Here is a 140,729-nt window from a genome sequence, read left to right as displayed (position 1 = left end):
TCCTACTAGCTCAGATCACTAAAAGCATACGTACAGCTGTAGAAGCCTGACTACATATTACAAACCTTAAAAATACAAACAAGGCAGCCCTGAAATGTTTGATTGCCCAGTGAAAAATGCTGCTAACAGTTACCTACATTGTTCTGCTTGAAGGGGGGGGTGGGTGGGTTACATGTTTGTTTGGGGTAAAATTGACGACAAACAAACAAACAAAATCCTACCCTCCTTAAAAGCTTATTTCAACCAGTAACACCTGTAGTTCTGACACAGTGAAAGCACTACTGCGTGGCAGATTCACTGCTTTGCCCTCACAGTTCAATGTGTGTATCTTGATGACCTGTTTATTTCTCCTAATGCCAAGTCCCTCCAGGAAATTATTTTCTTTATGCATGACACTGGTCTTGAAGAATGGTAGCTTCATTCTAAGAATGACAATCTTTAAGACAGAAGAAAAATACTAGTGTTACTTTTAAAGTAAGTATAATTAGTAGATTTCACCACACTCCCCCCCCCCATGACTGTCCTTCAAATAAAATAGCTGGTGTAAGGGATTTTTTTTTTTCCATGTTAGCCCAGCTGCCTAAAACTATCTCAGAAATGAAAGTGAAATAAATAGTGAGATTAGGACTGGCTGCAGTCCCATGAACAATGTCAGGTGGAAAAGAAAGGCAAATCTGTTAATGCTGCTATCCTGCTATGCTCTGAACAGGTAAGATGCTAGGTTTTTACCAAGTCTGGGGCTTGAGATGGTAAGATTCCCCCAGGAGAGCATACTTTATTACTATATCAAGTACTAGTACTACCATGAATGTTTTATGAATAGGTATGAGGGCATTTTTCTTCTTTGTTTTCAAAAGACTGGTTTTCATTAATTAAGCAAAGACCATTAAGCTCACTGCTTTGGTCTAACAGCCTCTGAATTTCAGCAAACTGCACCTGCACGAGCCTATCACTCTTTTACTTCACCACCCTACAGCTACTGGATGTTTCAGAGCAACACTTAATTACTTTTGCACTGGCAAGCTGCTCAAATAGTGAATTTCTCATTAAAGGAGAAATATTTCATCTATTCTCACAGAATCATAGCGAGAAGGGAGATCTAACCTCTGGAGATGATCTGGTTTAAGCTGCTTCTCAGAACGGGGACAGTGGAGTGGGTTGCTTGGCTTCCTGCCTGAACACCTCCAACAAAGGGCATGCCACAACTGCTCAAGGCACCTCTTCTGGGGGAACACCCTCACGATGAAGCTTTGCTTCTCCAAACATACAACTGCAATTTCCCTGACAGCAGCTCGTGTCTGTGCCTCCCATCGTCTCACCGCACACCTCCAAGCAGAGCCTGGCCCTGCCTTTCCTTTCCTCTCCCACTCGGCAGTCGCAGGCTGCAGCACGGTCCCCATTGACCCAGCTCTTCTGAAGGCTGAAGGAGCCCAGCTTGCTCAGCACCCCCCTACACCGTGTGCTCCAGCCCCGTCACCTTGCTGGCCCTCCACTCCAGGCTGTCCGCACCCGCCTTGTACAAGGGAGCCCAAAGCTGGGCACAGCACTCCCAGGGCAGGCTGACAAGTGCTCAACATGGGGCAATAATTAATTGCAATAATTCCCTCAGCCTGCTGGCTACACACTTGCTGAACCAGCCCAGAGTGTTGTTGGCTTTCCTTGTCACAGGGGCACACTGCTCACTAGGGTTCGGCTCAGTGCCTGTGAGAACCATTTGCCCCTAACTTGGGTCCTTTTCTGCCAAGTTGCTTAGAAAGAAACCAGTCTGTCTCCACCCACACTGTTATATGGTGTTATTACATCCCAGATGCTGCATCTGCTTTTGTTGACCCTTATGAGGTTCCTGTTTGCCCCTTTCTCCTGCAAGTCAAGGTCCAACTGAACAGACTTCTTGACATACAACTTTCAGCTACTCGCTTTTATAATCATTTCTGAATTCAAAGGCAAAGAGATATTTCTTTGACTAGGAACAACACACTTGTTAGCACTCAAGATGTTTCTTCACATTTTTCAGCAAGAGAAAGGTCGTTTTTTAACCAAGTTTATTACTGCAAGTTTTCAGACAAAGTATTCTGGTACCTTATAGATTTTTCCACTGTTCTCCCTAAGTGATGGGAACCAAAATAAAAATAATAGAAATAACAATGTTAAGAAAAAAAGCAATCATTTCAGGAACGCTTTCAATCAGACTCAGTAGGAGCTACTTGATTAGTCATCTTGAGCAGGTGAGTTGGATCAGATAACCTCCAGAGGTCCCTTCCAACTGAAACCATTCCATGACTCTGTGACACATTTACCACACAACTTTCTGATTTGAAAGGAGGAATAATTAATTCTACCCAAGTGGTTATGAGGTATCCTCTCTCCAAAGCAGCAACAGATCTAATAAACCTTCCTGCAATCCCCGTGCTGACTGCCAGGAGCATTACTTGGCCAGATTAAGCACTGGGCTCCAAAAAGCTTATTTAAGCCCTGCTTAGCAGTGGCTAATCTAAACCCAGGCATTCATACATCTTGTTTTGTCATGTACCTTGTAACAGGAAAATGCAGAAAGAACACAGATACTACAAACAGCCTGTTCAGGTCCAAGAAGGCTATTAGTCTACAGCATCTGGAAAAAGTAGGACGGCACTTAACAGTTGTCTTCCCAAGTTAGTCTTGGTCAGACGTGCCTGAGCAGTATCCCATGGGTTGGTTACTCCAGTTGGTAAATCCAACTCAGCTGTTTGTCTGAAGACATGCAACACCTCTATATCTCTCTCCCCTCACCCTGCAAAGTTCTACTCTTCCCTTTCCCCACCTCATTCCCCTCCATCCCCCTTCTTTTACAGGACCCATAAACTTCAAGTGCCAAGCTCACTCATAAATCCAGCTGTTTCCATAAGGAAGACATTCAGGTTAATTACGTGTTTTTGCAGCTCACCAACCAAAACACTGAATACTTGAGATTTAACAAAACGGAGGAATCAATACACTGCCCTGCAGGAATTATGCTGTAAGCAACCAAATCAAGATGCTAGAATGATTTTTCTAGACTACTATGGTCAGGATATAATCTTATACTTCTGCAAGGTATATGCCCAAAGACTGTACTCAGTTAACTTTTATCCAATTAGCCAGTAACTATTTTTTAAATCAGCATCTCTGTATAGCATCTAGAGCCTTGATCAGCCGTGTTTTTAATCCAATAGCATCAGGATAACCAGGACATTTTATGTACCTTTTAGTATTGTCTTGCAGCCTTCCACACTGTTGTAGAAAGAACTGGAATCTTTTATCAGCTGCAGACAGACTGGTATGAATTAGCAGAGAAACAGCTCAGACATTTCTTCTCAGCTGAGAGCTACACTTAGTTGTAATTAAGAGATTTAAACACAGCCTTTGAAGGTTGCTAAGTTAATTTCCAGTCCTTCATCACAATTCCAAAATGGCAAGTAATGCACATATACAATAAATAGAAGTACACTATCCCTTTGTAAGCTTTTGTTAGAACTTACACTGTAAGAAATGTTTATTCTTGGAAGTTATTCACCTTAAAAACACTTCCTGACCCACATAATTAAAACTGACTGGTGTATTTACATAACAATCACAAAGATGGTAAATTATTTGTAGAAAATCCATCTGAAAACAGAACAGAACTTGACACAAGTAACTTACCACTTTTAGGCAGGACTTCTAGTGGAAGTGGAAACTTCTGGCATTTTTAATTAAAATTTACAAAGTTTTCTTTATGCTAAAATATTTCAGTGGGAAAAAATAAATCACAGAAGATATAAAATCATAACTTTTTGCAAGGACATGCACTTCAGGAAAAATATCTTTAAAGTAGAGAAGCCTGCTGAACCAGGCTTGAGTATTTCTACCAAATGAGATAGAGACAACAACCTTGTTTCTGTGTAATTTTTTTTACTATACATTTAAGTAAATGTTGTATCATCAAAATTGATTTACATTTTTGTGAAAGATGTTTATTGAATACAAAAAACCCCCGTTACATTCAGCCTTCTTATAAATGATTATACGCAAAGAAATTCAAAGTGTATGACAATTAACAATCTAACTGGCTGAACATTTTCAGAATTTAGATCACTTATGAACCCTTATTTCCTAACTGTACAACAATAAAATTCAAAAATATGCTTTGTCTTTCCAGCAATACTGTAGTCAGAGTGATTCTTTGCTCATGGTGTTAACGGCAGCCCACACTTTGGCATCTGTTAGTAGTTCATAATTTTAAGTGTAGGACTTTCCATATTAACAACATGGTGTACGGAGAACAGAAACCTAAAGAACAGAAACTTATGCAAAGAGTTCGCTTTGATCCAAAAAGCTGTGGGCCAAAGTTCAAGACTGCAGACTTAAAAGTACCATTGCGCATGTTGAGGCACCAAGGCTCAGGTTCCGAAGAGCTTTCACACACGGAACAGAGCTTAACCACACACTTAGCGATGCCCGATTCAGAAGCCCCACTGTGGGCTTCCAAAGCTCTCAAACCTCCCAGCTGCACATCCTGGACACCCACTTCTGAGGCGTCAGGCCATTAAATCAAGACACTAAAATAAAAGATTTTGTACAAAGTGAAATTTGAAAATTTCCCTATAGCCTTTAGAGGGATTTTATTTAATATGTCAAGCCATTGAAACAAATGTACCTGTAGTCTTTGTACAAAGTTAAATGCTGAAAAGCTTAAGTATAAAACTACAGTTTCATTTCTGTACAAGGTAAGATGGGAAAAAACACTGTAAAACCTCAACTCGTAGTTTCACAAAACTTCTGCATCCCACTTTTCATCACAGCCTCACTGCTGAACAATGACATTTCATGTCATAAATCCTCCAAGACAGCAAGATTAAAAAACTGATTTGCACAAAAGAAATCTGAAATAACTTTATATACACAACAGAAAGCCTTTTGAAAGTACAAAAATAACATCTATATGCCAATTAGTTACCATGCTTTAACAGTTGTCTCAGTGCCTACACATGCAAGACAGTACTCCAGATTTAGAATAACTCTGTATCTGTAGAATGTATCAGAATATAAAAGACATTAACATGTGACTAACTCTTGTTATTTTCAGAATGGATATGTATTCAAAATATTCTTTAATAACCAATACTGCAATATTCCAGTCTCTGCATGTATATCCACAGATAAACAGCTTTCATCTTCATTTTAAAATCTTCTGCAAGCTAGTAAGGCAGACTAAACTATGATGGTTCTAATGAATCTAATTACACAAAGCAATTCAAAATGTACAAAAACTATAAAAAGGGAACACTTATTGCCATGCACAAAACTTAAGTATGTTCAACTAAAAACTGCATCAAATGCATGTTGAGTTTAAAAAAAAGATACACAACGTGATTTACATCAACACTCTTAGCATTAGATCAGCAGAATCAACTCTGACTGAATACCACAAGGGTAAGACACATTCCTTTTGCTGGTGCCTATCAGATCTTCAAATCCATGGGAACATAAAATCAGGAATCTTCAATTTCCCACAGTCAAACCAGATCATGAAATCAACTGAAATGAGAAGTGTATTAGTTTTCTCCTTTCTCTAAATGCAATTACAAATAGCCTCTCCTGTAGCATCAGACTATCAAGAAAATACTCTACTTTTGCTATCACAAAAAAAACCAAGAACATCCCTGCATCAGACAGATTGCTCTTATTTATGCCTTTGGTGATAACGACATGTACATATGTATGCACAGCACACAGGTACAGCTATGTTCTAGACAGCCATAAATCATTTCAACATCTGCAAATAAAACCACATGAAAAAGAAAAACTCAAAGGCAGCATCATAACTGATCTCTCATAAGCACATGAAGAAGGGCGCACACAAAGAAAACCTATTTATCTTTATCCTTTTTTTCTTTCTCTTACTGCCAAAGCTTTCCAATCTGCAGAGCTTATACAATCTCCTGTGCTGTTATCTATGAATGTATATGGTCAGTGCATGACTTGTGGGGCAACCTGCAGCCAAGGCTACAATTAAAAGAAAATACATAGCTTTCAGAGAGTCAGAAGTCATCAAAAAATACTGTAACTTTAGTTTTAGTTCTGCTTATCAAAGAAACTCATAAAGTAGTAGTGAAAAGCTAACAAAAAAGGTCTGGACCAGTTATTTTAGGAAGAGGAATACAGGATTCCCCCCCAACCCCCCCCTTCCCACCAGAACTATTCACGTTTATCAGAACACTGAAATTTGGGGTACCTCCAATACTATACAGGAGGCTATTAAAACCAGTGTAAAAGGATGCCATGCCAATTTTTAACAGACTGCAAAAAACTATAGAAAGTTTTCTAAACAATAAGGTTTTTACCTCTTTGACTGTTTTTTTAATGAAGTCTTTTCTGTCAGACAAATCATAACTAGGATAGTTTTCATACACCTAAAAAAAAAGAATAAAAAAAATACAACCTCAAGTTACTTTCATTCAATATGTTGTATGAATAGAAGAAGCTTAAATTAAATCAGGGCAAAAATTGGTGTTGTACTTGACAGTAGTACAACTGTCAAAACTCCCTCTATTAATTATGGGAAGTGATTTTCCTGTTCTAATTTTGATCACAGAATTTAAATGCACATATTTTTTATGTTTGGTCACCAACTAAATTGGTACTATCAACACAACAGATAAACAAATGGGAATGTCTATCTTGCCATGTCAGGAAAATTAAGAATTCTCCAGTTTTTGTCTTACATGCTGTCTAAGTAGACAGATGTCCCTGCATTAGGGTGGGAAGCTAAAATAGTCATAGGAAGAAACAAAACCCAAAGGTTTTTTATTTTTTTGGTAAAAAAGTGAAATTGTGATCCTCAAAGTCACTAACATAAGAGTCAACATATTTAAGTGCTATACTACAACTACTCTTTGGTTAAACACCAGGATTAGGGTGTGGAGGGATACCACACAAACAAAAAACTAGATGCCAATACTGACAATCAACGCAGAATGCTTTATTCCACTACACCAAGTTTCAGACATTCCAGAACGACTATAAACATGAACAGACGTTTGTACAGAATACAAATGTACAGTTTTCTCCTAAGATTAACTGCTGGTTTAATTTTCTCAAGGTAACTTTGGGGAAGTACCAAGAAAACAAACATGTGAGTTAACTGACTGCAGAAAGTGTCAAAGTAACAGTATTGTCTGTATGGTGGTCGCTTCCCTTTTCTATCCACGCTCCTTCCTGGCTCCTGTTCTGCAGCTTAATGACTCCTTTGCCGAACCCATTGAATTCACTAACTCAGCTGAGAACTAGTCATCTTTTGGTGGTAGGTTAGCACTGAATGGACTCAAAGAGAATACATGAAGAAGAGCAAGGTGAGCAGGAGAAATGTGCACAGAGCAGGACACAGCCCTCCCCTTTTGACAGTAGAAAACTGCTGCACTCAGCAGTTCTGCTGCATCTCAACAGCTCTAACACTTGCACTTTTGTACACAGCAGTTTTGGAGGTAATACCGCTACTTTCCACATAGCTCATTTTGACTGAGAGATTTCCATTCTTGTGTGGAGCATCAGTGCTGCATACCTTAAGATTAAGGATCTCCTTGCTGTAGCTGTTGGTAAGTAAATAAATCAATGCAAAAGCACTGTTTCAGAAAAATTATGCAGAGTGCAAGCCACAATTGATAAAAACAAGATGACAAAAGTTTATAGACAACTCACTATCTAAAAGAAAAAAAGATTGCAAAATCATTTGCTTACCTCCTTGCAAATTTGTTTCATTGTGACCTCCTCCAAGTTTGCATTGGCCAGCAATTTCTTGACAGTTTCCTTTAGTTCTTCATCCGTGGGTGGTTTCTTCAGCTTTTTAATTAAAGGTTCATCATCTGAACTATCCTCAGACTCACTTTCTAAATATGAAGAATAATTTGAATTGTAATAAAAGATTTTAAATTTGCCTGCCTTCTTCTGCCAAAACAGAAGCCACCAGAACTTTTCCCAAACAACTGACGCAGATGGTCTCCCTCAAAATCGATATCTTGCCAGACCATTGCTTTATAAACAAAGCTAATGCTGGCAATATTACCTTTATTTAGGACTCTGCATCACTGTCCATGAACTATCAGTTTACAAATCAATATGTACTCTAGAAAGTATGGGACCGATTATACTCATCTATCAAACTAGAAAAAAGCCAATTATTGCAATTCTAAATTGAGGCATTATGTACCTAACAGTACTTATCTGCTTTAAAAAGTAGTTTCAATTTATTTTTCCCCAGCAGTGCTGCCCATTAACGTTTTGTAATTTTGTAACGTTCTAATACTAAACATGCCATCAGAAAAACAGAAAGGCAAGTAAAATGTATATGCACACAGATAAGTTATATAAAGGTATACCCAAAACAGAACATTTTAAAAATATTACCATTTTAAGGAAAGACACATCAAGCAGCAAGTCCATTATTAATCAAATTCCATTTTCCTTCACAATTAGGTGAAGAAATCTGCCTTCTAATAAACATCCTTGTTAAGCTACAAGACAACGTAGGAGGAAAGATTTAAAGCATTTACCTTTTCTAGAACTGTTCTGATTCTTTTTAGTAGTGCTGCTATCAGCCTTCTTGACGTTAGCACCCTTCACAGCTTTCTTGGGTTTGGAAGTCATCTTTTTAGATTTTTCTCTTTTGGATGCTTTTCTGGGGGGCTATAAAGAAGAAAAATGGAAGATTAAAATCATGGTTTCTACCTCAACAATCCATTCCCCTTTTCAACAGAAGGGATGGTTTCCATTGTTGATACAAACTAAATCAACAGATTGTATTACTACATTTTACTAGCAATTTCTACCCCTACACCATAGAGGGAATTTGTTCATATTCTTTTCAATTTCACATTGTCCCTCTACACAGACTCAAACAGCTAGAACTTTTTGACGATACTAGTAATTTAGTTGTGCTATAATGTACCATTTGTAATTAGTTAGCATAGAATGGTTTGGGTTGGAAGAAATTCAAAAAACATATCTAGTTCCAACCCCTCTGACATAGGCAGGGACACTTTCCTCTAGATCAGGTTGCTCAAAGTTATAGTTAGTTATAACTAGCTTATAAAATTTCTTAAACACACACAAAAAACATAGCATGTTGTGTTCAATTAATTTCTAGATCCTGTAGCTCCCTGGGACTACATGCAACTAATTCTTTTTGCACTAGTTGAGAAGAACTACATGAGCTAATACTTAATTTGACCAGTTATTGTGACTAGTAAACTCAAAAAGTTACCGCATTAAGTTACTACCAAAGGGGAAATTGGGAACATTAATACATACAGTGTCTCTATGTATGAATACATCTATCAGTGCATTGCATGTTTGGCACAAAATATGTGCTCAATACACAAAATCTTTACGTAGTGCTTCTGACAAGGCTGAAAACTTTCCTCACAGAAACAAATACAAAACTTTGAGCAGGAGTAAAGAGAAGGAACATCGTGAAACAAAACAAATCAACTAAAGTTACTAAATTCATAAGTAATTAAAATTTTAAATGGCAGTGTAGTTAACTGAGCAAACTATCACACATAAAAGAATAAGATCAGTTCATCCAACTTTTAACCACTTTTCCCATTAGTACCTGGTACAACCTGTGAAACTAGCATTCAATAAACCAGAATATATTTATTTATATTGGCTTGCTCACTTACAATCGCGCTTGCAACTATACAACTACACAACAGTGTTAAGTAAAGAATTCAGACCTTCGTTGTTGAAATTCAGGAAATATACTCAATAATCACCCCATTAACTTTTGCGTTTCTGCTCAAGTTCTATCACTAGCTACAAAGTCAAAGGTTAAAACCAGCACTCACATTTAAGCTTTTACAAAATTATGTTCCCTCAGCACACAAAAGTATTTCAGACATTTTCTGCTTCCAGGTAACTTAGATTTAAAATAAAAAAACAAAACTGCAATCAAGAGAGGCTCTTAACTCTATTCCAGCCACTCCATGCCCAAGATTCCAACAGAAATAGGGTTACAAAGCAGATATGTTACCTGCATCCTTCAACCTGTAGTATGTTAAGGAGTATCATAAACCTAGCATTTTTTCAAATGCTGTTATCTCAAAGTTGTACAAAGGTACACATTTACTACTTCACCATTTCCTATATTCAAACTAATCTGACGTAGTAGTGTTTTTGTAGTAATTAAGCTTTTGTTTCATGCAAGTCAGCTTCATTTTCCAGACTTCATTGCACTCAGCTATTGCCTGGCAGACATCTAACTCCTACCTTTTGAAAGAAGACAAAGAAGACCCAGTTAGATCAATAGGGTTTACTTTTTTTTCCTTAAATACTCGAGTTCTTGAAAAAGTTTCTAAAAGCAGACTCCTGGCTCTGAAAGCCACGTTCCTTTCCTCACAGCAGGAAGATTGTACTGCTGAAGAGATGAACAAATATAAAATTAACTTATAGCATTTCAGCCCTCCTTTGACTCACTATTTTTGGGGGAAGAAATTCAGAAATTAAGTTTGTTTTATGGAGATGCGAGGAATTTCCTTGAACAATCTTTAAAGTTAAAATGAGCACCTGTCAAAATGACAGTGTTTGCATCAACGGTTGAAGTTATATACATCAGCTTTCTAACAAAAGACTTTTGTTACTATTTTCTGCAACTCAGGCTATTTACTTAGTGTTACACTTGCAATGCAGTAGAGGGAATGCAACCCAAGTAAGTAACTGTCACACTTTACAGTCAAAGGCTCTGTAGCTTACATAAAGAATTTTCTTTGACACTAGTTGACTAATTGCTATTTGTTTCTCTGTGTGTCTATTCTGTAAGTATTGGATTGAAAGGGAATGCACATAGAAAGGTATTTTGAATTTAAAAAGAAAGTTCATTTCATTTCCCTCCTGCTATGGAAAACTGAAATAAATTTCAAAGAAAATACAGAAGAACTGCAAATAGTGAGGTGAGAACAGTCTGGAGACTGCAGGGATCTCTGTAAGGCTGCTTACTGTGTTGCTCCCTTTAGCTTTGTGATCCAAGACACAGAACTCTTAAAACAGAAATTATGACAAAATCCAGAGGAAATGTGGAACCAAGATCTGGAAACAATGCAGCTGAGTAGGTTAGGGACATCTACTGAGTTCAAAGTTAACTCCTAGATAACCAATCAAACCCTACACACACACTCAAACAATCCTGGGATTTTTTTTCTTTTAAATGAAAATCACATTAATAAAGTCTTCACAAAATGATACAAGAATCAATTGCACTTGAAACCCTGACTGCTCCTAAATGACATAGAGCAAATGGTTTGTAAGGTGTGTATATACATACAAAAATCAGAACCTTTGCCTTATCGATTCTCTAAATTTACTGCACAAAGAAATCACGACAATCCCTTATAAATTGAAGATGTGTTCCCTTTTCAGTGTTTCGCTTTCAAGCCATTCATTCAGTAAAACATCACTTACCTCCCAACCTTGTGTGTTCCAAGAATTACCAATTGATAACAACCACAGTGACAAACTGCAGACAAATATTTTTAGCCCTATGTTGAAAAACAACAACAAAAATCCTCATTACCTCCTCTTCACTTTCTTTTTCTTCTGAAGAGTCATCCTTTTCCTTCTTTTCATCTTCCTCACTGCTAGATTCATCTGACAAGATCTCTGGACACTTGGTGCGTTTTGCTTTTCTTGTTGTTCCAGTGCTACTGCGCTCCTTTTTACCACCTTTGCTTGGTGTTTTTTTGGACTTTGGCAATGGCTGAGAGACAGGGATTGTGTTATTCAAGTAGGAATGCAAAAGTGAGTTTTGAAACATATAAATACCTTCAAATCATGTGAAAGAATAGTAAGTACGGAGGTCTTTAAGTTGTCGTAACAAAAAACAGGCCAATTGTACATGCTACTCTTATACCATAAGCAGAAATTCATAGTACAGAGATAAATCAGAGTAAAATGAAACTTAAGTTCAGTTATAAGCTAAGCATCCCTTTTACTCCCATAACGGAACACATCTTCCACTGTCAAAGACTAGGGAAGAGAAACAAGAATGAACAATTTAGAAGGAATCTTTTACATTACCCACAAATGCAAACTTTTTCTTCTAGCAACAAATTAGATGACAACTTTTCAGGTCATACAAAACTGCATTTTGTTGTCACTCGGTACCAGTGTGCCTAAGGCAATATGCTGATTTGTTCCTATTAGTTACTAGTGTTTTCTGGGAATAAATTTAATTTCCTGAGCAATACTCTCACTAGTTAAGTACTGATTTTAGATCGAAAACTGAGGGTTGAAGAAAATTACTAATAGTTTAGTAGTCTTGGCAGCTGAATGCAGTGCATTAGAATATACTAGATAAAGCAAATATTCCCAGCCCTGCAATAAATTCCATTTTGAGTGTGATTACACACACTTGTCAACTTGTGGTGTGCCCAGGTACATCTGACTGTTTATTTTCCTGTGTTTTCACGTTTTATTTCTTTGCTCTGACGCTTTTTTTTTCTTTCCTGATTGTGTTATGTGCATTCTGTCCCACCCACCCACAAAGCAGAAGCTACTTATGGCATTTAGATATGGATGTTCCTAATAAGCTTCACACATGCTTTTGAGTGCTAACAGCGTATGACAAGTGCTCTTACATGTAAGCATTTTCTATCAAAGTTCTCACCCTTAAGATCCATAGCAAGCTAGAGCAGGTCCCATTAAGGATGTCTGCAGTAGTAGTACTACTTACTTTCAAGAACGGAGACAGCTGCATTTTTCACTAAAATAGAGCTATAAAAACAAGCATAGCAAACTGCATCTCACCTTGCCGGAAGATTTTGGGTGCATCAAGAAGTTTAAGATCCTGGTTACCAGTTCACTATTAACTCCTGATCTTTCCAAATCAAGAACTTCACAGATACTTTTCAACATTGCATTTCTAAATCTGGAGGGAGGAGTAAGAGGAAAAAAAAAGGATTCAGTATCACTTCATAAATGATAGATCAACATTTGACTGCTGGAAGCTGCTGCCTGGCTTATGTCTGCAACCTGAAATTCTTCCATTTGTTATGACTAGCTATACTGGCTTACATTTGTAAACCCTTTTAGTCCGTAACAACCAAGCTGCAGCCACTTCTGTTGATAGAGAAGGTGCTTATGTGAGAAAAAGTTGTGTTTTTGCAATAGAAGGTGTTTTTGCAGTGGAAACAGTTAAAAAACAAATAAAGAAAACAAAAAAACACACCTATTTGTTATGTTAGTTGCTACAAATCACTACATTTATTTGACAACAGTTCTAGGAATAATACTGTACTTTTAATATACAACGAGCAGAAATGGTTTAGATTTTGAAGAAGAAAGGCTTTGAGACACAGAGCGATGAAAGGGATGAAAGCTTGCACCATGAATGGAGTGCAAGAAACTTTGTGAAGTAAAATTTTGAAAATAAAAAGAATGTAGAGCACGAGTCAGACTATATTACGTAGCAATAGAGATCGTTACTTTTTTAACATTTCCTCCTTTTTCTTGTATTGGTCACTTCCTTTTTCAAATGGAAACCCACTGAACTGACCCACATTCTTCTTTAGGGAAGCAACCTAGAACAGAACACACAGATTACTTTCCTTTTAGGGGTACCTTAAAAGATGTCATCCAATTATGTTTGTTAACTTTTCATACAAGAAAAATCTGTTCTAGCATTTAGCTTTCTGTTGATGAAACCTCATATCCACTTTCAAAAAAAACCATTTATACAGTTTATGCTTTCATTTGCTTCATGACAGCCTATGACTGATAACGACAACAATTAAGTTCCAGCGGCCCTGGTAATTTAGTTCATTTTGATAACTTACCTGGTAAAATCACCTGCCATTTTGAGCTTGTTTAGAATGTACTGCATTATTATTTACATGTTTGCACAACTATGATCATTGGAAGCCTGTCACATGATTTATACCATATATTTTGCTATAGCATAGTGAATTTGGCTTTTACTATATGACCTACTAGAGCAGATTTGCTTTATTTCCTTTTTTAGTCTTACATAGGATCGTACTTGCACACTTGAACCTCTTTCGTAGCATGACCAATTTTCACATTTACATGCCACCCAATTTACAAGGTTGACCATTAAACCTGCAGTCTGAACAGGACTGAACTTTCAATGCAATAGTCCTTATGGCTGGAAAACACTCCCATCTAGATCCTAAAATATATTAAGTGAATTGATTTTTCTCTATCTCCTCTAAACAAAAAAGCAGTTTAAAAGAATCCCCAAATCTTATTCTTCTGACATTTTTTAACATTATCAAGAATAATCTGAACTCACTTTCAACAGGTTTACAAATTTTGTTTCTGGTGTTTCTCCATTAGTTTCCAATTTTACCAAAGCTAAGCTCCTTTTCCCAAGAAAATTATCTTTGCCCAGCACCTTAAGAAAACACGCGGATGATACCGTTATGTTTTATTGAAAATGTTAATCACTTTCCAGAGCACATACAGAATGTGCATACAAAACAACATCTGATCTTCATGACCTTAAAGATCTTTCTGAGCTCCCTACAGTTCTGATTATAGCTTTGGATGAAACTGTACTGATATATATTCAAATGGAATATATTTTGAAGTAAATAAATATATTCTCTGATCTTTTAGGTCAGAGGCATTGCTTTCACAAGAATTAATGGAAATACAGTAAATTGTCAACATATTTGAGAATTTTTCTAGGACTAGGAATATTCTTATAAATGTAACTATAACTGAAGGCAATAAAAACAGTATTAAATAGTCTGTAAAATACTGACTCTGGTCAATGAGTGATGGGGCATACTTTGTGTTACAACATAAGCTTCCAACACAAGGTTGCGACCTAATTCCCGTCTATCACATTTTAGGTTAGAACACAGGTGTTACTGAAAAATGAATGTAGAAACAGAACAGGTACAGTTATTTAAGAGAGAAACTTTTCATGATAAACAGATGATGATTAATAGGTGGAAGAGATACACTGTGACGTGACAGAATTCTATCTCAGTCACTTCAACAGATGATGCTACTTGATATCCACAAGCAAAACAGCCTGCAGGTGTACTAAAACTTTGCAGGAAATCAGAAGATTGTTCTAAGAATACATTAAGGGCAATGATTTGTAACCAAGCAACTAAGGCAGCAGGACGCTGTGTAAGCTCAAAAACAGCACGAAAAATCCTGCTTTGTTATGTGGACTGTCTGTGTATAAGCTAAGGAAAGTATTTGTACTTCAGTGGCATGAAGTAGATAGAGCAACTGAGGTTAAGCAAACCAATTTGCCTTAAATAGGTTTGTTACACATAAGCCGTGTGTAATCAGAATGAACCAGACAACTGAAGGGGTGTTTAGGTGACCTCTTGGAGAGCAGAACCTTGCAGGGCCACTTGTACCTAGGGAACCATACCAGTAGTGTACAAGGCACAGATTGCTCAGGTGACTGCATCAGGAACACCGTGCTTTGGGCAGCAGGAATGTGGACACCTACAGAAAGTAGCGAGGGTGACCTAAGGACTCACACCACTGGGACTCTAGAGCAATCCTCTTTAAGCAATTGGTTGGGTTCTCCAACTCAATGCCCGTAAGACTGTAAGGGAGAGGGCAGAGCAAAGTGCGGTGAAATTGCATCCAAGTAAGTTGTGTGGGAGGGAACAGGGAGAGCTGTATTTCAATTGCAGTTGTGTCTAGCTAGTAAGATTTAAGAGTGTTAAATATCAATTTATATCATTTTGCACATAATTGTGAAACTGCTAATAGTCATGTGTCTGTTCGTGGATTACATTATACATTAACAATTGATTTAGTAATCAATAAAACAGTATAACGGAGTTGTTAGTTTCTTCGTAGCTTGTTGCAAAACAATAAACTTTATAGACCCTCCAATGAGTCATGCCTCAGACCTGCGAGTTGAAGTGGCAGAGAGACTTTGAGGTCATAGTATCCCAGTACCACCACTGGAAGAAGGTATAAAAGCGCTACTGGTATCAAGAAGGATAAATGGATACAGTTTCAAAACTTCCACTACAAAGGTAGTTAAATCAGAAAGTTACCTGGTTCTGTCATTCCACCTTTCAAACTAAAATTAAATTCTACTGCAGAACAATCCAAATGTTTGCAGACCTCTGTATGCACTGAGCTAGAAGTTTTCTTGTTTTGTTTATTGCCACACTGAATAAATACCATAATTCACAGAAATGGCTTTTAATGAATATATATTGTTCCTTCTTCTGATTACTTGAGATAATGGATCTTTGCTTTGCCATTTAAACAAGCATTGCATTTGCAGCAGTGGTCTGAGACACTATAGCATGCGCTTGTACTACTCAGTTCTTGATTTCTGTGCTAGCTATTTAAGTTTCCAAAATATAAGAGCAGCTTAAAAATAAATTTCTATAAATACAGTAAGTGTATTGAAATGGTAAAGTTTAATCAGCCTTAATTTCCCTATGTCCACTTCATGCCTTTTAGGAAAAAAAATGGGTCATATTTACTCTGAAATTTAAGGCAAGATCAATGGTACGTAAAAGACTCCAAAAAAGATTTGCTGTTATGATTTGTTTAGGTTTCATTTTCAGATATAAATGCAAGCATATCAATTTTTAACTAATATTTTTGTTGAATCTTATTTTAGATAAACGAAAAAATAACTATAAAGACTTTATATATTAATGTGTGTTTACTTTCTGTTGTTTTGTGCATATTAGAGGAGAAAATGACTAGGTAGGTAACAATGTAGTAAAAACCACTAACACAGGTATCAAACAAAAGAAACTGAAGAACTAAGAAAAAGCTATGTTGAACAAAGTAACTATACATGGAATACTTTGACTATAACTCGCATATCTGCAGTTTTACCATGTGACTCAAATTTCCAACTCATCCTAGTAAAGTAACCACTCCCCTGCACCCAAGGAAGGGAAAAAAAAAAACACCTCTGTTCAAACAGGCTTACAATTCAGTATACCTTTCCACAGGATTTTTAGAGACTAGTTTATGGAAGTTAGAAAAATTGTGGGCTTGATTAACTATTCCTTTAATATTAATTTTCTAAGTAGTTTGTAACAAATGACACTGAAGAAGTAGATCTACGTGTGCAAATGCAAAAAACTTTACTACAAACCTTTTCACAATGCTTGAGAACTAATAAATATACAAGATTGATATTAAGTTCTTACAGTGCCTGGCCTGTTGTAGAGGAGTTTGTGCAGGTTCCGAAGTTCATCTGTCTTCTTTTTACTCAAAAAGAATTGTATCCTTTCAATTTCGCAAAGTTTTTGTCCTTTTCCTGAAACAGTTAAAATCAGTTGTGTGATTCATCACATTTATATTTACCTATGTGTTTACAACTTCAAACAGCTATAATTCTTTAAAAAAACAAAGAAGTTATTTCAGCACAGCATCAGACATGGTAAGTCAAACATTAGGCAGGGCTTTTCCTATCAATTAGGCACCACGATAGTGATATTTTTTCTCTTTCCTACTTAATACTACCTATACCAGGGTTCACAGACTTGGCATTTCTTTTTATTCTACATGCTTCTGTAATTTTTAGTGGTGGCTAGATACTGAAGAACCTATTCAAGGTTAAGTTTAAATATTACATAACTCCCAAGGTTTAACAGGACATTACAGAATAAAAGGTAGTTTTCATACAACTATAATAGCCTTACTATTTTAAAACATACCATGATTGTTAGGTTAGGTCTCATCTACAACAAATTAACAATTTTATCATTTGAGAGGTTCCGTCATAATTCCCAATACTCACAATTCTTATGTGAGAGGTCAAACTTACCTGGTGTAATTGTAAAAGGTTCTTTTTGTAATGAGGATACTTGCATGGTCAGCCGGTCTACCTTCTTCTTCTCCCTTTTTCCTTCAACAATGAGGCTCTTTTCTGCAAAATACAGTTTCCTTAAACAGAGTGTTTTTCATGACATGACCACATTCCACTGCAGTGATAGGCAATACAACTCTGAATCACTGCAATGGCAAACAAAACAAAACAAAAAAAGACAATGATATAACCAAGTACTATTACACTTTCAAACCTTTGGCTAAAAGGTCAAGGGGGTTCTGTAGAGCTGTGTATCAGAGTCTCTAGTTCTTAACTACAACCCTACATCCAACCTAACCTTAATGAGAAGGCTAGACATTTCCTAAAGAGAACTGCACCTCATGATAGAGATGACGACACCATGCATTTTCAGAATCCCAGCCTTCTGTCCTTTCAACACCTTTCTAAGGTATAGAGCTGTTATTTTTTTTGCAGTCTCCCTCTGCCACCCCTAGCTCCCACAGGCACAGTTCCACTCTGGCTCTTTGTGGGAGAACAACGCTACCAGATAGGCAAAAGGGGAATCCAACTTGCCTGCAGCCTCTTCCTCTTCCCACTTGTGGCACAGGGAACCTACACAGTAGTATCATATCAGCAGAAAAGACAGATCGCTCCCACAAGGACAGCGGGACTGTACTAATCCACACACAGCTGTGCTGTGCTAACACTCTGCAGAGCACAAAACTAGTGTCACCACTACTACAAGGATATTATTCGCAATAATTCTGGTACTGATTAGTCCTTCTATTGGAAAGTGTCCCTGCCCACTGCAGGGGTGTTGGAACTAGATGATCTTTAAGGTCCTTTTCAACCCAAACCATTCTACGATTCTATGAATATGTTTAGATTGTTTTATCTATACATTGCATATCGCTACTTTAACAGTAGCGCACCAGGACAAAAGCCCCAAGGCTTCACAAACCTAAACATTTCATAGTAAAACACTCAACCTCAAATAAACTTGACACGCTGTTTTTAGCGGATAGTGCTGTTCTAGCCTCAATATCAAAAAGCAGCTTCATAATGTATATGTACATAATCGAGACTGGACAATTATCTGCTGACAACATAGCAAAACATACTCTGGCATATACAAGAAAGAGCTGTTTGTAAAAACTTAATTCTAATTACTCTGTTGTTCCCCAAACAGCACAATTTTTCTGCTACCTTTCTTGAAGACAAAGCTCTGCTCCTTTAAGAACCTGAGACCACCAGTGACTTGGTTTTCGCTATGCAATACTGCAGCTCTACTTACATGGGTGCTTTCATTTGCAAAATAGTTGCCTAGGGATTTCACACCAACATTATTGCATGGTAGTTCCTTCATCACAGCTTGTATTCCTTGACTACCCTCTGCAATTACATGCTGCAACAAAAATCCTGCCTTGCTTGTCCCTCTGACACCACAATTTTTACTAGTAAAATCAGTTACGTGGAATTACAGCACCACTATAACTAAGCTTTGGTACCAAATAAAATAATTCACAGCAGTTAGCCAAACAAAGACGTCTGTATTATTCCAAAGCTATTTCACAGATCTTTCCAAGTTTCTTTCTTTTGCAAACATAGATCACTTCAAAGCGTTACTGGCAGAAAAAGGATTCTTTCTAGGATATGTATTTTTTGTGTGTGAATAATTTGATACAGGATGCTGCACCTTGTAATCACCTAAAAGTTTTTCCAGCAACAAAAAAAACACACTAGTGTGTGAATCCAAGATGCCAGCAATTCCTTCATTCTTGCTTGAGGAACATCAGTGTTGTTGCTTCCAGGTTTGTCTGTTTTAGTCTACTGGGAAATTATTTATGATCTGAGAGAAAGCTGCACTGTAGAATCTTCTAATATTTCTTGTAAAATTAGCTGAGAACACAGACGACTGTATTCAATAAGCTTAGCATTTTTAAAAGACAAATTATTCAGTGGAAAAAACAAGTACCCTTTTCTTCTTCCTCCTCTTCTTCCTCCTCTTCATCTTCATCACTTTCCTCAGCTTTGTTTTCAGCTTCAGGTTGTTTCTCGTCTGCTTTCTCAGACGACATTGTATCTTCTTTGGATGAAGCAACAGAAGACATGGTGTATGTTTCTGTAAAAAAAAACAGGAAAACCATAAAAAAAATAGCACTATTGTTTTTTTTTTTTTTTTTAAAAAGTATAATACAATTAATGTCATAGTGCTTCTATTGTGACTGGTTACATACTTTAAGACACAAACTAGACCATTCTGCAGATACACAACGGAATAAGTTTCAGAAGTTGTCATCCATCCTGCAACTAGCCTGGTTAAGAAGTTTAAAAGTTTATCAGTTCTTTCCACACACGCGTCTGCAAGCATGCTTGGTGAAATTTTCAGAAACACCCACTCAAAGCAAGTGGCGCTGTACTAGGAAGAACCGTAAAGTTTTAAGACGTCACAATTTTAGTGCACCATGTTATCAGTTATTTCTGATCACAGTTAACTACGCATACAAGTTCCCTGATAAATTCAACAAGCGTGGTATTTACATGGGAAACGGGAAAATGCGAGAAAAAAGTTATGAGCAATTTGGAAAAGCAAATACTGCTTTCAGAATTCAAATAGGTATGAGACACCTTAGGGCTCAAAGATGCTTTTGTGTTTTTAACCTGCAAGTCTACAACAGAAACTAATAAATGTGTCACACTTAGTATATTTAAGAGGAGTCTTTTCCTAGCACTTCACGTGGCTTAAGTTTTAATTTAAATATCTCACTCCAGTGAGTACCATTTCCCTCGTGACAGAGAACGCCTACCTAACAAAGGAAGATAGCCCTATCTCTTCAGTTTAGAAGACTCTAACTTTCAAAATCATTCACTGTTTACGCTTCTGGAACACAATACACCATCAATTGTTTGAGGTCTTGCGGGAAAATATCACGTTAATCATTTTATTTTTGTAAAATTAAAGCCGGTATACCTGCAAGAGGTCAAACTCAATGAACAACAATTAAAATAGGCACATGGACGGAAGTTCGCAGGTGGCAGTAAGACCATGAGTTTTATTAGCGAGAGGAAAATGAAAGTTTAGTCCTCCTTTGTTAAACCACCAGGAGAAAAGACGTCGCTTTGGGGGTACTCAGGGCGGTGCTCTGCGAAAACCCCTCGCCCACAGAAAAGAGCAAGCAAGCAGCCCGGCACAGGCTGCCTTTCCCTCCCCTTCCCACGCAGGCAGGGGGCGCTGAGGGAAGCCGAAAACTTTGTGCCCCCTCAGCGTGAGGCGCGGGGAAGGCGGCGGCGGCGACACACGGCGCCTGAGGAGCCCTGCGGCGGGCAGCGCGGCCCGGCGGCAGGCCGGCTCCGCAGCGGGACGGGAGCCTCGGTTCGCTCTCCCTCAGCGCCAGAGGGGCCTCCCCCGTTGGGGGCGGCGGCGCGGACCCACCTCAGCTCCGGCTGCAGCCCCGGGGCCGGTCCCGGTGCCGGGGGCCCGCGGGGAGGCGGCGGCGGCGACGAGCTTTTCAAAATGGCGGGCTCTCGGGCGGCCAGGAGGAAGCGGGAAGGCGGCGGCCAATCAGCGCCCGCGGCACGGCCGGCGCGAGGAGGCTGCGCGGCGTGCCGAGGGGAGGGGGGGGCGGTGACGTCAGGGCGTGCGCGGCGGGCGGCTGAGGGGTACGGGACGGGGGGGCGGGTGGGGAGTGTGGCGGCGGCGGCTCCCCGCGGCTCAGGGCGGCGGCCAACGGACGAGAGCGGCCGTTGGGGAGGGAGAGGGAGACGGGGAGCGGGGTCTCCTGGTGCCCTGGGACCCGGGGGTGGCGGCGGTGTCGGTATTCCTCCGGGAGCCGGCGCTGTGCCGGCAGCGAGCGGCTGGCGGCGGGGAGCGGCTTGAGGGGAGGAAGGGGGTTAATAAAAAACGAAGCTGATCGCAGCTGTTTGCCTTCTGGGCGTGCGGGAAGCGCGGCGATCGGCGTGGGCTTGATAATTAAACTAAAGGAGGGAACGTGCAACATAAACATAACCGGGGCAAGGCTGAGGAAACGCTGCAATTTGTATGCTTTGCGCAAAAAAATGGGGCTGGGGAGCGATCCGGACCCCCCAACTCGACGACACAGACGCACTTTCCATGTTCAGAGTTTTAAGGGCGTGCAGTCAAAGCTGGTGGTACTTAAATAAATAAATACTGGTGGTACTTAAATAAATAAATACTGGTGGTACTTAAATAAATAAAAACAAAAAAACACGCAAATTATTTACCAACGACAAGCAAATTATTTACCAACACAAGCCCGAAGTGAACAAGCACACTGTAAGCAGAGCACCAGCCCTGCACTATCCCCTAATTACGGCAGCGTTACACGGGACCCGCAGCCCTGGGCAGCGGCAGCCCCGGTACGGCCGAACGGCGGGGCTATGAGCGGCCGCCGCTGCCACAGCCGCCCGGCCCGGCACTGGGGGCTCCCCCCGCCCCGGGGCCGCCGTTCCGCCGCTCCCCGCCCGCCCGCCCGCGGGGAGGGCGCGCAGGGAGAAGCGAGGCGAGCGGAGGCGCCGAGCAGGACGGAGCCGCCGCCGGGCTCGCACCCCCCGGCCCCGGGCGAAGGTAGGGGGCCGCCGGCGGGCTGAAAGCCCCCGGGCGCCCGCTGGTACCTGCGCGGTGAGGGGCCGAGCCTGCCTCCCGCCCCTCAGCGCGCTCGCGTTGTCCTGGGCAAAGGGGCGGCTCGGCCCCGGCACGGTCCCCTCAGGGACATTTCCCCTCAGGGGTGGTCCCCTCCCGGCCCCGGGAGCTTTTATTTAAACGTAGGGTTTCCGCGATTTTGACAGGCTTTTCAAAGCCCGTGCCACATACCTTTCCGTGAGGCGTGCTTCGCCACGCGTAAGGTGCGAGCGCAGCGGTGCGAAAGCTGCTAGGGCAGGGAGAGGCTGCTGCTGGGAGAAACCTCCTCGCTTTTCAGTGTGTTTATCTCAGAATACGTAAACTGGGCTCGTAAAGAAGTATTAAAGTTCCAGGGATTTACAGTCCAGAGCTATAACAACTATATTGACTATCTAGAGAAAGAAATCCTACCTACTATAAACGTTTATACATCTGCGTGTTACAGTCAAGCTACTTCAAAATTCCTGCTCTGTGAATTCTCTATGAATCATGCCTTATTTTAAAATGAATGGAATTTCACACTGAAAATATTCACGGTAAAATGTTTAAGTAATATCGATGGTCTGGCTTAAACTAACAAAATCCATAAAGTCCAGTACGGAAGCAAAACGTTTATCCTCATTTTACCTCTGTGTCCTGGGTTTCCAGACATTTCTCCTCACAGATTATATAGTTATTCATTGTTTGACCAGGGCTTTAGGTTTAGTGAAGTGAGTAAACACCAGGTGGCCAAGTTCTGCTCGCAGTTCTGACTTTACGCCATGGTAACTCCATTTGGTTCAGTGCTGTTATTCTGGCTTTACAGGGCTGTCATTGGATACTGAATTTGTTCAATAGCTTCTGCCATATTTTGTGAATTTTGTCAGATTAAGCCAGGCTTCTAGTACAGGATTTATTTATAAATTGGACGATGCACAATTTAACAATTCTCTTTAACAGGATTTGCAGAATTGGAAGTATAGATACAACACGTGTTTTTAGTAGAGGCAAGAAACCACAATGGTGTTTTGTGTGGCTAAAAGCTATAAGCATTCGGTACTGATGACCTTCTTAGTGGAGATTCTGGTATGACAGAACTAAAAGCTTTAGGGAAACTATTTTGTGTGCACACATAAATAGCAAAGCCAAGATGAGAATGACTTTTAAAGTTAAAAAAAAAAAAAAGAAAAAAGTCTTAAAGAATTCCAGTAATGACATTCTGAAATAGAGACAACTTAAATATAGGAAGCTCATATTTTCCGCTCTGGTGGCTGGACCTCAAAAGCTTCGCAGATTTCTGCATCTAGCATCCCCTTAATGTGAGGTGGGCTCCACTGTGGTCTAGAGCCCCAAGGAAAGTTAGAGGAGGCTGGTATAGAGCTGCAGGGGGTTAACATGGGCCAGAAGATTTACAGTTTCATAAAGCAGGTTCCTGTTTTGATCTTGTTCTGTGTAAATGCATCTTAGGGGGTATTTAGGTAAAGTCTGTCTGCAGTGTAAGAACCTAGAAAGACATTTTAACTTACTGAAGTCTGTGAAGGGAAAAATGTGCCAATGTATTATATAACAGAAATGTGACGTTTAGGTACGGGTTATTAGAAATAGCTTGGCAAAAGCTTACTTAAACATTGCCACACTGCTTTAAGTGGAAACAAATTTGATAATGCTTATTTGAAGTACCACTTTCGATAGCAGTATTCTTGTTTTGAAGAGGAAAGATGGTTTAAGGCTTAGCCGGGAGTGTGAGACTCAAAGAACTGTTTGTCATGTGAAGGGGAAAGTTAAGGTAAATATCCTGAAGTCTCTGCTGAGCTGCAGCCCTAAGCTAAACGTTGTACAAAGGTAAAAAGTCTTTAATTGTGACTTCTGTTGCTATGTTTCTTCACCATGTTTCTTTTTCATTTATATATTTTTTTCCAGCTAAATTTCAGTCGATTCCTCTCATTTAAAGTTTGGAGCGTGGTAGATTTGCTTTGACGTGCATTCATTACATAGTTCCAAGAGGCATCCGTACACAGTAATGATTAAGAACGACTGTAAAAGGAAGAGTACGTTTAGGCTGAGAGGACTGAATTGCGCCTGCTTCCTCCAATGGATTTAGCTGGCTGAAGCCCATCGTTTTGAAAAGTGCCATTGTATAGTGCATTTGAATGATGTGGAAGGGTTTGAAAGCTGTGAAACTAATCATTCCTGCCTAGCAGCTGTGGACATACTGATAAAAATGTCTTCCTTCACTGAGGTTAAAATAAAGACTGCACCTTGGTAATTACCAGATAAAGCAATCTGGCTTACGGGAAGTAAGGTGGGTAAGTGAAGAGTCCACCTGATGTTTTGACACAAGGAAGATTTCCCTCACAACAAGCCCAAATGAAATTGAAGGGCATTCAGTACTTTAATATGGTATAAAGGAACAAAGATGCTGGCGTAGGAATGATTAGAAATACTGTGATGCAGAGGGGATTGTGGCTGGATATTTACTGGGAAGGCCGCAGTCATGCAGAATTTGAGTTCTCCCTAATTTTGTTACAAGAACTTCAGCCGTTCTTTGTGGAGGAAGACACTGATTTAAACTCACTGATCTTGAACAGCTGCTCTACCTTTTTTAGCTTTCCATGCAGAAGAGAAGCTTGTAGTCTTTGCAAATGTTATTGCTTCTTTAAACAGAAAGACTTTTTCGTATTTCAGTCTTTATTTCATGACCACAACAGAAATAGATTCTGAAGACTTCCTAGTGGAAACAGTATGTCTACTTGTGTCAAAGAATTTTAGAAAACACTTGCTGAAGATTTAAGTTGTTGTATACCAAAGTATTGTTTATTGCTTAAATTTTCATCTTTGAAAAAGAAAAGTAGAAAGGCTTTTGGAGTATGGAGCTAGAAGACAAGTTTTCTGTCTTGTGTGTGTGAATCTAAGAGTCACTTTCCGTGTCATCAAAGACAAGTTTGTGAAGGTCTCCCTACCTGGGTTTTGCAGGTATACTGTGGAGAAAATACTTTACAGGAATAGTCTGAAGCATGCTCGAAAAATGAAACACTACGTGATGCCTAGTGAATGGAAGCTATAGGATCTTAAAACGTTCAGTGGAATTGTGTATATATATGCATTTTAAGTAATTCCTACAAAGTTGGACGTTCTCCTTGGTGAAAATATCCAAACACAAGAGTATGCAGTTACTTAAATGCAAATCAGTACTTTAGTTATTTTGCTTATTTTCCAGGCAGTATCAGGCCACTGTATTACTCAATGTAATTCCCAAAATTAGACTGTTCTGTAAAACACTCTGGTTCCAGTAATCCCTGTACAAGTCAAAACTGTTGCAAGGATGCCAGAGAAGGCAGAGCTTGATTGCCCGAGGATGTGTGATACCACTTCTAGAATGTGGACATTACAAATAGACCTTCCAGGAATAACATCACATCGCTACCCACACGCATCTGTGGGTAGTTGGTCAAAGTTTCTCAGAAACTTCACAGGCTAGCTAGTTAATATTCATCTCTTGATTATATATATAAACTGTGCAGACTGATGAAAAGAAGAGATCATAAATCTCTTGAAAGAAGAGTTAGATTTTTTTTTGTCTCACCTTTTCCAATATCCTGTCCTCTTCTGCCCCATGTAGATTTGCTGTAAATAAATAAATTGCTATTAATGGAATACTGGATTTCTCCACCTATTTGTCAGTCTTAAGTGAAACAACCTTGAAGACCCCAAATTTGGGATCTCAGGTCCTCAGGTATTCTTATTTTTTTTCTCCACTTTGAGACTCATTTGGACTATGTTATTGCTTATTTTACTGTCATTTAATAGCAGAACTGGGGATAGGCTGCAGGTCTGCTGATTAATGCTGATTAATTCCCGTTCACACTGCCTAGACAGTGGAAGAAAAATGGAAATGTACATCTTTCCTATAAAGAGCAAAGTGAACTTATCAAAGTGTGCAGTCCCACAGGACTAACAGGGACGTTTATCTAGGGAAATGCTTATGATGCCCGTTCCAGCTCCCTGAGTGGTTTTGCTGTCCATGGAGCAGCAGCCTCACTATGCGTGACATATCAAGGTGAAACAACACCGGTTTTGTCATCCGCGGTGTTAGAGGTTGTGATCTGTGACAGTTGTTGGACAGGAAACCAAGCATATGTTGTATATACACGTATTCAATGTAAGGTGACCTACTTCTAATTCCTAATATTCCCATCTATGTTTGGGCATGTGTATGCATTTTATTATGCCAGTTCCGCTGGCATGAAGAAACGTGATGATGATTTGTTTCAATTTCTGAGAATGACTTTAGAACGTGCGTTGTCTGTGCTTTTCAGGATTTCAGCAACAAGCCAGCAGTCAACCAACTGCTGCTGTTGGTATCCTGTTGTCGGGGCAAAGAGGTGGTAGTGAGTAAAATTATCCACAGGTCTGATGTCTCCTGCGTCCTCCCTCCGTGCTTCTAGGTACATCGCAGGCAGATTTTAAGGAAGACCTTGAAATGCAAAATCAACCTTAAAAGTGGTGTTTGTTCAATGTGTTGGTTAGGATGATGATTTTTTTAGGCATATGCTGAGCAACTGTCTCTCGTAAATCTTATGAATGGTCCAGTATGCACAGAGATGTGTCGCTCCCAGTAATTTTTAAAAGATTTCAGAATTCATAAAATGGATCTCGGTTTTGTTCGTATTTTACAAAAGCTTTTGAAGGGTTTCAGATACTACTCTTCCCGGCTTTTATAAAAATAGTTTCACATGACACTTCAAAATTTTTCTGGATACAGAATCTTTGTTGTTATTGGTATTTGCTACAGTGCTTTGGCTTTCAAGAAGGTCTTACAGCGTATATAATTTCAAAATAAACATCATAGCTTCCCCAAGTAATTATTTTAGAAATAAGTTGAAACTGCTTAATTTTGACAAAAATTTTAACTGTCAAATTTCCAGCAAATCCTGTGATCCAATGAAATTATCTACTGCGTTTTGGAACAAGTTGTGCATAACTTCATGGACATCTTTGTGGGACAGAACACATTCTTACTCGTTTTAAGCATTTGTTCTGGATATTGAAGATTAATATATGAAAATCAGATGAAAGTTGAGAGCAAAGTATGATACTTTACATAACGCCTGTGCTTTGAATTCAGCTGGATTTATTTGAAATACGTTGGTACATTTTTGTTATATAATAGCTGCTAGTCTGTAGTGCTCTGTGAAATTGAAAGCTACATAAGAATTTTCACCATGGTCTTGTGGCTGAATGTGGGCTTTGCAACTTAATGAATTATTCTCCTTTCCTGATGGAATTTTTCTATTTGGTTTTAGTCCAGAGGTTAACTTTCCTGGTAAGCTTATGGGAAAATCCTTTGCCTGCTTTTGATTAAAAAAAAAAAAAAAGAAAAAGTTATTTTCCTATTTAAAATATAGCTGGGGAAAGAGGTTGCTGTCATATATATTTATATATATATATACACGTATATATATATAAAATACTATATCATTTGACATTTTTAGCCTGGCTATTTCTCTTTGAGAGTTTAATCACTTTGGAGATAAAAAAATGAACAAATACTTAAAAAATAAATAAATATGTTGCCTATTTCTAATTTATTCTTAGTTAATTTACACTATTTGTTTCTTGAAAGGCTCGTACCCTGGTTGCTAGTGCTGAGGCTTTGTGCACTGGTGCATTTAAACTGCTGTAAATCAGCATGAATAAACACTGCATTTGCTACTACCTTTGGTGGGATAAGGCTTCTCGGATGCTTAGTTAGGCTTTAAGGAGATAGTTATACCCACTGTGTAAAGCAGCTTTTATTATTGATGAGAACTGGACTTTTTGGAGGTGGATTGCAGCGTTGGTTACAAGATCCTTGATCACACATGAGCCCTGTAACCTGAGTGTTCTGGTACGTTGGAAGAAGTAGCTGCCTGTCACCTCTCAGAAATAGGTCCTCAAATCCCAATGCTATAAATACCTATGAGAGTAGTTGCCTAATTTGCCTACTGGAATAAAGATAGAATATTCACATAGCCGAAGGTTTGTACAGATGTGTGCAGGAGCGTGGACTTACCTAATAATGTAACACAGCCAGTATCTCTGTAACAGGTTTTAAAGCCTTATAGAAAATTACTATACAGTTTTATTAGATCTGCTTGTTTGTAAAACTCCCTATTTTGGTCTCAAAAAGTAAACATACTTAACATTAAAAATTTGCTAAATTTCAATTAAAATGGTGTACAAGATCTGTCGTGTCCTAAAGCCTGATGAAGTCTTTCCAGTGGTTTAAATGAGTTCTGAATGGAGGTACTCAGGTCTTTTTGCTCACAGTAAACTGGGAGCTGGTATATCCCGCTATTAAAGCCAGCAAGGGAAGGATGGAAGTTGAGTGATTTAGTTGTGCAGTTTCTGCATCACTTCTGACATGGAAACGTCCGTTCAGTTTGTGAGCTTGAGCCTGTGCAGCAGCCTTGTCCACTCTGAGCTTTGTTAGGAGGGAGTATAGACACTGAAAAGTACAGCAGAGTCTAGTTAAACTGTAGAAATTAGATCTTAAAAACAAATGCCATGGATCTCATGAGAGCAGGACTTTAGCTCTGTCATTTCTTTTTCCCCTAAAATTTGTAGCCATATAATTTTTTTTTTTTCCTGGTGTGCTTAAGAGGTGACTTACCAGAGAAGAATTTGGCCTGCAACGTGTACTTCCAGCATCAGAATGATCAATAGTATCAAGGTGGTATAAATATATATACTTTTTTTTTTTCCCCAGAAATCTGAGCACTGTTAGAATAAATTTGTTTTGTGTGTCTAATGGCCTTTGCAATCACCCTTTAGAAAATGTGTTCACCTTGAGTTTTCATCAAAAGTTTTGCTTGTCTTTTCAGAGTAGTTTCTACTTTTAAACTCTATTAAAAGAAAAAAAAAAAAAGGGAGAGTGACCTTACTTGGCACAGAAGGTCACATATCTCGGCTTTCCATCTGGTTAAGTAATTTAGTTGAAAAATGAGCTAAGCAACAGAGCCATTTTTGTCATTTTTGTGAGTAACTTTCAAAAATACTTGCTTGGCACGCTCTCACTTCACACTTCTTCACAGCCACCTTCCTGCCCAGGGCTAAACACAGCTCTCTGTCTTCTCTGCATTTTGGTGTCTCAGGAAGAATGAGTAGCAGTTTCTCGGCTTGTATACACAGGAACATTCAGAAGAAATATTCCAAGCTAACTGCATGGACAGTCTGAAATGTTAATATGAGCTAACTTCTAAGGCGTGCTAGTTAAATCTCATTCAAATCTGTTATGGATACTCTTATTTGGCAGCGGCTTCTGTTTATTTAGCTAACTTCGAAAGAAATTAAACAAAAGCGCTTTACGGTCACTTTTAAATTCTATTTATGGTTTAATTGTTGCTTTATAAAAGCTGATTCAAATTCATCTTCCTGAAGGCTCTGGCCAACAAACCCCGCGAAGTTTTGGTAGGGTGATTGATGAGGTTGTGACGTCCAGCTCCCTGTTCCCCTCTCCTTATGCTGCCGGACAAAGATCGTCAGGGCAGCACGTATGGCTGCTGGGCAGCCGGGGTAGTTCGCAAATGGCATACAGCACAGATTTACATTCAGAGAAGGCAAACGCAGTGGACCGTGAACTGCAGCATCGTAAGGCAGGAGCAGATTGCTTGCCGTGCTGCGCCAGTGGCCATCGGTGGTGGTACGTGAGGCAGGCAGCGAGAAGAGGCAACGACATCTTCAGCTGCGGGATTTGGCAAGCCTTGCGTCAGTAGCATGAGTGCCTCTGCGTAAACAAGCGTTCTTTCTGCAAACCGTGAAGTGGAAACGTGCTTCTTCCTGGAAATCTGCGGAGAGTGAAGACCTTAAGTTAAATTGGTTAGCTACATATTTTTTGAAGTTGTTATTTTCTTGATACTGAAGGTGTGTCTTCCCACAGAAGTTCCCATGGAATAAGGTAGGATGTGCAGAACAGCTGGTGTGCCACGCTTGCTCCTGCTTTGGGTATTCTTGAATTTTCTTGTTGAATGTGAAGTAGTTTACTGTCCCGGATTGTTCAATTTCTTGCACGTGGCAGGAGCTGTTGAGCAGCTGAATTTGTGTTGTAAATTCTTCTCTGCAGTAGCTGAAGGTATGTTTTTCTGTGTAGATAAACTGTGAGAGACCTTTGTCGTTCACCCGGGCACGTGTATCCTTGGCTAGCTTTCCACATTCACTAAGAAGCACAGAAGTCTCTTCCTCATATGGACATCCCTGATGCCAAAGATACTCGTACAGTGAGGCCGTCCTGCAAAAGCTGTGCGAGAGGGAATTTTGAATGCAGTTAGTGGTGGGACGAGGCAGTCTCTTCCGTCTCTGGAATTATGATTAATTTCTGCATAGGTCGATTTGGATGGACATATGGAATCTCTCTAGTGTATGTGGTTCTGGCTAGGAACACTGACTGCTTTTCAAAACTAGCATGCAATAATGAATATTAAACATCTTTATAACCTTTACATAGTTACACATCACTTAATTCTCCTCTAATTTAGGCCCAATAACCTGGAATTTTTCCAGGTAATAACTTGCAAAAAGCTAGAAAATATGTCCCCTTAAACATTCCCGATGCTTCCCAAACTAAATACTCCCTTTTGAGTAACCAAACAGAACACATTCTTTGGCATGGGTTCTGCTCCTGACCTCAGAAAAACAGTCTTGAATATGAATTCAAACAGTTCAGAGCAGCTGGAAACAGCTTTTTTGGAAGTGCTGCTAGATACTGGTTTCTGCTCCCTTCTGAGGATACCTGGTTCTGTGCCTCGCGTTCTTTTCTCAGGGCTGATGTGAGTATTGGTCATAGACCTTTAATCACCTATTTCCAAAAGGCAGAATATGAAAGGTTTCATCCCCACAATATGCTAGGACTTCTAAAATTTTTTTGAATGTGTTTTTTTTCTTGATACTTGCTTTCTGTTAACTCTGACCTTGCAAAGCTGAGAACTGTCCCATGTTTCCTTTACATGTTGCATTTTATTCTAGCAAATAGTCTATAATACGTGTGTATCTGTTTATGCCAATTGGCATTTTCATATGCATTTGAAGAAGACCAACAAAACTCAAGTGTTTCAGGATGTTTTATAGGTTGTTTTAAACAACCGATGCTTTGTTGTAGCTTACGAGGAGAGGGGCAAAGGGACAAGCGTCGCACGTGCAGTTGTACATTCAAATGGCAATACACTTCCAGATGCTTTCAGCGTACGGTATGGTGAGGCTGGGAGGGGGAAAGCAGAGGAATGAAGCGACTGGTTTTGGTTAGTAGGTAGTGCTGCTGGACGTGGGAAGAGAACTCGTGTTTCTCTGCAAAGTGGTGCTGCCCTAGCGGGGCTGTTCTGCTCGTTCATCCCGTAGGCAGCTGGAAGGACAAGAACAGCATGGAGTGGTCCCCTCAGAGCGAAGGATGCTGAAACCATCACCTCCAGCCAAACACAGGAGAGTTTCACAGCTGCCTGGCTGTCCATCCATCGCAGTGGGACACTCGGTGAGGTTCCCAGCGAGCAACCAGGTCTGTGCCTGCTGCTCTCGCTAGATGGAGCTCCTTTCCTTGCTTGCCTCAGCTGTGGGCAGCCAGGGGAATCGCTGTCTTCGGCTGTGTCCCTTGATACTGAAGGCCGCCGAAGGCCGTGCTGCTGCCAGAAGGGGTGTCCCTGTCTCCCTGTCCTCCCCTGCCCTTTGCTACTGCTCGAATTTAGCATGAGGGATAATAGCTGGATAACAGACGTGGTCCAGCTGGAAAGGAATGAGTGGTTTAAGCTCTGAGCATCTCCCAGACCTTGCAGCTCACCTGCTGATGCTATTATGGCACAAGTGAGAAGTCAGTACCATCCTTTTTGGGGACAAGATAAGGTTAGGTCAGTTAGTAGACGTGGTGGGCAGGCAGCGGAGGGATGAGGGGACAGAGGCAAACTGGGGCTCTTCTTCCAGGGGAAACCCACAGTTGCACCATATTGGAAAATCCTAGAGGGATATTGCATCACATCTAAACATTTAAAATCATAAATTACAGCGTGAGTTAAGTTTCAGTTCAGTGGTGATTTTTTTTTTTCTTTCCTCACAGTTGTAATTACTTTTAAATCAATGAGTTTTCTTTCTCGTCAAAGGAAAACACAGTAAAAATCAGAAATATTTTGCCATGAACAAAACAAAAAACTGTTTGAATCCTTTCATTCCTTGCTAACTTGTTTTTAGCTGGTATTAAATGGTGCTTTTTCATTATATATAAAGTCAGTCTTAATGATAGGGCTTTGAAATATCCACGAAGATTAAATGACTTAGAGGGTTTAAAACCAGATGTAAAGTAGTTTGAATAATAACTCTACATTTCATTTATTGAATAAAACATTAGATTTTTGACAGAGTCAAAATGGACATATTAGAATTGGGATTTCATTTATTTTGTCATTAGAAATACGGCTCTTAAAAATTGGGATTCACATTGGGTTGTTTTGACATCTGACTACATTTATTTTTATGCCTTAGATGACTCAGATTCCTACCAGCCTGCTGAGTGTGTTAATTTGCAAATGCTATAAAATGCAGGCATTAAAAAAGTCATAGACTGCTCAGTGTGCCCTTCAGCACTGATTACATGCTCATTAGCTCCCAGTCCCCTCATTTGGTTTGTCTCCGGGCTCCTTGTCCTCAAAAGACATGCGTGTGTACTACTTTGCTCTGAGTTGCAGCCTAGGCATCAGCGGAGCTCTGACGGTCGTCTTCCATCAGCGCACGAGATCCCACTGGTATAGGAGGGTGTACAGGAGTCAATTCAAGCATATGCTGAAGGGAGAAGCTGGGCTGGTACAGAGTGACGGGGAGCATCTATGTGACGGTGAGCTTGGGTTGGCTGCAGGGATTTGGGGCCCTAAGCAGCGCCCTCACACAGTGCGCTGATGTCTGTAGATTTACTGAGCTTTTGCCTCTTGGTGCCCAGCTCCTAGGTGAGTGCCACTGAGCACTGATTTATTGCTGCAGTTTCACCGTCCTTTCTTCTCCACCTTGTCCCTCCGACAGAGGAGCTTGGGATGTGAGGCTGTTACTTCCAGCTCAAGTCAGATAGCCTGAGAGCATAACAGCTAGGGAAACCTCTGAGAAAATAGTGAACTGTTTGTTCACTTGCATTATTTTTGGAGGTCTAAGACTGCTACTTGTACAATATATCATTATAAGTCTAGAAAGAGCCAATATCCTATTTAAAAAAAAATTTTTTTGGTACCACTTTTCGATCTGGCATTTCTATAGTACTGAAGGTGAAACAGTGCTAGCTTTTCCCAGTGGGCTGTTGCTATGAGAAGTTAGGAGGTCTCAGCCAGAATGTAAAGTGAAAAGAGAATTGCTGGAAGGAAAGAAAACTCCATGCCATGTTAGCCACAGATATTAAAGTACATAGTGAAGCACTGTGGAACTAGACAATTTTCCAGAGCAATTTTTTTTTTCTTCTCTATTTATTATTAAATTTTGAGCAAATAGTTGCATTGAGTGCTATAAAGAACACTATTAAAAGTTCCTAAATCCTATTACTCTCCCCTCTCCTTTTTTTTTTTTTTTTTAATACAAAACTTGATGCTTTTTAATGTATTAAGTTTTGAATTTTAGCACTTCTTTTTCTTTTTGATTATTCCAGCGTTGGTAAATGTGTGCTTTGGAGACATGGACATAAAGGTTTGTATTTTTGTAAGACGGACAATGATAATGTTAGGAATTACAATGAACCCCATTTGTTGGCAGTTTGTGCAGGGGTACGGGCAGCAGGACCAGGAGGGCAGCCACTATTTAGAGGTGTCCACCCCATCTGTCTCTGGAGGCCCAAGTCTTTGGGTGCCAGTTTTCTGCTGGTTTGCTATTACTATCTGATCTGAAATACTAAATTTATATCCCACCCATGATCTCTGTTCAATGTACGTTTAACAGATAAGGGCAGGAGTATTGTAACCGTTATAACTACAGAATTGCAGTTCTCTTTAATGTGTTTGCAGAACTTCTTCACTTTCCAGATGAGGAAAATGTGCTTGCTTACTTGAGCTGCCCTCTGCAGTCACCTCTGAACAGAGATTTGTTGGGCATGTATTTATCCTTAGCTTGACTTTTTTTGGGGTGGTGGGCAGTGGGGGGAGAATATCGAATAAATTGGATATATAATATTGTGCCTTTCTTGGGGGTTAGACTAATGAGTAGTTTTGGGCTGTGTCAGGGTGAAAACAAAACCTTGCTTTTGTGATAATGGACTTGAAAGAAGCTGTCAAACATGATTTTGAGTCATGAAAAATGTTTGAAAATGTTTGTATCGAATAATGGCATACACAGTTCTTTCCTGACCTTGGAAATCATTGCTTGTTTTAACAAACTGTTCTTCTCACCTCTGTAATCTCCGTGAAGTGGGACTGGTAGGGTTCTTTAAAATGGATCTGTATTATCATTAATATAAGAAAAAAATCGAATCCCTTGTGTCGGAGCATCATAATTAATTTGTTCTAGTGTCAGTCAGCTTTCTTTCATGCTGCTTTTTCATTTTCTGTCAAAGGTTACAGGAAGAGAGAAATCATAACAGGACACAGAGAATGGAACTCATTTAGATGGGAAAATATAATAATAGTAAAGAAGCACTGAATTTCCTCTGGGAAAACAAGGTTTTCTTCTTTGGTACTGCTGTTCCTCATAAAATTGTATATGCTTTGACCTTGCGGTTAATGACCTCAATAGAGTCATATCATACACTTAAATCACTGCAGGGTTTTATGTATTTTCCTTTTGCTTGTTATCCCTTGATAATTTTATTGATACTGATGGGAAACATAAATTTCATTTACATTTAGATAAGAAACTTGTGCTACTGCTAGGAAGCTAAAAGCAGTTCTTGTAAACCTTATGTACAGGTAACTGAGGTCAGTGAATTGACATTTTCAGTCCACATTAAAAAAATAAAAATCACACTTTTTGTACTTAGAGTAACTGGAACACAAAAATATCCTCTCAAATCCCTGAAGTAAGAATCCTTTAAATAAGTGTGTGAGAGTTCAGACTGAGTCTGAAGAGGCAAAGGCTGATGTTTTGCTTCCCAATCCCATTATTTTAGCAGTATTTCTGTTTGTACGTAGCGTATCATTAGCTGTGGGTCTGAGGGACTCTGGAGTGGCAGTCTGACACATCCCGATCATGAATATCAGTCTTGGCAGAAGGGATGTCTTTGCCGTCAAACTTTGTTCTCAAAACTTCTGCACATGCTTTCTAAAAATCAGAAAGTCATTACAGAAGTAACGTTGGTCTTTATAGATGGACTGAATGTATTTGCTTTTATTTCACGGAGCCATTACAGTTCTTTTTCATTTGTAACTGCAATGTGTATATGAAGCTACTATAAGTTACGAAAGAAGCAGGAATAAAATGTCAAGATACTTTCATTGGTATTAACTGCAGTATTTCCCTAAAGAAAAAAAAAACACTCTTTGGTTTAGACGAAGAATTACCTCTCTTGCTGAGAGCAGCAAATGTCCTATAGAAGTGATTGCAGGTCAGGACAGCGGTGGTGGAGCCTGTGGGACTGCGTGCCACCAAATGAGGTGATTATGCCCTTTTTCCTTACCCATGGATGCTGGCCTCTGCGTTGTGCAAGCATTGGCCCTCGTGTGGCCGTGTGATGGAGAAACTACGGGCCTGATCTGACAGGTGGGTAGTTTTCAGCCGGAATGTTCCCAGGTCTCGCTGGCCCCATGGACAGGGGCTGTGGCAGCAGGTGAGCAGAGGGGGATCCAGATGCTTGGTAACTCAGACAGGAGACCCACAAGAGAGAAACATAGCTCATGTGGGAGGCTGGATGTATTCTGGGGTGTCTGAATGACCAGTAACACCATACTTCAGGAAGTATGTCTTCGGTGTGGAGATGCCCTGTGAGTATATGGAAGGCCAGACAATGCCTTATTATTACTCAACTTGAAGCTAAGGCACTGAGATTGCTCTTTGTGTCCAGAGTATATGTCACATCACAGGTACACAAGGCATGTGACTACCAGTAGATGTCTTGCAGACAAAATGTAAGCATATTTTGCACTTTTTTTACAGGTTGCACACGACTCTGTCTTGCAGCTCCTGCTGATGGAGGAATGGGATGAATGCTTTTCTTGGGTGGCAGATAGGGAACCCAAAGGCGTAGTCTCCCCAGAGACTGATAGACCTCTCTGATAGTCCTGGGACACACGGTGGTGTGCCTCATAGCTTATCTTCACAGGCAGAAGATTTGTTGGCCCAGCTGAGGGAATGGGACGTGTGGATGAGTAAGGAATCTTAAGCAGATTTTGCCTTTTTAAAACTGGAAAGGGATGGCCCTTCAAGAAGTGAACTGAATGGAGCCCCAGTGAAAAAATGACTCTTTGGAGATGCTAGCAGCTTTACCCATTAGTTGCAGACTATCAGTAGTGGTGACTGAATGAGAGAATTAGTTCATTTTGAGGGCTGAAGGCTCTCAATATTAATACTCATTAATACGTATTTATTTATATAAATGATTGTCTGAAATGCTGCTTAACCCCATTAACCAAAATAACTTTCTTCATGCAGATGTATCACCCAGTGTCTAAAACTTACTTTCTGCTAGCTAGAGCAGTTGGGTGGAGCTGATAGGTGGAAATTTGCAAGGAGGTTCTTTAGCCATTTAAAAGTTTTTTATGCCTTCACTAGGTGAGCACTAGAGGGCTCTTTTAGACTAATGCAAAATAATAGTGTTGTCTTCAGAATTGAAAACAAGTCTGAGTCATTTTGTATCTTGAATTAAATAATGAAAGTTATTATTTTCATTAGAATAAAGCTTTTCTTTTCAATAAAAAAAAGAAATTGGTATCTTTGAAAGAAGAGAAATATAGTCTGTTATGTAGCAAGTGTTTGAGATTTTGAGAGGTAGGGCTTTTGGATATTGTAGTCTGATTGGTTTAATTTTTTATACATTTTTCTGATTAGCATTCAGTTGTTTTTTATTTTCCATGTTCCCATTCCAAGTGCTTTATTTTAAACTAACTATCTGGTCTGTTTCTTTCTGCTTGTCTGTCCTCCCTGCCTTCCCTGGGCATTAATTTATAGAAGCCCTTGTATTATAAAGCCCAAGGCTGCATGGCGTTTTACTATACATGATCACTGTATGAAGAAATGAGTGTAAAACATAGCAGGGCTTGTTTGGAAGTGTTTTTCAATTGCTTTATGCATGCCTTTCAGAAAAGGGTCAAACATCATACATTTCATGGATGTCAAGAGTGATTCTTAGCTGGTGTGAATTTCTAGTGCAGCCTGGAAAGGCTTTGTCATCTTATACTGACTGAAACTCACACCCAGTGGGTTTATTCCAGTGTTAACTGATACCATTTGGGGGAAAAAAAAAAAAAAAAAGCTGAAAAACCTGCTGTATGTTGATGAGGGAAAGCCATAAAATAGCACTGCTCTATAAGCTGTAGGGGAACAGTGATCTCATTGTCTCAGTTTACACAATCCTTGTAATCAGATATATATATATATATATTTTTTTTTTTTTTTTTCATACATCCTCTTGATTTCTTCCTTGTAAACTGGTTCTTGTGCATAATTTGTTCTAGTGTTTTTCAATGACACTGTGGTGTTGTAGAAGATAATTGATATTAGAGAAAGGAAGAGACAGTACAAATTGAATTAGTTATTGTGGTACCCAATTTACATCATTCTGGGCAGCACAATTTTATATTGTCAGAAAGAAGACCAAAACTGTGCACCAAAATTAATACGCCTGTGCTTTGAAATTTAAAGCTTTTACATATGCAGAGATGTACATGCTCATTTCAAGAAGAGTTTGTGGAGAACAATGTGTAGGTTTCTTGTTTAGAAAAATGAAGGGCATTTTTTCCCTGTGGCAAGTCAATCATTGAAGAAGCAAATGAGACTTGAAAGATAGTTTGAGAGATACTTGTTTTGTGGGACTGATGTCCTAAAAAACAGAGGAGGTTTTTTGTGTGTTAAATAGTACTGGCAGTTGCAGTACTCACTCCTTAGGGATATTTGGGAATCCCTTCAGACTTCTTCCAAGTCTTGATGCTTACCCCCCATGGCCCTGTAACTCCCCTCCCAGCACCTCCATCTCGCCTTTCTCTCTGCTCTGCTGTCATTACTAAGTTGCATGTTTCTAGCCCAGGTATGAGGACAAAATTACTTATTTCTTCTCATCCTCAGGGCAGTAGGATTCAGTTTTGTCTGTCTTGCTGAGAAGCATTTAAGTGATTCCGTGGGGCACAGCTCTCTTCCCCTAAACACCGTTGATGTTATACCCATCTATTACCAAAATCAAAGTGCTTTCGGTTGTCTTTGAGGATGAACCCACGGTCTGCCTTGAGTGTATGTGTGTAGCTTGGTTTGCAGCACACAAAATGAATTAGTGCTACAGACACAAGACTTTATTAAAATGTCTTCTGGACACTGTATGGCCAAAGACACCGTTCCTCCTAAGATACGGGTGGCTGTTATATTTCTATTTTTCATCACTGATGAAGCATGATGCATGTGGTGACTGAGATTAGAAAATGACAGGCTTGCATCATTTTCAGCTGCTGCTTCTAGCTATCACAGAACCAAAATAGCATGGACTACAGCACAGTTCGTAAAGCTTGCAAAACAGACTTGGCTAGTGAAAATACCAGCCAGGTATCAAATACCTTGGCAAGGAGAAGGTTCCTTTGGTGTAATTGTCAGTTCATCCTGTGAATGCAGTCTAGGATTTAAGGAGAGCCGCTGTTGGCACTAAGCTGAACAGACTTGGATGCTCAGTGAAAAGAACATAATAGATTTAAAAATGATTTCAGTCTTCTGCATTGTGGTTAGTTGTATTTGGCTAGGCTTTGTTTGACTACAAAATGAAGTAAAAAATGTAGTGATTTTGGAAGGCTTGAGCTCACATTAACTCTACTCCGTTCTTGCTAGTGTGAATTAATGTTTGTGCTTCTTACTTGAAATAGCGTATTTTAATAGTTTTAGCTTTTGAAATTCTAGGTCTCAGAGCAAGATTCAAATAATGCTGAGAATCGCAACATTTCAGGGCAGAGCTAAATTATGCCGAGTCAGGAACGATTAAGGCATTTCGAATTATGAGAAGATAAAGGCTTATGTTTAAGCGAGTCAAAGAATTCTGAAGTGTGAATTTGTTTGAGCATACATTACAAACGTATGCAATTCCTTAGCATTGAGATCCAGGACTCTCAGAAGGAGGGTGTTTGCATTCCGTGTTACATAAATTTTGAAACAGAAACTGGTTCTAGACAAGGAACATCCAACTGCTTTTCTGTTAAGAACATCTTGAGAAAGTAAATGTATCCCTTTGACATTTAGTAAACAATAAAAAGATTGTGCCAAGCTTAATCATCAACTACAAACCAGGAATTAAAAGCACATTCAGAGCTCGTTCTTTATGATGAAGGAAATCCAAGTGGGGGTCTTACAGATGTGGGGAATCCTGTCTCATGTATAGCCTTATTTGCCTTAACATCTCATATTAAGTCATATTAATGTTGTCCTTCAAAGGCGTGACTTTTTCTAGAGGAAGAGGTAGTGTATTCCTGGGTTGTAGAGAGGGGGGGAAAACAACGAAGGGAAGAAGACGCTGTGCAGGCAGGGTGTTTGTGTTAGGCCCCGACTCCTGCCAGTAAAAACTGGTGGTAATGAGCTAAACCCAATTCCTGTTATTTTGCTGTGCCAGTAGGGGTGGAAGCGCTGCTGAGGTCTGTGCTTCTGTGGTTTTGATTAAGTTTATCAAACCCACTGATACCTACAAAGCCATATAAGCATCAGTAATTAGTGCTAACCCATTTTTACAGAAACATAGTTTATTGATCATCTAAGAAAGTGGGTGTTGGCCACTAGAACTGCAGCTGAACACTTTTCTGTGATGGATCTCTGCATAGGTAGGAGTCTCTCTTTCCCTTATCTAAAGGCAATGGCTACAAGGTTTCCGCTGTGTAGTTCAGCTGGAAGTGGGAAGCATTATGTGGGCTGAGGTAAAAAACAGCCTTTACTCCAGTACAAAACATAGAGGCATGCTCTCTAGATCCAGTATAGCCACAGTCACACTGTGGGTGCTAAATGTAGGCCATCATTCCAGAGGAAACGGGGCGTCATTCGTTCTGCTGCGCCCAGAGTGACTTGGAGAAGGGTAGGCATGCTTCTAGGTATGGCTGTGCTCTTAAGATACTAACAAAACTTTCAGTCAGCAGCTCAATAGTGGAGTGCTTTGCGCTGTTCCAACGGTACATTTTCATCGCCACAGGAATGGAATTATTGAGGGCCCGCTGTGGATGGAAAGCCTGTCATTTATCGGGGAGCTGAACCGGTAGGCATATCTAATCTGCCTAATCCCCTAGCATTACCATGGAATAGGCAAAATGCTGAAAGCATACCTAAGCCCACTGGTGGTATAAAAGTGCCTGCAGCTAAATAGATCTTTTGTTTCTTGAAATTTGTAGCTCACATATGTTTGCTATACAACCAACTAAATTCAACTGAATAATATTACAGTAACTTAGTTAAAGGCTTCTATTGACAGTATAAATCATGAAGGCAGAGCTAGATTCCCTTTTATGTGTATCTGTAGTATTGAAATAAAAGGATGGCTTTACACGTTCATATTTCTTCACGGTAGTTAAAGAGGAAGCCTAGGCAGTAGTTTTACTGAAAGGGAACTTCAAAGTTGAGGCTGGTGTGGAGTTGCACCAAAAGGGAGTTTCAAAATCACACCTGGCATGTGCTTGTGAAGAGCCATGGCTTCAGAGTGGATGGAGAGAATCATCTTTGGTCTGTGCATGCAACTCCTCTGCTTTTCTTCCAGAATGAATTGAAAAAGGTATTTTTTCTTCTATTCAGAAAGGTTTAATACATTGTAATGCACCTTGTACTATAGAGGAAGAGTGGAAAATAAAAGGAAGGCAGCAGGATGGGTGAATGAGACTCAGTGAGCAAGCTACAACGAAAAGGCAAACTGTGTTTTGGTGCACTGCTTGGTGCTCAGCATCTCAAAGGCATTTATTCCACAAGAGAGCAGTCAGGGACACCAGCAGCTTCCTCTGCCAGCTGTGTCTCTGTTTCCAGTTAAAGGTCCTCACGAATCAGTTTGGTGGAGACTGAAGATCTAATGTGTTAATCCCTCTGACAGTTGGTCCTAGTTACACATCGTTTTAAGGCGTTATGCCCCCTTTACACAGCAGTGTGTTTTTCTTCAATCTTATGATGCCAGATGCTATCCAGGTGTCACAGTGGCTTTTAATTTTCCTTCCTTCTTTAACATTTTCTGGTTCTTTTCTGTGGTAGTGTTGACTAGGTATTCTCATATGTTACTGACTATTTGTCTTTTATGTTAGAGTAAATATGAAATATAAACAGTGTTTGAAAGCGTTCAGTATTTATTTTGTTCTTTAAGAGCCATTCGATAACTGTTAAGAGGTGGTTTTCAGGTGACCTTAGCGTGTTAGTTGAGCACTTTGCTCAGCAGCTTTCTAAAGGAGATGGGGTACAGAGCAGAGGTCTCTCTACCACATTTTATTTTTATTTTTTCCCCTTGGAAAGCCTACTTCCAAATTTCCTTGTAACTACCCAGACAGCATTAGGAGCATGAGTGATTTTTGCCTTAACAGAGGTTGAAAAGTTCATTACCAACAGTCAGATTTGTTTGGGGCATGGTATTAAAACGAGTAATGCAATTGTACGATCACAGAACATGACAGATACACTTGACTAAAGGCTGGTTAGCACTCCAAATGTTGACAACGTCCTTTAAACTTTCAGGCTGGACCCTACTGTCAAGTGTTGCTGCCTTACCCTACACGGGGCATTTTTCCAGTGGGGAAGCCTACAAACGTAGCACAGTCTGGAAGAGGCTGAAGAGCCGTGGGGAGCTCAAATGGGCTGGTCCTGTGTTCTTGTAGCGGGTGTCAGCATGGTGGGAAGGGGCTGAAAAAAAAATAAAATAAAACTGATTCAGTTGGGGCTGGCTGGGAAAAAGCTAAATTGTTCTTGCTTGGAAAGAAGAGTCAGAAATGGAGGAGGAGCTCTGGAGCCTGTGACACTTCTCAAAGGTAAAAAGTTTTCCCAGAGCCAAAAAACGTGGAAGGCAGTGCTCAAGGTGTGAGGACGCGGGGAGCAGAGTTTCCTCTGTGCACCTTGAGCAGCAGTTGTTCTGCCTAGCAGTATTGAGAATCTGCTACTTGAACGGCTGACACGTGCTTTGAAAAGTAGAAACGTGTACCCAAAGACAAGGGCAGTTGTCCCCTTGCTGATTGTGCTAGTGGGATTTGAGACGTTTTATCTGAGGAAAGGGGGAGCTTTGTGCAAGTGCCCCGGGCCTACCTGCTGTTGGTAGCTCGTCTGCCGAGCTGCTGCCAAGCCCCCCAGCAGATAGACGGACAGACAGACAGCTTTCCAGAGCCTGCTCACAGCATCCTCCTCTTGTCTCTGTTTCAGGAAACTGATCTGTACAGAGCTGGTTTTCAGAACAGTTTGTGGGGCACAGCTTGATTTTGTGGTGTTGCAACACCCTGCTTTGTTTCTAGCTTCTTACCAGCACTAAAAGAGAGCTAATCCTTTCTAGAATAGTTTCTTCCTATCGTTTTTCAGTACAATCATTTACCAAAGCTCTAATTACAGGTACCAGGGAAAGTCCCTCTCAGTTGTTAGGGTCAATAAAACAGCTTCTTTATTAAGAGATGGCTCGCATTGTGGAGGAAGGCTATAAAGCCCAATATGAACCCTTGCCAGAAACACCTCCGCAGTGAGGTGCTGACAGTATCTGTGCCACGATTAAGCAATCAGAGCACCCCACTGATTACCAAAACAGGTTCTTCATTAACCTGTCTGAAACAACGAGGAGTTTGCAGGGGGAGAGGGTCAGTGAGGAAGGGGTTGGTGGCCGAACTGAAAAAAGGTGAAAAAGGGGAAAAAAAAAATCATCCAGTAATTATGCTTCAGTTACCCTCATGCAGGAGCTTTTAGCTTTGCAATGAAATCAGGAGACTGAGAAGTGTTTGAGAGCCTGTGATGCTGCAGCGTTTCTTGTGGTGCTCAGGACCAGAGGAGCGTTCTGCCTCACTCCATAAAATCTGCTTGGAAGGGCATTTGTGTTTTTTTTTTTTCTTTTGTTTTTTCTTTTTTAAAGGACAAGATGAGCGATTCTGGAAATAGCGAAACGAAACGTGTGGTCTGAGTTAGTGTTTCTCAGGCTCTAGGTGTTACCACCAACCACCCGGTGGCGGTGGCCGCAGCTGCTCAGCTGTGTGTGTGTGTGGCTCTTCGGCTGCCGGGTGGCCCCGTGCCCTCTCTCCTGGAACCCTCCAGCTGCTGCTTCCCTCTGCTTTCCAGCTCCTCCACAGCTCACGGCTTCCCCCGTGTCTTCTGTGGTCAGCAAACAGTGGGGACTCGTATCGGGCAAGAATTTGTGTGTTTGGTTATTTATTTTCTTGAGGAGGAGGAAAGGAGGCTGAAGAAGGAATGTTAAATGTCCCAAATAACTTCTTTAGATGCAAAGGTAGCTTGTATCTTTTTCCAGTCACGCTTCTCCCCCTTGCTTTTCTTTTCGTATTGTTTTACGGCTCTTCCTTGTTGCCTCTGATTGCAGCTCAGGCTATGAGCTCTTTGTGATGCTGCGGCTTCCTGCCTGTTGCCTTGCAAGGGGACCCGTTTGGGGTGGGATACATAAAATCTATACAATGAAATGTAATTATACCAGGCTACCTAGTTAATTTAACTCAATCTCACAAAATATAGCCTTTTATCATGACTTGCATTTTAATAGTAGATTAGAAACTGTCAAACTGGTGTTGCCTGAAGAAGTTACCTTCTGATAAACCTCTGCTCACATTAATGACAAACAAAAACATGAGGTCACGCATACTACATTTCCAGTAAAACAGGAACTAAGATGTATATACTAACAGAAAAACTGTTGGTTCAACACATTTCACAGAGAAAGCCTTTAAGGCAAAAACAACATCGAACATACTGGTGCACGTTATATACTTGTATAGATACAAAAAAATCATGAACTACTGCCATATTCACAGTGAGATAGCTGAGTTTTTGCTGACTGGGTAAAATACGTATTCTAAAGAAAAGGTGAGAAGATTTGGACTTTGAGTAGATTTATGCAGGTTTCACATGGGTAGTGCAGGGTTGGCCAGCCAGGAGGTTTTAGGAATTGCCTGCCAAAGTCTTTGTGTGGCTGAGATCACAAGACATACACCCCATACACTGAAGAGTCAAATGGAAGAAGGTGTGAAGTCAGAAGGAAGAAATCAGGGCATGATTCAGAAATGAGATGTAGAGAGGCCCCCCGTGGCCCCATGGCTTCTCTGCAGGCATTTAGTGTTCATTTCATATTAGCATTTAGCATTCAAGCAGTTACAGTGTGTAAGGCGTTTGTCTATTCTACTGATCTTTCTTAGCTAGGCAAGATTGATTGAAGTAGGCTACACACACTTTGTATTGTTTGAACGATCATTTGCATTACCTTCCAAACAAATACCATCCGTTTCATCAGATCACTGATGCTCACAAAAAAATAAAAGCTTTTTCTGTCATGACTGACTTTTCATTCTATTCATTCACTTCTGACTTCCCTGTTGAATATTTATGTTCCTCTGCTTTGTGCTTGAACCCAACTAGCCTGGAAATGCAGTACACTTCACAGTCAGTAACAGGATATACAAGACACCTGGGGCAAAAGCAAGTAAGTTTTCTGGGGAGTTACAAATATTAAAATCAGCGCATGTTGAGGTTCAGTTACTTTTCCAATGTCAGAGGATGTTTCTGGCAAAGCCTAGAATAAAATACAAATCTTGTATGTCTGCTGCAGGTTTGTTTTGTTAAGGAGGTGGAAAGCCTGTTGCAGAGGTCCTGAAATTGGCTTCCCTTGGCCAAAACCAGGTTGTCAAATGAAAGCTTTCCCTCTTTGCTTCTCACTGTGTGCAATGAAACCCAAAGGTAACCACAAAACATAAGCTTTGTGCTTAGGGTACTCCTCAGACTTGTAACTGCAGAATACAATGACTTTAGCCATATTTCTGTAAAATCATCAGTCCAGTCCTTGGAGCTTTGAAACTGAGTTAAGTGTTGTGCTAGGAAATAGAGCCTGCGTGGATCTCACTATTTCTCTGCCAGTACCTTTGACAACTTTTCAAGTCACCGATGCGAAAAGGCAGGCAGCGCTCCATTTTCTGGTAGTATCCAGTCAGAAAAACAGTTACCACGTACAGGACTCACAAACTGTCATGCATGTGGGTTGGTGCAAATCATAATTTGCATTGCCTTGTGTCCAGGGGCACGTTGTAAGTGATATCAGGAAGACGAGGGTTACTGTTTTAGTGGTAAAGTTCAGTAGTGTTTAAGGCATGCAAATCCTTAGAAACCGCGCTTCATTAGCATTGCTGCTCACCAAATGATTTTTTCACATACAAGTTGGGAGCATAAAATCTACCTATTTAATAAATCTTTATTCCTGAGGAAAACCATGGTTTATAATACCTTCTGAATAAATGAAGAAGTCCTTTTCTCATTGTCTTTTTTTCAGCAGCACGCCTGGAAACAGTTGTTCAACAATCAAATCCTTCATTATTTTAACTTCAACAGCATTTTGTAATCTTCCCATAGAACTTTAAATTGAAAAGATAATTTTTTGGGGCAGTTGGTGGTACAGAAGCAGCAGAGATCTCTTTGGTCATCAGTCTGGGGACCCTCTAACATGAAGGAATCTTAAACCTTGATGCAATGACAGTGACAAGCTTCAGGTGGTCTGGATCACAACACAGTGATGTTGGCTCAGGTGGTATCCAAACATTAAACTTTGTGGAGTGCTGTGCATTGTGTTTTTTACTAAATGACAACAGATTTCTTGGGGATCTGTTGCCAGTTGAAGCAGGCTAAAAGGATGTTGGTGTTTCCTGGAAAGAGAGTCAAAGAGCTAAAGCTGATCCTTGGAAGTTTTCCTTGACCATTGCTATGTACATTCACTCCATACTCCACTGTGTTTTGTGGAAATTAACTGCAGCAGAACATCCATTTAATTTCCTGTAAAACATTAATTTTATTTATTCTTCCTACATGTTTTTCAGTTTCCTCCTCTCTTGTAAGCCTATTGACACCAGAAGGAATGACACAAAAGATCAACTGTTGGCTTTATGTAAAATATTGCATCAAAATGATTAGTCACTGGAAAAAGATTTCCCACAGTGAGCACACACACACAAATATCCACTCAGGTCACAAAAACAAAAATGTTATCAATAAGGACAAAGGAAGTTGTTATGTGACTTTTTAAACAGTCTTGATTCATGCTTCCTGTCATTTTGCTTGGGGAAAGAGAAATGACTATTCCTCAAAAAAAACAAAAAACAAAAAACAAAACAAAAACAAACAAACAAACACTAAAACTGCTGGAAACTCTTCAAAACAGTCAAACCGCTGAGAACTCTTCAGTTCTTTAAACCAATATGATCAAGAATAAAACCACAGTAAAAATCAATTATCCTATCCTCTGCTTACCAAATTATGTTTTCACGTGCAGAGTTTGTGCTATATATGACATCATGATTTCATACTTTTTCAACCTAAAGGCAAGAATCCATTACTGTATACACTGTTTCTGTGGCATATTCTGATAATGACCAGATTTCAAAAGCATCTCAGATGGAGCCTCCCGGTTCTTCCTAAGCTGTGCTGGATAATTTCTCTGAGGTTTGCTCAGTAGGAAGCAGCACATTTGTTCTAGTTCTTGGCAGCCCAGTGAGGTGCTCCTGCCACGTTCACAGCTGAAACCTGCTGCAGCTTGTGCCCTGGGATACCCAGAAACTGGTGAGATGTTTATGGTCGCCAGAAGGGATGCTGGAGATGCTACAGGTCTGGAGTCTGCCACTGCAAGGCTGCTGGGAAATGCTGTTTACCAGGTTTTAATATAAGTTGCTCAAAAAGCCATGATGTTAGACAATAACGTGAGAGATTATTTTAAGAGCTGGAAGAGCTGGTCTTAGAAAGAAAAAAAACAACACCAAAATATATTCCATTGAAGTAACTTTTTCCTTTTTTGTGTAGTTTTCATGCATTGTTAGAATTATCCTGAAAGTGTTTAATTTTTCTTCCCTTTTACGTGCTTTTTTTCTATATAGCAAATGTACTCTGAGTGAACCAAAAGCAGGGAGGGACAGGAGAAAGTTATCCTCAGCCTTTTCGTGATGTTAATCTCATATTCAGGGGAGTCAAATGGTTTCCTTTTGGCCCCTGTTTCTCCCTAAATTTCACGTTCTCTCAGATCTCCTTGACAGACTTCAAGAACCTGGAGGTTTCTTACTGTCAGCCTCCCACAGAGGGAGCTGACCTAACTAATGGGAAGTGAGAGAATTGTCAGGGCTTCTTCCATGTAAGTAGGCCAGTTGTTTCTACTCTTGTCCTCCTTTTCTTACTCCACAAGGCAGTGTCTCTGCTCCCGTGACTGCCTTGTAACTTGGGAAATTGCCTTTTCTCCGGATCTGCAAATACAGGCGTGGAGACAGTTGTCCTAAGGATAATGTAAGGAGAACAAGTTAGTTATTGACTAGTAGACAGAGTTCACTGAGCACGTTTTCACCACCTTGCATTCACATGCCCTGGCTGCAGAAGGACAGAACTCCTAGAGTCAGATTCAGAGTTCACACTTCAAAGCTTTGCTTATAGCTTACAGTGCAAAGTAATTCTCTGTGGGAACACATCTTGCCCCTGACTGGTTTGTCTTGTTATGTCGCAGGAAACGTCTACATATGTGTAAAATGAAAAGTTAGAGAATATACCTAAATTCTGTTTAAATTTCTTCCTGAGAAGTGCAGGGGAGGTGAGCAGAGCCAGTAGATTTTCACAGAGGTCATGCTTAACAAAAAGATGGGTTCCCTTGTCAGTTCTTCAGTGACTGCAGATAGCAGTGAAGCAGAAAGCACTATTTGCTTGGGTTTCAGCAGTGTTTAGAAAAGCAAAGGTTTGGTATGCCTCCTGCCCTTCAGCCCCTGCTGTCTTATAAAGCTTGCCTTTCTTTTCATAGAGAATCTCTCTGCCCAAAAGGATGTGCCTAGTTTTATAAGAGATTTTTAATATTACGAGGTAAAAACCACGTATTTTTAATAAATTTATCTGGCACTTGAAAGGAACAGATGCAAAAATAAACAACATAGAGCTAAAAACTACAAAATTATTTCAGGGCACCTGAAAAAAAATCCTAATGTCATTTGCTGCAAGTAAGCAGTTTGCTTGTTTTTGAGTTCACACTATGCTTGTTGAATTTAACCACTTGCTCGGTGGGGTGGTGAGGGAGGTAAATGGGGTGGGCAGCCCTCCCTGGAAGCCGAGTAAGAGGAGGGATACTGGACAAGAGGGACAAGTTCTTGATTTTCCTGTATGGGTGTGTTTCAGCTGAGCATTTCCCTGCATATTCAGTCCACTGGAGTAACTCCTCTCAACTTGGAAATCATTTCTCACCCTATATTAATCAAAGGATACGTCAGTGTCATACCTGAACACTAAAGAAAAGGTATGAATCGAGGGTATGCACTAGCTCCACGCCTTGGTCCTGCCTGTTGGATGTCTGTGGAAGCCCTGTAACAGGGCTGTGACAGCCATAAAATGATGTGCCTCAATCATATCTCATCTCAGAGCTGCCTGTCCCCGACTCCAAAGGTATAGTTAGAACAGCAAGGTCTGAGCTGAGATGTATTATTAAGCTTCCCCCCACTCCCTCCAATTCCAGTTGTCTTTTAAGCCTGGAGATAGAGCCACACCAGGCGCTTCACTGGTTTGGGTTGAAAGGAATAAAGCTGCCTTTTAACATTTCCAAAAAAGGGCAGCTAACAACTTGAGGCAGGACAGGAGAAGCAGTAGAAACTGAGAAGTGAAAACAGCATGCACATTTTTTTCTCATGACAAGGACAGGTTGGTGACCTCCTCTGTTGCAGAGGAAGCTTCCTGTGTTGGCTGCCGGTATGGTTTTGCCCTCTCAGTTTTTAAAGAAATTGTGATTCCAATGTCTGGAATCACTGCAATTCTAGGTACATTACCAAAACACTTGGTCAGAAGTCAACAAATTGTGTCACTTTGGGCACACAGTCAAAAGGAAAAAAAAACTAAAACCAACTGCATAATTTATTCTGTGCCATGCTCTGAAGCTATCTGTGAGCACAGCTAGTAGAAAATAAATTCATTTAACCAAACCTTGACTTTTTCCCATACAATCTTTTGTTGAAAATGCCTGCTTACTTTAAGAAAGAGCAGGAGGACAACTTCACTGTCTCCTCTTTGTGTGCATGCAATATGGTCCTCTCAGTACGACCTTATGAATTACTCTTTTTGCAGGTATAAATTCTTACCTGTTACCTGGTCCTCAGAAGAACCGAGCAACTCCGTATCTGCATGTGTTATACCTGAGCTCAAGAGCAAGGCAAGCTGTTTAGTTTGATATTTTTTTCCAGCAGCTCATGAGGTGGTGCTGGTGTGTGGGAAGCTACGTGTGCTGTCCAGCTGGGGAGCTGGCCCCCTTTGCTCAAGGTCACCTCCGAGCCCACGAGGTGTCCTGCGTCCTCTGCTGCCATGTGAAGTACTGTCATCACGTCACTGATGTGCCAGCTCTTCTTCCCGTCCTGAGGGTTTGGGGCTGTGCTTACTGCATGGGGGACGAGGGACGCCACTGCTTTGTGAGCTTATGACTGGCATGTCTCTTGTCCCAGGAGAAGGTCAGGGGGAAGGGTGACAGTAACCTGTCTCTTCCTCGTGTCTGAGTATGGAGAGGTGGCTGGGGATGAGCCCCAGGCTGAGGGTGTTGTGCTGGCTGTTCCTGCGCTGGATATTTGTCATTTGGTGAAAATTCATCAGCATTTTAGTTACGGAAGACTTGTGCCAGCTCGGCCTGTTTTCTTTTTACAGGCTGGTTCTTCATGCACCTAGTGAACAGGCAGTTGGTAGAAGTTAAAAATGTATGTAGAGCTGTTGCTGGCGAAAAAAGCCTACTCCTGGCAACATCACCAACTGACCTATGCTATCAGCAGGATCTTCTGTGGAGGAAAATACACATACCCTTAATACTTGCAGGTCCCAAGAAGATAAGTTGCACTGGCACTCCAGTAACGTATTGTCAAAGCCATCAGCCCTGACCCATAAACCAGGATTTCTGAGCACCCCAAGCACAGCTGTTCTGCTGGGGTAGCAGGCTGTCTTCTCACTGTCGTCTGGTGAGGCTGTGTTTCTTTCATACAGCACTGTTCTGTGTGGGTCAAATGCTAACAGCTCATTTCCAACGTCCCAGGAAGTATTTCAAATTATAAACACAGGAGAAAGTATCAGTAGAGAAGAAATACAGATGTTTGTGGAAGACGTGATTGTGTTTTCTTTGGAGATGGTCGGCTGTGCCAGCATGTTGTAATGACTTGCATTTTGTTTTATTCATAGAGCAGGATGACTGTAAGTCAGCTTACCACTTTCTCTGTGTCTGTCTGAGACAAATCCACGTGTTTTGAGATCATCATCATGAATGTTCAGTAGAGAGCGCACCATCCCACTCACTTTTTTACTGTAAAATAAAAAGCTCTTTAGGTTTATACCTACTATTCTTTCAAAACAATTTAACTCGATTTATTTCACTCCACCACAAAATACCTTATAATAAAGTTTTAGTATCTTTTAGCTGAAGGGAATAATGAAGATTTCAAGCCTGGTTTGTCAGAGAGTGACTTGCATACCGAGTCTGAATTGTAGAACAATAGGGTTACTTAGAAAAAGATGCGATCCTGATTTTCTTGCAGCTATTCTGAGAAAAGCTTGTCTGCACACAAAATATTACATAGCTCTGTGTTTTTGCACTGACATGTAATTTCTGTCATTGCTTATGTGATAAATCTATATATGTTAGATTAGAGATGCTTTTTTTCAAGTATTAACTTCATGAAGCTATCACAAATGACTTTTGAGGGTGGAATCCTCCGTTGAAATAGTTGCCCTTGAAGAAAACTATCCTTAGCCCATGAACTGAGGGGTGTCGTACTTGTCAACTTCAGATAATATATTTATACCCATTGTGTAAAAAAACTTTTTTTTTTTCAGCATTGGTTATGTTACATATCAGTATCTATTCCGCTTGTGAAACTGTTTCTCTTGCATATAAAAATACATTTTTGTGTATAGGAGAATGGATAATCTGCATGCACAATAAGTGAAATGAATAAAGACATTTTACTGAGAGTTACGCTCTGGTTTTAGGAAGTTTGTTACAAAACCTGTTTTTATTTTACACCCATGGCTAGCAATTATTTTTCAGGATATTTCTTTTTTATTAGTTGAAAAACTGAATCAGGGTAGTGACAATTTTTTTTTTCATCATAGGCTAATTATGGTTCCGTACGTAGAAATATAATGAAACTGAGTTTTACGCTAACTTGGTGTTTACATTTGCTGTTAATGGTGTTCTGTTTGTGAGATGCGAGAGGGCATTTCAGGAGTCATGCTATTACTTTTTTACCCAACTACCTCATAAATTAATTAGTAATTTTAGTTAATGCCAGAGTGGCTTGGTCATTTTGTAAGTATTTCAAGTAGCTGCTGGGATGACAGAGCAACGTTAGTAATTAACTATGCCAACCTTTACTCTTACTCTGGCTGTTAACTCAACTGAAAATTCCCTGTGATGTTGTGCTTTGGCATGTACCACCTCAGAGACTTGCAGATTCCCCCACCCTTGAGCTGTAAAAGTGTCAGTTAAGAACAGCCAAAAATTTATCCGGACCCTCTCTGTTTTGTGCTTTGTATTACTGTTATTGAAGAAGACAGCAAATAGGGAGGGCTTAGTTTCTGCCGTGACTGGCATTGTGTGACATTCCCTACTTGTGTTTTTTATTTATTTGTTGGCTCTGAAAGGAAATCAATCAATCTGGGTTAAGAGATTCAGGGATTTCAGCTGGATAGCAATTTTAGCACGACTCATAACACTTCACAAAATTAGCTTGCCAAGAAAATGTGCTTCTATAAAACTCTGAAGTACCTGGGCTCGAGGTGCAGCTGGAGGAGAAATCATTTTGATAGCAGAGCTCATAACAGTCCAGCTCAGGACCTTTGGTGACAGCGAGGGAAAGAATCATCGGTATTGATCATCCCAAGTCCTTATAGCTCTGGCACGGTGCCACGTCACCTTCAGCTCCGCGTTGCTGCAGCAGTCCTGGATAGGCACAGAGGCAGGGGCAGACACAGAACTGAAGGCGGGACCAGGGGAACAGCCAGCTGCCCACCCAGCATCAGTAAGTGATTGTCCTGCATATAAATATGGGGATCACAGTCTAGGTTTTGCTACGCTTGGAGTGGAATGCTTGGAATAAGATCATCTTAACATTTTCCAGAAAATGAAATGTCTTAAGAAACATTCATGATGTTTCTCACTAATTCTGTGATGTTTTGGGGAAACTAAATGCTGTAAGCAGTTTTGCACGTTTCCACAGTCACATTCTAACTTCCATGCAGAGAGATACACAGTAGGAAACTGGATAAAGATACCATGCGATGTTTGCAGCTGAAGTTTCCAGAATTTATCCGCATTTTAATAGACTAATCTAGTTTTCTTAATTCAGAAGAACAGCTCCCCTAGATATGAGCAGGATTAATCATAAATCTGAAAAGATGATTAGCTTTTATTTGCAGTTGTTTCTCCTGACTGGTGGAGACTATTGCAGTGAAGCCTGGTTCAGTTTTATTGTGCCAGCAAGGAGTAAGTACCAACCAGATGCTGTTACTGTCCGCTTCCCTGCTCTACTTCTGGACCTCCCACCCTACCATTTTCCCCACACCAGCTTGAGTGACTTCCTTCATCCTCCCTGTAGCACCACTCTCCTCCTTGAGCTGACTGTCCTTCTGCTGTTGAACTGCTGCGGTGCTGGGCGCAGGAGCTGAGCAGGGAGGTTTTTCCTGCTGCGCTTCATCTGTTGCCTAACAAGTACCTGGGTGATGGAGGCAGAGTAGCAAAGGTAGAAGCTGCAGGAAAAGGAACTGGAACGGAGGGTGGGAGGGAGAAGAGAAGGGAGGTAGTGGAAAAGTGGTGGAGGCTTTAAATATTTCCTACTGGAACAGAAGGTGGGGTATAAAAACCTAACCACTGAAGGGCTCTCCTTTTCTAATTGTGAACTTAGACACAGAATTCAGAATTTTCACCACTGCTCTGCAGCCTAAAAAGTAGCTCTGAACCCCAAGTGCTTCTTAAGTACTGCCTAGGATTGGTTGCTGCCGAGGATAAAGGTCCGCTACTGGCAAGGAGTGCTCTGCTAGCTCAAGTGGCGGTGTGGGTGAGATGGCTCTAGGTTGCCTAATCCTACTGATGAATCCTGTAGGGATCAACATGATTCCATATATTGGGACAGCTGTATTTTTCCCAGATACTATTCTCTCCCTGCACAGGTACAAAATTATAGCAATGTCAAATAGACTGGTAAAATTTGTGCTTATTTCAAGGGGAAAATAGTATGTGCTGTTAAATAAAGCTGCATCATAGAGGTGCCAGTAAGCTGAATTAAAGTGCCATGAGCTTCCTGCCTTTTCCTTAAATTCACCTGATGCAGTATAATTGTCTGAAAATATATAAAAGCTCAGTTCTGAGCTTCTGTAAACTCCTGAAGAAATGCCTGTACCTCAGTCCTCCCAGTAAAGTACCGAAGGCAAAATGCCAGCAATAATTGCATGAAGTACAAAGTAAATTTATTTCATCATAAAAATAAAATTAGAGATTAGCATCTGTGCTTGTTTCTCCCCCTGTTTTTCTGCACCCGCTGCACTCGGATGTATCTGTCCTTCATATCTGCGGGTGTGGTACGTTTCCTACAGCAGGAAAAGTTCCTGAGCATTTGGTGTCATGTGGCACCACCATACCTTCTCCTGCTTCTTCGCGGGCGTGAATCACACCTGCAGGATTAGGGAAGAGAATTGCAGAATTTCCCACCCCTCTTGCACACAAGCTCAGCTTAGAGTCGAAATGTAGCATTGCCACAGTGAGCTGAGCACAAGCACTCGGTACTTGAAATTACACCGCTGCTTGGGAGTTTGGATTTTTGCTCGTGAAGAAATCACTTTGCTTTTAGACCACGTTTTTCACGTCTGGAGATAAGCAGAAGGAGCAGCGCTGCAGACATCGTCTGCCGGTAGGTCGGCTGCTGCACAAACTGCTATCCTGAAGCAGGTTAAATGGCAAGTGGGGTCTCACCTCTGATGCTTTATCTCCTTTACTTTTATCTTGTCGGGGCTCAGATGGGAGTTAAAAGCAGCACGGGTATCCAAGTAAGAACACAGGGTATGCACTGGCAGGAACGTGACAGGGTGTAAGCAATCACCTGCAGCTGAATTGAGCCTCGGATGGGAAGTAGGAAGTGCTGTGCTCAAGCTTCCTGTATAAATAAATGCAGCTTTCCCACAGCTACTGCATGCAAGCTGTGGCGTGCTTTTAAGATATAATGGCAGCATGCTCTTAATAGCAGGGAGGGGATTATTTATCAGAGTGGCAAAGGGACCGGGAGGCAAGTCCTGCTGCAGTCCTAAAAAGTGCACAGCTGTCAGATAGACGGAGAGGAGGAAGGGTGTGCGAGGGAGATCTGCCTCTGCCTCTGATTGCAAGCTACAGTGGTTGTGACATTATGATTCTTGGGAGCACTGAAGTGTGAGTGAAGCTATTGAAAAGTCAAACAGCTGGGAGTGAAGACTACTCTGCTTTCAAGGTATGTTGGAATATAGCTTTCTGCCTCTTTTTTTCCTTAACAAAAATAATGAAGGAACAGAAAACCGACATTTGCTTAGAACAGAAGAAAACAGAAAAGGTCTAGTTAGCAGCAAAGGTAAGGAATAGAATGATTGAAGAGCTAGAATAAATATTATTTGTGGTTTGGCTAAAACTGAACTGTGTGGTGCATAGGACTGAGGCAAAAAGGCAATCTTGGAGTCTGGACGATTAAAGGCACAGAAAATGAAATAGACATGAAGTACTTCCCAGAAGGGTGAAATTACTTCTGACAGTGTAACTTTTAAAGGAATATCTGTACAAGCAGGTTGAAAATGCTGCAGTATTAGGGCATGTAGCTGTGTGGGAAGCAGTTGCTAAGATGGCATACTGTGTCATATCGGCTGTAACTTAAATACAAGAACTCACTTCATGCTGAAGACACATCAGATTAGGTTGGAGGGAGCCTGAGTTTAAAATTCAGGTTTCCTCCTGGTTTAAAGCTGTTCCTTATGTCACAGTATGGTACGGCTGCTGTCATGAAGGGAATAATACACTTATCTGTATTTTAATGTACAGGTCTAAACTGTTCAGGGTCTAGGGTTATGTAGTTTAGGTAAACACATACTAAATATGCAATAGATTTGTTTTCTAGTATGCATTAGTTTTTCTGTTTCTTTTTCTTTTGCACTAAAGAGAAAATAGCCTTTATTGGTGTGTTTGTACTGCTTTCTCTTTTCCAGTGGTAGGCTTTCCCAGTACAAAGCTGCTTCGGTAATGAAGATATTTCACTCAGGCTTATTATAAGGCTCTGTATTTTCTGTAATAAAAAGGCACTCTGCTTCCTAACTTCATATGGCAATACCAAATATGCGCCTTGTAGAGAGTACTGTAAGTAGTAAAATATTTAGGATGGCGATAGTTAAGGAAACATTACAGGGTGACTTCCTATCCTCTGTAAAAACAGCGAATGCTTTTAAGAAGTACATTTGAGCAGAGAGAGAGGCTGTGACTGAAATACCCTGGTGCCGCTTTAGAGCTGGCTGTGAGCAGGCACAGTAACGTGATCTGTTTTGCTGCCCTCAGCCTGAAGGGCAAGGGGTCTTTGTTAAGGGCAAGCACAGGGTCTGGAATAGCAATTTTGCTGGAAACAGAAGTTTCAAAACCCCGTCCTTAAATATTTCCCAAAACAAATGCATTGGCCTGATTCCCCTCCTGTTTAGGGCTTGTCCACGCCTGAAAATGTGAGTGGGTGTATGGGTTGTTGTCACAGCATGAAAGTGGCTGAAGCCCTTCTCACAGTGAGCATTGGAAAAAATACAGCACTCTGGAAAGGGGATGGCTGTAGTGATGATACTGAAAGCAATGCTTTACGTTATGGATTAGGGAGAATGTGTTTGCAGAGCATCTAGAGCTGTGGTAAAGTGGGAAGTATTCCTTCAGAAGAAGCTGGAGCTATTCCAGAGCCAAGGCAGTATGATGAGAATCAGACTCCTTTTCTGCCAGGCTTCTTACTGTCTGGTGGGGGTATTTAACACACGGCGCTGTTGGCTTATATAAGGCCATGGAAACCTCCCTACGCTTCGTGTAGGAACAGCATTTGGCGACTTGCTTGTTTCTGTTCCCCATGTCGTACTGTATCCTGTGCGCTCCTCACTGACAGGCACTCTTCTTTCCTGCATATGGTGACATTTTGGTGATTTTGTCTGTGCAGTGGTGTGCTTCGGAGCAGAAGTTAATAATATAAATAGCCAGCGATATGGAGTTGTTCCTCTTTAGCTAGGTTCTTGGATTGCACTATTCTCCAAATGCTTCATAAGCTTTGTAAAAACAAATACGCAATGTGGAAGTGGCTATCTGACCTTTCTCTCCTCTTGGAGGGGGAAAGTATGTACTTGACCTTATTAACATCTTCAGTTTAAAATACAGCTATGGAAAGCAGCAAGTCGCTTTACAGCAGAACAAGCAGCACTAATACTTAACCTGGTTCCCCGTTCATTAGTATACTGGTGATAATATCTGTCATAGGAGTCCTGTGCCTATAATCTGCCTGGTCCAGACATTGCAGTGCCTTTTAGTAGTGTGAGCCAGTGAAGTGTATTGCTTGAATGTGTAGTTTAAAGAAACTGCGACAGACTTGCTGACCCTCTTTGTGAGTGGGGAGTTTTCTTGAATATGTGTGAAACTGCACGATGCCGATAGATCCTACATATCAGATCCATAAATATCTCCTGGGCTGGTAGTATTGTGAAATCTGAGACTGTAATTACAGCTCCAAGCCCATGATCACAAGCACATGTGAACAAAATACCGTGGCAGGCTGCCAGTGTCGCTGTGAACCGAGTCCATCGGACCTCCTGGCACACAGCAGAGGAGACATTGCCTCCAGCTTGGTGAGGCTGGATCTGCCCTTCTCCTCTGCGTGCTCACGGGGAGGTGGGTACAGTTCCCTTCTCGCCCTCTGGCTTCCCTGTGCCAAAGGCTGGCCCAGTGTAATGCACTGCACAAACTCCCTTTGTTACACAACAGCCAGGAATAACCTTATAATCACTCCCCCTCAAAATTAATCTTCTTTTTGCTTGTGAAGGGGAACGTTGAACGAACCAAAAAGGAACAGATCATAAGGGAAAGACAGCAGTGACACTGAGGTCTGCCTCCATCGTGTTGTATTTCTGCCAAAGCTGAGCTCCAGTGCTCGACTGTGAGCCTTCTAACCTGACAGAGAGAAGTACAGGTTGGAGGGCCATCATACACTGCAAATTTACCCAGTGTTGGACAAATATTTACAGAGGTGCTTGTGCCAAATAGCATTGTGCTGATCAGTAAGAAAATAGTGTTCAGTAATCTTTTTCTGTCTTGTAAACGTTTTCAACTTGGTGGGAACTGAGTGGGCATTACATTCATGAAGTAGATCATTACTAGCAGATATTAAAATGCTCTTTAAAAAAATAAAAAAGATAGCATCTCAAATTGTACTTCCTACTGAAGTGGGACTTTTCCAACTCCTAGTCTTCCAGGGAGGAGCAGGGGTGCTGAGTGAAAAGTTCAAGGCTTGATAGCATGACAAGGTTAACTGCATTGCAAACACACTTTCAAATAAAAAATGTGGCTGTATAAAATAATATTTCGTTGATGCTGTTTCCTAGATCTCTTTGTATGTGTAGATGCTTGCACACAATGACGTGTTCCCCATTTCTGGTTCCTCTTATTCTATTTTAATACAGAAAAGAGATGGGTTGCCCAAGGTCTGGGTGTTTTTTGCTGTATTTCTAGGGGAATCTGCTCAGGCTCCACAGTAAAATCCATTGTTTAAGCACCCCTATGCTTAAACACAGATTGGTGTCAGATGGTGTTTGGGGTGGAAATGTCATCTGATTCTTTGAATGTCCCTAGTGCCCACAAGTGCAGTTTTGGCCTTGGTGGAGTTTGGACCATGCATCCATGGGACCTGTGAGCATCCTTGTGCCTCAGGTTTTACCTGGTTGAGATCTCTGCAGTCCCAGCCAGCAGCAGACACAGCAATTTGGGCTCCTGGAGGCTGGCTCTTGCTACAGAATAGCTAACCTCCCTCAAGTGAGGCAGTCTCAGGCACGCTGTAGTCAAGGGACTGTCTGTTTAAATTATGCTTGTGTAAAACCTAATGAGAAGTTCTGTACCCTTCTGACAGATTTCAAAACCCATAAACAAGGGCAGATAAGTGAAACAGGGTGGGACTGAAGCGTGGCTCCAGAACTGGGACTTGATAAGAGTGTGCTTTGACTTTGGTCTGGAGCTGTTACCAGTGAAGAAGATGAAGTCACGATGTGCTGGTCATGAAAACCTTGGCCAATGTATTACTGTGGCAAACTCCAGCTTGTGTGTGGGGTGTTGTGCATGCTAGAGCACATCTCTTGTATGGGGTTTCTTCCTGTGCACTAGAGCTTGTTGTAGATGCAGCAGTCATGGAGAGTTGTTCTACATGCTTTTTCTCTGACGGAGAGACAAGAGATGCTGATTAGAAGACAGAGTACAGAATTACTTTTTACTGGAAGGGGAAAAAAAAACACATTTTACCATCATGCACATGTTCCTCCCCTTTAATTGAGAACATTACTATTTATTTGTGTCTGTTGCAAGCTTTTCTGGCTTTCACTGTGCTGTAATAATGAGGAGAGAAGGGAAAATATAAGACACGAGTCATTCAAAACATGGACGCTGTCTGGGTGTCTAACAGCAGCTTTGATGTTCATGCTAGATTATACAAAATGTTGTATCCCCAGACTTCTAGCGAGTAAATGTGCAGATCTGAGAACCTTTATGTGCTCTGTATGTTTGCAAAAAGGAAAAAACATTGCAACAGAAGAGCTATCTCCCTGCGTTCAGGGGCTGAAACAGGTCCTTCATGGCTATGTTTACTTGCACTTTTATGTATTATATATTACTGTGGCTTAGAGGAGAATTCCTTGCTCATGAATATATAGCCAGAAATCATTCAAAATTGAATGCTCTAAAGCCCTGTGTACATAGAAGGAAAAACACATTTCACGACAGCTAGCATACAGGCTAATCATTTGCATGCAAAGAAAATTCCAGCATTAACTAGAGGCTGTGACGTGCAGGCTGACACTGGTTACGTCTGAGCTGTAGATGGGAATGATCATGTGTCCTGTCTCTGCTTAATTTTGGAAGCATTTTGATGGGTGGAGGTGGGGAGAAGGTGAAGGAAAAGTTACAAAGATGTCAGTGGGGAAAACTAGCTGAGCTTGTGGGCTGTCTGCTGGTGCACTCACTTGAAGCTTTCTCAAGCAGGGGGCTGTCGGCTAATCACTGGTCCTGGGGCCTTTCCCAGTGGAGTTTTCCCAGTATACGGCTAAGATAACATGCACAGGGCCAGCAATGACTTGCTTGGTGAAGATTTGCACAACTGAGAGGATGCAATCTTGCACCCTCCTGACCTCTTCGCAGTTGTACCGATGAGTTCGGTGGTGGGGAGTCTCCATCACACTCTCCAGGGAGGATTTGTGGGAAAGAAAATCATAGCCTTTGGCTGAAGTGGAGTAAAAGTCATATGTATACATATAATTTAGCTGATGCTACTTTAAGGACATGTGTTTTTTGGACTGGTCAATGTTTTCGTTGCAAATACCCAAGCAGCATACATGGCTTGACCATTTTCAGCCCCCTCGTTGACTTAGCTTCCCGCATTTTGACATGATGGGCCAACAAATGAAGGAAACAAGCACTTGTGGGGAGAGGAGTAGACCAGGAGTTGAGAATTCTTGCTGTAGCTCTTTTTCCTCATTACTTAACAGAGATGACAAAATGCCTCTTTGAGGGGTGTTGGTTCTCGTGGTCATAATTAAGAGACCAGCCTCCAGAAAGATATCCTTAGAAACACTTTTGTGAGATCATCATGCCATAGTATAGCAAGGCTATGAGGTCCTTCAGTACTGTGCTCTAGATGCTAATTTTTCTGAGTGTTTGGGAGGTTTTGGAAGGGCAGCTTCCTTTAACTAATCCTGGTGTCTATGCACACATAAGCAGGCCCACTTGGAGCCCTTGGAAGTGTTCCCATTGGCAGGGCTTCGATTTTATAGCTAGGATCATGCAGGGACCAACCAGTCGTTAACAGATACTAAGGCTGAGATCTCCTGTGTTTCCAGCTTTCTGTCTCCTTTGAAATTATTTCTGTAATGAAGGTTGAAATTTGGAATTGGAATGAGGGAATGCAAGCCTCTAGTTCCATTTGCTGTACGTTTTTGTGTTATTATATACATTGTAGTAGCATCTGGATTTCTTAGAAGAAGCTAACTGGGTTCCCTGTGCTTGACACTGTGCTGGCAAAAACCTCCTTACATCCTGAAACAGAGACAGAGAGGAGATGCAGAAAGGTAGGTGGGAGAGGTTGGGGCAGCAAAGAGACAACATTGCATTGCACAATAGGCAGTGTCATCGCTGAGCTGTTCAGGAAAAAAAGTGGGAATACATAAGTGATTTAAAAAGACATTACATTTAATCAAGAATGTAGGACTAATTGTAGTTGAAGCTGTTACCGTTACTCCAGGAGAGTTTGTGGCTTCGGTTGGGTGGGGCGCAGCTGAAGGCTGGTAGAGGTGCGCAGTGTTCACTTCCTGGTGGCTGGGGTGGGCACCAGAGGGCAGCTCCCCAGGGCATCCCCAGAAGGGTGCAGAGGGGCAGCAGGCAGGGTGGAGGGAAGTGCCAGCAGCAGGTCCCCTCCCAGCAGCTCTCCCCATTGTGCTGGGCTCGTCGTTTTTCCCATGGGCAGGATGGAGAAGAGGGAGAAGAAACGTGGATGTTGAGAGAACAAGCAGAGTGAAGCCCCAACAGGCATTGCTCTGGGAGTTTGTTTCCCTTTCTTGCCTTTGCAGATCTGGCTGGGGCTGGTACTCATTCAGCGCTCGGCTGTCCTTTCCTCATTTGAGGACCTTACAGACAAGTTTAGGGATACATTGCAATTAGTTTCATAGCCAGCTGTGAGAAGCAGGGGCAGTTGCTTCAATAAATGCAAGTTAGTTTCAAAACAAGCTGCTCATGTCAGGGACCAAACCTCTGCTATTGCTTCTTAATGACTCTATATTATTTCTTATTGAGCTCTAGCACCGTCAGTAGTTACTCATGTCGTTTGCGTAATGCAAAGTGTTGTATTAGCTACAGTGACTTCCCCAAGGTTCATCTTCAGACTTGACTCTCAGTCTTACCCCAGGGTCACCCCTCCCAACTTTAAGTCATTGAGACTTGTTTGGATCAAAGGCATTTTTCAATATTTTGCCTTTTTAATCCAGATTACCTTGAACATCATGTTTCATCTATAGTAATGGGCAGCATATTTGACTGAAAGATTAGATAAGGGCAAACTAAACCGTCGTACTTGTTAGTTTTATTCACTGACCAGTCACACAAAAATTGTTGTAAAAGGAAAACGAACTTGTTCTTTGATTCCGGTTGATGTAAATCCAAAATTGTGTGAAAGTGCTTCTTGATGCTTGCAGGAAACAGGACTGTAGGACCACAATCTTGCAAGTTTGCAGATTTCTTGGCCTGGCAGAATGAAAGGACAGAGATGTTAAAGGCATCGTTTTATTGCAGGCTCTGAAAAAAAAAAAGTTACTCAGATAATCTCTTCTAAAAATAAACAACTAAACAGGTGTTTTTTTAATATATGGCGTTCAGTTAATTTCTTTAGTATACAGTGTTTTTACAGAAGTCAGTGGAGGATCTCTTTCATTGTTTTGGTGAGCTCGGTTGGTTTTTGGTTTCTGGAAAGTTCTGCACGCTTATCTTGGCACTTAGAAGTGTTTTGCTGTCACGTTCGAGGCCTGGCTCTGGGTTGTGTCTCTGCTTGTCTTGGACTGCTTGCCTTGCAGTCAGGACGCTGCTCTGAAGAAGGAACCATCTGCAGCCAGAGGAGTCCGATGGCCCAGTTAGTGTCTTCTGAGAAGAGAACATGCTCTGAGCAAACAGATGAGGTTGGCCCCTCTGTCAAATACAGTGCCACTGCTTTCACTTTAACGACATGAGTTTACAAATACCTTCCAGAAATCCTTGACGTTGGAACAAGCCAATGTCACAAATATGTTCTGAAAATATCCTATCTAACCTATAAACAATCTAGTTCAAGGAGTTGACATATCCCAAGGTTTTGTTATCCGATTAGCAAAAACAAACATTTTTTTTCTATGTCAAAGGCAAATTGTTACATTTCACTTCCTATTCCTGTTTTGGCTGAGACAGCTAGCTGAGTTATCAACCCACTTGACATCCCAAGGGCTTAATTCCTTTTTACTTACTATGCTGCAGTTACCAAAACCCTTCATGTGATCAAAAAGGAAGACATATCATTTGCTTTTGTCATTAATGTCATGAAGAGTGGGGTTTTTTTTAGTAGTGGTATATTACCTCTTGTCAACAGGAAGTTAAAAATAAAGTACACCAAACTAGTTAGGATGGAAATTCCTCATAGCTTAGCATTGGCAGGCAATGCACAGTATCATTAAGAAAAGGGAGTGTTATTTAGATAAGCTTTAGAGTCTAATCTCACCTTGGTAACTAATACTTGAAATTCCAGTTGGTACAATTTTGTTGTTTGGATGTGTTGTGGAAATATTTGGAAATGTTTGATGTCAAAATACGCCGGTGCTATCATCTAGCTGCAGTTTGCCTGTTCCACTGCATTTTGTGCTGATAACTTCCTACAGCTCTGTGACTGCCAGGGTGAACATAAAACTTTAGGAGAATCCAGCCAGTGACCATCTGCAGGACTGGAGCACCACCACACTGCTCGGGCAAAGCAAGCTTGGTTCATCTGGCTCGTCCCCAACGTGATGCCCGCAGGACCCGCGGGCAGTAGATCTGCTGACGTTGACAGAGCTGATCCTGAGCATCGGGATGTCCCAGTTCAAGCCCGGTTCCAGCAGAACTGGCTGTAGGTGGTGGCTTCTGCAATACAACAATCTGACGGCTTCCCATGCAGAAAGGCTCATGTCTGTCCTTATGGAGTCGGTCAATACTTCTGTGGTGTGGCTGCTGTCAGTGCTGAGGAGAGATGAAGACCATGCTTGGATTGTGCACTGCAGTTTAGCATCAGGGTGCATTGTTTCTTTTTCAGTCTTTTGTAAGTAAGTGATTGGAAACTGTTCTTCCTAGCTGCCTGTCAGCTAGGAGTAACAGCAATTATTTCAACGTTAGCTGTTGGATTCCTTTCTCTTGGACTCCTCAGCTTTTTAGGAATGGAAGGGGGAAAACCCCACATTTTTCCCCCTACCTTATTCTAAAGCAGTATTACAAGGAAACACAAAGAATTCCCACAATTGCAATGAGTCACATCTATTTTGGAAAAAAAACAGAGGTTTGTTATATTTATTCAATTAATATCCACAACCATCTTGCAAAAGAATTCCCTGAGGACATACCGATGTAGTGTTGCTAAAAGTTACAGTGAAAAACTTCTAAAATCTCCATGTTATTCTTACTGTGCAGTTTTACAGTACAGAATTACAGTAAAGATGCAGTGTTACCCAGCAAGTATGCCCATAAAGAGTCGTGGAGTGTCATGATTTACATGTGCCCTAATGACGGTTTGATTTATTAGAATGATTTGAAATTACTGGGTTCATGTGGGATTTGGGAAGTTGTTCAATGTGTGCTTTAGTTGTCCTAAAATGCTAGTATAAAAATACCTGGCAGGAAGCTGGATGATATTCTTAATTAGTGCAGCCTGTCCCTTACTTTTTCTGTGTCTGTGCAAGAGGCTTCCTGATTACTACATTCTTTTCCAAAATATTTTATATATTTATTTCTTGGTTGCTAGCATGATATGAAAATACTCTGTATGGCCAGTGCTTCTTGAACAGCAGCTCAAGGGCTTGTTTTTTCCCACCTTTCCAATGAAAACAAGTGAGAGAAATTGCCTTCAGTGTGTTCTCATGTACCAGACAGCACATTTACTTCGGCTGCTTGTTCTTTAAAGAAGTTTTCTTAAAATACAATTTTTACAGTTCATGAAGTATTACGCATCTATTTTTCTTAAGCTCTGCTCAGACAGAACAGCTATTGATATACTTTCTGATACTTCAGCTTGGTGGCTTATTATGGTAGTCCAAAAACGGGTTTTCCTTAGACATGTATGTAATCAAGTCATCGGCTTGCTTGCATTAAGGCACAGGTGTAATACAGTAATTCTGAATATATTAAAATGTATTTTAAATTAGACCTTTCATTCGTGGTTGCTTTTTTGGACAGCAGAATTTCGAAAAATCTAAGTACTTGTGTAACTTGTTAATAATCCCATCGTAATAAAGCAAAATACTTATCCTTTGATACACAGGAACACTTAAGCATATGATTAAGTGTCCTCCTTGAAGATGAAGGCTTTCCTGAACGGGAGCTTTAATCATATGTTTTACAGCCTTACTGAACCAGTACTTCGTAAGTAATGCTGTATAGACGAGATTGGCAGCTCTGTGTAGGCAGTGCATATCAAAAGAAGAAATTAATGCATTGTGGTTTAGTGGTGAGTCTATTAGACCACAGAAATAATAGCCTGCTTGATTCACACCAATACCTTGTGCAGAACCGTTGAATTTAAAAAACCTGCCTTAAATGTGGATTTTGAGTAGCAGCAGAAGAAGGATGTGGAGCTGTTAGAGCAGGTCCAGAGGAGGGCCCTGAAGGTGCTCAGAGGGCTGGAGCACCCCTCCTGTGAAGAAAGGCTGAGAGAGCTGGGGATGTTCAGCTTGGAAAAGAGAAGGCTCCAGGGTGACCTCATTGCAACTTTTCAATAAAGGGGGCTTATAAAAATGATGGACAGCAAATTTTTGCTTGGGCAAATAATGATAGGACAAGGGGGAATGGTTTAAAACTGAAAGAGGGTACGTTTAGATTAGACATAAGGAATAAATTCTTCACTCAGAGGGTGGTGAGGCATTGGCACAGTTTGCCCAGAGAAGCTGTGGATGCCCCATCCCTGGAGGTGTTCAAGGCCAGGCTGGATGGGGCTTTGGGCAACCTGGTCTGGTGGGAGGTGTCTCTGCCCATGGCAGGGGGTTGGCACAGGGTGGTCTTTATGGTCTTTAAGGTCCCTTCCAACCCAAGCCATTCTATGATTTGAATAACGTTGTCTTGGGAGAACTGGGCCAGCTAAGGACTTGTAACCAAAGCTGGTAAAGAGGATAGAGTTTTGTTGAAGCTGATCTTAGAAACACATAGGTTTCTGACATCTGTCTTCATGTGTCCTAATTTCACATCTTGGTTTATATCTTCTGTGATCTGACCCCATTACCTTAATACCACTCTGTTATATTTTTGACATATTTCTATAATTACTCTTTTTCCCCAGGGGCCTGATTTTTAGGATTGGTTTTGCATGCTTGTATTTTTCAGGAATTACTATTATTATTTAGGGGCGAACCTTAGTTACAGGAAACAACCAAATGCTGAGTTGAACAATGTCAAAACAGGTTTTTATATGGCATTGAAGTCATTTCGTAATGGGTGGAGTACTTCAAAAATCTCTAGGGCATGAGAAACAATTACAGCACTTGCAAATTCTTCTTCGGTAAAGCTTGGTGATTACCTGGTACACTAAATGGGAACTTCAGGCAGGTGCTGTCAGTAGTTCTGATACTAAAAGTTTTTTTTTTCTTTTTGTAAAATGGGGAAGTGCTATGTTACGTGTTAGGGCAACACATGACCTTACACCTAATCCCAGACCTCTTCATGATCCCATGTTCATGCAGGTCCATGCCTGGGTGCTGGTCGATTGCAAGCCAAGGGAGGATGTTGGGGCAGAGGGGACAACAGGGCTAACCCGGTCCCACAGGATGGGCCACCTGCCTGAAAAACACATGAAGGGCCCTTTTTATCCTGTGAATGTTTCTTGGAGTAGTTTGTACGCTTTTGTACATTTCTTGACTTCCTTTAAACTCAGCATTGAGCTGAAAGCATGGAACTACTAACTCCAGCAGAATTGTTTGTAAACAGGAGGCTCCATGTCGCTTCTCTAAGAACTCTGTTGTTATTGGATGCAGCGTGTGAGAAATGAAAGGATGACTTATGGTGCTGAATGTAATCCATTCATTCTCCTCCAGCATCAGTGCAGAAGGCTTTCATGATTTTATGTGATCTTTCTGAGAGGCGAAAGTCACACCCACTCACTTTTTTTAGCTAAATACAGTGAGTTGATTGCAGGCACTCAGACAATGTCTTTCTGATGTTGCAGCTCAGCAGACTGCCTGGCTTGTTTGCTCTGTCACATGCACAGAGCAACTTTTGTTCTTTGAGCCCAGTAATCTGGGTTTGAGGCACCTGGGCAGACTTAAGCGAGCCTTTGTATGACCGTGACAAGGATGTTACCTTACAGTGTGTGCTCACAGGGGAAAGTGTCAGCCCTTGCTTGCATCAGTTTTTAACACCTCTGTGGAGCTGTGCTGGCTTGACCTTGGCTGGCTGCCCAATGCCTACCCAGCTGTGCTCTCACTCCCCCTCCTCAACAGGACACGAGGGGACGTCAGAGGGAAAACTCACTGGGTTGAGATAAAGGCAAGGAGATCGCTTGCCACATGCCAGCACCGGCAAAACAGACTCTACTTGGGGAAAATTAGATTCTTGCAAATTAGAATAGATTTGGATGGTGAGAAACTGACCCCAAAATTAACACAATGCCTCCCCGGCCTCCCATTTTTCCTAGGATCACCTTCAGTCCTTCATTCCCAGCTCCTCTACCTCTTCCCACAAGTGGTACAGGGTACAGGTTCTGCTCTGACCTCGGTGCTTGCCGGGTTGCTTCTCATGATTTTTTTACCTTCTGAAATACACACTTGAGGATGCAATTTGAAGCGTCTATCCTGCAGATGTGTGAGGTGAATACCTTCATGGGATCTCATGGTATAGGCCCTGGAAGACCTTCCCAGGGGGTTGTGTCTGCTGCGTCTGTCCTGGCTCTTGATCTGGAGGCCACAAAATGTGACAAATGCTATAACCTGTTCTGCTCCGTACCCACAGGAGTAAACGTAGCCAATTCAGCATACCTGTGGTGGTTAATAGTTTCCACTTCAGGACACTAATAGCAAGATGTGCAACGGTACCTGTCCAGGAGTAGGTACAGCGGATATTTGCTGTAGGGAAGTAGTTTTCAAAGCCAGACGCTGGTGGTCCGTAGTGTCAGGAGGCCCTGAAGGCAGACGGGTTCTATACACCTTCCTCCTGTGCTTTTGCTGTCGTGTTTTTCTTACTTTGCTCAAAACCTCTGATGCTTTCGTGTTAGTGTTTTTGTATTTACTTATCCTTCTGCTTCTCCTGAGTCCTTTCTCACTCACTTTGACTGTGCCTGTGTGTTTTCTTGCTTATGGAAGGCGCTGAGACATTTCAGTTCTACGTGAAAGCTTTGTCACCTCCCTAAGGCAAAGCAAAAGAGCCTGCAGGCAGCTGAAGGAAGCAGAAGGGTGTACAGGTCTGAGCGCTCAGCAAACTGCTCCTGGTGACTGTGCAGTTTACCCCCTCCCAGGACTGACCCCATCCAGTTTGCTCTCATTCGTTCAGGCTTTTTCGTCATGCCTTATCCTAGAGCATTGACACCAGTAGCGTCAGAGCCAGGGAAGGATGAATGTCCTCAACAGGTCCTCTTCCTTATAAACCTTGCAACACACAATTTGCGGAAATACATCCCATTTCCTGGAAATTCCATGTAATGTAAAAGGAACACGGTCTGTGTGTGTGTGTGAAAGTATGTGGCTGATAGATGCAAGTAAAAAGACTTGGATCTTGGGCCCTTAGACAGGAGTGTTTATGCTCACTGGGGCCAGTTTGGCCAGTTTGACCCAGTTTGACTGATTTATACTGGTACAGAATTTAGTCTAATGTGTTCCTCTGGGTTAGAGCATCCCTAAGATGTGTTTATCCTTGTTCTACAACATCTCATGCAGCCTTTGTTATTGTTCAGTGGAGGTTTTTGTGCAAAATTATGTGCTGTATTTGGGTTTCCATGAGGCATATATCACTTTATAGGGGATTCTGTCATAATTGGGGTATTTGTGTTTGTGAGTAAGAAAAAGAAGAAAAGGAAGATCTTAGTGCTTACAGATGTATCCTGTCTGTGTGAGGTTCCCAGAAACTTTCCATTTACTTTTATTTCAGGTCATTTTTATTAATATAATCAGATGTGGAATGCTGTCCTCTTTGTCCCCAACTCATTCTTCGGTGACTCCCTCTTCCCCTGCAGGACTCATACATCCAAGATGTTTTGTTTTCAGCCTAAAGTCTTGGCAACTTGTAATTACAGTAGGAATTTTAATCCACTGTAAAGAGAGCTAATGGATGCATAATTAACTAATGACAGTCTGTGGGACAAGGCCAGGCAAAGTGAAAGCCATAAAAATGTGGAGCGGATGAGTTTGAAGTTCACAGCTGCTCCGCAGTGGATGGAAAAGTCAGTTCTGCCAGGGGTAGTAAAGTTCAGTAGATGGTTTGAGAGCTCAGGAGGGGACAATGGGCCTTGAGTCGTTGGGAGAGAAGGAGTAGAGGGTGAGAGCTGGAGGAAGACAAGTAAATTTCTCTCCCCATCATTTCCACCACCTGAAACATGGGATTGAACCTCCTTCCTTCCCCTCTACTCTGCCCTGGTCAGGCCTCACCTGGAGTACTGTGTCCAGTTCTGGGCTCCCCAGTACAAAAAACACAGATCTCCTGGAAAGAGTCCAGCGGAGGGCCACAAAAATGATATGGGGCCTGGAGCATCTTCCCTGTGAGGAAAGGCTGAGAGACCTGGGTCTGTTCAGCCTGGAGAAAAGAAGACTGAGAGGGGATCTTATCAATGTTTACAAATATCTTAAGTGTGGGAGACAGAGATTTGGCCAACCTCTTTTTGTGGTTTGTGTGGACAGGACAAGGGGCAATGGCCACAAAATGGAGCACAGGAAGTTCCACATCAACATGCAAAAGAACTTCTTCACGGTGAGGGTGACAGAGCACTGGAACAGGCTGCCCAGGGAGGTTTTGGAGTCTCCTTCTCTGGAGATATTCAAGGCCCATCTGGACGCCTACCTGGGCAGCCTGCTCTAGGGAACCTGCTTTGGCAGGGGGGTTGGACCCGATGATCTCTTGAGGTCCCTTCCAACCTGTACAATTCTGTGATTCTGTGATTCCCAGGCCCAGTTTCTCTTGCCACTGGATGGGGCTATCCCTCTCCGTGACCGTTAACTCTTCTTCCTGCATGCTTTCCTTGGCACTGGCAGCACAAGTAGCTATTCTGGTGGGCAGAAGCAGAGACCAGTTGGTTGGGTTGCTCCAGGAAAAGGAGCAGGCCGTGCACGCTCTCCCTCTTCGATGGACAGATTTTCAGGTACTAACAGGGTGGCCTTACCTGTGCCAGCCTGACCTGGAGAAGTGCTTATGGACAAGCCAGCTCCTCAGGGGGCATGGAGAGAGAACTGCTTGTAGTAGCCATGGTGCCTTCTTCAGGTGCTGTGCCCATGGGGCTGTGGTCATGGCTGCTTTGTTTGCTGAACCCCCCTGGGGTGAACGAGGTTGTGGTGAGGTGAGGCAGCCCGGCCTGCACTGGGGGTAGGATTCTCTGGTCGGCCAGGTTTGCTGGTGCTGTCTGCTGGGTGCGCTGCTCATGGAGGTGGGTAGCTTACCTGTACGGATGCAGCTGATGTTGAAAAGCATACCTGAGTAAATGCGTTATAATCCTGCTAAATATTGAGATAATGTCTAGCATGTTCAAAATAACAGGTAGTTCTTGATCTGCTGTAGCATTTCCAGTGACTCACTCCCTTTTCCCCCCTGTTGCAGTAATTACAGAAGAGTCTTGCAGTTTCTGACTCAGAGGGAGGCTTTGCTCCAAGGCTCCTGGCCCTGCGGGCAGCCCAGCTCAGCAGCCATATGGGGCGAGTTGTGGGGGTCTGCATGGCAGCTGGCGGGGACTGAGCCAAGAATAATGCAGGCGTGGCATATCTTTTGAACAAGAGATAGCAAGCCATTAATGGGAGAATTTCCTTGTGGCTAACCAAAGCAAGTTGGTTGCCAGAATCTTGGCTATGACTTTTGTGTGTCTCAGACCGGGTGCTTAAAGGAAAGATATCCAAAGGGACAGGTGACACCTTCTCTGTCAGGCTGGGCTAGGAAAATACAGACTGAAAAAGAGCGTAAGTGTGCTCCACCCAGGTTTGTTGTGGTTTCACAGCTTTTGAAGAGAAATGGTCTTCTTGCAGACACAAGGGAACACCAGACATGAGTCTCAAGGGGTAGGCATGGAGATGGGGCTCAACCGTATGACATGCAGTGAGATGTGAGCTGTGGGGCAAATTTCACATGTGCTGTCCCCTCTTGCTTCATGAACACCATAATTTCTCCTTCTGGGGAGAAATTCAGCAGGTACTGAAGCTGATGCATTGTGTACACACCGACTGGGTGCAACTGCCATGGCTGCTCGGGGAGCAGCAGAACACCAGCAGTGACACGCTGCCAAACGTGACCTGACAGCCCTGCCATGAGGACACTTAGGGCTGCAGGGGAGGGAAGCACGAGTGGACCAAAGGGATCTCCTGTTTGCCTCGTGAGATGTCAGATCTCACAGGCACGTGAATGGGTCTTGATCCTCTGCAGTTTTCATAGTTGTGTAGCCTCCATTTGTAATGAGGCTTTTTAGATTTAGTAGTGCTGTGCTCTCGCTTTGTGCTGGTGCAAGTGTCCGTGTGCAGCTGGCCACCGTGTCTCTCCTTATAAGAAATGTGTGTGAAGGTCCTCTTGGCATCGGCAAAGTATATTCAGAAGCAAGTCAGGAATTCAGGCCATGCTTTTTGGAGACGGCGATAGATTTTCCTGTGCCCTAAATACTGCACCAAAACCCACCCTCTATTTTGAGGTGAACAAAATCTGCAAACTTCCATACTGTTGTTTCAGTTTAAGCACGAGATCATTTTCTTTAATTTCTCTTTCAGTGTAAGTGGGTAAGAATGGGGATCTTGAATTTTTTAATGGTTATGGTGCGGTGTTTTCAAATGTTCAGAAAAGGTCAGAAAACATTATATATATGAGCATGGTATCTCCACATATAATGGAATCAGATTCCAATCCATTGCTCCTTCTCAAGGGAGAGACATTACTTCCCCAAGCACTGGTGTGACATAATGTGTGGTAGAAACATGACTATTTTGAGTATCCCTATGTCGAAGTGCTAGTGCACATAGTTTACGGTTCACAAACCTCATTTATATGCCTAAGAGCCCTGTGATATAGATTGAAGAGTTGCATGCCAGTGAGTGGGATACCAAAAAAACACAGACCTGAGCAGGCAGCTATCCATCATAGTCAAGGGAATGCAGAAAGAGAACTATTCATGAAACACTCTTACTCCTTTGGGTTTAAGTTTCAGCCCCGTATCATGTAGGACATGCGATGTGAAAGGCTTTCCTGGGTTTAGATGCCTTTGCTCCCCATCTTGGTAGGGACTGTTAGCTCACTGTCTCAGTGACAACTCAAGGAGAAGGTACAGTTTGTGGTACCTGCCACTTATATTAGAGGCTAAATGTTTGAAGTGCTTGCCTATGGAGTGGGAGTCTGTACTTGCAGTTGTCTTGCACTGCCCAGGAGAGCCCCCATGTCAAATGGAAGGTGGGAGCAGAGCTGAAACTGTGTGGGTGCCTCAATGACTGCAGGATTCACAGTAACGGGAGGGGTATGACTCTGAAACTCGTTTGAGAGGGCAGAGTGGTGTGTATGTGTACATATATAAGCATTTTTTCAAATACAGAATTAATTGTCCCAAGTCAGATCCTTGCTCCTAGGACTTTGGTGAGGGCTTTGACTGGTGTTCTGTTGCATACAATATAGATAATATCTCATCTATGTGATTTTTTTTAAATTTGGTGATAAATGGCGTGACTGACATGCTTCATGCCAATGAGGTAAATATTCTCTGAGAATGCAACCCAGTTCAGGCCTTTTGGGGAGCTGAGCTCTCAAGCATATTCTTGGTAAATTTTGAACATCCTGAAGCGTGAAACTGGCACCGAGATGCTGAAGTAGTAAATTTGGGTGTGCAGGGGCTTTTATGGATCCGAGCTGTAAGTTCTCAGATCAATGAGAAGTGACTATGTGGCCTGTGGGATGTTTCAGCTGTTGATTTCTCTTTTCAGGCAAAGCGGACGATTGGTGAGCGGATGGGCTCTGCTGGGAAGGCTTGCCCTCTCACCATGACAGCTGACAAGTCAGAAGCTGGAGAGTTAGCTCTGGAGCCGCTGCTCACTTGCAAGCTATGTCTCTGTGAATATTCCCTGGATAAGATGACCACTCTTCAGGAATGCAGCTGCATCTTTTGTACATCGGTAAGATCTAGCAGCACCTTTAGGTTACAGGAGCAGAGTAATGGGGGATAGACAAACCTCTGAGATAGGGTTGCTTGAGATTGCTTGTCCCCTGCTAGAAGGATGTTATCCATGCTGATAGAGGATGCTTTCCTAAAGAACATTTGGCATTAGTCTGTCTTGCCTTATCTAAAGACTTATCTGCCATTCGGTTTTTGATAATTTGTAACTCTAAGAGATATTTACATAGCAAATAATAATAAATACCAGTATTAAATGGGGAAAATATGCATTTTAAGACTGTCAGAGAACATACGCCATCTATATACAGTCTCAGCATTTATTTTTTCTTAAGCGAAATCTTGAAATGTCATACAATGACTGTGAGATTTTGTTAGGTTTTGTTTCCCTGTTATTTTCTGAGTAGTCAGATGCCTTTTTTTTTCTTTTAAGTCTTGTATGTATTTTTCAAGGGCAATCAGAAAATCTAAACAAAAATTGGCCTATTGAACCTTTGTCTCTGCAGTCTATGCTGCAGAGAAATTGCCCAGGTCATGCATTGCCTATAGTTGTCAGTGAGGACTTTCTATCCTGCAAATTCAGATCAAAGAAAGCTGCTGGGAGTGATAAAGGCTGAGGTTGAGTGAGCTCATGAAAGCCCTACATATATTAGTGCTCTTCTGTTTTCTTTTTGTCAGCATGGGAAAATGAACCCAGTTTTCTCTGGCAATAGTGACTTTGATGTACCTGACTAACGGATATTGGAAGTATGTCAGAAGCCATTGTACAGAGGGTTTTTTTTAAAATTCCAGAATAAACATTATTTTAACAACTTGTGGATGAGCATCAAACAAGTACTTTTAAGTTTTGTGCTTGATTGTTTGAACTCATGGAAAAAACGAGATATTTGTCAAGCCTGCTTGAGTCAGAGTATCCTCATTTACACTGAGTTAAGGCCAGCTTAAGAGGGACAAGAATCTAGTTACGTGTTTCAAGAAACTAGTGTAAGATTGGTTAATGTGCATTTTCAACCTGAACTTCATTAAGTGTCTTTTCCTTGATGACTTCCGCAAAACATTTCCACTCTTCAGTTTGTAATGTAGGTTTTAAGAGAACATGCCTAACAGGTAGATATGAAGGAAGATACAACTTTAGATTTAAAAATTTGGATATGTGGATATATTTAAAGTGGTCCCACTCTTCTCCAAGAATTCAACGACTCTGATTTAGTATCATTAATAGCACATGACTCTGACCTCAGTGTTAGCAGGGCAGAGTAATTCCTTCTCCCCTGGGGAAGGGAGGACTGCTGAGGACTGTGCCAGGCAGAAATGTGCTCTCCAATCCGCCGGGGCCCTGGCTAAAGGGAGATGTCACCGATGGCTGTATGTGGTTGCGGTCCCCACCTGTCCCTTGTGGTTGCTGCATCCTCCGCCCCATACGTACAGCCCTTACCTGGCCAGCAGCATGACGAGCATCTGCTCTGAGCTTGGCTCTCTAGTGCCATTGCAAAAAAATTGGAAAGTGCAGTCACGGTTGCTTTGCATCTGTGCAGACTTCGCTGCCTTTGTCTAAGGCTAGAGCCAGCCTTGGGTGAGTACTGAATGCAGCTGGGAGAAGTCTTTCAACAAGCTCTATTTATTTCAGTGTGCCTAATATGCCTCGGTTGTGCTTATGCTCTGTGTCTACCCTTTGGCTGTTGTTGCCTGCTTGCCTCTGTCTTTCATGGTCACTTCTCACTTGTCCTGCAAGCGCCTTGCCTGGCTGTGATATCAGGGGCAGGTAAGGAAAGGAACAGCTCTTTTGTGAGCAGGCTGTCCGTGAGGAGAGGCTGCCATCTCCTTATTTCTGTGGCTGCCGGTGTGAAAGGTTGGACAGGGGCTGAGTCACTGCCTGCAGAATGCTCTGCGCTTTCCTGCTCCCTTTCCTGTTGCTCACCACGTGTGCTGAGATGGAAACAAATACGAGCAGGGCTGGCAGCAGCACAGCTTTTGACGTGTCTTTGCTCCCTGTGGTCCCTCTGTGCCCATGACGAAGCACAGTTCTACCTACTGCTGCTGGGGCGTGGGCTCAGGAAGGCTCCTCTGGAAATCAAGGGTCTCAAAAAGCACTGAGACATTTTGTGGTGGTTATAAAGAGAAAGGGAGTTATAAGGCACTTCTTTCAAAGGTGAGATATGTAACAGAGGAAGGTTGGTTGATACTTGTAGCACAGGTCTGAATGGTAATCTGTGTCTGAGCACCCTCCCGATACACTTCTGTGCTGATGCATCACAAACACGTGGATCTTGCATCCTGTAACAAAGAGGGCTCTGCAAACTTTTAACCTAAATGCTTTAACATCTTGAACCCTGAGCGGTTTCTGGGAAGCTAAGTTGCACCAATACCTTTAGGCAGCCTCCGAAGAGCAGTGGCAGAAGCACCTCGCTACAGAGTGCCTCAGTGCTGGGGCTTGCACTGGGCATTGCTCAGGGCAGAACCTGCAGTAGCTGCTCTGGTATGCAACGCCATAACTTTCCTCCCACCCATGACAAGGCTTTTAGATCCCTTCATGCTACCTTTAAGACAGAGACTGCAGTGAGAATGTCAACCCTGAGCTATGGGATCAAGCCCATATTAGTTTTTGAGCTAGCAATGCTTTCAGCTTGCATAGCTTATTCTTATCTTTTATCACTAAGGTTAATTCTGTAGATTCAAGAGCAGTACTAAATTTTAAATTTAATAGAAAAGGACTTGACATGGACATAGTATGTTCTATTGTTATATTAATCGTGTGAGGCCTTTTCTTTTTTGACAGCTGTAATGATTAATGATGCTACTCTGTCTATGACTGTTTTTCACTACAGCATTTTTAGCTGTGGAGATAATTGGAAATTGTTACTGTTTAGGCATCTGCAGGGGGAGATCATATCTCCTTTTCGTTCAAATTGCGTACAGCTATGTTTTCAACTTAGATACCTTATATATCTCAAAGACTGTGTTCTAGCCAAAGTAAACTCTGTTTAAGAAGGTGTATGCTTGAATTTTGGTGGAAAGTTGCTATTAAGGCAGGAGCTTTTCAACTACCTATAAACAGTTTTACTCTGTCTGTTTGGCGAAGGAAAAGCAGATGGCTTTGTGGAACGCACTTGATGTGTTATTTGGTAGCCCAGTCAGGTCTGAACAGTCATCAGCCTTGTATTTCTCCACATTTGTTGCGGTTGGCATAAGACTCCACTGAAATGTGAGATGAAGCACACATTTACACATCCCAAGAATTTAGAAATGGCTATAATGCACATCATAGCTTGGTTTCGCTGTGTTTGGTTTATATTAGTTTCTAATGCAAGACCGATCTCTGAAGAGGGCTGGGCAGGGAAATGGTGAGGTATATTTTCTCTGCAAAACTTTTGTTGACTGCACTTTATGTTACTCTGGTCATTTTCTATATCCATAAAACCTTTGCAGTGATGTACAATATTGTAAATGAATATACGTATATATTTTCAACAATAAGCGTATTGCTTGGACCACATGGTTTTATGCTACTTGCCCCATTCAGAAAAGGGGGGTGGGAGGTGTCTAATCTGTTCCCCATACTGCTTGTTTTTTTCATCTCTCCAGTCATCCTTCTTGCATATTTGGCAGGATGTCCTTTGTATCTACAGTACCTTATGCTTGCCTTGTCTTGCAACCTCAATGTCCTTGGATGCCACACACATGTGCAGCTACACAGGTCTTTGCCCCTTTGGTGGTCACACTGCTCATATATGTACATAAAACAATTATACTCCATGTTCGGCTGTGCCGTCAGAGTGTTAAGAAATACAGTATTTTAGTGCACTTCTCTCTGGGTCCAAAGCAAACTAATATTTATTATATCCTGATTAATACACTTGGAAAATTATATTTTGCCTCGGTTGGGCGAACATCAGGAGTGCTCTGGTGGGTTACTTACTGTTGACAACATTGTTAAGGAGAACATGGTTTCAGGGGGGGGCTGTAAATGTGTGAGCATGCTGGTGTCAGCTTTTACCCCCACACCAATTCTGTTTGGTTTTGCCTTTGCTTTTTTTCCCCCCTCTTTCTGAGCATTTCAGGTCCCTGACGTGAGCCAGGTGATAGAATTGCTGCTATTTAAGCAGCAGCTTTTGTCCATGTCTTGTGTGTTATTTACTGGAATAGGGTTTGAGATGCAAAAAACAACAAACTCTGAACACAAAAGATACTTTTATGTATTTGCTCCTGTGTTGTCAGCACATGTTTATGCAGGACCAGCATGAATCACCCTTCTTTTTTCCAAGCAAATTCTTTGTTAGGTCTTGTATTTCTGAGAAGTGTGTGAGGTAACTGAGTTACAAAACAAATACCATGATGATCACCTGTTTGTTATTTTGGTCCACAGAATCCAGTCAAAGTAAGATTAAACTTCCTGAAACCTTAAAAGGAGAAGTCAACGTGCAATGTTGAATAGAAGCACAGGTAGCTTCTGCCTTGAGTATTCTACAAGTAGAAGGTGATCCGGTGGTGTTTGGGAGAACAAGATTTTCTGCTCTAGCTATGTGTGACAGCAAGGCCAGGGCTCTAGGCATGGGCAAAACAGGCTTTTTTGCTGCTGTTCACAGCCTAGTGTCCTGGGCAGCTCTTGCCTGCCTGGTGAGGAAGCTGCAGCCTCTGAAAGAGGAGCTTGCGTGCTGCTGCCAGCTATTTTTGCTAGAGGGGAAGGGAAAACCCTTCCACAGAAACAGGAGTTTCTGTTGTGCTTGGCCAGCAAGACACTCTTAAGGCTCCTCTGCTTTCCTTGTGCCTTTTAGGAGCAGCTGTGCGCTGCCCTACTTCCTTCTTCGGGTGGCCAAATATTGACATTTTGTCCTTAGTACTGCAACGTCTTTGGCTGCTTGTGCAGGGGAGAGTTGGAGAACTGTAGACAAACTGATGTGAAGGATCAGCATCAGCAAAAAGCATTTGAAGAAAAGCCTCATAGCAGAGGAGATTGAGCAGATCAAAGACAAGGGGGAGGCAGATGACAAAGAGCGTGGGATGTCTGTGAAATGAAGCAAATATGCACAAATACTACAGTGAAAGACTACTTAGTAAAACTTACGAGTAAGGAAAAATTTGGATTTGCCTTCGTCTAGCAAACTCTGGGTTTTAATCTCTCTTCTGTTTCTTTGTGCTAATTTTCAGGAGATTTCTTGATCCTCTCTTCCACCTCTTTTCTCCATCCTAGGAGACATCTGCATGTGCTCGCGGCTGCACTAGAACACTGTGTTCTCCTTTTCCTAAATAGCCCTTGTGCTGCGATGCCCCACTTACTTTATATAAGCTCACCTCAGATTGTTTTCCGTTTCCACCCACAGGTAGAAACCTGTCAAATTTTTTGACGTTTCAGATTTTTTTCCCCCCAGCTTGACGTTTGAAATGTTGCAGAATAACTTTGTCTTAAAGTTATAAAAAAGAAAATTCCCACACCTGCTAACACCAGTACTGAACATGTAGCAATTCTATAGTAATTTAGAGGGTCTGAAAACTTCTCACATGCATTTCTGGTCATTTTTAATTTTGTGGTGCCATTTCATGGTGAAGATTACTGGGAACCTATCCTGACTTTTCTGAAAGGCGTCCATCATGTGGAGGGCCATGTGTAAATTGGTTTTAGACTGCGCACCTGAGCAGAGTCTAGCACCATTGGCTGTAGATCTGTTGAGACAAAGCTGACTACAGCAGATTTCTCAGGCTTACTTGAAAGATCCCCTAAAACTCCTGGCTTGTGGAGCAGCAAGAGGCCATTATATTCTAGTCCACTGTCATCTTTCCTTGTTGATATTTTCACTTAGTCATAACAAAATAAGATGCTTGTTAGTCATGTTTTTTCTCCCCTTCTACTCAGCCACAGTTTGTCATTTGAGGCTAAAAGGGATTTTTTTCACTTTCTTTCAAGCATCTTCCTCAATAAGGCTTTTGTGTGGTCTGATCTTGTATCCATTTAAAGGTAACTTCATTTATCACTGCACCTGGTCCTTAGCAGTTAAAATACAGATCAGGCAATACAAGTACGTATTTATTGGTGTGCTTTTGTTGTACTTTTAAAAAACTTTTTTTTTGGTTGGAAAAGCCCCACATTTTTCTTCAAGCAAAGTGCAGATACCTCCAAGCTAATGGACAATAGGCTTAATTCATCTGGTTTTAAGACTTGCTGGAAAATGCTTGACACATTCCAGGAGTTCAGTTACTACACATTGAAAGTGAGTGGTCTGCTTTACAGATTGAACATGCAGAGGTGCACATGTTATGATAAAGATGAATGCATTAAACGTTATGTAGATCTGCCATAACTGCTGAGTACTGTTCTCTACTTTGATTTTATTTTTTTTACATTTAATTGAGTTTTGATTTTTTGATCAATTTGATCAATTGCCAATTGATTAAATATTGAGTGGATAGGGCAGCCACTGGGGTGAAAATTGAGAATTCTGGCAAGTTAATAATTCTACATATAAAACTTCACAGCTACTTCATTGTCATGCATATGCACTGAAGAGCAGGTAACATTTGTAAATAAGAAAGAAATGAGAACTATGTCTTATATAATAAAAAGTACACAAACACTACAGAGAACTGAAGTGAAAACTAAGCTTAATCTGTTCTGACTCATAAGACAGAGGCATGTGGCCCCTGGAATGCCAATCAAAAAGTTATGTCTTCTCTCCATATGTAGTCTTTCTATTTCACCCCTCAAATTTTGAGTTTGTGAAAGGCCAGGGCTAAAAAAATAAACACCAAAAAAAACCCAACCCCAAACTCAATACAGTTTTGAGGACTTTGAGAAAGAGATTTAACATTTTAAGTCAGTCTTGTGGGCATTAAAACATGGGCCTGAGGTTTTCTTACATTTTCTGAAATGGAAATTGTCTTCAAGTTACACATTAGTAGGAAGGACTTTCTTCTTTGGCAGAATACTTTAAATCATATTTTTATGTTTAACGTAGATCATACTCTAGGAGTGGTTAAGAACTAGCGTGGACCTGATTTTTTCCCCCATTTCCACAGTTATCATGTTTAATTAAAGAAAAATACCCTTACTTGTTCTGTATCAACTGCCACACAGTGGTTAGCAGCACTATCTGTAGCATTTGACAGGAAAATAGGTCAGCCCTTTCAGTTTCCTTCTTCTTCCTATCCATCCCTCCATCTCTCGTTAATACTACCTGTTCAATTTTGCTGTATCACATCTGTTGTTTACTTTTATGCTTTCACATCCAAAACTGTGAGACTGCATTTAGGGAGCTGAAGAGCAGGGTAATGGAATATGTCAAAGTACTTGGAAAGGCAGTATGTAGGGGTGACTGGGATCCATCTTTTGTCTCTGGTATAGAGATGACCTGAAAATGCCTTTGAACAGAAGCATAAGATTTCCCAGGGAGAAGGATATAATGCCTTTGTTACATCATTACCTAGCAACATAATACTAAAATTATACTTTGAACTCATTCTTAAGTTAAAATGCAGAACTGTTATGGTCCTTCTGCAGATTAAAGACATTGCCAAACAGACTTCCTTTTTTTTTCTTTTTTTTGGTCAGCATATTAAAAATCCCCGCCATACAATACGATTTGGGAAAAGAAAGAAAAAAAAGTTGAAGTTAGAGCAACATGTACAAGAAGTGCTGAAATGAAGAATCCGTGAGTGGTCTGAACAGAATTTTCTGTTCCTGGAGTTCACAGCTGACCATAGCAAACACTCTTGAAAAATACAGGAAGTGTTTATTACTGAAAAAGGATTTGTTGTTATTCATTTGTGCATTGCTGGGTTGGGATTTTCAGTGCTTTTATAAAAGAGTCTTCTTTCATGTTACAACTTACATTTTCAACAAAGCTTTGCCTCCAGGAGTGGAATGTGTACTTGGGCATATGTAAATATTTGCCTAAATCGTAATCTCTTTTACGAGTCCTGTAAAATAAAAATAAATGCATATATATTATATGTACTATAAGAATATGATCCAAATACTTTACAGGCCTTAACTTACTAGATACTCACGAGTAGCATTTTTTGAAGTAGGTAAATAGACACCCGTCTTATTTTATTAAATGGTAGAAGGTGATGGCTTGAAAGACAGAAACATCTTACTGTGAAAAACAAATTATTGCCCCCGAATGCCTAGAAAGCAAATTATTTGAAAAAAAGGTCTCATTATGCATTATGAATCTCAGGTAGAAGAAAAAAATGTGTAGTACTATTTTCACTGAAGTTGACAGTAGTCCAGCAGGAGCAAAAGTTGTTTGGCGAAGTTAGATTGGCACCAAAACCCTCTGTTAGGTGTACTGATTTTTACTAGTGGACTGGTATTTCCACATTGTAACTGATCCCTCTTCCTTGGTTGCATCAGGATTACCTAATGCCTTCCAGAACACAAGTATCTACGTGGTATAGCTGCTTGGTGGGCAGAACCTCAGTTAAGATGAATGTGATCGGGGTACAGTTGCAGGCATGGGAGTTAAAATTCCCTTGGTTGGCTTCCTCCATTTATTTGAGGAGCAAACGTAGGGGAGCTAATCCTCTGATTCCATTTGTAGGCAGCAGGATTCAGACCTGTTGAGCGAGACCTCGGGTTTTTAGTCCGTTGCCCTGACCATTCTGCCCCCACTAGGTGAGGCATTTGTGGAAACCTCGCTTGCTGCTGGGAAGGGCACTGCTGATGAGTCTGGAGAGCAAGCCTGTGGTATGACTGCCACTGAAAGCCACAGGTCCTCTGGTGCAGCTTCTGCTGACTGCTCCCCGTGCTTGTAAATCTCCGGACTGGGGGAAATTGGAGGGCGTTGTGAAGCCCACGGGTGTCACAGCCTGGTGATTTATTGGGTGTCAAGGTTTAAATCCTTTCAAGGAACTCCGGTGCCACAGAATGCTGAATATCTTGATCTTACCTTCACTTCGTAGAGCGACTAAGTAGCATGTGTAATAAATAATAAATAAATAGCGTTTTTCCTTACTGGGATATTTCTGATTTTCGTAGACAAAAAACATGGAAAAAAAAACTCTTAACATTTTATGTCTATATAATGAATTCTTCATAGTGTAGGAGGACATACTGCTGGGAAAATGAATCATGATGCGTTGTATAAACAGTGAATCCTCTTTTCGTCACATTTGCAGCTTTTACATCTTTTCAGGTACTTTTATTTGCCACTTTTCAAGGAAGTAGCTAAATTAGTAGCTGAGCTGTAAATAAGAGTATAACTTCTTTAAAAACAGTCTTGCTGTTAATGTGGAAGTGTATTTGAAAATTTTAGTAATTTTCCACAATCTCTTCTTTGCTGCTAGCTTGTGAAAGAGGGAACAAGAAGTTCACATCTTCATTCATGTACAGACTGAGGTAAAAAGCTTAATCCTTCAGTGATAAATGTAAAGGCTTCCTTTAAGTCCTTCTATCACTTTCTTGAATTGCACCCAGAACGCATTCTCCAAGCTAAGAAAATCAAGGCAAAATGTTTAATAGCTATGAAAGCTGTTTAACATGGAGGCTTGCGGTGAAGCGTTTGAAGATCTGTGGCACTGCACAAACCTGTTACGAAATCTCCCCAGGTCACCCCCTAAAAGCACAGTGCCCTCTAAAAGTACCGCGGGAAGGCTCAACTCCCTGTCCTCACCCATGATCAGGTGGTGAGTGAGAAGAGAGAGAGAATCCAGATGCATTAATAATCCTCAGAAACCTCTCTTCTCCTGCCTTGGTATCCCTAATGGTTCAGCTAGTGCATACAAAAGCTGAAATCAAAATCTGTGCTGTGGATGGGAGCTCCTTAAGTGCTCCCTGCCCATCATGGCAGGGGAGGGCAATTGCCAGTGCGCTGAGCTTCTGTCCTGGAAGTCTAAATTAAGAACAAGCCTCTGGGCTGCTGCTAGGCCTGCAGGAACTTCTCAGGCTTTGTCCTCGCTCTGTAACTGGCTGACCTGAGCTGCCCCCAGCATACAAATCCTCTGTACCACGCTGTCAAAACAAATTACTAAATATCAGGCAGCACCACAGAGGAGATAGAAGCCAGGATCTCAGTGAAAGTAAAAGGTTGTTCTCCCATGCTTTCTGATGAACTAAGGCAGACTGAAGTTTTTGGCAGGAGGGGAACTTTCCCCCTTCCTCAAATGTTGCACGTTGCAGCACACGCAGGCTTCGGGGACGGGACTCGGAGGGCTGAGCATCACTCATAGTGGACAGTGCAGGCACAAACCAGGGAGGGAAGCCGTGTCGGGAGTCGATGCCTGGAGCCCCGTTTCTCCTGCTGTATGATCTGAAGTGCGTGGGCTCCCATGGTCTCTATCTGCATCAGCAGCAGGGCTGGGAGCTGCCCTGGGATCTGGGGACACTGTTTTGCCACCGCCGTGGTTGTACCTGGTTTTCTGCTTACCGCTCTGTGGTGGAGCTGCGTGTTATAATGGGGTGACTGGTCTGGTGATTACACTGACTGTTCGTAAGCACTGTGCCTAGATGCCTTGAGGGAAGATGGACAAGTGGATGGGAAAAGGCACGGAGTCTGCTGTTTGAATAACAAAAGAGTAGCTCTTGGGTAAATCTGGACTGATGCTCCCTAGGTGGTTCATAGCATCTTCAGTTACTGACTGATTTCTTTTTCCCCCTTGACCTGTGAATATCTCCTTCACCTCCCACATATTGCTTGTGTACCATCTCTTCCTTACAGCCTGCTCTGCTGCTTTCTTACGGGAATGGGTGCTGGATCTGAATCCGTTTAGTGCTTAATGAGCTAGGTGTTTAAAACTTACCAGTAGGTTATATCCCTATATTCTTCTAAACGAATACTATTCAGATATTTATAAATAAAACGTATTTTTTTTAAAAATGCCACTAACTTAATTTGCTTCTACTTGCTTCAACTGTGTGTAGTCCATCCGAATTAACCAAGAAGATGTGGACAGGGACATTTCCGTGGAGGGACAGAATAAAGAGGAAACCTCGTTTCCGTTTTTTGAACTCCTAGGTAGCCTGACATTTAAGAGGATACCAGCTTTCCAATAAAAATACAAATGAGGAAATTTCTTTAATCGGAGCCCGTTACACAAAGCCTTCTCAGAACAGTCCAGACTAACGCAGGCTTGAATGTTAAATGCCCATAAATACTGGAAAAGCACTTTGTGAAGAGTCCTGGGACTTTACGCTCTGATTTCCCTCTCTGGCAGAGAGGCAGAGGTCTCGGGGACCTTACACTTTGACATACTTCTTGAAAACTGACAGGAGTTTAGCCAGGGAAACCCAAATTAGGTGCCCAAATGACAGACGGGCAGGTAGCGTTTAACCCGTTAGCTGTCCTCAGAGGCACCCAGTGCTGCTTCTGGCCTTTGGGGTTGGGAGCAGGGAGGAGAAGGGGAGCAGGAGCATCAGGGGAAGCAGCCGGCAGTACTGAGGAGGAGGACAGGTTTACCACATGGGCATGTAATAAAAAGCTGAAGAGTACAAAGCTTCCTTAGTCCTGCTGCTCATAAAATGTGTTGGTTTTCATTTACATTAAACTATGCAAACTGATACCAAAATCTGCCAGAAATCCATGTCTTGTTACTTTCTACATTTTAGAGTGATTAGCAATTTACTGTATGCTTCTTGAGCGTTTTCAAGGAGATGGTTGCTTTATTTTATTTAGAAGTGAGTTCACTTACTTGCCTGTGTACTTTGGAGATAAAATTAGAACAGTGCTCTTCAGTCCATTGCCCCAGTTTTATTTCATGACTTTACTGAAGACTGTATAGTAAATGTAATAACAAGCCAGATACATTTGAAACTGCCATGCTAAATAAAATGTGAGGGGGAGCAGAGGGCTTATTTTTTTGGAGAGGAGAGGCCTGCCATTTTTGTGTGATGAAACAATTTGGAAACATTCGTAAGAAGATTTCCATGCTGGAAATGGACCTTGAACTGTTGCTTAATAGCCTAGAGGCTGATGATAAATCAAGGTAAATCATGGAAATGACCTGATCTCTGTGGGGCCTTGAGAAGGAGGAGAGATCTGATAGCTGCACATCTTGTAGGACAGACTATAACCTCCTCTAACCTCCTAGCCCTCCCCCTTTTATGGAGCTGGGAACAGTAGCCTTCTTCTTGTAAATGAGGTCTCCTACAATGGGGACTGCTGGCTGAGAGTCTGAATTAAGAATGCAGGAGGAAAGACAAAAAAAAGAAGCCTGTTTAATTAGGATGAAAGATGCCCCCCCTCCCCATAATCTACCCAACCCAGTTGAGGAGAGCATAGGGGCTGTTAGCACTGAAGGGTCTGACTTGCTGACTTGGGTAAACACAATGCTCGGCAGATGAAGTCATGCATAATTAATTGTTCTTTGTTGCATTCTTTCCAATGTAATGACTTGTAACATTCATGCTTGTAATAATTGATGTTTTCTGTGTGCTGGAGCTTCAGGACAGCCAATTAAGGCAGTGGAGGTGGTAGCTGTGTAGTATCTCCAGCATCTGTGTGTTCCCAACATGTGGGCTGTAACTTTTTTTTTCCTTTCCTTCTTCCTAGTGCCTAAAACAGTACATGCAGCTGGCAATTCAAGAAGGTTGTGGATCTCCTATCACTTGTCCAGACATGGTATGCTTGAACCATGGGACCCTACAAGAAGCAGAGGTATCAACACTTCTTTCTTCCTCTTTTTTAACATAAAACCCCCCAAGTACTTTTCTTCATCTACATAATAAATATGATCATGTTCTTTTTCCTCCCTTTAATTACCTTTAATGAGCTTTTGGCAAGAAGCCTGACTGACAAGAGGAACTAGAAACAAGCAGATGTTTTTCAAGGGTTTTGCTCCTTTTTTTCCTTCTCTGTGCCTTGAGGAAGGGCTTACTTGGCATCCAGACAACTTCTGAATTACCTATGCAGGTGACTTAACCAGAACACCTTGTATCCTAGAATTGCTGAGCCTCCCTTAGTGCTGTCAATTAAAACAGATTTGATATGACTATAAACACTGAGATACCAGCACCTCTTTAAACCCAAGAGCAAGAACACAAACTGATTGTATGCAAAGCCAGAACTTCTTCCTCCATATTTATATTGGGCTGCAACAACCAATTTGCAGCCCGTATAAACATGCAAGACTGTATAATTGTATTCAAAGAAAGGTATCTGCACAGCACTGGGTGGAAGTAGGTCTTAAGAGAAAAGTGGCTTAATTCCCAGGGCAGAGATGGGAGAGATTGAGAACTCAGAAGCTAAACGAGGTTTGGGCACAGCTGTTTGCACATCTGGCACATGCACAATCCCCCAGAGTAACATGAAGGTTCACTTTGAAAGTCGAAGGCAGAGAAACTGGGGGGAAAATGTAGCTCCAAGACCTCCTTACACTGCCTGGGGCAAAGGGGTTCAAGGGGGCTGTCAGTGACCCCCACCAGGCTGCCCAATGGCCTCCCAGCAGAGCTCCAACAGCCTCCAGGCTGACTTAGGGCTGGTGTAAAGTTTCTGAATTGGGCTTAGCGCCAAACCCATGACACGGGGAGGAGCTGCTGGCAGCGTGGCTGGAACCTTTATACATGCCAGCTATTCTGCACATCTAGAAAGCCATGGAAAAACGTGGGCAAATCTGATTTCACCCTGAGGCTATTCTTGCTTGCTTGCTCGCTCTGTGAGCCAGGTGAGCCACTGCTGGGCACGGGAACACAAGCAGAGATAAAAAAGGTGGCTAAAGGATTTTGGCTCATTCAATGCATTCTCTCTGCATTTGTGTGCAGGAACAATGTCAAGGAGAATCAGACCTCCATCCGGAACTAAAGAAAAGCAGTTTATTTATCTTCTGGGTTTCCTTAACCGCTATTTATACAGATGACATAACTGTGCTAGAGGTGTATAATCGTATTCAAATGCAATCATGCTATTTCTCACAAATTTTTCGTGTGTGGTTATTTTCTGCTGGAGAGAAAGGAGTAAACTCAATATTAACTCTGTATTAAGGAGTAAACTCAATTCTGTTCATTATGGAATAGGATTTTCCTCCAAGCAGGCATGCGAGAGTTAGACCCATCGGGAGGCAAAAGTTTTGACTGAACATGAGGGACCTCCTTTGTTCCATTGACATTGGCAGCTGTACTCCTCCTCTCTGCTCTGCCACGGGGCTGGGAAGATGGCACGCATCGAGGGGATCACCTCTAACCAGGGAAGGAGTGCAGCCTAGTTGCAGTGGCTCTGCTTGCATAAGGGAAAGCAGATAGAAACACCGTCTCACACGGAACTGGAGAGAGTTACCAAGAATTACATTTCTCCCCCCAAAAATCATGATCTCTCCAGCATGAATTTGAGACACAATGCTTAGCTGAATCAGGGCCTGGGAGGTGCAATTAATTTTTTTTTTAAATGCTGTGCTGGCACATATTGGAGCTTTTCTTTGGCTGAATCCAGCCATTGTTGAAAGAAGTTAGCTGTTTCCCGTCCTCCTTTCTTCTGCATAGATGCCGAGAAGGTGTAGCGTTGTCCCTCCCACCTGTAGCACCAGACTGAAGACAAATAACATTTATTGAAAATGCTGTTTTAAAAGAAGATTAGCAAATGGTAGGAAGAATTCTGCACTGTTGAATTAGGAACTATATATGCTATAGGAACTGTACGGATGTATTTCACATTAGTAAGCAGAAGGGCACTCAAGGGCATGTATTAATGGACCATTAACTTAATCCTTGTGTGCTTTTTGGGGCTAAAGGCAGAATGACTAAACAACCCAAGATGTGCATTAGTGTCTGGTGGATGAATGAATATTCTGACACTCCCTCTTGGTGATGCACTTGAAACACAAACCCTCTGCTTGAAAAGCAAACAAGCTCCCAACCTCGTTAAAATGAACTGCTTATGTATTTTACCAAATTCTTATTTTTTAATGAAAAAAAAATGTGAAAACAAAACAAAAGATGAACAATAGAATTAATAGACTGTCTCTATTAATAATCTGTAAGATTAGTAAGTAAACCACAGATTATCTGTGAGCACTCTGTATTCTTTTTTTCTTTTCTTTTCTATAAAGGCTGTTCCATGTGAAAATGTGGCCTTTAAAAGCTACTATTTAAAAAATAGAACCTTATTCAGATGGGAGACAATGTCCTTACATATGGCTATTGTTTGGCATGGAAGTACTATTTAGCCTTAGAGTTTATTCATTACACACTCTGAAACTCCAGGTGTGGAAACATCAGCCGCCTCGCCTCCAGAAGGGCTGGTTGTTTGCTCTCTGGCCTCCGGCAGGAAAATGTTCATCACCACAACAGTGCCATGAGAAATGTCATACCTCTGGCAACACTTTCTCAACCATTCAGTAGTATATAACTTAAAGATATTTATACTTGTGCGTTTAAAAGTTTATCTGGTAAACATTCAATAAAATATGTTAATATATGCATGTAGACTTTTTTATGATTTTATTTATATTTTTTTCTGAAAATTATGTGACTGTTACCTCTCCTGGGGGGAAAAATACATTGGTCCTTTTTTCTCCCCTGTGTTAACATCAGGGTTTTGAAAAAGTGTATTTTTCAGGTCATGTCCATTTCAGACCCTTCTGTAACTGATGTTTAGCAGGCACTGTTAGAGTTTGGAGAAAAAACAGCAGTTCAAACCGTCTTTCGCATGAATGTGGTGTTAAATAGGTTCCTTTACTTTGGGCTAAATTGTGTCTAATTACGTTAGCTAACACAGTTGTCTTGTTTGCTTTTTAAATGCCTTTTGCCCTAGCCTGCACAAGGGAGATAAGGTGAACTTAGACATAATTTGAAGTGAAGAAAAGCCTTTCCATTGACTTCAGTGCCTTATGGATTGAGTCCTGTTCAATAAGAAACCTGAACAATTAATAATAAAGCATATAAGCAACTTAGAACACATTTATGAAAGTTCATCTACTTTCCTCTGTCAGGGTCTTTATTCAAGGTGTGTAACATTTCCTCAGTACTTACCAGTGACTTACTTGTCTTCTCTGTGAATAAAGTATGTTTTTGTCTTCTCAGTAAAATTCCTCAGTGTCACTGGTGTTTGGTACTAAATTATTAGAGCCTTTTCACTGCCCTGGACTTGATTCTGACACATACACTTCTTGTGTTGCTTTTGGCAGTGGAGAGGGCAAAAACTCAGGTTAACATTGTAAACGTGTGATAGAATTTCTTCCTATATTTGTCATGAAGAAATTAGCAAGTCTGAATAGTAGGCATGTGTCTAAATATTTCATTGGTGTTTGGGGAGTAAACTGCTTATTCACAGAGTATAGGAGATGTTGGGAGTTAAGGCTTAACTTCTGGTGAAGTAGAACATTGTGTCTCTCTGGACCTCAGAAGAAAATGTTGCAGGTTTTTTATTCTTAAAAAAAATTAACGTAAGTAATTTGAACTAGAAAATTGTACCTTTCAGTACTTTCAAAATATGTTTTCTGAACCCCCCGTTTTGTTTTTACATTAACAAAAGCTAGTTGAAACTGGTACTTTCCCTGGCTGTTTTTGGTTTTGACAAACAGTGCACTTCAATAGAAGGAACTGTTCCACTACAGTGCTTGAAATCAAGTCTAAGCCTAGATCATATCTTGACCTGTTACATCAAGAAAGCAGCTGCTTTAAGTGTAGCTTGTTTTAAAGCAGAAATAAATGGATGTTAGTGGTGAGAAGGCAATGGTTTTGGCTACAGGCACTGTTTCAAATAGCTGGTTACACAGAAAAGGAAAGTTTAAAAGCCATCTTGTTAAATAAGATGTTTGTCCTTTCGCACTCTAATAATACAATAAATGAAAATGCTTTGGGTTTCTTCCTGGAAGCAGAAGGTAGAAGGAACATCTTATGCTAATGCAGATCTCCTCAACTGTGCAGACTTCTCCCGTCTAGAATATTCCTGTCTCTCTTGGGGATTTGCTCCATTGATTTAATTGGAACAGTTAATATTCCTAACCTAAATAGAGGGTAATTTATTATGACTTGAAATGGTTTTACATGGTGCAAATGCAGTCACCAGTGTAAGTTGTGAATCAGGGTAAGTCTCGAGTACATATAAGGACTTCCAATGTAGTACTCGCTTGGATGATTTCTAGTGGGTTGTGCTGTGCTGTTCCTAATGTCTGCATTGTTCTGAAGCTTGTAGAGTTGATGCCAACAAGGCACAGTGATGTATGTAATCTGATTTGAATTACAGTTGTGCAGGGAGCACTAAGAGAGAGCATCATTTGGGCTTTCCTTTTGCCTCCTGAGTTCAGCAAGGAGAAGTTTCCCTTTGCACTCAGTGCAGTTTCTGCTTATTGCCCCTCCATGTGTGTAAATACCTGATCTTCACCAGTGCTAACCTGGCAGAGGGTTGTCGACACTTTGCAAAGAGCTGATGAAACGGACAGTGACCCAGATCTTCAAATTCTTTACTGTGTTGTATTCCATACATAGCTGAGCAAAAATCCCTCTGGGAATTGTTTTAAAATAAAGGCTTTATTTTTAATTTGAAAGTTGGTTTACATTTTGCTAGGGGCAATCAAAATGTTAAAATGGGGAGGAAGGTGGGAAAATGTTGCAGGCCAACCTACTTTTTTCAGGGTCAAAATTTAAAAAAGTTATTTACTTGTTCTTAAGTAGATCTGAGGGAAGTAAATAAGAGTCTTTTGTGTGTGTGTCTCATTAAATAAGGGAAGAGCTCCTTGATAGAGAAAACGAATTAATGTTTTGTGATTAAACTACTGAGCATAACAACCACAGCCCAAGTTAAAACTGCTTTGTACTACTTGCAAAATCAGACGCTGCCTCTGTGAGTGGGACTTCAGCAGAGCCGGGCAGTGCAACCCTTTGCTGTTGGTGCTGCCAGTGCAGGATCTCTGCTTGCTGTGTGTCTGCTGAAGAGAGAAAGGGAGAAGGACTTGTCCTGATGAACTTTCCTCTCCAGGCAGTATCAAGACTTGATTCATAAGGGTGTGAAAGGAAGTAAGGCCTATTCAGTTCTCTTGATTGCCTCCTTGCATCTCCTTTGAAAGCCTGAGAATAGGTGGAGCGGTGATTTTCCCTTTCCACTGTGGTAGCCAGTGTTTAAAAACAGGGGAGTTGTTCTTCCTTGGCTCCTGGTTACTGCACTGCCCAAGTTACAAGGAACAGTCTGCCCCTGTGTAAACTGAACTCAATTATTTCCAACTCTTTCATTTTCCTTCCTTTGCTCTTTTGTCTCGCATAGCAATAGCACCCCCGGTTATTGTACTGTAGTGGGCAATCTTTTGGGACACTTGGCAAGGGTCCAGCTGGAGCCTTTTGTGGTAGCTAGCTTTCAAAATTTTGCTTTTTTTTTTTCTATGAATATTTTTACTTCAGGCGAAAGCTGATGTTCTTAGTGAGACCTGCCAGTATTCGTGTGCTCTACAAGAGTACTTTAAATGAAGCAGTTGCCTGTGATGCATAGAAAACCAGAAAACTTACTTCAACTCCTACCAGTCTGATAAGTCTCAAATCAATGTCTTTTCATGAGAGGAGAGTCCTAGATTCTCATTTTGTTCAGAGGTTTAATTGTAACCTTAACCCAGTGTTTTTTATTAAAAAAAAAAAGAAAAGAAAAAGAAAAAACACCTAAAACTTGTCCTGTAGCATTTCTTGTTGCATTGAATAATTTCTTATCCGAGAGTACGAAATGTCTTGCTTTCTGGCGTGCTCGTGCTCTTTCTCTTTTGGCCCTTTGCCACCTGCCTTGTTGCCAGTTCGCTTCCTCCCCAGGTTTCCATCCTGTGCCGAACCCCTGGGTGTGTGCAGTCGGGCAGGACAGGGGTGTTTGGGATGGGCTCCCAGACGGGGCTGAAAGAATTGCATGGAGATGAGCATTTAGACTCTGATGTCAAGCAGGAGGAGATAAGCACCTCATTGCCCAACCATGCTGCCCGAAAGCTGTCTTTACCATTGAATGTAAATGAAATTAGCAGCAGAAGGGACGGGCTGTGTGCGCCCGGAGCTGCATACAGGGAGCCGGACCTGGGCTGTGAAGAGGCCGCATAGGAGGAAGAGCGGGGCTGGAGGAAGCCAGTGGGGAGGGCTGGCACAGTGAGGTCAGGTTTTCAATAGAAGAAAGGGATGCTTTCAGCACCAACTCTGCTACCTATTGAAATCTGTGATAAAACTCCTAACTCTGCTCCCACTGTCATCAAAAAGGCCGATTTTTAATACATGGGAAATTCTGGGCTCAATAGAGCTGCACTTCAACGGTTTGTTGAAAGCAAGAGCAAGCACAAAAAGGCCTCAGAAAACTACACAATTCACTCAAGTGGCTCTTACCCTTACAGCATTGAGACTCGCTGTTTTAATTTAGTCATAATGAAGTAAAATTTAAAGTAGTTGCCAATGCTCACCCGGCTAGAGAAAAGCAGATGACTCCCTTTGTTTTCAGAACTCTGTTTAGATTTTAAGCTGCCCTGGGGAGACTGGGCAATACTGAAATGATGTCTTGTGGGTTTTGTGTAATTCCGTTGGTTGGCTTCATTCTTTGCTGAAGCTGCTGAACTTCACTCTTTTTGACTCGTTTGATTAAGTTGTTATTTGTTTTCCAAGAGTGTTTCAGCTAACTTCTGATGAACAGGTGAAGAGTTTTCCAGGAAGCTCTCTGTGTTAGTCATACTAAAGTATCCATGAAAGTACTTTCATATTAAAAATACTTCACACCCTGAATTCAGAAGCTGAAAGAGGACAGTACTTTGACCACAGAACTGATTCACTAGACTACGAGTATGGTTTGTGAAGATGTGTCAGTGTTTCCCAGTTAGCTGAAAAATCCTTTGATTTCTTCAATTATAAGTTTTTTAAGCACCTTCGAACACTTAAATCTGGACAACAGTGGCATTGGTTTAGGTCAAAAATTGATCCAAAAATCAGCTTCAAAATGCAATTTTAATTTCATTTGATTTGAGATCTTAATAAAGTGATTTGTTATCTTCCAAATGGATATATTCTCTGCTATTATTTTTTCCAACTGCAAAAGCAGAGGTATTTACGAGATTGAATATATATTGAATTTTTCTGTCTTTGTATTTCTTCTCATGAGTGCCTTGCAACACAACCCAGAAGGATAGCAAGGGCCAATTTCTACTCCAGTGAGAGCAAAATTTTGCCTTTACAGTAATCTGAAGGTCCACTGGGGGCTACTGGAGGTGAGGGTTGAGAACCCTTCATTTCAAAGCTGTCAGGTCTGTGTTGTTTCACAGGGCTCCAAATGATCAGGTCTTCTACTGGTATTAGTCCAGGTTTATTTTTAGGAAAAGAATAAGTCATTTAGACATAATTTTTTTTCAGTGCTGGTCTGATCTGCACTCTGCAATGTTATGAATGGATCAAATAAGAGATTTATCTCATATTTTGAATTCAGCAAACATTTGGCTTCTCAAATATCTGACAAGTTTTGTTCGAACCCCTCCTTACACTGTATGCAAGTTTGGTTATTAGTTTTAAATACTTGGTTATTTCACATGGACTGGAGAGCAGAGCATTTATCCGTTGAGGCTAAGTTAGCTTAATTATGGTAGTGCCCAAAATGTATTGACAAAGCCTGATTGTCTATGCCAACTAGATTGTTAACTTTAGTTCCCAGTGGGCTTGTGCATGTCTAAGGCAAATTCCAATAGCAGTGGCATTAACCGTCTTAGTCCAGGAAAAAAAAAAAAGAAAAAATGCATTTTTTACATGAAGAAAAAATGGAAAACAGACTGGCTTTTTTGTTCCCGAGAGCTAACTGGCTCCTACCATAAAGACTGGGAGACATGAATGAGCAATCGTTTGTTTGGACTGTATTCTTGTGCATGAACAACAGACTTCAGTTTCCAAGGCTGGCTAGCTGTCACCCTTCATTACATTAAACAAACATGAAATAAAACAAAGAGGTTGAAGTAAATACAGAACCCCAAAAGAAGGCTTTCCTGTGCATGGTAAGAAGGACTTGGGCTGAACTACTGTGCCGTGTGGTTGAAATAGGAGAGACCAAGAACTACTTTATACTTTGAAGAAGGAAGTCTAAGTGTGGAGAAATGTGGTGGTGAAAAGTATGCAGAAAAATAAGGTGGATTTGAGAGCTGGATCAGGAGAGCAGACAAGTAGAACAGGGTGCTTATTAAATTTTCTCAAGTCTCTAATTGTTTCTCATGATTTTTCTGTTTGTTTCTCATTTCAGATTGCCTGTTTGGTGCCTGTTGACCAGTTTCAGTTGTACAAGAGGCTGAAGTTTGAACGTGGTATGAGCCCTTTTTGTTTCTATTACCTCGAGTTTTAAAGTGTCAGTAGAGGCAGCAATATGACATATTGCAGACCACTCTGCCTTAAGACAAAGCATGCTGGGTGAGTTAAGGAAGAGATAGAGATGTCATTGTTTTGAAATATACATCCACGAGGATCTTCAAAACTTCTAGGAGATACAGACCCTGCTGTCTGATAGAAACTTTTGCAAGCATCCCTAGAAGAGATTTTTCTCACGGAGAAGCCTTGTGTGTATTCTTCTAGTATGTTTAATTTTTTTTTTTCCCTGAGGGATAATTGGACCCCTCATTACTGAGTAAGGCATAGTAGTAAGGAGTCTTGAAACTGAAGATCTTACTGGTGCCAAGCTTTGGTATGTCAGAGGTCAGCATTCTGCTTCAGGAGACGATTCCTTGCCAAGGCTGAAGAAGACACTTGATAGTCAGAAAGATGAGATCCCATGCTGATTTTGAAGACTGACACCAACTTGAAAGCCCAGCTGGAAGTTGTAGTATTTTTCAAAGAATTTGGATTGTGGTAGCTTGCAGAGTAGGGTATCTGGGACTGATCAGCTCTAACTCTGTCTTCAAGCTTTCCTCTGAAGTCTATATTTGTGCTCTGCTTTATATGCATGCTTAGATGCAGAGGAATTGGGAATAAGAATGAAAATGCAGAGGTTCATAAAAGTTAGGTATATTAATGCACTTAAAAAAATGGTCAGATAGAAGAATATATGGGTTTTTACTGAATCTCATCTGGACTGAAGTTCAGTGAGATGACCATGAAGTACAAAACCAACAAAATAAGTACACCCAAGTGTGCCCCAGAGGTCATGGGCAGATGCAGATTGTAGCTGTGGTTTGCAGGTACTCAGGACAAAGAACAACAAAAAAACCTCAAACTCAGCTTTCACTTTTGATTTCTTTCTCCCATTCTACCTTCTTCTTGTTTACCCTTAATTCCTTAGGAAGTCCTTCTAGTTCATAACCCAAGCAGTGGCTTGTCTACAGTCCTAGAAAGTAGAAATCACAGCTTGTTAAATAACATATTAAGGGGTTAAGAAAGTGAGGCATTCTTGCAATACATTAATCTCTTTTACATAAAACCTTTTTTTTAACTGAAGACTGTGAAACTAATGATTTCCTGGTATCTCTTCCTCTACAACTAGCCAAAGCTGAACTCATGATCTTTTGTCCAACTCCCTGTTACATTTTTTTTTTTTACTGCCTCCCACTCTCAGAAACCTGGAACTTGTCTGTTTTTTAAATCCTCCTTCCCTTTTCCTTCTTGCCTAAGTCTTGCAAATCCTCCTCCACCTCCACTGCCTTTTTTCATGATGTTTTTAGATCTGTCCTTTCTCCTCTATGATGAGTAAACTGGCATCCAAGCAGCAGGCTTAAACCGAGACTTTTGACCTCGCGTGCCCCAGCAATAAAGTGAACTTACTGATGCCTGGGAACACAACCTGCTAACTCAAGTTGTGTCCTGGACACCAGCACTAATGCCACCCCCAGCCAGGACCTTTCGCCTGTCCCAGGTTTAGCATTGCCCCCTAAGGCTGACCTTTCTACACTTACCAGTTTAACCTGGCTTGCGGGCTTCTGCTGGCTGAAGCTCTCTTCTCAGACCTGATAACAGCCCAGCAAAGCTTGCCTACCCAAACCAGCAGCAATGCCGACTTGATGGTCCTTTTGTGAATCTAGCAATAAGCCTTGATGATGGCAGCTGCTGGGTCCAGCTTCTGACCCGGTGTCTGCTCAGGGACTCCCGACAAATGAGATCTGATGCACAGCTTGTGCCTCTGTCGGCATAAGTGAAACCCAGCCCTTTTCAAACCTCGTGCTACACAAAGCCCAGGCTGCTACTGCCTAGCTCTTGCCTCTCCCACAGACTCCTGCCAACCACAACCACTGTGTAGCCTCACGATCTCTTTTCACACGAGCCCTAAGGCAAACTCAGCTGCAGCTCCTTGACCTACCAGCAAGTGTAGTCCATTGGTCTTTGCATTCCGCCATAGGCCTTTCCCTAAAAACACGTGAACTCCAGTCAGGATGCAGCTCATGGCCAGAGCTGATGTCAGCCAAGCCAAGTACACCTTCAGAGGACCACGGATTCACTGGAATTATGTAATGATAGAGAATACCTCAGAGAACTGAAATTCACTGTAATAGTAGCGTGGCTGTAGTCAGCCTTTCAAGTTCATTTAAAAATGAAGAAAAAATTTACATATGAAATATTTTGAGCTCCCTTTTCTTCCTGGTCCTCAGTTTTTTTCTTCAGATCAGGCACTAGGGAGTTAGCTAGGGTTGTTTTTTGCTGCATGGTAAGGGAAAGAAATAGAAAGCAATGTGTTTTCCAGATGTTGCGTCTGAAGTGTACTGTCCTCTTTTCCACATTTGCAAATACAATAGGCCAAATTCTGATTCTTAAAATAGGCAGGTACTAGGCTGTCCTTCTTTACTTTTGCTCTGATCAACAAAACCCAATATTCAAACCCTTCCACTTGCTATATTTAGACCCTTCTGCTCCCAGCTTTATTCTGTTGAGATATGGGCTGTCTGTCCTCCATCTTGCTTTGGTTTCCCCTTGGCTTTACTAGAAATGCTGGACATAAGTAACCAACTGCATGGGTAAGTCTTTCTGCTCTTGCTCTGTGGTCTTTTCTCACCAGTCTTCAGGTGATTGGTAAAGCCAGTGCTTCTCATCCTTACAGACATTTTTTGTTAAGAGATTAATTTTGAGAAAAATTTTGAAGACATGAAGAACTTAGACATCCAAAAGCTGTTTTCCCCATCTTTGCTAGCTGTTTTAATACAATATGTTTCCTCTCTATTACCTTATTTCTAAGAAATTGGACAGATAATATTGGGTTAAAAGGCTGTGAGAAGTAACTGGCATACAATTTGATGTCTATATGCAATTGCATAGTCTGATACTGAAAGCACTGAAAATATTCAGTCCTCTTGTGTTCTTTGTGTTCTTAGTATGCAAATGTTTCCAGGCTTTAAACCAAGCTTTCCTACGTATCTAGAACTTATCAGGACCTAGTCACAGGGCTTCTGTGCAATCTGTCTTAATAGAAGAAACAGGAATTGCTGTATGTCTGTTTAGGATGGGGTTGTTGTGGCCATCAGAAATAACAAAATAGTGGAATAGGATGTGGTTAGGACACACGCGGTGTATTTCTGTTTCTCTGACAGTTGCCCAATAGACATAGTGAAAGATGGTGAGAACCTCCTTTTTATGCCTGACTGAAAAGCAGTGCATTAAAAGACAGGTGCTCCTAATATTTTGTGGAGTGCACGGGGCCACCTTTTCGGTAGGTACCTCTTCTAAGCCAGAAATTCTTCATTCTTCAGAGTGCTGCATTTTTTGTACTCATTTTGCAGATGCCTCTGTTTGTATCACACATCTCACCTGCTTGCTTGTGTGTTTTGTGAAAACTGGCCAGATCCCTGCCTCTTACTGGCACGGTCTGGGGAAGCTTTCCTCCTGAGAGTGGAATGAGCGTGGCTGAACTGGCTGTGAGGAAGCAGGGAAAAGGCTCAAGAGAGAAATAGCCCTAACCAAAAGACTGAACATCTTGTCAGAGTAAAATGATAGCCTCTTTCCTTTTTTTGGCTGCTCCTTTTTATTTTATTTTTTTTCTGGTTTTGCTTGTACTCCATGGTAAAGCAAACAGTATGAGACAGCATGGATTGCAAAACACCATCTGTAGGTTCTTTGTAAAATGAAGGAAGTGGGAGAGGAGGGAGTTTCATTTTATGCATCACATCTTACTGCAAAAAACTTGTAAAAATCAGTAAGACTTACAACCCTTTGCCCAGTGGATGTCAAAACCAGACATCCTGTCTTTCATCCAAAACGAGGATATGAGAATTTAGGTTTCCAAAGTTGAGCATGCTATCTGCAGGAACTGCAGTTTTTTTTCTCATTTTAACTGTTGTTTATCAACAGAAAACATATGGAACCTATTGTGGGAAGACTTAAATGCAATAGTCAATAATAGGGCATGGTCTTACCCAGTTCAGAGCATCATCTCTGAAGGAAGCTACAGAAATAATGAGTTCTCAGGAAGGATGCTATTTAAAAATGCTTGGATGGCTTGTCCACCCCTGTCTCTTTCTTCTCCCCACAAATGAAGCTACAAACTGTCTTTTTCTGGCTTTAATTCAGTTCAAAGCAAAATGTTTATTTGCTTTTGCTGGTAGAGGAAGCACGTGTAAGAGAATAAGGGGAAAGAAGGTAACTAGATTCATGGAATGGCTGGAAAAGAAGGTAGGTGGTACAGGTGTTTTTCTGGCACTGCCTAAATTATAGATTAAAGCCTTTGCTATGGATGCGGAAAGCCTCCACATCTGTCAGAGGACTCTGACACAGATTAATATATTACCTGTAGTTGCAATAACTACATGGAGGGATGGAAAATAGATGAATGTAGCAAAGCCCCTGACTTAGTGTCCCATATGACAGTGACCGATATGCCTACTTTAAATATGGGAGACTACGTGCTAGTCTTTGTTGAAAGAGGTTCAAACTCATGTCTCTTGACTGCCTTGCCTGGTAGTCAGATCATGGCCCAGGTGAGTATTATCCCTGCCACCACTGTGCACCCAGATTGTAGTAGCATCAATGGAAACTGAAAGCCAGACACAGGACTATGTGATAGCCTGACCCAGAGGACACCTTCAGAAAAGAAAGGGTCTCAGCTTGTCTTGAGCAGAGGAGTTGAATGAAATTCTCTCCTACATGCTTGCTCTCAAATATTAAATAGAAAAAAGGTGTTAGTGGTTACTCCTCTGCTGGTGGCTTTGCTAACATGATCATTAAAAAGTGGCTTCTTCTCTAAGTATCTGTCAAGAATCACCCTGAATGTGTGAATAGTTTTATGATAAACCAAGTTGTATTTTGGTGTGGGTTTACTGTTCACCCCAAAAGACACCTCCAAAATTATCAGGAAACTCTGAGCTACCAGTGGATTAGGCTGAAGTTAGTTTGTTTCAGTTAGGGAGGGAGATTGCCTGTAAGGGTTTTTGTTTGTTTGTTTTCCCATAGCTTTGAATCATAGAATGGTTTGGATTGGAAGGGACCTTAGAGATGATCTAATTCCAACCCCCCTGCCATGGGCAAGGACACCTCCCACTAGATCAGGTTGCTCAGGGCCCCATCCAACCTGGCCTTGAACACCTCCAGGGATGGGGCATCCACAGCTTCTCTGGGCAGCCTGTGCCAGTGCCTCACCACCCTCTGAGTAAAGAATTTCTTCCTTATATCTAACATAAACCTACCCACTTTTAGTTTAAAGCCATTACCCCTTGTCCTATCACTCCAATCCCTGACAAAGAGTCCCTCCCCAGCTTTCCTGCAGGCCCCCTTTAGGCACTGGAAGGCCGCTATAAGGTCTGCCTGGAGCCTTCTCTTCTCCAGGCTGAACAACCCCAACTCCCTCAGCCTGTCTTCATAGGAGAGGTGCTCCAGCCCTTCATCATCTTTGCGGCCCTGCTCTGGACTTGTTCTAGTATGTCCACGTCCTTCTTGTGCTGTGGTCCCCAGAGCTGAATGCAGTGCTCCAGGTGGGTTCTCACTAGAGTAGATGGGGAGAATCACCTCCCTCAACACCCCCAGGTTCTTCTCAGGGCTGCTCTCAATCCATTCTCCGCCCAGTCTGTATTTGTGCTTGGGATTGCCCCAACCCAGGTGCGGGACCTTGTGCTTGGCCTTGCTGAACTTCATGAGGTTCGCACAGGCCACCTGTGAAGAAGCTGGAAGTTTTCAAGTCGAACACAGATGTTTGACATACTGGAAAAGAACTCAGTTTCTAAAGTACATTAGGTTATGAAGGTTGTGGGATGTCTTCCCCAGGCGTTGATGCATGTGTACTTTTATCTATTTACTGCTTATGTTTTATTTTTCTACTGTTTATGTATCTACTGCTTTACTTCTTTGAACACAATTCTAGTTGTATGGTTTCTAGTTTCTAGATGTCTGGATGCTGAATTGATACCATTGTTTATCATGCTGGCTGGAGCATCTGCTAGATATCCATCCACCAGCCCCCTGCAATGTGGGCTACCAGCAACCTCCTGCAAAGAAGCAATGCAGACAGGAGTGTGCACAGCAGGAAATGCCTTCAACTGTTTCAGCAAAATTTGCCAGAGAACATATGTCAGGGGCCCTTGTGTGGCCTTTTGTTTGCTTTTACCTGCTGGAAGTAGAGAAGAACTCTGTAATGGCTTTTTAGATCTCACAGTCAGGGATTTCCATGCTTTACTGAGGCATGCCCTGCATCCATTTTCATTGGTGGTCCCAGAGAGCTCCCAGGGAGGGAGGAGATGCAGGGTGGGAGTGTTTGGCTGGGCTGCATTGACTTGAGCAGTGTGAAGTGAACACACAGTGGACAACCCTAACAGTGGATGTGATTCATCTGGGTTTCTGCTGCAAGTCCAAAGTCCTCAGATAAAGGTTGGGGAGCAAGAGAAAGAATCAACATTTATCATTTGCTACCATGTGCCAGTGTTTCCACTCATGAACTTATATTGACTATTGTTATAATTGGACATCTGACAAATACTGATCATATAATAAGGTGAATATTAATCACTTAAAAGAGCGTGGGGGAAATAAGGTACAGAAAGTGACTTGATCTTAATTTAATGACAGTTCTCCTGCTATTTACATGAGTGATGCGACATGGTTTCCACATGTGAAAGACAAAATGGTACATGCTTCTCAGAAAGCATTAGTTGTCTTCATCTTTTGTACCCTCCTATAAAGGCAAAGAATATGTCCCTCGTAGTATGTTGCTGTTTTTGTGATGCTTCCAGTGCAGCTGCTGTTGCAGAATACCATTTCAGACCTGCCTGAAGAAAAGTAGGCTCAAAAGCCTGTGAGCACAGGTGCAGAGAGCCTCAACTTCCCCATGCCCATGCAGAACTGGGTCTTGCATACCTAGACATGTCACTGGAATGAGAAGGGGACCATATGACCAGTTTTATTTCTGTCTCTGTTACGTTTCAGAAGTCCACTTGGACCCCGAGAGAACATGGTGCCCTGCGGCTGACTGCCAGACGGTGTGCTGTATTGGGCCGAGCGAGCCAGGAGTGCCGGTGCCAGTGGAGTGTCCAGCTTGCCACCTGACGTTCTGCTCCTCTTGCAAGGAGACGTGGCACCCACAGCGCCTGTGCCCAGAAAACCAAACTACTCTGGTACCAACAGAGCAGGGGTAAGAGAGGAACCCACAGGAGTCATGTGATCTTTTGGTTTGATTTGGCATGAAGTGCTCACTCTGTGTCTAACGTCAGTTTCATGGAACTGCTTCCATCTGGTTTCTTAGGTGCATCTCTGATACTATCCACCTCTGCTGGTGTTCCCTAAATATAATTCCAATCTAATGATTATTTTAAATTATACATTTCCTTTTTTAAAAAAATCTTAATATTATTTGGGTTCTTACCAAATTTTGGGATGCCACTGACACTTCTGAAAGGTGAAATCCACCAGGGCTTTCAGTCCTCCTAAAGACCTTGTTTGCATGGTAGTAGTATGACATGTACCTGTACAAAACATCCAGTACACTAATATTCTGGGATCCAAACTTTGCTTGTACTGTGATTAAGAAATTACCTCTGCTTTATATTTACAGAATTTCTACATAGAAAAATCTTAACTTTTATGAAGAGTGGGTGTGCAGTGTCCCATTTGGTGGGAGAAATATGATTTAAGTTAATTTTATGTAGGTGCAAATAACCCACAGGTCAGGTTGCATAAGGCATTAATCTATAGAAGGAAAACACTTATTTGTTTAGATTATATAATGTCTGTGGCCATCCATCTTTGTTTTCTGAATCAGATAAAGTTCAGTCATGTATATTCAAAGTTTCCTATTGCTTTTTGTAAGAAATTAAAGACTTAAAACCTAAAGATTCTGCTTGCTAGAGACTTCATCAGATATGAGTTGCCAAAGATGTCTCACCATAATTTCTCTCGCCCAGGTTTGATCCTTGGCTTTGGTGGAGTTTAAGTTATTCTGTTTAGGCAAGGACAATGCCATGAGTTGCATAACCCAGTTCTGTTAATGTGTTGTGGAAGCACTCTTACCAAGTGCTGATTTTTAATGCTGTAGGTGATATGTTGGTGGGTATAGTCAGTGTTGGCTTTATTTAGCATGAAAGACCAAGAGAATAGCCTTTCAACTTTACATGATATAAAATCCTTCACTTATTACTGAGTATACTTTGGTGTATTCTGAATATAATAAGCCTCACATTAAGTGCATTAAAACAATAACATTAGATGCTCTGAATAGTAAGTACAATACACATTAGGTAGTGAATCTGAGTATCACCTATAATTATATTTACATTTCACTCTAATGTTTCCTTACTCTTCTAGATCACTTATTGGAACAGAGACAGAGGCACCAATTAAGCAGTGCCCAGTTTGTCAGATCTACATTGAGAGGAACGAGGGCTGTGCTCAGATGATGTGCAAGAACTGCAAACACACGTTTTGCTGGTACTGTCTACAGAACTTGGATGTAAGTGCTGCAGATCAAAAATAGATAAAGGGTAACCGGGGTAACCCATAGAAGCTTCCCAACAACTCCTTGATGTTCTAGTGAATCTCCTGGCTTATTTCAGCTTCTAACTTAGAAGCATAGAATGCTTTGGGTTGGAAAGGACCTTAAAGATCATCTAATTCCAATCCCCCTGCCATGGGCAGGGACCCCTTCCACTAGTCAAAGGAACTTCACTCACTTCATTCTTTTCTTCTCACTAATAAAAGTACTATCCAGTGCTTTTATTTATATCAACATCCTTCTTCCATAAAGGATTATAGCCATATCCAGAGGTCCCGTGGTAGATCTTTGAGGGAACTGGGACAGATTGGTTACTTTCTGGAGGTCCAAGCACTGCCTTTCACTGATTCCCTCTTCCCATGCAGAAGCCAAAAACAGTTTGAGAGTCAGGGAAATAAGTTTCTCATGCTTGCTCCAACTGCAAGGATCACAGCCTGTCCAAAAAATGGTACGGTACTGGGTGAAGGCAGTTGTTTCAAGGGAGGGTACATTAAGAGCTCGTGTAAACTTGGTCTTCTTTGCTAGTCCATCTCTAGTGCTGTGTTGCTGAAGAGAATGATTAGTTAGTAGGCTTGAGGATAAAACTGTTGCATTATCAACATGGGTTATGAAATGCAGGTGGCTAATTATTTCTCAAGTGATACCAACTAGTCTCAACTTTTGTGGACCTTAAGTTTTCTAGTAGGATTAAGAGTACAAGAGGTAATGTACTCGTATATGTGACTGCTTCCCTTTTTGGCACAGTCATTAATAACAACGGTGAGAATGTGAAAATAACTTTACCAGCACTTGAAATAAAATATCAAAAGATGCACGACTTTTCTCCTTTTTTTTTATACTCCTCAGCTAGCAAACAATGAGACTTCCTCATTCTTCAGCCTTCCTTTTCTCAGAATGCTTAGCAAGTTTCACTTAATGTTATGTCCCATTTTTGGATGCAGGAGTGTGCTTTTTCGACATCAGACTTATGGCTTGCCTCAGAGTACATATGGTACACAATGAATGCTTAAAACTTTGCTGAACTGGAAGACCATCAGATTCTCCCTTTCTGCAGACATGTCCTTACAAAGTTTTAGTCTGTTCAAGAGGACAAAGAAAAAAGAAACCATAGCTGTCCGATTCAAATGTAGTTTTTCTAAATGAGCAGGGTTAAGGGAAATCCAGATTTGGATGTGGGTAATACCAGCAGAGCTGAAGAGTAAGGCTAAAGAATGAAAGAGGAAGCAGCATTAGGTCACAGCACAGCTGGCAAGGGTAGAGTAATGTGGAGCATTAGTCATCTTCTGAAGAAAAAATAGATACTTTAGTAATATTGGGAAAAACAAAAAGAAATGGCGATTTCTATTTTTTTTATAAAAACAAAAAGAAACAGGGATTTCTGTTTATTTTATATTTTATTTTATTTATTTCATTTTATTTTCAATTTTCCTGTTAAGCCTAGTAAGAAAAATGACCTGAAGGGACAGCAGAACAGAAGGTAGAAGTACCTAAGGAAGATGATACCTGAGACTGCTAACTTTCAGAAATGTCTTGATTATAGGCCCCTTTAGCATCACCAAATTACAGACTAGGTAATTTTGTCATAAATGCAATGCAGATATAGTTGTCCAAAGCTTTTTAGAAGTGGAGGAAGGAAGATGCTATACAATATTTTGGATTCCAAATACACTACACTTTTTGGAACTGCAAGAAGGTTTTCTAGATAATTATTTGGAAGGTAGGTGAATTTCCCTGCCAGCAGCAGGTAATTTTACAGCAGTGTCAGGGAAGTTGTATTTCCAGTCCAGTCTTGAACATGTCCCTGCATGTCCCCATACTGTAACCTTCTCTTACAGCTTCTTCTTTTGTTTTTTAGAACGACATCTTCTTAAGACATTACGACAAAGGCCCTTGCAGAAACAAGCTAGGCCACTCACGTGCTTCAGTGATGTGGAACAGGACACAGGTGTGTTTCTAGTCAGCTGAACAGAGCAATCATGCATGTGTTAAGCAGAGATTTTACCCTTCAGTGAAGGACCAATATGGTTATTTTCATGCTTTCAACTATTTTTATGCCTTACCCCATGCTTATGAATGCACATGTATTTTATTTTCCACATTAGCTAAATACATATTTTTCCCCGCTATGTCTTTCAGGTTGTAGGGATCCTCGTTGGACTAGGTATCATAGCATTGGTGACCTCTCCCTTGCTGCTTGTGGCATCTCCATGCATCATCTGCTGCATTTGCAAATCTTGCCGAAGCAAAAAGAAAAAACACAGTCTGCCAGCAACCTAACTCTGCGTCTGTTTGAGCCTCTGTCTGTACAGCATATGTTTGTGAGAAAGCACAGTGGTTGTATTTTGGTGCCATACCTACCAAATAATGCTCCCTTTTTTTTTTGCCAATTCTTGGGATAAGTGCCTATTCTCTACAGGCTACTCTATCACTTACAAGTTGCAGTGTGGAAAAAGTCTAGATAATAGTGCAGTACATACGGTATAGGTTTTTTGCTTTCTAAAAGAAAAACAGGACGCCGATCGGTAGTTCATACCCTTCAGTATGAGCCAGCTCTTGAGATTGCTAGAAGATTGCCACCTTCCATCAACTGCGCGAGTTGATCCTGCAGTATTATTCTGCCTTTGCAGACCCAACTGTTACTGTCATGCTATCTGTTGGTTCTTGGTGACAGTTGGATTTTTCAGAAAGTTTTGGGTATTTTACAACGGGGAGAGGGAAAAGCTTGATAAAGGTCTTCTGCCTGCTAGCTTGTGTCCCATTAGAGGTAAAAAACTGTTAAGAAAATATATTGACAGTTTCCTGTCAACTGGCTTCCATGGCATTTCTTTCAGCATTGAAATCAATGGGATTCATATTACTGATCTCGATTACACAAGTGAAAACCAACAAAACTATTTGTAAGACAGAGCTCTCTCTTAGGAGACTGGACTAGCTTGGGAAAATAGATGCTTTTTTCAGATCAAATGAGACGTACCTACATTGAAATACAAGGACTAAGCATATTTCCCTGCTATTGGGCATGCCTTTTGTCAGTAACATGGGTGTAGTAAAGTCACCAGGAATCTGGTGTTTTAGGAAAGGCTCCTATTTTGTGCAGTACTGGGATCTTGGCTGTGCATATATACAGTGACCTTGTGTGTGGATATACTGAGTACATAATGCACAATTTATTTTCCAGGCAGTCAGTATATTTTTTCAGCAGTTTACATGGGGTAGCAGCAAGAACCCTGTAAAACGTTACTCAGAACAGGCTAAACCAAAACCCTCTCTTGAACGTTACGGACCTGCTGAAGTGAATACTTGAGAAATGCTGTGTAAATGTAAGCTCCATCCATTGGTGAATATTTTTTCTGTCCCACTCAAGGTTAACAAACTTTGTTACCGCTCATTTTTAGTTACTCTGAATATGAAAGCCTGTCATTTTATACACCCTTTGTTTTCACTTGGTGCCTCACCACTAAACTGATTTAGACCCTGGTATCAGTTACACCCGTATAAATTCACTGAAACCTCCCTGAAGAGCTGGAGTTACTTCAGGCTCACCCAGTAGCTGAGTTCAGACTCTGCTCCGTGCATTTATTTCCTTAATGGCTGGTGCTCCTCAAAACCCTGGCCAGCAGTGTCTTTTGTTCTGGACTTACAGTGCATTTTATATGTGTGGGAACTGATACGAATTTGCACTGTTTAATCAGTTGTAATTCCAAACCCTTTGCAATAAGGGCTGCAAGTTTTAAATGGGATGCTCAACCTGAGCATCATGTCAGGCTTTTCCTCCTTGGTCCTACCCTCCTCCATGCATGCAATGCGAAGCAACAGAAGAATGCTGCAAAGAACATATTTTCTGTTGCGTTTGGCTGAGCCTCAGGAACTTTGCCTTCTTGGCAGCCATAAATGTGACCTTTTTTGTTTAACTTCCCCCTCTGTTAACTGTAACAGAAGTGGTAGATTTTCTTATTTTAAGAAAATTTTAAGAATTTTTTTTTTAATTTTAAGAAAATTTTCTTATTTTAAGAAAATCTAGTCTGTTGAGCAGACTAGCAGGGACAAAGGCCTTAAATGATGTTGTCTGTTTTACTTTTTAATCGATTTCTCTTATAAATGCTATCTGACTTTGCTACTAGTCGTGACTGGAGGGCAGGCAGCGCTCGCCAATTTGAAAGGTTATATTTATTCTCCATCCGCGGCTTCTAAGGGAAGCAGAAAGGTAGTCAGTACATTTTAAATACAGAGTGCAATGCAGACAACTACGATTTATACAAGGTAGAGAATGTTTTCTGTATGTGTTTTCTTTAACAGCAGTAATGATTGTACTTGGGGGCACTTGTGACAGATTAAAGTATCTAGCCCTCGGCTTTACACTATTTTTCTACCTACATTTTTATGGCCCTACTGCCATTTCCAGCTTATTGAGGAACTTTCAGTTGAGAGTCTTACTTTAAGGAAGCCCTCAAGGACAAAGATACAGGAGCTGTACAGTCTCTTTAACCATAACCAGCAAGTAATAATACCCTTTGCATGTTAAATTTTTTTTTCATGTTTTGTGGTCTTCAATACACCTTCTGCTAGCCCAGTTTCTTTCTTTGTCAACTTCCTCTTTCGTTTGTAGTTTTTGCTAAAACGCCCAGTGAAATGAAGGTGTCTCATGGTTTTTCGTTAGTACTGCTGCGTTAATGAAATTGCCAGGTTCTTCCCTCTGTTAAAGGAATGCAGCTGAAGGCAGTATCTTGCCCAGAATACGCTAATAGACATAAGGTCACCATTTTTATTATAAAACAAATTCCACCTTGTTTAGGTCTTTAAATGCTGTCTGAAGTTAATGTAGCTCTCTCCAGAAAATAGCAATTTGTTTCAGTGGTTTGAAGGATAATGTTTTATAAAAGCAGTGCACATGTGCATAGCTACAAAGTCTGTGAAAGAAACACTTTTCTGTCTATTTTTATTAACTTCTCAGTTTGAGTGCAGGATAACTTCTCTCAGAGATTAATATCTACAGAGCAGAAGGAAGATGTGCCTTTTCTGTGTGCACTTCTTATTGCTTGTGCCAGTTTAGGTGTCCGGTGGGTGTACCAAAAGCAGTAGAAGTTTAGTATCTGGATGTTAGGGCAACCTAAGAGCCAGAATGCCAATCCAGGCATTTAAGGAGCCTGTATGCCCAGATATTAGCTGGGGGTCTTTACCCAAAAGCTGGATAAAGTAGCATGAACTACAGGCACTCCTTTCTTTGGCTGTGTAGATGCAACAAATAGTTCAAGAAGGAAGCTCCAGAACTACTTCAGAGCTTAAACTATAAATCTTATGAGGATTAACTTATTTAAAAGGCTTTGCCCAGTACACTGTGTATCCTGGCTTTTCTTTGTGTAGGGATGCCTGAGCATGTGCTCTAAGTAGACTGTGACCTGGCCAGCTCGTAAGGATGCACTAACTCTGCCGGGTAGAGCTGTACCTGTGCTGAAGTGCCAGGAGCAGTAGGGCCCTGTTGTCTTGCTTTCCAGCAAGCAACTATTTTGCCCCAACTGGTCATATGCAGTCATACACAATGAACCATTTTAGCAAGAGTGTTTTTTACGGGGTTTCTTTTTTTTAAAAAAAAACAACAACAAACTCACTTTATAAGAAATTTATTGCAAGCACGGCAAATAATATGAACAGAAATTAGGGAGGAAAAAAACCAAACAAAACAAAACAAAAAATGGGACTCTGGCTGCTTTTGACTATTCTAAATCGATGTAGTTGTAAGTCTACCCTCTTGAATTCCATCTATGTGATGCGGTGCATGTTAGTATCAGCCCTCATCCTCACCACTCTCACCATCTATCCTTGTTCTCCTTTCGCATGTGGTTGGTGTGCAGGAAGCACCCAAGGGAGAATTCCAGGCTTTGGCAGGGTTGAGTGCTGCGCAGGAGCTGGGGTGTATGGCACACCTGCAACCCTCCCTGACTCTGTTGCCAATTCTCCCTGTGGCCTTTAACCACTGAGACAAACTTTGCTTTTTTTGGCTATTTATTTTGGCTATTAATGTTAGATTGACAATGTCTACAGATGACTCCTTTGGAGAACAAAAGTCACAACTGTCTATTCCCTATGAGTCAGAGGCATTCAGCCCTTCAGAATATTGGGCTATGGATGTCTAAAGATCCAATCCTAAAAGTCTAGAAAGTAATGGAAATTTGGATTTTTACTGCAGCTGGCCACAAATCTCCATGGCCACATACCTCACCGTAATTTCTCTGCAGTCATGGCAGCTGTGTCGAATACGGCTGGGGATCCAACTCTGCATCTCTTGTCCTTGTGTTACAATGAGGGTGGTAGTACCTGCTTCCAAAACCACTTGTCAATAAGAAGTAAATATCTCTCATGCTAGAGCATAAGTACTTCTCTGCAGTATTTATCGTAGAACTACGGGAGATGGTCAAGGTGGCCTTTCAGTAACTGGTTATTTTTTAATGGCACATGGGGTTACTTATCTCAAAGGAAGGCACGAAGGTTTACAGTAACTGATGTTTCCGCAGTGCTTTAATGATGCTAAATGCTATGTACGGTTGTCTGTCCAGTAACATAGCAGAAAATAAAGTCCAAAGATAAGTTTAAAATGTACATATGTTTTTTACTTGAATAAACTTAAGAGAAACTGGATATTATCTTCATATTTGCTTGAAGATATGCAAGTGGACAGAAAGCAACTGTGTTTCCACAACAGGACAATGAAACCAGCTTTTGACTGCTCTCTTCTCTGGTACCACAGCAGGTGGTTGTGTTGCAGTCCCTGCCACTTTAAAAATTTGAAATCTGTTTTGCACTGTAATCTCTGTCAGTCATTCTTTTCTTTTCTCATACAAAATCCTTTTGAGATTGTGCTTTTCATCCCCTGTCTCAGGCCAAAGATTTCTAGAGTGAAATTAGTAGATTTCTTTATATGAGGATAAAAACCTTCCAGCAAATTTCTCAGAGATTTTATTAAGAAATTTGATGCTTAGATAATGACCAAAGATAGAAATTTCAAACTTGGCTTGTGTAGAAAAACTCATTGATACTTAAGAGGTTGTCTTGGAATCCCTAAATAAGGACTGCTTTGTTAGAGCCCAACAGCTTTTTGAGTTTCACATGAAATATGCTTCTGCTGTTGAGCAGACTTTTTGGAAATATACTGGGCAAAAAATAAAACTTACATGTTTTCATTTTATACATCAAAAAAGATTCTCTTGTAGGTCTCCATATTTTAGGGATCCAACCCCCCTGGAAGCTTTCTTGGATATACTTATATGTAAGATAATTTAAGAAATTCAATAAAACAGTTTTAACAGAGTGTTCTAGTTATAGACAGTCAAGTAAGACTTGTAAGCTAGTAAGACATCTCCCTTGTGTGTAAGTATGTAGTATCAGGCCCTAATTTATGTGGCTAGCAATAAAGATGTGAAAATGTACTTCTGAAATAATGAGAGTTGATTCTTCTGCAGTCTGCCAGAAGGTCATCTTACTGCTATGATTATGAAAAACTTCAGTCTAATATTTATTTGTCTTCTGGTTAGTAATGCAGTGAGAGAGTAATGGTTTTTGCAGAACAAGAAGCCCAAAGGTCTATTTTGTGTCACTACACTCAGTTTCTCAGAACCAATGCATTTTTATAATTTATAATTTATATAATTCACATATAATTTATATTTTGTAATTATACCAATTTTGAAGTATAGTTGGCTTTTATCATGTGATACATTTATTTTTAATTGCATTCATATGGAAAACCTTTCCTCTTCTACTTACTATGGAGAAAGTTGTTGTGTTCCAGGCAGGGTAAACTCCTATGGTTTGGTGCAGTCCACAGCAAATGTTCTGTACTGTTTTTTTTAGTTACATCAGAGTGTTTTGTTACGATCCCTCAAGTTAGTTCTTTGAATCAAGCAAATTCCTATTGTTAGGGAAGGTAATTTCCTAGTAATGAATTTTATTGACCATCACGATCTGGGCTATTCAAGATGATGGTGGTTGACAAGGTCCACCACCTTTTTAGAGGACATGACATCATTCTTTCCACTTCTTTTTCCCCTTCTGCCTAAGAGGCTTTTTCTGTTCCTAGCTGAAAATTAAAGACTTAAATAATTTGTCTGTGCCTTCTGGATATTCAAACAGAAGCAACAGCTTCTGGTGGCCACATGCCAGGAGATCCTGGTCAGGTCGAATGCGTGATGCCACAACATGTGTGCAATGAGTTTGTTACATTTCAGGAAGGTGCCTGGGCTTTTACAGCTTGCTGGGACACATGCAGTAGATGTGGTGCACAAGGGACTGGTCTGAGAGGCTTCATGAGCGCTGCCAGCTGTACGGCATGTATGGCGCGAAGCCCGTGCAGCACCGCAGCCAGGACGCCAGGCCAGGTCACTGTGCATGTGTGTCTCCCAGAGTTTCATCAGGGCCACCATCTCTAGCTTGACCGTAACTATATATCTGACCCCCAAACTTCTCAAATGCCACAGCAAACCTCTGTTCCTTCGGTTTTGCAGGCTCTGCTACTGGTCTGTCTCAGAGAAACCGCAGTTGATGAGTTATTTGGAGTTGGCCTGGTGTAGGTGTGCATTTTGCATAATATCTAGGAAGAGCAGCAGAACTGCTATATACCCTGACGATACTAGCATCGCAGGTGCCAAGTGTCACCCTGTGAGAACTCCAAACTACCACAGTATTGCATATTTCTGGGGAAAAGTGCATAAGGTCTTGCTGGTGGGAAGTCTCCTGGCTGGACACACTGCGCTGCTTTCCAATGCGTCGGCGTTTGAAACGAAGCCTCGGTTTGACAGGAGCATGACACAGGACACTTCATTGCTGTGCTGGGTGGGTGGCATGGAAAGGAATAGTTTTGTCTCGACGGCAGGAAGCAAATTCCTCTTCAGAGGGCCAGCCCTTCCTGTTCAGGGGGACTTGCCTTCTGCGCTGCGCTGCACAAGGGTGAACTCCTCTTCAGCATCTAGATGTCGTTTCCCTGGTACCTGTTTAAGCTTATGTTTTGTTTGTCTGGGTTTCTTCTTTTCCTCCAGGTAATACACTTTCTTCACCACTTTTATCCTGGTGAAGGGCAAAAAGGGTTTGATCTTTGTAAGATTTGTTAAAATATTTTTGTGTTTATAAGAAAGCTGACGTATAAAGAAATAAGTGCTTTTGTAAAATTTTGGTTGTATGATTCAGCATTTAAACATTTTACAGATGCAATTTTTTGCACTCTCTCTGCATACATTCATAAAAGTATATATTTATTTTCCATCTCTGAGATTTACTTCATTTTTTTCTTCTGATGTTACAAAATGCAGTATGTGCAACATTAAAAAATTAGTGAAAAGATATTTATCTCATTTTGTTGTCTGTCTTTAAAAAGATTAACATTTGGTTCAAAAAACGTGGAAACAAACATATCTGGGGTGCTCACTAGAAATTTTGAGAATAAAAGAGGATAGATCGGAATCTTGACTCTTATCTGCTTTCTAAAACATAAATGGCGTTAAGCTGTAAGCAGTACCTCCCCTGGGCTCCTTAACAGCCTTTGAGATTTGTGTAAATCCATTTACAGAGAGTGGGGCAAGCTCTGGCTTAGCTCCTGCGTGCCACTGCGGCATTACTCTTTTCTCTCTGCAGGTGGGGTGCAGGATTCCTGTAAACCTGGCCCCTCGCACGCTCTGGTGGGGACCACGACCTGGGGCATACCTGGATCAGCCAGAGCTACCTGCAAGTGGGGAACCCACGGGAAGCTGCAGTAAGGGAAGTCTGCTGCTTCAAAGCCCCCCTTCACATCCTTTGCTCCCTCAACCCTTCCTGTCCTTGCAGCAGAATCGGGCCTCATGGTCTGTGTTGCCAAAAGACATAACGAAACATTACACTCAGCTGTGTCATTTCACATAAAAACGCTCCTTAGTTTTCTTGCACACCCATTTCCTACCGTGTTTATAAGGGACAATTGCAGCTATGTTTCTGAGCATTGAATATTAAGGTGATGCTTACTATTAAATATTTCTATCCTAACTACAATTACTCAGCATCTGAAGTAGGATTTTCCAGCTGAGTGGCACATCCTCAAAAACCCAGCATATCATCTGTGGAGCTTTTCACATCAGCAGATTATCGGACAGATCTTGAGAGTTTTGGCTTTCAGGAAACATGTTTTTGGGATGAGGGTTGAGGGGAACGGCTGAGAAGACTTTTCACCTGACATTGCCTTTGTAACCATGTCACCATTTTCACGTGCAGCTCAAAATTTCAGCCATGCCCATGCATTTTTTTCCCACCAGTTTGCTCAGAGTATATTCAGCACTGATGTCATTTTATTTAAACACAGCTATTTTATTTATTGAGTTGGCTTTTTATTAATTATTATTATTTTATTTTTTAATAGCCAATGCTCTGGTTTTGTTCTGTCAATGTGCAACAATGCCGTGGCAATGCATTGGCCCAGACAGTAATATGCATGACACATTGCAGCAGACTGAATACTTCCAGCACAGCAGTTTTCCATCAGAGGATCTTGCTGATGATAGAGGAAGCGGCATTGTGGTGGGAATGTGTCAATTCCATCAAACTCCCAATGGAAACCAGCTGTTGGCAGCCAACACGCCTGGTGCCCTGCCAGCCCACCAGCTGCTGACAGTGGGCAAGCTGCCCGGCTTCCCACCTGGTAGACGAGTGAGCTGCCAGCTCCTCACCTTGCAACTTCAGAAAAAAAAAATGTTTTCCAAGGCAAAAATTCAGCATTTGTGAATTTCTCGGCAATTTTTAAAATTCCAGATCAGACAAGCGTGAGCAATTTTCAGCTGAGCAGAAATTGTAGAGGCACCACAACTCCTGTGTGGACACAACTTCTTCCACGTGCACTTGTTCTTCAGTAGAAATGGGAACTACCTACCACATTCAATTCACTTTCTTAATGTGAGAAGGGAACTAGCACTCACCATTACTCCTGCTAACCCAAAAATCTGACCAGGTTTTCCAAAAAAAAAGAAAAGAAAAAAGGAAAAAGTTAATAGCTTCAAATTTGATTTGTTTCCAGCTTCAGTGTGCAATTTTACCCCCAGTTCCAGTACTTGTCATAAAGGCCAGTTTTCTTCAATGAGTAGTGGTTTATTTCAGGGTTATTTATGACTAAGCCCCTGGATTTTAAACTTCCTGTATTTTCTGAGGTTACAAAAGATGTCCTTTACCTTAACTTGTATGTACGTAACAGCTATCTGCCCACCCATGCCCATATCTTTTTGCGTTGGGGTGAGTGTTGACTTAAACGTTACCTTCAGCCTGATCTGTCCTTCCAGTTTGACAAACGTCACCCATGTCAGTCTCACAAAACACCTCCTGAGGTCTCCCAGCGAGAAGCTGGTGTTTCGTTCTGGTGTGACCCCGTGGGTGATGCCTGTCCACCCTATAATGATGCTATCATGCTTTTTCATGTGGCCTGTGACTTCATGGGATTGTTTCCTCCTCTGCAGCAGCCAATGGCCTCCAAGACAGCTCGCAGGAGGTGGTTTCATCTACTCTCAAAGAGTCATTAAGGCCAGGTTCATCCCACCAGAGTGAAATGCCACAATCAGGAAATAGGTTCCTGCTGGTACCTTCAGTGCTCACCCCTGCAAGCTGACCCAGTTCACCGCTGCGCTGACCTGTCTTTTGGAGGTGCCTCCTCTCTTCTTACACGGAGGACACCCAAAGGGTCTGTGCTCCTATCTCCCATGCCTCAGCGGTGCTGCAAAGTCAGCTGTGGCCAGCATGGCTTCTGCTGTGGGGCGGCATGCAGAGCCTTGCAGGTGCCCAACAAGCAAACTCAAAGCAGCGAGTCTGTTGTGATATTCAACAGGAGCAACTAAATCCTTTCTTGCTGGTCCTTTCCCTAAACTGAGCTGTAGCAGGGCTACCAAAGAGAATAGCTGTGCTTCAAAATCTGGTGGGAAGGCTGGAATACTTGCTGAGGGCAGAGTTTCTGAGTAACAGTCCAGTGCTCACACCTGCCCAAAGACAGGCCTGTGTTTTATCCGCAAAGGGAAAACTGCAGGACCCTGGGTTCCCAAACTGAAGCTGCAGAAAACTTCCCCAGAGGGGTAATAGTCCAAGCAGGAGAACCCCTGGTTTTCTTCAGACTGAAAATTTGAAAATTGCCTTTTTTTTTTTTTTCCCTCCTCTTTTTTCTAATATCATGTGGTAGACAAACAAACAAACAAAAAGCATTCCTGATGCTGACCTCCTATTAGAACAATCCATTAGCAGGCACAGTTTGTAATTTGCCAGTCTTGCTTTACCAAGAGCCATGTCAATGACAAAATATCAGCCTTTGAGAAAGCCTTGAGGACTGGTCAATTAGTGAGTAATTAAGTTTTTCTCTGTCTTGGCTAATGAATTGAATTTAAGCCCAGATGAGCGTCTGTGCCTGTAGCAGCTTGTGCTGCTGCCTGTCACTGGAGGAAGGAGACTCCTGCTACTTCAGCAGCTGTTCCTGTTGCAGATGGTCCTGGAAGTAACAGTGAGTGAAGAAGCAGCTCCTGGGAGTGTTATTGTGCTAGTTTTGTAGTGTCCATGGCACTACTGTGGTATAGTGCTACTTTTAAAACACAGTTGTTATGGAAAGGAAGCTTCTAGCTTTGTTCAGGCTAAGATGTGAGAGGCCTGGGGGCCTCTAGTCCGTGTCATCCATAAGTTTTGATACCACCACAGAAGGAGCAATCTCTGGCTCCTTGGGGGCGGTGATGATAGGGATCCTCTGGATCTTATCAATGTTTACAAATATCTTAAGTGTGGGAGACAGAGAGATTTGGCCAACCTCTTTTTGTGGTTTGTGTGGACAGGACAAGGGGCAATGGCCACAAAATGGAGCACAGGAAGTTCCACACCAACATGCAAAAGAACTTCTTCACGGTGAGGGTGACAGAGCACTGGAACAGGCTGCCCAGGGAGGTTGTGGAGGCTCCTTCTCTGGAGATATTCAAGGCCCGTCTGGACGCCTACCTGGGCAACCTGCTCTGGGGAACCTGCTTTGGCAGGGGGGTTGGATCCAATGATCTCTTGAGGTCCCTTCCAACCCCTACAATTCTGCAATTCTCTGGGCCCCAGGGGGACCAAGTACCCTCTCAGCTGGGTGAGGAGGTACAGCAGGGACTGGTGTTGCTGTGGTGGCCTGCCATCACCTCAGGTCTCCCTGGTGTGTGGTCTGGGGTGCTTTGCAGCAGGGGCTTGGGGTGCACATAAAAAAAAAAAAAAAAACTTTGTCCTTCTCTCCCTCAGGAGCTGTGTAAAATTTCTTATGGTAAAGCTATTGCCATAGGAAACCATTTCCAGTGGTGAAGTTATTTTTGACATTGGGTTTGAAACGCCTAAGCAAATAGTAGAAGTCCACGTGTGTGTTTTTTCTAATCTGGAGCTTCTGTCTGTATCACAGGTAGGTTTTTGGAGGAAAAAATTTGCTGCTCACCTGTTAGCTAAAGGCATCCTGATTAAACTCCACCAGGTAATTACAACCTGCTTGCTAATTCTAACCATGAAGGAGGGTGGTATCCCATAAATAATCCTTTCATCTGGGCTGAAGTGGGTCAGCAACACCTTCACTGACATCAGTGTACTCAGAGACTGTGTGGCACTGAGCTGTGCATGTGTTGCTGTGTCCTCTGACAGGGACTCGCTCATCACTTGCACAGAGCTGTGAGCAGGGCCTCCGCAGTGAGCCAAAAGGATCAACGCTGTTGATCCTCTCACTTCTGCCCCCTGACATGAGAGCACCTTCTCCCTGCAAAGGCCTAATCACATCTAGATTAGCCAGTAAAACTAGCTGTGTGCTTAAAGTGAGGTCAATTAGCAGAAACTGGGGACTGTCTCCTCCATTCACAGGTGTGGAGGCTTAGTAGGTGACTAGCAGGTGTGATTAGCATATATGTAAATAGCAGGGGATAATTCAGTGAGAAATAAGGATGTATCAGCTAATTAAAAGTGAAATCCTAATTCTAAGCTTCTGGTGGTCTGTGATCCCTTCAAGCATTTTGGTCACTCTTCACAGCTGCGGCTTGGGTTCAGATAGCTTCAGGCCTGGGTCTGTGGCTGTGCTTCATGTTGCATTTTCATGAGCTTCCCGGTAAGGCCAGCATAGACTATGCCAAGCCTGTGCCAACGTGTAAACTCTTGTGGGACAGTGACTGTGGGAGAAGAGCCTGATGTAGTGGTGGGCATGGAGGCTACTGAGACTGGGTGCCCACCTCCCTCCAGCAGCCTCATCCATGGTTGATGCCACCTGAGGCACTTGTTGGGCCCCAAACGCCATGTGTCCCTGCCTGGTCCCATGCTGATGTATTTTGGACACCTCTGATACAAGGCCAGACCCACTTAAAATCATGGGAAGGCTTTGCTATATAAACAATAAATAGCAGGCAAGTTTTTTGCTAGATTGAGTCCTGTGGTAGCAGCACAGCACCCCAAGATCCCTCTCTCCTTCCTCTGGGAAGGCAACAGTGTCTGAGACTCGGGGTTTTGTGTTGGTGTATATCCATGATATTCATTAAGCTGATGTCACGTAGGAAGTATTAGCACTGGTGGTTAGGACTACTTACAGCATTGGCACTGAGGTATTACTATAAAACCCATTATTCACAAGCTATCATTACACCATCACAGATGACAATTATATAAATGCTACCGTATTACCTATCTATTTATTTTTATGCACATAATGACTTCAAAACACCTCAGATGACTGGCTTCTTCTCAGAAATGATTATGCCTCAGCATGCGTGAGACTAAAACATAGAGCAACTGTCCAAGGTCTAGGGAACTGCAGCAATGATAAGGTGGTGGGGCTGCAGAGGGCACTGCTTTGCTCGGGGAAGGTGAAAGCTGCCATTTCAGTGGTAAGTACTGGGGCCAGGGCACTGATGCTCTGTTGCGAAGGCTGCTTGTGTGGGGGTCTCAGTGCTGGTGCAAAGGCTCCTTTATAGCCCGTGGACTCCATAAAGCAGCATATGTACTATAGCTTCCTCCCCAGGAAGTTTTCTTCAAAAAAAAACAACAAAAAATGAAACAATAAAAACCACCAACACAAAACAGATGCTAATGTACTAAAATGAAAGATTATTTTAAACTCTTCATCTAGAAACTATTTGTTTCTTGCTATATTCTTTGTATATAACTTGCTTCATGTGCTTCAGGAAATCAAGTGGGGGAAGATGTACAAATCAAGGCAGGGAACAAAAAAAAGAGCCAAATACTGCATCTGATGTAGCATTCTGCTTTTTTTTTTTTTTTTTTTGGTTGCTGTACAGATACAAATGCAGCACGGTAAGTCCGTGGGCACCCTTTAATGCACCTCTGGTATTAGCTGCTGATGTTGAGGATCACAATCAGTTCACCCTGAGGTGAAACAACCCACCACCTTACTTCCACCCTTCTGGAGCATGGGGCTTGTGATGTGTGAGAGGAGCAGTCGCTGCTGCTGCTGAGTGAACTTATGCAGAGGGGAAAGTGAGTATGGGAAGGGAGAAGGGGACTAAGAGAAATGGAGAGCTGGCTTGTACCTCTAGAGAGTCTGCTGATCTATCATACCCCTGATCAGCATTAGTGTGAGCGGTGCTACATCACCCCTTCTTCCAGGAACTGGTGGAGTCACTTGAAATGCTGTGCAAGGAGAGGTATTTGATTGTTGGCTTGGGACACAGCTCAGCTTCTGAAGGAAGGATTACATGGGGGACAGATGAAGCAGGAGCTGGGAAATAAAAAGCAGGTTAGCATAACTGTCTGATTCATAAAAGCGAAAAAGGTGTGGATTGTGGCCAGATAATTTCACAAAGTGCTGTAGCTGTTTTTCCCTGAACATTGCACAGTCTCTGCTGGGAGGCAGCTGGTGTGGGCCCACTGATGGACTTCACCTCTGCTCCTGGAGGTGTTTCTGGATTTCAGAGGTGGGTGTTGAGTGTCCGATAGGTGGGCCTCACTATGTGGTAGCTCAGGGACTGGCAGACAGTGGACACCATGGCATTACCTCATGTGCCACCAAGGTGGATGCTGGCCCAGGCATGAGAGAGGTACAGCCACCACCAGGGAGGTGGTCTTTGGGCCTGCTGTGCCCTGCTGCCACAGGAGGTCTCCAAGGATCACACCAGGTGTGCCTTTCTGTTTTTTCCTGTGGATCCAGCGTGAGGGTGGGATGAACAGCCCTTAGCTAATATCTTGTATATCAGTGTCTAATTTTTTTTCACCTTTTCCAGCATCTTCAGGAGAATTTTAGAGTCAATGTAAGGCTTCAGTTGGGTACAGCTTTCCTGAGTTGATCCTGTAGAGAGGGGTCCCAGACACTGAACTCCTTCTCATAATCAAGACTTGTAGGCACCTGGTTTGAGCACTACTTGTGAATCCTTAAGGGGATTGTCAGAAGCTGTGTTAACATCCTTGTCCCTCCCTGTTTGCTTCCCCCACTTCCAAAAGCCTCTCACAAATGGCCTCGAGGGAGGGTGAGGCAGAGCCACCAGCTGGAGCCAAGTCCTTTTCCCAGAATAAAGGACACCTTTCCTTAGAGGTGGTCATGCTCTTGGTCACACGTGGAGACTACCCACAGCTGGTGTGCAGACCTTAAAGGTTACAAGGGGACTCAAAGCATGCTTGGGCTCAGGGAGCTGGTAGTATGGCCCTGGCAGCAAATTCAGCTGGTACAAATAGGTTACATTCTCCAAATGCCTTACCACCTGACATGTTCAAACATGGTTTAAGTTGTTGGAGCGATGCAACTTCCCATTAACTGAGATAACGAGGATTCTGCCATGGATCACTGTGTGAGGCTCTGCGAGGGCACAGCAGGGTTCATTCTTCACTGAAATTAAAGGAAGTTTCTGAAATATCTCAGGCACTTCTCTGTATGGGCACTTTCCCTATTACTTGCAGGAACAGAGCCTTTACAAGTTTGGAAATAACCTTTGTGTGTGTCTTTGTGTGTGAGTCCCTCAAAGGTTCTCTTTGGGGACTTTCCTCTGCTCCTTTTCCCTCTCTGCAGGCACAGCCCAGGGCAAGGAGCAGGGCTGGCTGAATTGCTGATCTTCCCCACCAGGCAGCTGCCCTCCATGCAGGGCAGAGTCCTGACCTGGAGGCTTCAGCCGAGCACCATTTTTAGATCCAAATCCTCACGTGTGCCCTGTCACTGGAGAAGAAGTCACTGTGGTGAGGGCTGGGGCCTGACCTTCCCAGCAGCTGCCAAACAGAGCTGCTGATGGAGTCAGCCAGCATGTTGCCTTTTAGAAAGCTGCTACCTATTTATATCTGAGTGTGCACCACGAAAATGATGTTACCCATTTCCTGCTGAAAGTGTGAAGAATTTTCACGTTGACACGAGCTATGAAGGGTCTGGAGGTGCTGGTGGATCCCTTCTGCAGCCCATGAGGGCTCCCTGTGGTTGCTGTCGGATCAGATAGGAAAGCTTGGCATGGCTGAAGGCTGAAAGCTGCTTGTTGCCAGAAAATATGAAGAAAATATCGATGGGGTTGGGTTAAATGTTAGAAAGAGGTCAGATGAGTGAAATCATGGACACTGCAGGAAGTGGAGCTCCCTGAACAGGAATGCAACCATCTGATAATACCAGCTGAGGCTGGATGAGCCATCAAAATCACCAGAACATGTTTTGAAGGAGCAGCTTTACCAGAGGGGCAATACAAGGGAAGGCAGGCTGCTGGGAGTGGGATTGTTTTGGTATGGATAAATCTAGCATTGGAAGTGTTATAGTATGTGATGATCATGTTTTTCTGAAGTCTCAGCTCTGGAGGCATGCAGTCACAGTAGACATCTTCATCTAGGGGGAAAAAAGTGCATTTTCAGTCCTTGCCATGTAGTAGGGTAATCTGAGCTTACCCAAGTGGATCAAAACCCATAAAAGTAAGAAAAGCACTCCTGGGATTTTTAGAGGATCAATCAGCTCAAAGCCAATCTCCTTCCACATGGCAGCCTGGCTCAGAGCTATTCCCATGTGTGGAGATGACACAAGTGCACTGCATACAGCACCTCATAAGTGTGTTCTTCCTACTGCACACACATTTTGTCCTCCCTCCCTGTATTGACAAGATTGTTTTTCTTCTCCTTCCCTTACATCTTCAATATTCTCATTACCTGATTATATCACACCCAAATTCCTACTTGTTTTGCCAGCACCCTTCCTCCTGTTTTTCCCCTTCCACTTTGCTGCTCTCTACAGGCTAAGGTGTAACTCGATGCACCTCTCCTGGTCACGAGCATCCCTGTGCATGTTCCTGCTCTCTTCTTGGTTGGCCTTTCTGCCCTAGGTTTTGTGGGAACAAAGACATGAGAGAGGAGGCAGGCAGCTTGAAGAAATGAATGCAGGGGATGCATGTTTTATATTTTATGGCATGAATGCAAGCACTGCCTTGCTGTAGGGCAAGGGTTCACCTTGATCCTGTCCCCTTGTGATTACCTAAACGCAGATCATAAGAAGTGGAGTGTGACGGATGATTCTGTACCCCAATATATCCACCTCAGCTTCTTTCAGGCAGAGCTTGAAGGCCCTAAAATAATATCTCAGCCTGTGAGTTGTCATTGTTTTGAGAGTTTCGTGAAGGGTGTGACATTTGGTGTGGCTGGCACAGCTGGGTGCCTTGTAGGCAAGGAACAGGGCTGGGGAAAGCAAACCTGGGAGCAGCCTCATTGCTCCTAACTCATGCGCTACATGAGTGTTTGTTTAGCCTGTTGTCATAAATTTTAAACACCCTAGTCCTTGTTGCTACTTCTGCCCCTGGACAGGATGCACCAAACATGACAGCAAAGGCAGGATGTCTGGGGGGGCTCGCTGTGCTGCAGCCACCCTCCTAGAATGGGATCTGTCATGGGATATCACATGAGATAATGCTGCATAATGCATGGCCTGTTGGATGACAAGAGGTATCTGTGCCATGTAAACGAGCACTGAAAACAGAACGAAACAAAAGAAACTGTTTCCCCACCTGTGCTCTCTGCTTCACCCTCCTCTCATCCAGCAGAGTCGTTCAGGTGGGCGCTCTTCAAACAGATCCTCTCCATAGGTAGGTCAGGATGGAGATCAGCATGACCCACTGGAGAGCAGGTGGCAACTCTGACGCGCATCAGAGCAGGTATATAAGTGAAAAAAAGCATCTCTAAAAAAAAAATATAAATAAAAAAGGCACAGAGGTTTGAGCTGATGGAGTAGCAAGAGCATGGGGGAAGCCCCCCTGAAAGCCTTCCCATAATTAGTGCTGGGAGACAGCAGCCCAGTTGGAGGGGAAGAGGTGGAGAAAGTGGTTCACGGCTCAGGGGAGGCTGAAGGCCTTGGGAAGAGTGTGGGCTGGGGAGGCAACGCACAACCGGCTGGTAACTGAGGGAAGTTTGCAGAGAGCCCAGAGCAGAGCGCTCTGCTGTGACCCCTGCTGTTCCTGCGTGCAGCTAGGAAAACCAGCTGCTAAGAATCCGTGGGCTGATGGCGTGAAGATGCTCCGAGGAGGTATTTCCTGCAGCAGGGACTGATTTGGGATGGGATGGAGGTGCTGGAGGCTCTCCCTTCAGAGCCACCCACCTGCGTGTATGCCTTGCGCCACTGGGAAAGGAAGAAGAGGTGGTGAGGAGGGGCTTGGGACCCCAGGGTGGAGGTGGCCCATCGGGCTTTGAAGCGTAGGTTCTTGCTGCCATCTAGTGACCTGCAGGGGTAAATAAAAATGTCCAAAAATGACGGGCTGCAAACCGAGCTGCTAAACTCGCAGAATTAAAAAATAATCTGGCAATATCGTCGTCTTTGTTTTCTGTCTTCTGCAAAAGAACCGTGGGAAGCTTTGGCACTTTAGAAAGATGGCAGTGGGTAATTAGTCACGAAGCATATTTGTCATTGAATAAGGTTATTCCCAAAGTAGAGACAAAATTGGACCTACCTTTTTCTCTTTATCACTGCTGCTCCAGGTCAGAGGAGGTCTGCTTCCCCTTTGCTTGCTGTTTTCCTCTCTAACAGTGTCCTTGCAATGTCTGTACAGACATGGTGAGAAGCACATGGTAAAAACTTTGAGTACTGAGTAAACAGCAGTGATCCCATTAAAAAGGGAAAAGGCCTTTTTATTTTGAAACTTTCAGGCACCCAAGGCTGACCTGATAACCATAACCCATAAAATTATTTCTTTCCCTGTGTTCAAGTGTAGGGAAGACCTAACATTACAGACAAATAGGGCATTGATCAGTTGTTTGATTCTGTCATTGTGATGAGAGATTTCTCAGCCCTCCTGGCTCCTGGAAACTTATAGGATTGCAGTTTATCTTAAATTTTTTAAACCAGACTCTTCCACAATTCCAGGTGGAAACTTATGAGGGTTTTCTACAGAAATCAAAGGGAGAAATTCCCGTGGATTGTGATTAGGCTAAGATTACACCATAAAATTTGTGAGTCTATTTATGACTTCTGAAATAATAATGCAAAGAGAACATTTTTAACTTGAAAACATTTTGGGAAAGTTTCCTGAAGACTCTTTGCGTATGATGTGCTGCTACTGTGGCCTGTTCATGCCAGAATGTGTTATGGGTATGCAAACATTTCGCCTCTATCTCTAAATACCCTTGACAAGAGCTAACGTCTTTGCATCCTCTTAGCACCAGCAGGCTTCTCCCCTCTGCCTCCAAGCAGTGGCCTGTGAGAGCAGTGATGGAAATGGTGTATTACAAAATGAGTTTATGCTCCCTTTCTTTGTGCCTTCCTCCCAGCCTGAAGCTTCCAGGGGAACCCCACCGTAAGGGCTCTTGCTGCTGAGAGCAGGAGGCCTAGAAATGCTGCAGGTATCCCATTAGCATTGCTTCAGTCTTTCTTGTTCCCTGGCACACCTCTGGGAGCCATGATGCCAGTGGTGATAAATCATTTCTGCTGCTCGTGTCCTTGGGGGCAGCTGCAGTAATTACTTGGAGTGACCCCTGCTTTCAGCCATCACGAAAACCTTGCCATAATCCCAGAAGAGCTTAAATCCTTGATAGGATGTAAAGTGCTGGCACCAAGGGCAGCATGTGTAGCCAAACAGGAATATAATGCTCCAGCTACTGCCCTCCAACCTGTGTATTTTTAAAACAAGGTTAATGGTCTCTTGTTAAAAAGAACAAAGGTGCAGCACTCTTAAAAAGGTGGTGACTGTCTGCATAGCCATCTATAATTTTTTTAAGACTATTACCCGGAAAACAGTGATGATGGTCCCCTTCATTGGAGTCTGGAGGTTTGTTCTGACACACCAGTGGGGTGTGTGTGTCTGATGCTCTGCTTGGCTGGGGATGGGAGTGGTGACTTTGGGACTGACAGCCTAATGAGAAGGTAGTGGTGTAATCCTTCCCCTCTCTGAAGGTGAGTCTGTCTTTGCCATGATAAGTTTGCAGTGTGCTTTGAACACTAGGGAGGTGCAAAATCAGAGAGAGGCAAAGTCAAAAATCTCCTGGAGGTCTGCAGACTACTCTCAGGTGGTGCACAAGAAGCAGAGCTGTTAGTGTTGACAAGACCTCCACAAAGAGCACTGCGCTTTCACAGAGTGAATGGTTTTCCCACCCTGCCGCAGGTGTCCAGCTGGTGAACTGGGTGAATTCTCCATCACTTAGAGTTACCAAATCAAGATGAGATGCCTTTCCTAAAGTCAGGGTGTAACTAAGCCACAAGTGATTGCGTTTACAGCATCGTGAAAGCAGTAGCGCTTGCCCAAAACTTACTAGCCAATGGTTCACAAGTCTTGTATGTTGATGATGTTAAACCCCAATTTTTGTAATATCTTCCTCACAGCTAGCAAAGCATTCAGATGCTTTACATTTCCAGAGCTGTTCTGTGTCACTTCTTACCTTTCCCTAAAACAGGGGGTAGGGAGCAGATCCTAGCAGAGGTCACGATCAACAGGTCCTTGCCTTCTATTCCCCTTGACATATCTGAGAACATTGAAAAGATCAAGTGGCTTCAGTGATCCCCCCAAAAGAATCAAAAGCTGACTACAGTGAGGGTCATGTTTGGGACAGAGAAGGGCTGAGGGTTGTGGTGGTGGGGTTATGGTTATTTTATGTATGAACTTCTATGCACAGCTTTCCTCACGCTAGGAGCCAACTGTATGGCAGACATGCAGATCAACTTCCTGGCCAGCAGGACCAAAACTGGGACTTCAAAACTCCATGTAAAACTAATCAAAAACATCTGAGAAAATGCTTTGCTTCATTTGCACGGCAGGCAAAAGACTCTGTGCATGTCCTTTGGTGTTTGGGCACGCACAAGTAAGCACACAGGTAAACTATAATCCACTGAAATTGCTAGAACTAAATGGATGGATTAAAAAAAAAAAAAGCCTGGCTTTGTCTTTAAAGTATGCCAGAAGATAAGTTGGATGAGAAAACTAAGCTTGGTTGCTGAAAGGAACATCTTTGTGTATAAAATCTAAAGCCCCAAGGCTGTATGTCGGATGCTAAGAAAGGAAAAATCACAGACTTAAAGTTTCTGCCAGTTGACTCTTATCAGTCATTTGGGTTGGAACTCCTCAAGCAGAAAGTTTGATTAAAAGGATATAATTTTTTGTTGCACTCAGCAACTGGGGTTTAACTGAGGGCAACCTTCTCCAGAGGAAGAGATATGCTGTGACCTCTAGTGGTGGATACATGTGGAAAGAAAATAGACTTGATCACGTCGGCCCTTAGAACTGTGATGGATTTATTCCTTGCTGGAGCACTTGTGAGGTGTGAAGGCCAGCCACAGCATCTGCAGCCACTTGTGTGCAGGTTAGCTGCTTGGTGACAAGGGACCAGCTTTCCTCTCTTAGCTCGATCATAGTGCCTTGCAAGTATTAAAAATAAATAAATAAATAAATCAGTACTACTGTGTGGACAATAATATTTTTCCAAGGCTTTACAGCTTCTTCCCTGAGGCTTTATAGGTCTGAAGGCAGGCTCACTTTCATACAAGTGAAAATGATTTTCGCTCTTGAAATCTCCCTTTCCTTCTGGTGCCCTTGAGGTAGCAAGTACTGGTTGTTTACCATCAAATTTGACTTTGATCCAACAGTTTTTGTGGGAAGTGAAGAGGGACAAATTCCGGAAATAGTAATCATAACCATCTTGGCAGCGGCAGCAGCTGGATTCGCTGCTTTTTGTCCTAAAGGGGAGCTTCTGGGCAGGGTTAGCCAACCAAAAAGCTGGCTAGCTGAGAAAGGGGCTGGCCTCGCCCAGGTGAATTGTTTGACAAACCCAGTTTTTAACCTTGGGTGGGCTAAAAATGTTTCTGGATTTAGCATTTGTTCAGATAATGATCCATAAAATGAGATCAGATGTTTCCTGAATATTTCCCACACCATGGCTGCCTGCAGAAGTGGCCAGGATGCCCTGGCAAAACGAAGGGGGTACATGGGCACAGCCCTGGCTTCACGGCTGGGGGCATGCACATGCCAGGTCCAGATCTAGGCTGGCACTTCTTCTTTTGGCCACGCTGCCATTCAGTTGTGCCCTGGGGACAAAGCATGGAAAAGGCAGAGCTAACCCTAATCATCAAGGATCTGGGCTGCAACAGGGATCTGGCTCAAATTCACCAGAGGCTGGGAGTATCAGTCTGTTGCAGGTTATCTGTGTCCTACAAAGAATGGCTTTCTCAGAGTTTATTATTTGATTCCTGTGGAATCTACCTGAGCAGGCAGCTCAGGGTCATTTTAAAACAAAAATTTAAAACAAAAAGCCTGTAGAAAATGTTTGTATTCCAAGGCTCCCCATTTTGCAGAGTTGATAACCCTTTTAAACATAACACTGAAGTCTTATATTAATTATTTGTATTATAGTTAGATGTTGTTTGTATTCAGATTAAACAGGTAAACTTAACTGACTATGAAAATGTATATATTTTATTAAGATGCTTGAGAAATACTGCCTTCACTTGCACCTTTTTTCAGTGTGAAAGTATTTCAATCCTAGTAGACATTTGCCGGATGTGCAGTTGAAGGAGAGTCCCAAGAAGTCCCATTTGTCTTGTGCCATCTCACCGTCACACTGGGTGTTGCTGCCATGCTGGTCTCTGGCTGGAATGAAGCCTCCTCTGTGAAACCAGACTTCCCTCGTTCTCCCTTCTGGGCATCCCTCCTGCTGTTTTCTTGCAAGCACTTTTTGATGTGTGTGAGGGTTGATGTGAACAAATGTCACCACCTTTGCACAGTTGCCAGCAGCAGAGGTGGGCTGTTCAGTGTGACTGCTTGCCTGCTAGGGCATCCTATATGCTTAGACCGCATTATAACATTGCTTCATCCCTTACCTTCATGTACATTTAGCTTTCTCAGGAGACCAACCAGGAAAAACTTCCCTTTTTTTCCACCCTTATACACTTCTCCACATGAACCAGAGCCCCTCTTGGAGTGCTGCAGCCTGAGGCTGTATTCCAAGCATTCTGCACTGAAAGGGACTGCAAGTTAGAACAGGTGTCCTCCATCTCTTCTTGGCTGTGCCACCACATGCTTTGACCAGCACTCTCACCTACCTGTCCTGGTTCTCTAACTGCACCTCGAACACATCACAGGCTTTATCTCAACTCAATCATATGTTCTGCTACTGCTGCTGGCATGGGGAATTGTCGCTTGCTTGCAGTGATACTGAGAGATGCTTGGTGTGCTGAAGGTGACAAATATAGGTCATTATATCCTTGGCAAAACTACCCACATTTTGCACAGGTCTGTGGAATAGCAATTCTGCTGCAGTAGTTGCCTCCAGTGAACAGATGCGAGCAACTTTTTAAAGGAGCAGAGTAGTTGTAGCACACCGGGGAGAGCATGAATCTTTCCCCATAAGTGGCCCCCTGCAAGATGTCAGTCGCAGTATAGGAGACGAGGTCTGGAGAGGACATCACAGGGTCACCCATTTCACTCTGCTTGCCCCAGGAAGGGTCTGGCTTCTCTGAAACCTTTGCTTCTGCAGGCTTGTCTAAGTGCTCTTAGGAAGGGTGAGTCTCCCACTGCTTTGCCCTGGCCATCTGCTCCTGTGCTAGCTGTGCTCACTAGAGAGCTGGGAGTAATCTCTGCCAACTTCTCCCTTGTTCTTCTGACCGTCTTGGCTGCCATGATAGTTAATGGATATCTAGTCCCTGTGTTCAGCTGCGCTGAATTCATCTGTAGTCATGCATTCAGGACAAAATGATTCTCACCCTAACCTTCCCTGATGTTGCTGCACTGATGTTGACTTCTTCAGCTGAAGATGCCCCAAGGTGAGTGCAGCAGGAGGGCAGGAGGTGCTCCAGGCACGCAGCAGCAGTTCCCCTGCAGCCTGTGCAGGGAGAGGCCCCTGGTGGAGCAGGCTGTCCCCCTGCAGCCCATGGGTCCCACATGGAGCAGATCTCCACGCTGCAGCCCGTGGGTGGAGGAGCCCCCGGTGGAGCAGGTGGATGTGGCCTGGAGGAGGCTGCGGCCCATGGAGAGCCCCCGCAGGAGCAGGCCCCAGGCCGGAGCTGCAGCCCGTGGAGAGGAGCCCACGCAGGAGCAGGGGGTCTGGGGGGAGCTGCCACCCACCCGTGGGGGACCCGTGCTGGAGCAGTTTGCTCCTGGGGGATGGACCCCGTGGTACAGAGCCGTGTGGGAGCAGTTCTTGAAGAGCTGCTGCCTGTGGGCAGCCCCCGCAGGCTCAGTTCGGGAAGGACGGCATCCCGTGGGAGGGACCCCACGGGGAGCAGGGGCAGAGAGTGACCGTGAGGGAGCGGCGGAGATGAAGCCTCAGGGACTGACTGTAACCCTCATTTCCCTGTTCCCCTGCGCCACTCAGGGGGAGGAGGTGGAAGGGGGTGGGTGGGGGGAAGGTGTTCTTAGTTTGCTTTTAGTTTCTCACTGTTCTAGCGTGTTAGTGGTAGGCAATGAATTACATCAATCTCCCTCTACACTGAGTCTGTTTTGTTCATGATGATAATTGGTGAGTGATCTCCCTGTCCTTATCCCAACCCTTGAGCCCTTTCCATCATATTTTCTCCCCCCCCCCCCCCTTTTTTTTCTTCTTTTCTTTGAGGAGGGGGAGTAAGAGAGTGGTTGTGATGGAGTTCACCACGTGAATGTTTTCAGAAAACAATCAATGCTCTTTCATACATTCTTTCCCCCCCCAAACCACTTGGAAGCCTCAGTGTATTTTTTTTTTTTAATGGTGCATTAAATCATAATCACTCTGCCCATTCTGCCTGTTCCTGGGCATGCAGAGTTGCATACCTCAGGAATGATGTTTGTATGTGTAATTGCTGTATATGCTGGAGCACTGTGCTGCAGTAGTGTGCAGGAACCTGCCCAGCCCTTCCACTGCCACTACCTTCCCCGCCACAGCAAACCTTTACATAGGTGCCTCTGATCAGTGTAAAGCCCAAAACAGCCTGGGTCAAGTCTTTGTTCACCTTTGTGATCTTTCATGGAGATCCTTGAACTAACAGGAGAGTTACTAACAGGGTATTTTCTGGGGTTTGGGCTTCTGAGATGTTTTCTCTCTTTCTGTTGTTGATGTTGCATTTTGCTTCTATATAACCTCTGCCAATGTTTTCTCAGGAAACATTTCTTATCTTTTCAAGGGATTCAGAGCTAGATTTTTGTGTGATGTGGGCTAGAACAAATTTCATAGGATGTTCATAGGTTTATTGATTAAGATAATTTATATGTAGAATACGTTTCCTGATATTTTTAGCTAACTACTAATAGAGTTGACAATTTTTAAAGGAACCCAGGGTCTGGCTTTACCACATCTTGTCATGTGTTTCCTCTGTTGGGTGGAGGGTAAGATGCTTCAGGGAGAGACACCTTAGTGCGTAAACACCAGAGCATCACTTCCATGCCTGTCTATTCATCTCTCATATTAATCCAAGCACAGTGTTTATAGTACTGAAAATCTCTGAGTAGTGTCTGTTTGCAGGTTTGAGACTGCACAGGAGGAATGGATGGAGATAAACCAGAAGTAGAAGGTAATTTGAGTGAAAGCAACCATGAAACAACAGAATCACTGTTCTGAGAAAAGAAAGGAGTGAAAGAAGCAGAAAAAAGGTAATGAACTTCAAAAAGCAGATGTCAACAAGCCTGGGAAACAAGTAAATGTGTATCTTCTGGGAAGATGATCCTAAAGATAAATGAACTGTCAGTTATTGAAACTGCCATTAACAAAAGAAGAATGGTAAGCTACCCTGATGTGAAAGAAAGAGGAACCTGAGCAGGAGACAAGAATCCAACTGCATCATGAGCCAAGACCTAGAAATCAAAGGGAATTGTGTGATAGGTAGAAACAGGGACACATAACTGGCAGGGACTACAACAAAGCAGTATAGGCGTGTTGGGGTGCAATCAGAAAAAAAATCACATGCAAAACCAATTAGGAAGAAGTCAAAGATGCCATTATTCTATAAATACACTGAGGAAAGCAAACATCTTTAATGCAATGAAAAGAAGTACAAATAGATGAGGCATGAGGGCTGAAAAATTCAATGTTTTTGCTTCAGTTTTGAGAAGAAAGTGTCTGGTCAAAGTCAATTAAAACTTAGACAGGCTGAGTGTATTTATATCAGCAGAAAAAGGTAAAAAAATCACTTCAGAGATCCCAGAGGTCTGAAGATAAACCAGGATGATTCCTTTCTCTAAAAAAAAAAAGGGGGGGGGGGGGGGAGGAAGAATGGCTCAGAAATATTTAAACAGATTGCTTAACATTAAGGCCTACAAAGATACCTAAACATGTTAATTAACTCTCCTTCTTGTATGTACCAAAAGAATATAAAATGTTATTAAAAATTCAGCCAATGTGGGTTTGTCACAAGCAAACCATGATGAACCAGTCTAATTCCCTTCTCTGATGGGACAGTCCTCCAAGTGGGTAAGGGGAAAGTCATGAATGTGGCACATCTTGGCTTGAATAATAATACTCAGAGGACTACCTTGTAAGCAGATGGCGAAGTGTGGTTCAGGAGAAATGACCGCTTGTCAAGTCTGTAACTATATATTCAGAAAGGAGTGACTTCTGCTCCTGTGCCACACTACTAGAGGCTTAGTGGACTTCTTCAGATGTTTCTTCTCAATCCATATATCCAGTAATATCATAAATTCACTGGCACGTCAACAAATTGTATGCTTAAAAAGAAGGATATGACCTCAGATAGCATGGGGCTTGCTTTGCTCTGGCCTCAGACAGTTAGTAACAAGATTACTGTCATAAAAAAGGGCGCTTGTTGCTTTGGTAGGACATGGGAGAGAAGTATGCCTTTTTATGTGGCAGTGCTGAGTCCTCATTGAAGTGCAGTCCTGGAAACCACAATTTTAGATGCACAGAAGCAAAAGATGACAATAAATCAGGGCGCAGAAGGTGACGTAAGGCTCAGAAAACATGGGCCAAGTGGCAAAGGTCTCTTCAGTCCAGAGAAGTGGAGGAAACATAACACTGATAGATTTTCTGTGCATGAAAAGTTCCACAAATGCAACGAAGGTCAGCAGGTGCCTGCGTGCCCTGAGGCAGAGCAGGAAGATACCCACTGCATCAGTGGCAGAGAAGACCCAGAAAAGAGCCCGTGGCCCCTGCTCGCCAAAAAGCAATCCCATTTTCTCTCCTTGGGAGAAGCTCCTTGGGCTTTGCACTCCTGGGCGTGTACGCCAGGAAGGCAGAGCCATGTCGGCAGTGCGAGGATTGACATAGCGCTGCTGCACAGCCAAGGCAGGAAAGCACACGCTGCAGATCGGATGTAAAAATTTGGAAGCTATTGTGTGTGAAATGGCTCTCGCTGCAATTGTGGTCAGCTTTATGGCTCTTATCACTGGGCTTTTTCAAGGAGTGGGAGCATGCTTCCTCCATCTCATGCAGGAAGGAGCTCATTATTCCTTATTAATTAGGTCTTCAGTCGCTAATCTGTTATGTACCTTTCCAGCAACTGTTTATAGATAAGTGTTGTAGGATCTAATTGATGAAGGATAATTAGCTCCTCCCTAATTAGAGTGAAGTGTGCTTCTTTTCACTCTGTGGATGATCGCTTACAAATGAAAGGCCACAAATGGAAAGCTCAAGATGTGCAATGTGTCAGGAACTAATTTGCTTAAACTATTTTTGAAAGCTTATTTAATTAATACCCAAATAGTAGGCTTATGTGTGAGTGCATGTGTAAATGACTTCAGTTGTAGTCAGGCACGTGGTTGTCACAGACTGCAGAGTTAACGTCACGATCCGTCACCAAAGGCTGCACAGACACCATGAGCAGCAGGTCTGTGAGCATCAGCAAGAATGAGACATGAAGCATTCAGAAAAAAAAGAAAACCTTCTGGAAGTTTTGTCCACGGCTTCATCAGCCCACACAATTGTCTCAAGACTGAAAAAGAATGTGTTTATCAATGGCAGCCTGAGGCCAAGCGCTCAGTAAATTTTGGGATGTCCCTTTGTTTTTTGATGCCTAGTCTCTGAAACTTGTGGGGGAGGCATCTTGTTGCCAGAGAACAGGTATTCACTGGAGACCAGATACTTACAGCCATTTGCGAACCAAAATTACTACTCATTTTCCAAAAAGCTTCTCCACAATAACTCCAGATTATTCTTTCTGTAACACAGCTACTGCTTGTTGTCATAATTGTTCTCCGTTACGACACTTTCACTTCGTTGTAAAGTGTGACTGGTTCTGCATGTGACTGCCTGTAGTCTCCTGGCTGCAAAAAGAAACCTCGGGTGTCCCTGCAGAGCAGATGAGCTGCTTTGTGGGGGGGATATCTGCTGTGAAACACAAGTGTCACTTCTTGCAGCTCGGGGACAAACTTGAAGAGAAACTTTTTGCAGTTTGCTCATTGCTAGCTTTGATGCGCTGATGCATCTGAAAACTTGTAATGGAGGATGTGGAGTTCATTTAATTAAGAATGATGTGGATTCACGACACAGCCTGTATGCAGCTTCAGCCTTGTACCTAGATACACTTTTACATGAAGCCAGTTCTGACCAGAAGTCTACCAGGCTGATCAAGAGCCCCTTGAAGTTAATAGACCCTCATTGCCCTCCCATGTACTTTGGATGAGATATTTCTCTCTTGGTAATGCAAGGATACAGCTAGAAAATATCAAGGGAGAGTAAGTAAGCCTCCTCTCCTAGACATGAAGAAAATCTTGAAATTGTGACGCTTAGGGATTTGAAACCCCAGAAAATAAAACCGCAAATCTCAAACCTTTTTTTTTTTCTTTTTTTTTTTTTTTTTTCCCCAAGATCTTGTGAGGTTTAAAACTGTTTCATGATTTAGGAAGTTGTTCTGCTGCAGTGCTGCTGACCTAAAATATTGAGTGAGACAGATGCTGGGGAGAGAGAGAGGATACCAATGAGGTTGGTATTACCTGTGAATTTCTAATATTTGCTGAGACTGGAGAATTGCTTCTGTGGCAGTAGCTGTGCTCCCTGGAAGCCTAATACTGTTAATCAGTGAAGAAAGATTTCACTGTTTCATTACATGCTACAGCTGAAACTCAAGGAAATTACTTGAGTCTCATTATCAGATAAAGTTAAGATACCAGTATGAAAGAAAACTTTTTCACACTCAGGTCGAGAGTAATTTATTTTTCCTAGCTCAGATTTTAAAAATAGAGAGCCAGCACAGAAGAATACAATAGAACTGCACAGAATCTGGATACCACAGATCTGCTTTGATACAACAACGGTTTCCAGCCTCTGTTTTATCTGTATAACCATTCCTAGGTATGGTGGGAAGAGATTAGAGTGGCAAGCTGAGTGGTGCATCTGTCCACCACAAGGCACTTGCTGGCTCCATGAAATAACACCGTGGGGCAGCCCTGAAAGGAGCCACTGCCTGCTCTGCCCAGCGTGCCCGGGGGGTGAGACAATATCTGGGGGATAACTGTGCGAATGCGTGTAGGAAAGCAGGGGCAGACTGCGTCTTGCTTTGCTGTTCCCATGGGGGGAGCCATGCTGCCTGGGTCCTCTCCATGCTCCGTGATCCCTGCTGCCGTGCGGGAAGGGGTGCTCGGGAGGGACTGATTGCTGCCCCCAGGACCCAAAGCCCCTGGGCACCCTTAGCTGGTGGGGAAGCTGGGAGCACAAGTGTGCTCCCTACAAAGGTGGCGTCGGGCTGCAGACGGCTTTTGAGCAGGATGTGTAGTGTGTGTGCTTCAGTGCTGCAGAAACTGGGTCTCTGAGATGTTAGGAAACTCCTTGCTCTCAGTCCTCTGGGCATTTTCTCTTGGGAACCCTCTCTGTAATGAAAGCTGAGCTGAAGGGCTCAGTTACATTCTAGGCGATGGCCAGTTTCCAGTGGGTTTTTGATGCCAAAGTTCGGATGTTTTTCTTTCCCCTGAAAAACACAGCGCTGACTAGCTTAGGCTAGTTACAAGATGTGAGCTTGCAGAAACAAGATACGCCAGCCGGGATGACAGCATGAATGTCCCTTCTCCCCCGTGCCATTACAGGGAAGTGCAGCTGCCAGCTCAGGTGCCAGAGCCCTGAGCAGGACCGACACAAAGGAGAAGCCCAGAAGGGTCCTTGTTTTCCTTCTGAATAACTTACTAAGGACTTGGCAAAACCTCGGGGAGTCTCAGTGGTGAAATGTAAAACCTTCCAGCCCCTCTGCATCCCCAGCCACATCTGAGCAAGGGTATGTGACTTTCCGAAGTGAGTTGAAACGTACTAATTCAGAAGTGCCAAGAGCTGTGCTTCGCCACGCTTTGTAAATGTCCACATTTTTTCCCCAAGATGGGAGTGTGGAGGGACTTGCTTTGCAGCCCAGAGGATGACTAAAGTTTCAGTGTTAATTAAAAGAGGAAGGACATGATGTCCTCTTTGGTGGAGGTTTTGAGGCTCGGTATTCAGCTCAGGATTTTTCAACTCCTGCCTCCTTGAGGATGGCCAGTGTGGGGGTACTCTAGGTGCTGCTTGGCAGAAGCCTGCTGGCACTGGGGAAATGCCAGAAAGAGGGAGTCTGGGGAGGATGTTTAGTGACTCTACGATGGTCTGGAGGTTGATGTGCTTTCCCACATCAGTGTGTCCAGGTCTTGGCTCTGAGGGCGCAGGTGCAGAGTAAGATGCCTGCAGCTGGAGGACAAAGGTGTGATGGGTGCATAATGGTGCCTGTGCACAGCTCGTGGTGTGCAGAACGTGGACACAGAAAGGAGACAAAAGCACTATTTTTTGTTTCTAAAGCATCAAAGTGTAATGTTTCTACAACTTCATAATGCCGTCATAAAAACAGACTCAGTCTTACCATAAAACTAGTTTCAGTTTTAAGGAATCTGAAAGCTTAGGCGTGAAAATGCCTAAGAAACCCTTTTTCCAGATTTTTTTTTTTTTTTTTTCCCAGGAATTGTCCCGGGAACAATGGTGTTTAATCTTTAAGCCAAGAAGAATCCTGTGGATGTGCATCATAGTAGTTACAGGACTTTTTGCCTTCTCTCATTCAGCAACAATTACAAACATCAGTTTGCTTTTTCTTGGTAGGCTCTGATGTAATGACCAAAGCCAAAAGCTGAAGTCTAGGAGGCAGTATCTTTATTCAAACCCCACACCTCCCGTAGATTGCTCCCAGGCTCAAACACCCTGTCCTCCACACCCCCTTCCCATGGGCTGTGTGCTGTGGTATAGCTGTGAAAGGCCTTTCTCCTTCTGCACCTGAATCAGCTCATCTCCAACTCCTTCTGCCATCCTGGCACTTTGAAACAGAGCTCAGCTCTGTCCCTTTTAGCCAAGAGCCCTTTAATTTCTAAGGCATCATGATATGCCTTGTTTTAGGAGGGAGGGTACGCTCAGCTTTCCTTTTCCAGCAGGTTAAGAGGAGTTAGATCTAGCCCTTTCCACAGGACTCTAAGGACTATATTGCATCAGATGGCTTTTTATTTTTTGGTAGCTTCAGTGAATGGCTGCAGCTAAAGAAATTGTGTGTGCACATTTAGATACATGACTTAAATTTTCTGCCATCTCCTTTTCCTAGTGGGAAGGAGTTAGCACCTTGTCAGGTGCAACATCACCAGCCTCTCCTGAGCTGAGCAATCCCTTCGTTCTAATAATGATTAGATCAAGCCTAAACCAAAATACTTCACTTGCAGCAAATGGGGATGTCTGGGGTTTTCCTTCAGCACTTTTATAAGTAACAGGCTTGCATCCTTTGCAGTGCTCCACAGGTTCCCCTTCAGCTCATTGTTGCCCCATAAATGCAAGCCTGCACATAAATGTCTGGGTCCACAAACTGAGGAAATGAACCACAAAAGCAGGCAGCTCGCTCCTTTCTCTAGCAGTAGCCTCTAACTAGCATGTCTCTGAGGCTTGCTTTATGTATTTATTTTCAGCACATGAGGTGCAAATGAAAGGCAAACAATATGGGTCAGGTGTGATGGTCTTGGATAATTAACAGCTGGAAATAATTACCTGCTACCAGGAAGAAGGATGATGGATGGAGCCGAGGAACAGCTGCGTGGCATCTTCAGCTGGCTGCTGTACAGGGAGGGATGAGAAATGCCCGCAGAAATTGCCTGAAGGGGCTGGGGCAAAGCACGCAGCAGCTGGTGCTGGGAGCAAGTCACACTGCAGTGCCCTACAGGGGGAACTCTTCCAGGGACATTTCTTATTGTAAGACCCTTGCATTTCCTTCTGGAAAATCTAATATTAGCCTTGGCTTCCCACAAGATGGATATTTTCCTAGTGGGCTGTGGGAAGTTGCTGCTCCACACCTTCCAGCCCAGGACTGTGAGCAGAGGTGCCACACTGCCTCACAGCACAGTGTGAAGCAGGAACAAATCCTTGCGAAGAGAAATGCATGCTCCTGGCAGCGGGATGCAGCCAGCCCCAGTCCTTGCATGGGATCAGAGAGAGTAGCCGTGTGGTGCTGTGCCTGGGGGACGGGATGCTGTGGAGAGCCTGTGCTCTCACAGTGCTCAAGCAGCATCTCTTGTGGGCTGAGATATGGCTGGGAGGCTCCCCATAGCTGCCAACTTCTCCCCATCACTGTTTCCTACAGCTGGGGCCTGGGGGGATTGCCTTCACCAAAATGCACAAGAGCCTCCTCCACAGCCAGGAGGCCAGCGAGGAGCCCAGGAAACTATTCCCCTTAAATAGTTAAATGGCTGCCTCTCGACTAACACAATGTCACATTGAATTTGAAACAGGGAACTTTTTATATTTTCCCCCTGATTGTGCTGGCACCTGGCAGATGCCTATTTACCACAGGCATCAATACACATAGTAATCAAAGGAAATCAGAGGCACAGATTAGCAACAGCTGCAAGTCATTAGTGGCAGCCATGGGAAAGCACAGCTCTGCACCCAACTTCGAAATAACCAATATGAGTATTTCAGAGCACGAGGGTTACCGCAGGGCACTCGGCGAGCACGAGAGAAAGCAAACAATTGCTTCGCTTGTCTCCCGAGATGGCTTCTTCCCTTCCTGAAGACAGTGCCGCGCGCTTGGCGTTATCGATGAGCCTGCTGCACTTTGCCGGTCAGTTGAACATTAACTCTTTGGGAGGCCGATTTTTTGCTGATCAGAAACGGCCAGAAACATGGGAAACAGAGTCTCTACCTGTACAAATTTCCAGTGATTTTTCATTTTCTCTTAACTGTTTGCTGATTGCTGGTATCTTTGGTGTAGTCTTGAAACAAGAGAGAGGTTGGGATCTCTGAGAGTTAATGCTCGTCTTACAGTAAGTTTTACTTGGGGGGTGGTGCAGAGCAGTGGACCAAAAGCCTTATTTGTATATCTGATTCCTTTAATCAATTCATTTTGAACCAGAATAGAGACCACATCTTATTTAAAAACTCGATGTTGATTGAAATTTCCATTGCAGATTTAGGCAGCTTGGATTTCTATTTTGATCAGCCTCCGGAAAAGCCGATTTTACTTCAAAGCATCTCTGAGTCTTGCAGGCGCAGGAAGTTGCTGTCCTATTAATAGAGAAAGCAGAATCCAGCATCGTCGTCGTACGGATGCTCTCCGGCAGTACTGACGTGCCACGTCCTCCCTTGCTTGGCGGAGCCATCACCGCTGCAGGAGCAGCACCCAGGCTGTGCACGTGGTGTTGTGGTCCATAGCGAGCTTTTCCTGCTGCCGCCTGCCTGCCTTGCCCCTGCCACATGGGATGCTTTTCCTGGCCTTGTGCTTGCCCAGCTGTTGGCCATTGCCGCAAGGGGGTGGGAGCATGTTGAGGGGCTTGGCAGCGATAAGATGGACAAATACTGGTCTGCGGTACTTCAAAGTACCCCTTGAGCTTCTTCTGCCTCTTCTCAGAGAGGGGAATAAGAGAGGAGAGGTTGGGAGAAAGGGGAGTAGTCACAGAGGCACATGGTGGTCTCAGGGTTGGAGAAAAAATAGGCAGGGATCTCTGGTTGGAAGAGCCTGGGAAAAGAGAAAAAGAACTTTCCAGAAACACATTTTTTCTGCAATAAGTCTGTCAGTGTTGGTCCCTGGATCTTATTCCAGCCCCCAAACCTTCAGTTAATCTCAGCTCCACCTGCATATCAGAATCACAGAATGGTTGAGGTAGAAAGGGACCTCTGGAGGTCACCTCCTCCAAGCCAGGCTACCAAGCAGGGCTACCCAGAGCAGGTTGTCCAGGACCTTATCTTCAACCACAGATGTGGATCTTATTTCTATTAGCAGTCCCAAAACCTCACTCATTAGTCCCAGATTCCCCAAAACTCCTTCCCCTTATGTTTTCTCTGCTGTTATTGGAAAAGTTGAATTTGGTTTCCCCAGGGATAACAGAAAATATTTATGGAAAGACAAAAGTGAAATTTAGCCTTCTTTCCGAAGGCCTGTAGAGCTGGCTCTGTAAGTAAGATGGAATGCACAGAGTATTGAAGGTAACAAAGGAAAATATGGTTTTAAAGTAAAATATAAGTAAATAGTCACAAAAGATAAAGCACACTGAGTACTCACATCTCTTGGCGCTAAGATGAAAGCAAGGAGAAAATAGTGGTGGAAGGATGTTAGTTCTGCTGCTCCCTCACCACCACAGCTGTTTCCATCTGTAAACTAATGATTTTAGGATTATGAAAGCCTGTAGTGAGCAAGACAGGTTTTGTGATGGGAGTTTTGCTCTTGCTGGCTGTATGAAGTAGGATGGCTTTGGAAATGACTAGGGGAAGTGGAAGTTTCGGGGAAAATTCCTAGGTAAGCATTTTTTTTAAAGCATTTTTTGATTTGCTGTAGGGTTAGTGAGAGGAAGTAGTAGATGCGGTCTTTGCTCTTACCTCTGCTAAAAATTATGAGTAAAGGAAGCAATAGCTTCATGAAGAACATTTTTTTTTCTTTTTCAGTGGGAGACTTCGTTTTCTATATCTCTGTGTCTCTATCTTCATCTTGAGCATTTAAGTGTTTTACTTGCAGAAGTGTAAGCCGTGCTGATCTTGTTTTAGCATTTTCAAAAAAGTCTTTCCTCCTGTGGTTCAACTCAATGTGTCTCAGCAATTAGCATTCAAAGTATGCTGTGCTATGCTTGTTTGGGGTGCTGAGGTGATCTAGGCTTTTCTTTGTCTTTAGGGTTTCTTCTGCATCCCATTCTAACCAAATGTGTCAGTCCAGCCAAATGAAGGATGTTGATCTGAGAACAGTAGGTGACAACATGTACCTATAAAACAAGTGAGACTTTTTTTGTAAAAGCTACCAAATAGTCATGTCAAAATTATTAATTCAGGGAAACTAGTTTCTTGATATTCCCTTTCTTTTGTGCCTGCAACAGTGAAGCTCGTGTAGAAAGGGCCCTACCTTTCATACCCCATTTCTGAACCATTAGCAGAATCAATGCTGGTGCACAAAAAAAGTCTAAGGGAGGGCCAGCAAGATGGTGAGGCTGCTAGAAAACCTCCTTATTACGGTGAGCTGTAAGTAGGTTAGTGCATTCAGTGTATCAAAAACGGACTGAGGGGTAATCAGGTCACTTTGCATAGATATCTGTGTCTGGAAGACACAGGCACCTTTTCAAGAACACTCTTTCTGTGGAAGAACTGATGGCCGGTCCCTGCCAGTTACATGAGTTTTATCTTGATGAGAAAGTGTCCTAGGTATTTAAATAGAGCAAACAGAGGAGCAGCTCAACAGAGAAGAGCTTCAGTAGTAGGACATGTTCTCCTCTTTGTTTATCTTTATTATTAATTTTTGTTCTTATTTTCTGTGAAGAGTCCTTGTGAACAGAGCTGTCCTCAGTGGCAGAGCTCAGGTAGGGGATCTGTATTCTGTAGATGTGGCTGATTACCTCACTGCTCAGAGTCAAAATGATGGCTAGGGTCAATTAGAAAGCATAGGCAGGAACGGTTTTCCTATCATCATTTTAGCCAGTGTAACACGTGAAATAGAAATCTTACATTAGAGCTCTTAATTTCCATGCATCGGTTCTTGTGTAAAAAGTAGAGTTGGGTGCTGCAAGTACCTGTGGTACTTTCTCTGTACTTAGGGAAAGGCAGGTAGCTCCTGTAGGGTAGAAAAATGCCGCATATGAGGAGCCCACAGAGAGATGCAGCTGTGAAAATGAAAAAGTGACACTTAGTCTCTATTCCTTAATTAATGAGTTTTATTCTAAAACAAAGGCACTCATTCTTTTTTTCAGATGTTGAATTTTGAAGCCCTTTCCCTGAGTCTGCACCAATGAGCGTGCAAAAGAGTAGTGCATGCAGGTTTGATAAGCTTTAGAAGGGAACTGAGAATTGGATTAGTGCCAAGAGATTTTGGTCAGTTCCTCCGTAATAATTAAAAGCTGAAGTTTATCGCTGCAATTCTCTCTTCACTTCATGTATGCAGGTAAAAGGGTATGTGATGCTTTGGTCATTTTATTCCATGATGTGCTTTCAGAGCTACCTAAAGCACTTGATTGTAATCGTGCTAGTTGGGAGCTGAACCCCATCACAAAGCCCTCAGACCAGTTTACTTGTAAGCGGTCAGTCACACAGAGGTCACCAGCTTGTTTTTCCCGAAGTGCCTGATGGGGATCAGCGCTCTCGCCCAGCCCAGCTAGCGGAGGCACTCAGAGATGCACTTGGTCGCCCTCCCTTGCTCCAGGGACTGCAGAGGAAACTTGGGTTTCTGAGTTCAGTTGCTGTGAAAAATGTCCAAACTGGATGGCTGAAATTGCTCTGGGAGGATGCTATGAATACCCGTCTTTATGTAGTGCTGGCATCTCTGTTCA

The 140,729-nt window shown here is 42.3% G+C and overlaps 2 protein-coding genes across 4 annotated transcripts; one reads left to right on the top strand and one right to left on the bottom strand.

Annotated features, from left to right (window-relative positions):
* Positions 1 to 3,955: 3,955 nt before the first annotated feature.
* On the bottom strand, positions 3,956 to 22,871 carry DEK (DEK proto-oncogene). 2 transcript variants are annotated; one of them, XM_040546058.1, is made up of 11 exons: positions 22,626 to 22,871; positions 19,770 to 19,916; positions 17,792 to 17,893; positions 17,172 to 17,281; positions 13,474 to 13,568; positions 12,796 to 12,916; positions 11,564 to 11,746; positions 8,547 to 8,679; positions 7,735 to 7,883; positions 6,342 to 6,410; positions 3,956 to 5,535 (listed from the first exon to the last, which is right to left on the bottom strand). In XM_040546058.1, the coding sequence occupies exons 2-11, from the start codon at positions 19,903 to 19,905 to the stop codon at positions 5,524 to 5,526; spliced, it is 1,110 nt and encodes a 369-aa protein (XP_040401992.1). In that variant the 5' UTR covers positions 19,906 to 19,916; positions 22,626 to 22,871; the 3' UTR covers positions 3,956 to 5,523. The 2 variants fall into 2 exon arrangements, with proteins under 2 accessions (XP_040401992.1, XP_040401991.1); XM_040546057.1 differs by lacking the exon at positions 22,626 to 22,871 and adding an exon at positions 21,228 to 21,379.
* Positions 22,872 to 54,379: 31,508 nt separating this feature from the next.
* RNF144B (ring finger protein 144B) lies at positions 54,380 to 106,655 on the top strand. Of its 2 annotated transcripts, none has more exons than XM_040547940.1 (8): positions 54,380 to 54,583; positions 72,783 to 72,971; positions 85,450 to 85,554; positions 94,054 to 94,114; positions 101,133 to 101,337; positions 102,507 to 102,651; positions 104,549 to 104,638; positions 104,830 to 106,655. In XM_040547940.1, the coding sequence occupies exons 2-8, from the start codon at positions 72,807 to 72,809 to the stop codon at positions 104,968 to 104,970; spliced, it is 912 nt and encodes a 303-aa protein (XP_040403874.1). In that variant the 5' UTR covers positions 54,380 to 54,583; positions 72,783 to 72,806; the 3' UTR covers positions 104,971 to 106,655. The 2 variants fall into 2 exon arrangements, with proteins under 2 accessions (XP_040403874.1, XP_040403873.1); XM_040547939.1 differs by lacking the exon at positions 54,380 to 54,583 and adding an exon at positions 54,871 to 55,153.
* The last annotated feature ends 34,074 nt before the right edge of the window (positions 106,656 to 140,729 follow it).

Source organism: Cygnus olor, chromosome 2 (assembly GCF_009769625.2).
Source record: "Cygnus olor isolate bCygOlo1 chromosome 2, bCygOlo1.pri.v2, whole genome shotgun sequence".
NCBI classification, from domain to species: domain Eukaryota; kingdom Metazoa; phylum Chordata; class Aves; order Anseriformes; family Anatidae; genus Cygnus; species Cygnus olor.
The sequence above is the reverse complement of the archived record's forward strand: the minus strand, read 5'-3'. Positions and strand labels throughout refer to the sequence as shown.

Excerpts from the sequence above, each read along its gene's own strand:
- DEK (XM_040546058.1), bottom strand. The coding sequence starts at position 19,905 with ATGTCTTCTGTTGCTTCATCCAAAGAAGATACAATGTCGTCTGAGAAA. Across the intron at positions 17,282-17,791 it reads ACCTTTTACAATTACACCAG|GAAAAGGACAAAAACTTTGC; the intron begins GTAAGTTTGACC and ends TAACTGTTTCAG. Across the intron at positions 6,411-7,734 it reads TGAAACAAATTTGCAAGGAG|GTGTATGAAAACTATCCTAG; the intron begins GTAAGCAAATGA and ends CTTTTTTTTTAG.
- RNF144B (XM_040547940.1), top strand. The coding sequence starts at position 72,807 with ATGGGCTCTGCTGGGAAGGCTTGCCCTCTCACCATGACAGCTGACAAG. Across the intron at positions 85,555-94,053 it reads GGACCCTACAAGAAGCAGAG|ATTGCCTGTTTGGTGCCTGT; the intron begins GTATCAACACTT and ends TTCTCATTTCAG. Across the intron at positions 101,338-102,506 it reads CTGGTACCAACAGAGCAGGG|ATCACTTATTGGAACAGAGA; the intron begins GTAAGAGAGGAA and ends TTACTCTTCTAG.